This window comes from Mus caroli, unplaced genomic scaffold, assembly GCF_978045245.1.
Source record: "Mus caroli unplaced genomic scaffold, Mus_caroli_1 scaffold_9, whole genome shotgun sequence".
NCBI classification, from domain to species: Eukaryota; Metazoa; Chordata; class Mammalia; order Rodentia; family Muridae; genus Mus; species Mus caroli.
Genome location: NW_028227264.1, coordinates 117,251,375 through 117,389,711, shown reverse-complemented (window position 1 = coordinate 117,389,711; position 138,337 = coordinate 117,251,375). Strand labels below are relative to the sequence as shown.

Below are 138,337 nucleotides of genomic sequence, written 5' to 3'. Positions count from 1 at the left end.
CAGGTGTGGGCGAGGAACTTTAAGGGCTGGGGTTTCCGTAGTCCTGCTTTATCACAGGGTGACCGAACAGAGAACTTTTCAGCCACATACAAAGCCATTCTTTGAATTCATAAGGAACATCATGAGGCAGACATCCAGTGCTTGAACTTAGTACTCCTCTCAGGGATGGCAAGCCTGAGACTCATCACCAGTAGTGCGATGGGGCTCTGGAATGCTGTGGCCCCAGCAGCTCCGGTCCTGGAGCTTTGCAAATGAGCGAGGGACTGGAGAAAGGCCAGACACATACAGTAAAGCCAGAGCCAGGTGGGAGCTTTCTAAACCTGTGCAACCCAGAACCTGCGTGTTTATTACATATGGGACAAGAAGAGGGGACTCTCTAGGTGAGCGGTCTCAGGCCGTAAACATCCAGGAAAAGCTTTGCGTTCCCTTGAGCCCGGGTCACGTGGGAAAGGGCCTGGATCTGAGCCTTAGAGGCCTTAGTTTGCCATGCCCAAGTCAACCGCAGAATTCACTCTGGACCTTTCTCATGGTTCACACGCTCACAGTTCATACTCTCCCGGTTTCACACTCTCAGGGTTCACACTCTCAGGGCTTCCTCTGCTTCCCACACTGAGCCTGGCCAAGGCCTCCTCCTCCTCCCCTGCCACTGGCCTTTGTGGCTCTGGAGAAGCCCTACAAGGCCACCACCATGAGGTTCTCCAATGTCATTACATCCTTCATCCCCACCCAACACTGACCCCCCCTGCTGGAAATGTACACAGCCTTCTGGGTGGAAATGTACACAGCCTTCTGGGTGGAAATGTACACAGCCTCTGGGTTTCCAAACCTTTTCTATAGCAATTTTCCTACCCAAGAAGTTGGTGAATCAAACCAAGTCACAATCCCTAGTTCACATTTTACAAAAGTTTTTTTTTTTGGGGGGGGGGGAGAAGAGGAGGGGGGAAGGGAAAGAGGGTGCCAGTGCTTTCTTTACCATTAAGCTATATCCTTAGTCCCTCCATTTTGTGTGTTTTGAAACAGAATCTAGCCAAGATCCCCGGGCTAGCCACATTAGAGTCCTTCTCCAGTTTCCTGAGTTGTTGAGATTCCAGACACACACCACATCTGACACAGAGTAGCCTTTTTATAAGTATACAAAAGGTTAGAAGTGGAAACACTGGTCCTCCTCACACACTTCAGGAGGACTGGCCCACCCACGTGGAGCGACAGCCGAGTTTGGAGCCCAAGATGTGTGGATTCAGGAGCCTCTTAATTGGCTCAGCCTGGCCTTATTTGCTCCATTTAAATTGGGTCTTTACATTAGGGGATTTGAATTCATTCCCAGGTTTCTTTTCTTAGCTACCTTGGAGTTTAATGAAAGAACACAGAGTCAAGAGAACAAAAGAAGACTGGGTCACTACATATAGCTCATTCATCCAGAGGCTACTGTAAGCTCCCTGTGTCCAAACCAAGCAACCTTGATCTTCCCCCAGACCCACTCCCCCACGTGGTGTTACCCCATACTCACAGGAAGCATTGTGGAGTCATGATTGACACTGCTTTCTCTTGCCTTTCTAATCGGAAAGGAAATTTGGCCAACTCTTCGAAACATCCAGAACCCACCTGGAAAACATGGAATAAGAGCCTAGTGAGAAGGCTGGAGAGATGGCTCAATGGTTAAGAGCCCTGGCTAATCTTCCAGAGGACCAGGGTTCAATGCCCAGCACACTCAATGACCATTCACAACTGCCTGTAACTCCAGCTCCAAGGGTTCTGACCTTCACACAGACACGTAGAGGCAAAACACCAATGTATAGAAACTAAAAAGTCAAAGAAGAGCCTAATGCTATTTAAGCATACAATAAGCAGAACTATATGTTCATATTAATTTTAAAACACAATTTTCTTTTTTAAAAATTTTTTATTTTTATTTTAATTTTATATAAGCACACTGTAGCTGTGACACCAGAAGAAGGCATCAGATCCCATTACAAATATATCTGGTCATGAGCCACCATGTGGTTGCTGGGAATTGAACTCAGGACCTCTGGAAGAGCAGTCGGTGCTCTGAACCACTGAGCCATCTCTCCAGCCCGAGATTTTTTTAAAAAAATATTTATTTATTTATGTATTATATGTAAATGCACTGTTGCTGTTTTTCAGATACACCAGAAGAGGGCATCATTTCCCATTACAGATGGTTGTGAGCCACCATGTGGTTGCTGGGATTTGAACTCAGGACCTACAGAAGAGCAGTTGGTGCTCTTAACCACTGAACCATCTCTCCAGTGCTGCCCTCCCACCCTCTCCCAGAGATCATTTTTACCTGAAAGAACAACTGTAAACTCCAGGCAAGGCTGCAGAACAAAAGACATGCTTTTGAGAATTATCATCTCATGCTGTTTGGAAGTGGTGACAGCCTTTAGTCCCAGCACTGGGGAGGCAGAGGCAGGTGAATCTCTGAGTTCAAGCACAGCCTGGTCCCGACAGCCAGGGCTTTACAGAGAAACCCTGTCACAAAACAAAAACAAATATGTATCATTTTAGAGACGTTAAGGAAAGGGTCTAGCATAACTAGCCTGGTTTTGCTCTCTAGGGATGGATAATTCTGCTCTTGGGTAAAGTGAGAAACTAAAGGCAGCCTAGAGGAAAACGGTTTGCACTCTGTGTTCCAAGCTAGGATCTGGGAGGAGGAATGGGTCCATAGAGAGTGTGTTAGAGAAATGTCTTTGCGAAGCTGTGTGGTTTTTGTTAGCCGAGCAGTGCGGTGATGGACCATGAGCCAAACAGTCGTGTCAGGACGGTACTGGATCTATTCAGCAAAGCAAGTCACACTACTAGAAGCCCTCATTGTTGGTCACCAGATATGGTGACACACATGTTACTCCTGGCATTCAGGTGACAGAGGCAGGTAGATCTCTGTGAGCCTGAGGCTAGCCTGCTCTACATGGGGAACTCCAAGGCAGACAAAGTTTTGTAAGTAAGACTCTGTCTCAAAATACAAAATAACGCCCCACCCCCACCCCCACCCCAAGAAACTGTTGGTCTTTTATAGAGAGTCCTTGCTCACTCAAACAGCTTTCAGCATAAGAATATTCTAAATTAATTGGCAAGCGCTGCCACCATGGGTGTCCCTAATTACACATACCTTGTCATATTTACGAGTGTGATGAACTTTTAGCCCATGTCACATACACTGATAGCCATCTCCATAGTGACATATATTTAGATCACATTACAGTCACAACTCATAGTTTGTTTTTTTTAATGCTCTTAAAAAATCGACTAAAACAAAAATAAAATAAAATAAAATAAAACAGTCAACGCAAGCTTTCCCTTCCTAAAGCCTCTGCTGCGCCCGCAGTTTAGACTGAACTCACTCCATACCAGCCAAGTCCTGGTGCCCGCAGTTTAGACAGGCTTTTTGTCTTCTGACTGAGCTCACTCCATACCAGCCAAGTCCTGGTCCCAGTGAACCAATGTTCTGTCTAAGCAGTAGATGCTGGAGAAGACAAGCTCTCTTTTCATAGACTAGCAAACTACATTCCTTTCAGCCTTAGGACTGATGGAGGAAATTATTCACGTTAGGAAAGAAGTAAGGCTTTCAAAACAGCACACAGAACTTTACTGAACCTTTAATAAAACCATAGGACTAAAAATTACATTCTTTTTAAAAATTAGGACAAATTTTTATATATATTTATCTTATGTGTGTGTACGTGTATGTGCGCATATGTAGATATGTGTGTATGTATATGTCTATATACATATATCTTGTGTGTGTATGTGTGCATATGTATATATGTGTGTGTGTATATGTCTGTGTGCATTTCTCTATGTATATGTGTATGTATGTGTGTGCATGTATGTATATGTCTGTATGCGTTTGTGTGTATGTATGCATGTGTGTATATATGTATATGTCTGTATGTGTTTGTGTGTATGTGTGTGTGTATGTCTGTATGTATGTGTATGTCTATATGTGTTCCTGTGTGTGTATATGTGTGTATGTGTTTGTGTGTATGTGCATGCTCAAAGCAATCATGTGGCAGTCAGAGGAAAACTTGCAAGTGTTAGGCCCCCCTTCGACCATCCAAGCTCTGGGGGTCAAACTTGGGTTGTCAGGTTTGGCAACAAGTACCTTAACTTACTAAGCCATTGTGCTGGCCCTGAATGAGGACAGATTTAAACAAAAAGATTAACTAGGCAAAATAAATGATAACTGGAATAGTCAGATGTCCGGGCACCCTATTTAAGAAGTTGAAGCAAGAGAAGGGACTCCAAATGTGCCTTTTGGTGCCTCTCTCTGGCTCATAGCAACCCTTTGTCACATATTTATTCATTGATAGGGTCTCACTGTAGACCCTCTTACAGAGAGCAGGCTAGCTTTGAACCTTCAGCAGTTAAGAATCGTAAGTAGTGATTTAAATGAGAAACCTCATTCCTCATAGGCTCATGTCCCCAATGGGTGGTGCTCTTTGGGAAGGGTTTAGGAGGTACGGCCTTGCTGGGGGAAGTCCATCTCTGCGGAGGGATGGCCTTTGAGGGCTTGTAGCCCCACCCTACTCTCTCTTGGCTCTCTCTGCTTCCTGTGTGCTATTGAGATATGATTCCTTCTGCTTCTTACTCCTGTCGCCACGTCTTCCCAACCAGTGTGGACAGCCAGACCTCTGGAAATGTTAAGCTAAAATATAATATTTTAAATTGCCTTTGGTCATGTTATTTTATCACAGAAAAAAAAAAACAAAAAAACAAAGTAGTAATTAATACACTGATCCTCCTGCCTCTGCCTCCCAAGTGTTGGGATTACTGGCTTGTGTCACCATATCAGCTCATATTTATGCATCTCTGATTTTTGTTTTCAGTACAAGGGTTGAAGCTAGGGCCTCACAAGCGAGAGCTATGCTCTCTCCCATTGGGCTGTGTTTCCAACTCCATATTTTTTGTTGTTGTTGTTATTGTTGTTGTTCTTGTTTTTTGTTTTTTGAGACAGGGTTTCTCTGTATAGCCCTGGCTGTCCTGGAACTCACTTTGTAGACCAGGCTGGCCTCAAGCTCAGAAATCTGCCTGTCTCTGCCTTCCAAGTGCTGGGATTAAAGGCATGTGCCACCACGCCCGGCTCCAACCCCATATTATTAACCCCACTGATTCAATCATTCATTCATTCATTCATTTGACTTTTCTATAATGTTTTATAAGAAGCTTCATCAATTCTTCCTTCCAGGCCTCTCTCTCTCTCAAGCCAGGCTCACACCACAGATCTTGGTGGCAGTCCAAAGACTTCGAGTCACACCTGTAGTGAATCCCAAAGCCCCTTGAAGCCATGACATCATCCAGCCCAACATCTGTATGCTGACAGATCAACTGTGCTAATCAGTCAGCATGCTGGGACATCTTCACCAATAAGTACTGTAAAAGAGCAGAAAGTCTTTTAAATAAATGTTAGAGATGAGCCGGGCGTGGTGGCGCACGCCCTGTCTCGAAAAACCAAACCAAAAAAAAAAAAAAAGTTAGAGATGGATATTTAAGGGAGGAGGGGCTGGAGAGATGGCTCAGCGGTTAAGAGCACTGACTGCTCTTCCAGAGGTCCTGAGTTCAATTCCCAGCAACCACATGGTACCTCACTACCATCAGTAGTGGGATCCGATGCTGTCTTCTGGTGTGCCTGAGCAATGGTGTACCCACATACATGAGATAAATGGATAAATAAGTAGGGGCTGGGATGCAGCCCTGGTGGTAAATGCCTGCCTACTGTGCACGAAGCCCTGGGCTCATTCCCTCGCTACACATAAAGTCTGTGGTGGTAGCACATTCCTGAAATCTCAGCACCAGAGAGCTCACCATTGTCCTCAGCTACACAGCAAGCTTGAGGCTAGTCTGGGCACTGTAGGAGCCTTGTCTGACTGAAAAGTTATAAAAATAACTTTTCAATTAAATAAAAATGCAGGAAAAAAAGTCAAGATTCTTCACTTAAAAAAAAAAAAAACCAACTACCAATGAAGATGGATAAACTGCTCAGTGACTAGAAACATCTCTCCTCTTGTATAAGGGCCCAAGTCAGGCGGCTCCAAGGGATTCCACACCTCTGCTTTAGCAAGCACTCGTTTGGTCTTTTATTCACTAGTCTGCAATGACTTATTGATTGTGTCAAGCACTCATTAAAATGCTAGAATTACATGAACGAACTAATGAAGTTGACTCGTCGAGAGTTTCTCAACTAATATGTGTTCAATCCATGGTCCTTTTTCTTATTTCCTTCTTATAGCACTGGGATCAAGCCCAGGGGCTTGCCCATGCTAGTCAGGTGCTAAGCTACAGTCCCAACCCTGCAAGGCTCTCAGGAGGGTTTCTGTGAGTTTGAGGCCTGCCTGGTCAGTATACTAGGGCTACATAGTGAGACCCTATAGCAAAAAAAGGGGGGATGTTAAAGGGTAAACAACAAAACAAAAAGCAAGTCCTGCATGCAGCACGCTGTACCACACCCAGAAAAGTGGAAGGGGTGCTCTTGGTTTACTGACCAGAACAAAGCCACACACTAAACGGCCACATGATGACACACATGAGAGATGCCACTGACTGTACCATATGCTGTGACTCTGACTCACCAAAGGAACATGACTCATAATGTCTCCATCCAAGTGTTCATCAGCCAGGCTGCTCTCTCCCCTCTCCTCCCCTCCCCTCCCCTCCCCTCCCCTCCCCTCCCCTCCCCTCCCCTCCCCTCCCCTCTCCCCTCCCCTCCCCTCCCCTCCCCTCTCCCCTCCCCTCCCCTCCCCTCCCCTCTCCCCTCCCCTCTCCTCCCCTCCCCTCTCCCCTCCCCTCCCCTCCCCTCCCCTCCCCTCCCCTCCCCTCCCCTCTCCCCTCCCCTCCCCTCCTCTCCGCCACAACTGCCTGGTTCAGTCTGGTCTCTCTTTTTTTTTTAAGATTTATTTATTATTATTATATCTAAGTACACTGTAGCTGTCTTCAGATGCACCAGGAAAGGGCATCAGATCTCATTACGTACGGATGGTTGTGAGCCACCATGTGGTTGCTGGGATTTGAAGTCAGAACCTTCGGAAGAGCAGTCAGTGCTCTTAACCACTGAGCCATCTCTCCAGCCCCAAGTCTGGTCTCTTAAGAATCCAGTTTTGTTTTGTTTTTAAGATTTATTTACTTATTTTATGTATGCAAATACACCATCATTCTTTTCAGACACACCAGAAGAGGGCATCAGATCCCATTATAGATGGTTGTGAGCCACCATGTGGTTGCTGGGATTTGAACTCAGGACCTCTGGAAGAGCAGTTGGTGGTCTTAACTGCTGAGCCATCTCTCCAGCCCCCAAGAACCCAGTTTCTTTTCTTCAAATGCCTCATTGCAGCTAGTGATTGGATAGCAATAGAGAGTCAGTTTCTCCCTTCCAACCCTTCAAGTTTAAAAGATCGTATGTACGTATGTTGATCAGGCTATCGTCCCCCCATAATACAAGCAGTATATTTGACCATGGCCAAATAAATTCCTTTTCTTTTTTTTTTTTTAAGATTTATTTATTTATTATATGTAAGTACACTGTAGCTGTCTTCAGACACTCCAGGAGAGGGCGCCAGATCTCGTTACGGATGGTTGTGAGCCACCATGTGGTTGCTGGGATTTGAACTCTGGACCTTCGGAAGAACAGTCGGGTGCTCTTACCCACTGAGCCATCTCACCAGCCCCGAGGGGTGTACTTATTACATGACAGGCCACATAGGTTGTATGTAGTCATAACCAGACAAGTGACTACCGTAATGTTTACAGAATAAAGCTCTAGTTCAGACTCTCTTAACTTTATTTTCAACTATGAAAACCAAACTATGATGAAAACCAAAGGTGACTTTTAAAGCCGACTGCCATTTAATAATATTCATGTCTTTATGCGATGCGTTAGGGTTTAAGCCTTTAAGTAGCATAGATCTGACCAGACACGTTTAAGAAATGTCAATAGAGCCTGGTGATGGTGCTCACCACCTTTGACAGAGGCAGGCAGATCTCTGAGTTCGAGGCCAGCCTGGTCTATAGAGTTTCCAGGATGTCCAGGGATACAAAGGAGAAATCCTGTCTCAGAAAACAAAAAAGAAAAAAGTGAGGGAGACGATGACTATGTAGCTATTCAGGCGTTATTTATTTTTAATCACATGGACTTAACTTTTGAAATCACATAAGGTCCCCAGGCTTGGGAACAAGCCCCCTAGTCAGGCTTTGCTGGGTTTTAGGTGGACTCATAACTTTCTAAATCTAAACCTACTAACAAAGAAACTACAAACTTCCTCTCACAAAGTCATTTTACAACCAAAGTCTCTCTCTCTCTCTTCCCCCTTCCTCCCTCTCCCCTCTCCCCTTTTGAGACAGTTCTCATTGTGTGACCCAGGCTTTGAACTCCCAGGTTCAAGCAATACTCCTGAGTAGCTAGGAAGACAGGTGTGCACTGCCACGCCAGCTTTCTATTTGAGTACTGGTTTGTTTGTTTGTTTGTTTGTTTGTTTGTTTGTTTTAAAGATTTGTTTGTTATGTATACATCGTTCTGCCTGCATGTATGCCTGCAGGCCAGAAGAGGGCGTCAGATCTCATTACAGATGGTTGTGAGCCACCATGTGGTTGCTGGGAATTGAACTCAGGACCCCTAGAAGAGCAGTCAGTGGTCTTAACCACTGAGCCATCTCTCCAGCCTTTTTTTTTTTTTTTTTTGTAAAGATTAAATCTAATCAAGTTTACTCAAGTGAAGTAAAAGAAAGGAAACAGGTAAAACAGGTGAATGAAGGGGGCTCCCAGAGGCAAAGCAACATCTAAGAACTTCATCCAAGTGTCCCTGGGACTGTTAAGGTCAGAGCCTTGGCTGAGAAGCCCTAGGAAGCTAGAGTCAGCGGTACATCCTCAGTGGGTCGATTAAAGAGACACGTAGCTTTGAAAACCAGAAAAGGGATGTGGGGTGCAGTGGGGGGAGGGGGGCGGGGACTTTATTCAATGTGGCTGCAATAGAAAGAGGAGCAAATGAGAGGAGCTCAGTGACTGTCTAAGTTCATCTCTGAGGTCCTGCCATGAAGCTCAGGTTTAAATAGAGGGCTAAGGGTATGCATGGACCGCTGAGCAGTCCTTGTCATTGGGATGGAGAGCTGCCCGTCACCCACCCATTACTGTGTCCCCGTCACACCTATGACAAAATGGTGAGAACATGTCAGAATGGTGACATCTCTTTCCTGGAGACAGGCTCCCCCTCCAACTGCATGAGGATTCAGCATGAGACTTTTGGGGAAATTCCAGTTTTCAATTGCTGCTAGCCTAAGGGAGGGACACCAGAGTGTCTGGATTGTAGTCATACCCACCATGACACACACACACACACACACACCAATAAACAACATTTGGAGGGAACCAGAATGAAACCCAGACAGCAAAAGTATTGGCCACAGCCTGGCCAGTTGCCCAGTTAGCTGGTTCCAGAGTCTCTGCAACCTGGCCAGTCGCCCAGTTAGCTGGTTCCAGAGTCCCTGAGACTGGCAAGGGAAACGCCGTGACAGGCATCACAGCATTCTCTTCTGGTTTGGTCCATGAGGCCCCAGGCAGGTGCCCAGAGTAAAACCATGAACTCGCACAGATTTGGCTTAACTGTATTTGACACTGCTCTGTAGCTTAGTAAATTCTCTTAAACAGGAGAGGACTGAGAGAAAGAAACACATGACATGTGTAACCAGGAACGCTGCTCACAGGGAGTTAAACTCACTCTCAGATTTATCTGCGAGGTTGGCGAGGCTCTGCTGGTTTTAATCATCACAGAGAGCAGTTAGAAATCCAGGGAGGAGACTGGACGCCGGCTTAGAAAGGAAGAAAGAACATTTAGATCTGGGTGACATAGCAGGTTGCAACAGGTGAATTACCCCTTTCGGAGAGAAAACAATTCTATGTGGCTTTCTCGCCTCAGCCTGTAATTGTAACTGCTTTCATTCCCTCCTCTGGCAATAATGGAAGCGGCAGTTGCTAAGTATTTGAAGGAAACATGGGACAGAACAGCTATATAGGCAAGGGAACAGGCTTGAGCAGAGCCAGGTGCAAGAGCCTCACTCTCTAACTAACCCTTGCTTCAGATATTAAAAGTATCTATACTAAAAGTGTCTGTGTGCCACTATGCCCAGCTCCAGCCTGGAATTCTTTTCTGTGGTAAACCCACAAATCAGAGTTTTGTCTGAGTGGAGGTCCGGAGAGAAAAAAAGGAACTCTTCACATTCCTGGGAGGTGCGGGGGAAGAACAGACTGTGCCTGCGTCCATCTAGGCTGACAGGGTGACTCAGCAAGTCCAGGCAGTGACCTCTGCCTCCCCAAGGGACTAACACCCTCAGGAGGAAACATGTACAAACATGTCCAAGCAGGGCTCTCTAGGGTAAAAAACAGAAGTTCTGTTATGGTCAGTGAATAGGCTGGCATGGCTGGTCTGTTGTTGTACAGCCTAATTACAGTTACGGTGCTCCATGTTAAAAGAATACACATTAAAAGAATGAGACAGGAGGGTCTCTGAAGGGCTGAAGAGACTGCTCAGTGGTTAGGAGCACTGACTGCTCTTCCAGAGGTCCTGAGTTCAATTCCCAGCAACCACATGGTGGCTCATAATCTATAAGGGGATCGGATGCCCTCTCTGGCGTGTCTGATGAGAGCAACAGTGTGCTCATGTACATAAAATAAATAAATACATCTTCTTTCTTTCTTTTTTTTTTTTAAGGAGGTCTTCTGAGGAGGCTCCTCTGATCTTTCCCCCAGCTTTTCATGGCTCTCTCTCTCTCTCTCTGTCTCCCCCCCCCACTTCCTCTCTTTTTCATGTTTAGATCTCCAAAATACTGTATTGCTTCTGTCTAATGTGTTCCCTTCCTTCTGCTAGAGACTCAGTCGTGACCTTGAGTCCTTCTGGTAAACCTCGTTGAGAAGAAAGATGTGCCACATGCCAGCTTCCAGGCCAGCGAACTGCTGGCTTTATACCCCTTGATATTTAACACCATCAAATCCAACTTGGCACAAATTGAGTTTATTAAGTTTACTTATAGAACTTGGGTGAGGGATTACTTATAGGAGAATGAGTGCCCCTCCCTTCTAAAAAAAAAAAAAAACCACAGCATCCTTACTGTACAGCCCTTGTGGGTGGTGCCATCCCTGGGCTGGTTGGTGTTTTGGGTTCTATAAGAAAGCAGCCTGATCAAGCCATGGGGAGCAAGCCAGTAAGCAGCACCCCTCCATGACCTCTGCATCAGCTCCTGCCTCCAGGGTCCTGCCCTGCTTGAGCTCCTGACTTCTAATGATGAACTCTGGCAGTGTAAGCCAAGTAAACCCTTTTCTCCCCAACTTGCTTTATGGTCATGGTGTTTCATCACGGCAATAGAATCCTTAACTAAAGACATATACTGTATATTCTAGCCTCTCCCTAAATCATGTGCTGCTGAGGAGAGAGAAAGAAGGGGTAATGGCTAGATCTTAAGATCCTCCCATCCTCTACTAAGGAGTACATATAGGTCTGCTGGCATCATTATAGACCTTGCGACTTCTGTATTGTTCTGTTCAATTAGTTGCCATGGCCACCAGGCGACAGCAACCTATTCCAAGATGGTGATTGGGTGAACATGTCATTCATGGAGAAGAAAATGCCACAAGAAAACACTCTGCCTCCCGAGTGGCTTAGACTACAAGTGGATACAGCCAAGATCAGAAGAAAAAAATCATGATTTTCACTGGCTAACCGCCTTCTTTTCCAGGGCCTACTTGACCTTGGGGAAACTCCAGCAGCTTTTCCGCCATCAGGAAGGAGGATGCTGCCCACACTCATCAGGCTTCGGCTGCTTTCCCTTGAGATGTGATTTATCTTAGATTTATGGGGCATTCCAGAGATTATAGACATTGTTTCTTCAGAGATGCCTTCTGTCCTTCCTGTTCCTCCCTGTGGAGGGTTGAGTGAGAATGGCCCCATAGGCTCATCTGTTGGAGTGCTTGGTCTCCAGTTACAGCAGTGGGGCTCAACCTTCCTAATGCTTTAATACAGTTCCTCACATGGTGACCCCCAACCATACAATTATTTTTGCTGCTACTTTATTTACTTATTTGATTTATTTATTTATTTTATGTACATGAGTCCACTGTCGCTGTCTTCAGACACACCAGAAGAGGGCATCAGATCCCATGACAGAATGGTTGTGAGCCACCATGTGGTTGCTGGGAACTGAACTCAGGGCCTTTGGAGAGCAGTCAGTGCTCCTAACCACCGAGCCAAGCCGAGCCCTCTCTCCTGCCCTTTGCTACTACTTTGTAACTAGAATTTTGCTACTGTTGTTAGCGTCCAAGAATTACCGAAGGAAGACCTCAGACTCAAATAGTATGCAAAGGCAAAGAGCATTTATTCTGCAGAAATTACCCAGCCTGCAGGGGTCAACCATGCATCAAAAAGGCGACCCCAGACAAAGGCACACAGGCTTTTTAAAATAGGGAACTAGCTGGGCAGTGGTGGCATATGCCTTTAATCCCAGCAGTTGGGAGGCAGAGGCAGGTGAATTTCTGAGTTTGAGGACAGCCTGGTCTACAAAGTGAGTTCCAGGACAGCTAGGGCTATACAGAGAAACCCTGTCTCAAAAAACAAAAACAAAAAAATAATAATATGGGAATTTTAGCAAAGGTTAGGTAATCAAAAACTTGGTGAGTGCCAGGAAGTCACATGGGTCGGTTTCTGATTGGCTGCTATGTTAGTTTCACTATATTTGGTGGGGCCTCGAGGAAATTCCAGGACCTGACTCAGCTCTGGCCTTATCCTCACTTTGTCAGAGCCACCAATGATTGACAGCCTGCTGTCAGTGGTTCCCTCTGAGAAGCCCTATCTTTCGTCCCTGGGAAACGGAGACTTTTTTTTTTTAATTAATCTTTTTATTCATTTACATTTTAAATGATATCCCCCTTCCCAGTTACCCCTCCACAATCCCTCAATCCTATCCCCCTTCTTCCTCCTCTCCTTTGCCTCTATGGGGGTGCTCCGCCACCCACATACCCACTCCTGCCTCACGTGGCTCTAGCATCCCCCTATGCCGGGGCATCAAGCCTCCCTCCCCTCCCACTGATGTCAGATAAGTGAGTTCCATCCTCTGCTTTTTATGTATCTAGAGTTCTGGCTCCTTCCTGTGTACTCTTTGGCTGGTGGTTTAGTCTCTGGGAGTTCTGAGTGGTCCAGTTAGTTATGGGTTGCAATCTCCTTCAGCTCCTTCAGTCCTTCCCCTAGCTCTTCCACTGGGGTCTCCAGGCTCAGTCCGATGGTTGGCTATGAGTATCTGCATCTGTATTGGTCAAGTGCTGGTAGAACCTCTCAGAGAACAGCCATGCCAGACTCCTGTCAGCAAGCACTTCTTGGCATTGGCAATAGTGGTCAGGGAGACTTTTTTATTTTTAAGGTTTTCCTCATTATGACATGTAAATATCTCTGTTTTCTGATGGTCTTAGGCAACCCCTGTGAAAGGGTCATTTGACCCCAAAGGGTCAACCCACAGGTTGAGATAAGAATGTAAGCTCTCAGCTACTACTGCAGTGCATGCCTGCTTGCCTTTTGCCCTGTCCCCCCATCCCCCCATCCTGCTCATGCCCCCATCCCACGAAACTGCACACAAGTCCCAGTCAAATGCTCTCTTCCTTGGTTGCCTTGGTCATGGCATCTCTCCTCAGCCATAGAAAGGTAACTAAGACATGGCTTTAAGAGTTTCTATAGCCGGGCGTGGTGGCGCACGCCTTTAATCCCAGCACTCGGGAGGCAGAGGCAGGCGGATTTCTGAGTTCGAGGCCAGCCTGGTCTACAAAGTGAGTGCCAGGACAGCCAGAGCTATACAGAGAAACCCTGTCTCGAAAAACCAAAAAAAAAAAAAAAAAAAAAAAAAGAGTTTCTATGGTAACGATATCAGATGAGTTCGTATTGTTCGAGGGAGAATCTCAGGCCAAGAACTGGGCCTCGGGGCCCTAGGTGTGGTTCAGCATTAACACACACACACACACACACACACACATTGTAAAGACACTCAAGTGTTTTCATCTCTCAGCAGGGATGTGGCATTAAGAACAACATTATTTGCCAGGAGTGGTGGCACTCAGAGGCAAGCATCCCAGGCTAGAGAGATGGCTCAGTGGTTAAGAGCACTGGCTGCTCTTCCAGAGGTTCAGAGTTCAATTCCCAGCAACCACATGGTGACTCACAACCATCTGTAATGGGATCCGATGCCCTCTTCTGGTGTGTCTGAAGACAGCTACAGTGTACTCATATAAAGAAAATAAATCTTTAAAAAAAAAAAAGCATTACAAAATGTAAGACTCAAAGGGCTCAGCAATTGAACTGATCTAATATCCTGAACTAGGGGGTGCTGGGGAGTTGGGTTGGGGCTTCTAGAAGCAGGTGGCTGATAGGTGTGGGTGAGGGGACAATTAAAAGGTTGTCTTGCAAAGACTCTGGAATGTTAGCATTGCCCTCAAAAGAGCGGTGATGGCCTATGGCAGTCTCAGTCTGAGCAAGGATCTTCAGCCTCCAGAGCTGTGAAATGGCCTCATGTAGACTGTCTCAGGCAGACACGAGCCAGCAAATGCTGCCACTGCCTGCTGTCTGCCGCATAGTAGTGTAGATATTAGTACATATATTACAAGGGGGATGATATTCAGGGTGACACCTGTGTCTGCCCTCCCTCTAAGACGCCATCTCCAAATATGACATGAAGTCTGTTTTGGGGAGGCATCCTTTGGTGTACCTTTGTATACACGGTAAACTTCCAGTACTAAATCTTTGAGAGACGGAAGATTGAAACTGGGAACTTACAGGGTAAACAAGCACACTAGTTGTAACCATAGGTGTTACCAGCAAGCCTTGGGGAGGATGGAATCCCCCATCCCCACCCCAGTGTTTTGTTTTGAAGTGTAATTTTGATATATAGTCCAGGCTGGTCTGTGTTTTACTTAGCCTTGGTCTCTTTGTCTCATCTCAGTCTCTCATTGCGCTGACGTTGCAGGCATGTGACATCACACCCAGTTTTTGGTTTTCACTCATCCAGTGTTAAGTACAGAATCCGACAATCAGAAATCTAGCTGTATTTGGTTTGATAAAGGCATGATTTAAAAGCCACACGGAAGCTGGGTGGTGGCGGCGCACACCTTTGATCCCAGCACTTGGGAGGCAGAGGCAGGCAGATTTCTGTGTTCGATCAGCCTGGAAAAAAAAAAAAAGCCACACAGAGTCCCTGAGGTTAATAATGTAATAATGCTGGGGAGTTATTTTGATCAGGATCTCGTTATCTTGGCTGGCCTTAAACTCACTGTAGCTAAGGATGACTTTGAATTTTTTTTTTTTTTTTTTTTTCGAGACAGGGTTTCTCTGTATAGCCCTGGATGTCCTGGAACTCACTCTGTAGACCAGGCTGGCCTCGAACTCAGAAATCTGCCTGTCTCTGTCTCCCGAGTGCTGGGATTAAAGGCTTGCGACACCATGCCCTGGCCCGACTTTGAACTTCTGACCCTCCTGTCTTCACCTCCAAAGTGCTGGGATTCACACAGGTGCTGGGGAGGGAACCCAGGGCTTTAAGCATGCTAAGAGAGCTACCAATTGGGCTACTTCATCTCCCAAGGCTTGGGTTCTGTGAGACGGTTTCTGTGTGCAGCCCTGGCTGATCTGCAGCTCACTGTGTGGACTCGTGGACACACTATCTTGAACTCACCTGTCTCTTCGTCTCTACTGCTGGGGTCAAAGGTCTATGCCACCATGCCTGGCTGAAGGTTATTAAATTTAAAATGAATATTCACTCCACTCCTAAGGGGAGAAAAGTTTCTGAAAAGTCCTTAATCACGAACTGTTGGGGAAATGGAGGCTGTCAGTAAGAAGTGGCAAGCCCCAAAGAACGAAATTACCTTTCTTTTCTCCTTTAGGTAGGTTATCAATGTTACTCAAATTAGCTTTAAATTGCTCAACTCAAGCTATCCTTCTGCCTCAGCTTCCTGATTGATTATCTTTGACTGTGCAAATGTGCCACCACCCCTGGTTTTAAGTCCTTTAAGATCTGGGGCTTTTGCTTTGGGGGCCGAGGACTGAACAATGCAGGGCCTCCTCAGTAAGTGCCACACACCCTCCGTTCTTAGATGTACCTTAAAAGGTGGACCCAGACGGCTGTTGCTCTGTACCTGGGATTACACGCACACCATTATATCTGGCCTTATCAATGCTTTTCTTTGACCTGCGTCCACACTGCCTAAAGCAGCGTCCAGGCCCAACTCCTATACCTTAGAATGCTATCTTGAGCCCTCAGGATGACTACCAATTAGAAAGTTTGTAAACACTGGAGTGTATGTGTTGAAAAGGCCAGGCTGCTTTCATGACAAGCTTCAAACTGGCAGTTAAGGGGACTAGGCCTAAATCTCTGTTTCCAAGAACTGGGCAATTCCGGGCAAGTCCGGGCCTCAGAAGCTGCCCCGCCCGAGGCAAGGACAATGGGTCAGCAACAGTTTCCAGACGTTCTCAGCCAAAAGTTTCCAGCCCTCTCACCCCGGGAATGGAATGTCCCTAGTGATGGACCCAATAGATTAACATAGAGGTCACCTATCCCAGAATTCGCTAATATGCTTTATATCAGGCCTGCAAACTTACTTGGGTGTCAATCTTAGTAATGGAGAGAGGGGACACCAGAATGCTGGACTTCTGCAGATTAAAACATTCTTTGCATTTACATTCTATGAGCCCGAGGTGTCATGGACCCTTAACAGTCTTTGAATTTTTTTTTAAATTTTAATTATGTGTATGTCTGTGCACACGGGTGCGGTTGCTCAGGGAGACCAGAAGAGTGTGTTGAGTACCCTGGAATGACAGAATTTGTGTGGCGTGGGTGACTGAAAACCTGAAAAGTAGCTGTATGCGCTCTTGACCATGCTGCCATTTTCATTTTTTATTTATTATTATTTGTTTATTCACTTTGCACCCCGCTCTTCGTCCCCTTCTGGGACACCCCCTCCCACAACCCTTCCCCCCCTTCCTCCCCCCCACTCCGCCCTCTCTCACCTTGCCTATTTTTAAAGTCTAAAAATCACTCATTTGTATACAACTTCAGCTGCTGGCGGGATGGGTTTAAAAATACTACCCAGCTGTTAGTCTTGCTTTCCTTTTGGTAGCAGCAGCAGTCGGATAGGAACTTGCCTAGCGACCATTGCAGTTTCGAGCGGTAAACACAACCGCGCGGCGCGGGACCGCGACCCCTCCCCACCTCCTGCGCGCTCGGGCACCGCGCGGCCGCTAAGCCCCGCCCCCCGCCTCCTATTGGTCCAGGAGGCGGTGTCGGGCGTGCGCGCGGGCGCCCCGATGCCCGGATGGCCCGTGGCTTCCGGCGTTCTCCCCGTGGGCGGTAGGGGGCGCTCGTCACAGAACTCTGCTTTGTTAACGGGGCCTCCCGGGCCAGCGTAGCCTAGGAGCGGCCGGTGAGGAGCCGCCGCCGTCTCGTCGCTCGAGCTCTGGAGCGACCATGGTCACTCAGGCTCCGGCCGCGGGGCCTCCGCGCTCCCCGTGAAGGGTCGGAAGATGCGCGGGAAGTAGCAGGTACCCGCTCCGTGGGCGGCGGAGAGTCCCGATCATTCCCTCATTCCCGCGCCCTCCGGGGCCTACTCGCAGCTCGGGCCGGCTCGCGGGGTCGCGGGGCACGAGGCTGGGCGACCGTTTGCCCGCGCTGGACCCTGATGTCATTCTGCGGCCCGGGGTGTGCGTGTGGCTGGGAATTGGGGGTGGGGGTGGGGGAGAGACGGCGCAGTTAGCACGGCGCATGCGCGGGAGGGGACGGAGGGAGGGGAGGAGGGAAGAGCCGGGGTCTCCCGGCAGGCCCCGCGCGCGGGGGGCGGCTCCGGGGTCGCGCTGGGCTCCTTGCTGGGGTCCAGGAGGTGACAGGTGCCTGGTCCCGGGCTCGCCGGGATGCGGCTTCCGGGACGGGTGGGACTGGGCTGGGCCGAGTTGACTCAGCTCTTCCTGTGGGGCTGGTCAAGTTGGGACACGTCCGGCGTCGGCTGTCGGAGGAGCTAAGTCCTGACATGTCTCCAGCTGGGGTTATTTAAACGCTGCCCCGTTTCCGCAGCCGTCTGCTGGGCGAGCGGGAGACGGACCGGATACCCCCGGGGGACCCTCTCGGATCACCGCGCTTCTCCTGCTGGCCTTCAGGTAAGGGACAGCTCGCCGACGTCGTTTTTGCATTTGAGAGCTATTGCCGAAAGACGTTTTCTGTCTCCTTCGTAAATGCATGTATTTATTTGTCCCATTTCGTAGTTGTTTTACAATTTCAAGTTTTTATCGTGTGTGTTGTTGTTTTTTTTCTACTTGTAGGCCAATGTGCAATACCAACATGTCTGTGTCTACCGAGGGTGCTGCAAGCACCTCACAGATTCCAGCTTCGGAACAAGAGACTCTGGTTGGTATTTCTGCCTCGAGTGTGTAAATATAGCTTGCTTTACCAGGTAATCGAGGAAGCAAAATTGAAACCTGGATTATCGCACAGTCGTCTTAAGTATTTACCTACAAACTCTTGACTTTCTCGGTTGTAATTGCATTAGAGTGGTCACTGCGACCTGTATTTCCACAGCCCTTCCCCTGACGCAGGCTTTAAAAGTGCAGTGTGTGGGTGCTGCTGGTTGTGACATGATGTTCTACCACTGTTCTAAACGGTAAACCGAAAGTCATAGAAACATCCGTGCTTTTTGTGAGGATTTTAGTTATGAGAGGAATGCATAAAATATATAAAGTTCCAGTCTTTGCTCTGTATCTCTTTAAGTTTTCTACTTTATATTAGCATATAAAGGTGTTCTACAGCTTGTCAGAAAGTTACAAAATTACTTTTAATAGCTGCATAGGCTTTGATAATGTGATTGAACCTCAGCCTTTGGAGTGTGTGTGTATGCAAGTACTGTACCGCTGAGCTGAGCGACAGTCTCCGTCTCAGGACTCCTGGTGGATGTAAAAGTTGCCCATGTGTTTGAGTAAAATAAGGGTGTGACTGTACTGTGAGGAAGATAGGGAACTAGAATCCTAAGTCCTGATAACCACATTTGATTGCAAACTGCTAACTCTGCTCAGCAGAGGTTATCGCCGTCTTCGATCCTGCCAGCCTTTGTTTTCCCTTTCTGATGTAATTTCATACATATTTGTGGAGAATACATGTATGCAAGTTAAGTCAGTTCTTACGGTTACTGCTCCGTGGAGTAAAATCTATTGTACTATTGTTTCAGTGGGCATGTCCCAGATCTCCAGTTAAACAGCCTGTTTGTTCTGGGTTTGCCAATGTCTGTCTCTCTTTACTGTCCCTCTTCCTTTCCTCCCCCATTTTTTTTTTTTTGCATATTTTTAGTAGCTTGCATAATTCTCTTTCAAGTATAGTTAACCTAAGAAATTTTTTTTACAAGGACTATAATCTGATGTCTGCCCCATTGAAGATATCAAATTTGTTTTTTTTTTTTGATAATTTTTGAATTTTCTTGTAATGCTTTGGAAGAATTCTTCCATTTCAAGATTATGACCATATTTAAAGTATTTTCATATAGCATTTTAAAAACCTTTTCCGGTAGATCTTTATTCAGAACTCTCTTTGTTAAGTGTGAGATTACAAACAGTGTTGTGTTTTTATAGTAGTTTTTAAAATCAACTCTTTATCTTGTAAGCTTTGATAAGAAACTGGCTTTCCATTGTAGAGTTTTGATTTGAGTTAATATGTAAAAATGTAGAACTTCTTGCTTTGACAGTACGTATGTTAAAATTGATACACTAAGGAAAAGGCTAGCATGACTTCTATATGAGTTACATAAGAAAATTAAGAATTAATAAGTCTTTTTCAGCTGGGCGTGGTGGCACATGCATTTAATCCTAGCACTTGGGAGGCAGAGGCAGGCGGATCTCTGAGTTTGAGGCCAGCCTGGTCTATAGAGTGAGTTCCAGGACAGCCAAGGCTACACAGAGAAACCCTGTCTAGAAAAAACAAAGAAACAAAAAGTCTTTTTCAAATCTTGTAAGAGTGAATTACTTAATCTGAAAATAAGGTCTTAATACCCTTTTTTGGTTTCCATTTCTTTTTTTAAAAAACTGATTTCTATAGGTTGGAGAGATGCCTCAGAGGTTAAGAGCACTGTCTGCTCTTCCAGAGGTCCTGAGTTCAATTCCCAGCAACCACATGGTGGCTCACAACCATCTGATGCCCTCCCTCTTCTGGTGTGCAGGTGTACACGCAGACAGAGCACTCATATACAGAATACATAAATAACAGAGTCTTTAAAACTTTTTTCTTTATTTTTGAAATTATATCATTTCTCCTTTCCTTTTCTTCCTCCAAAGCCTCCAGTATACCCCTTCTCTCTTTCATGACTTTCTTCATTAATTGTTACATGCCTAATACATGCTACATTCCCAGATACAGCCTGCTCAGTCTGAATAATGCCATTTGTATGTATGTTTTCAGGGCTGACCTTTTGGTATTGGATAACCAGTTTGTGTGCTCTTCCAGAATAAATAACTGAAAAGTACATTTTAAAATTGTGCTAAAAGTAGTCTTTAAAAAAAGAAAAAGAAAAGAGTGGTGCTGGAGAGAGGGCTCAGCAGTTAAATACAGTTGCTGTTGTTACAGAGGACCCAGATTTGATCCCCAGAATGGATAATGTGGCTCAGCCCTCTTGTAACTCTAGTTGAAGAGGATCTGATGGCCTCTTTTGGCCTCCAAGGGCACTGTTTGCACACGGTGCACTTAAATACATCAGGTGAAATACCAGTATACATAAAATAATAATAAAAGTCTTCAAATTACCAAAAAAATCCACAGAAGTGGTTGTCTGTGTGGTGGAGTCAAACTAAAACAGCTGAGTTTGCAGATACAGAGAGCATAGTCATGTTACATGCCTTCCTCCCCAGTTTCTAGACACTCTCTCAGCTTAGTCATAAGCTCAGTGTACTTACTGTCCTTGACGCACTTAATGGTATTTTAAAAATAAACTAAATGCCTTTAAAGGTAGTGGTTAGTCCTATTTGTCCTCAGTACTCTGCCATGAGGCTATATTCTAGCCATGTAGACAGAGAGGCCTGGCACAGTGAGATCTGCAGCCATTGCAACAATAGAGCCATACAAAATAACTGTCCTGACAGAGACAGCCTGCCAAGCAGCCAGGAGGGAGCACGACTGCTCCTCAGAGGACCTGGCTTCCACTCTCAGTACTCACATGGTGACTCCTAGCCATCTGGAACTCCAATTCCAGGGGTCCAGCACTGTTGTGGCCTCCCTGGGGACCAGGGACACAAGTGGTGCATAGAAGTACATGCAGGCAAAACATGCATATGCGTAGAACAGACAGAAAGCCAGCAGGCTGTCCATGCTGGGCATCCACTAGCTATAGAACACGAGTCAACAGGAGCATTGATCATCAAAGCTGACATGCAGGAGTGTCTTTAGATATCTGTGGCCGATGGTAATATACTTCGATTTCAGACTGAGGTGGCTAGAGCAAGCTCAGGGACACTTTATCATGGTGTTCCTTGGTATCGGCTATCAGGCTGCCAGGCTGGGCTCACTAGCCGATTTGTGGGTGACAGCTTGCTAGGTAGGTGACAGTTGTTCAGTTTTTATCTTTTTAAGGATTCATTTCTTATTTTATATATAGGAATGTTTTGCCTGCATGTGTATATGTGTACCATGTGGGTGTCTGGTGCCTATAGAAACCAGAAGAGGGTGTCAGATCCCTTGGAACCAGAGTTACTGGTGGTTTTGATCTATCATATGGGTTCTGAGAACTAAATTCAGGGTCTCTATAAGAGCAACAAGTGGTCTTAACTTCTAAGCCTCAGTGCCATCAACTATTATCTCACTACTGGGAAAGCTGGATTAGAATCAAATTGTAGCTGGCTACTTGTTTTTTATAAATAAAGCTTATTGTTATATATTTACTCTTATAGTTTATGTAGTACTTTGCTTTTCACTTTCTGGCTCTTCTGATATTACTGGCATGCTCTTTAAAGATCATTTGTCATGAGTGTGTGTGTGTGTGTGTGTGTGTGTGTGTGTGTGTGTGTGTGTGTGAGAGAGAGAGAGAGAGAGGGAGAGAGAATATCTAGCCTTTGCGTGTATTTTAAGTGATAAATAAATGATGCATAAACCACATACAAAGAAAACAATGAGTTGTAGCTGTGGGCTGTCATTGTACTCTTTGAATTGTTCATTACCTTGTGACTTTGGTTTCTTCTCTAGCAGTCAGGAATGGGTATATGATAGATTGGTGATAGGTTTTGTCCTAAGATATATTCTATTCTCCTACATTCTATAAGCTCCCTTTCAGTAGACTGATGGATTTGTACAGTATAGTAAGCAGACTGAGTCTCAGCTAGGTTGTGTGGTTGGTGGCAAGCAGATGATGGAGCTGGAGGAAGGAGTCAGTGCTCACTCACACACTCCCCTGTGTGTGTGTGTGTGTGCATGTGTGCGCGCGTGTGTGTGTAGCTCCTGCCTGCAGAGGCTACAGTGGATGTTGGGTCACCTAGGATGTTGGTAGCTGCCTTTTGGTGGCCCTAGGAATCTAGACTTGGGTCCCCTGCAAAGCAGCAAGTGCTTTTAATCTCTCAGCCATCTCTCTAGCCTCTTGATATCGTTTTGATCAGAACAAATTGAATTTGATTATTTGACATGACACCAGGATTTGATGACTTCATGATAATTTCATAGTAGCTTTTCCCAAAGCATTTTCTGTCCTCACTCTTAGTGGTGTGCACTTGTACTTAGTGTGAAACCCGACTTTCTGAAGTGCAGCTTGGTAACAAATTGTTATAAGCATGGTGTTTGCTGCCTGTATTGGGCTTCTTTCTGGCCATACATAAAGGGCTTGAGCTGTAGAGTATGTTCATGGTGTAACATCAGCTCTTTTTCTTTTCTTTTACAGGTTAGACCAAAACCATTGCTTTTGAAGTTGTTAAAGTCCGTTGGAGCACAAAACGATACTTACACTATGAAAGAGGTGAGCAGAACTGAGGGAGGGAGAGCCGATGGCTTAATGGTTACATAGAGGCATCTCTGGTGGTTTTATCACGTTTGAGTGAGATTGGTCATTCAGATTTTATAATAAGCAAGAACATTAAATTTTGTGATCATTTGAACTATAATTTGAAGCTAAAAATTCTAATTTATATGAATTCCTCCCTTCCTTTCTTTGAGACAAAGTCTTTTTTTTTTTTAAAGATTTATTTATTTATTATATGTGAGTACACTGTAGCTGTCTTCAGACACTCCAGAAGAGGGCATCAAATTTCATTACTGATGGTTGTGAGCCACCATGTAGTTGCTGGGATTTGAAATCAAGACCTTCAGAAGAGCAATCGGTGCTCTTAACCACTAGCCATCTCACCAGCCCCTGAGACAAAGTTTTACTGTATAGCCCTGGCTGTCCTGGAACTCACTATGTAGACCAGGCTGGCCTCAGACTCAGAGAGATCCACCTGTCTCTGCCTCCTGAGTACTGGAATTAAAGGCATGTGCCACCACGCCAAGCTCGCTCGCTCATGCTCGCTCGCCCGCCCGCCCTCCCTCCCCCCCCCCCCCTCTCTCTTTCTTTCTTTCTTTTTTTCCCAAGACAGGGTTTCTCTGTGTAGCCTTGGCTGCCCTGGAACTCACTCTGCAGACCACACTGACCTTGAACTCAGAAATCTGCCTGCCTCTACCTCCCAAGTGCTGAGATTGAAGGCGTACACGACCATTGCCCAGCAGATTCCCTCAATTTTATCCAAGGACTTCTTGGGCATCCCTGGGTCCCAGGTTAGAACTTGTACAACTGCTGGGCAGTGGTGGCGTACACCTTTAATCCCAGCACTCGGGAGGCAGAGGCAGGCAGATTTCTGAGTTCAAGGCCAGCCTGGTCTACAGAGTGAGTTCCAGGACAGCCAGGGCTACACAGAGAAACCCTGTCTCCAAAAAGAAAAAAGAAAAAAAAAAGAAAAGAAAGAAAGAAAAAGAAGAAAGAACTTATACAACTGTTGGAATGCTCAGGTGGCTGATTCATAGACACAATGTTGTATTCTTTGCCTTAACATTTATTAGTAAAGTGTTGTTTTCAGCTAGAGGTTGGACAGTTGTAGACAGAATTTTTGCGTGGCTGAGATATAAGTGTTTATCTCTCACTTAGGTTAAGGCTTGTTTACTTAAAACACTCAAGTTCTTGTGGCAGGTTAGGGGCTTCTTCTCAGCTACACTTTTGGAAACTTCTCAAAGGACACTTTGTAGAGGGAACCCAGGTGTCCTTCCTGTCCCACTGACTGTCAACAGTTTGTGATCCATAGACATGTAAAAATTTCCTTTAAGATTGATTGGCTCCTGCTTAGCTAGTTAAAGTCTCCTTAGTGTTCAATGATGTTTTTAAGGTTATTAACTTTGGATTGACCTTTATAAAGGTTAGACAGATGTTAAACAAGTGTGGATTTAGTAGTAGATAGATATGAGAAAATCGATGAAGGCCATCAAAAAGATTTAGTGCTTATGCTAAGCTGTATGCAGTAGGTCAGCAGTCTTCCTTTGCTCTCTGCGGGGTGTTGGCTTCAGGACACTGCCTGCCAAGTCTCTTACTTAAACCATGCAACTGTCTCTATATGGACATCACCTCTTAGACTTTAAGTTATCCTTAGAGTATCCGTAATACACAATGTGTGTAGTTGTTATACTGTATTCTTTAAGGAATAGTGACAAGGAAAAACATTTCTACATTTAGGATGGATGCCAGGAATATTATTAGACCCACAGTCAAATGGATCTGTGGCGGTGGGACTTACAGATTGTTTATAGTGTCTGATACCAGTTTTCAGTTACAAGATCTTTATTCTGGGACACTTGAGAATGTAGTGAGCTAGTGTGGTAGACAGTACGCTGGGATAGGTGTCATGTCCTGGGTTAGTTTCTCATCTCTGTTTGTTTTTATTTTTCCCCCTGTGGTGCTGGGTGTCAGATCAAGGGAGCACATTTTACCTACTGAACGACACTCGACCTTGTTTTCATACAGGAATAACAGTTTCCCCGGGGTGTCAGGATGGTGAGACTGTACTGACAAACCTGCACTGTGCACTGTAAAATGCTGTCTAGAGTTACATTGTTGATGGGCTCGTTTTGGAATAACAAAGTATGTTGCTTAAGCTGCCGTAATGGAGCACATGGAATGTAATAACTTAGTAGTGATGGTTCAGGCCCTGGACTGTTTGGTGAAGTCTACATTAATAACTGAGAATATTCCATTGGGAGATGTTACTGATGATGTCCTATCTTCCTCTGTGATGACCTCAGAGCTGTTGAAGTATACGTTTGTGACATGTCACTATTGTAATTTATTGCTGTATTTTACCTTATTCGTTTTTTTATTCAATTTTTTAAAAAAATTTATTTATTATATGTAAGTACACTGTAGCTGTCTTCAGACACTCCAGAAGAGGGCGCCAGATCTCATTGCAGATGGTTGTGAGCCACCATGTGGTTGCTGGGATTTGAACTCATGACCTTCAGAAGGCTCTTAACCGCTGAGCCATCTCTCCAGTTTCCCCCCTCCCTTTTTTTTAACCTCTTTTTTTCTTTCCTAGTATCATATGTTAGTATCTAGGTTTCTGGGAAAATTTAAAATTTATAAGAAAACCAGAAAATACATTTAAGTAATGTGGAGAAACAGTTACTTCTGTTGTCATCAGCGTGGAAGTATTTAAAAGACGCTTCTACAATACAAATGTTTGCTCTTGTACATGATTGTGGGTGTGGCTGTTAGTGTAATCTTGTTCAGTTAAGTGTGGTATTGCTAAATGTATATGAAACTGCTATGTGATTTCCTTAGTGTTTAGAAACCATATTTGTGTTTCAGATTATATTTTATATTGGCCAGTATATTATGACTAAGAGGTTATATGACGAGAAGCAGCAGCACATTGTGTATTGTTCAAATGATCTCCTAGGAGATGTGTTTGGAGTCCCAAGTTTCTCTGTGAAGGAGCACAGGTAAGCCTTGAGCATGGTGGGTTATAAGAACAATAGTGTGCATGGGGCCGGAGAGATGTTCAGTGGTTAAGTGGACCCAGGTTCAATTCCCAGCCCCCTCCATGGCAGCTCACAACTGTTGGTACTGCCAGTTCTATAGGATCTGGTGCTTTCACACAGACATACATGCAGGTAAACATAAAAACATCTTTAAAAAAAGCACCAGCTGGGCAGTCACTGTGTCTCACCTCTGTCAGAGAGGAACTGTGACCATGGATACAAAATGCTAAAATTGGGTGTCATTTTTTGAGGCCCTACTGCGATTAACAGTAGTCATAGCATATTGTGTGGGAACCTGAACTCTGGAATCTTATTTTTGATTGTGTGTGTGTATGTGCATATGCCACTGTGAGTGTGTGGCAGTCAGGAGTCAGCCTGTCCTTCCACCATGTGGGTACTGGGGATTGAATTCAGGTTACCAGGCTTGACCTTTTGAGACAGGTCGTGTCCTTAGTCTGTGGGTGTGTGAATGGATCTGACATCTCTCAGCTGTAGGCTCTCTACTCACATGTTTTTTTTGTTTTTTTTTTTTTTCTTACAAGGAAAATATATGCAATGATCTACAGAAATTTAGTGGCTGTAAGTCAGCAAGGTAAGGTAATTTTGAATATTATAAACATAGCATAACTTAATAACAGTTCTTTTTCATGTAAGATCTTACGTATCCTAGTTTAACCTTAAACTCAATATGTAGCTAAGGACCCTTGAGCTTTAAAAAAAAAACAACCCACAAACCTTTGAGTAGCTTTTTGTGTATGTATCTGTGTGTCTGTGTAGGGTGGGATAGATACATGGTGTAGACATGGAAGTCAAAAAAACAGCTTGGCGGAATTGGTCTACCTTTTACGTGGGTTCTGGTATCCAGCTCATATCTGTAGGCTGCGTGGCAGGTACTTTGACCTCCTGAAACATCTTGCCAGTCCCCTAATCATGTTTTAAAGACTTGGATGTTGTATTAGTCAGGGTTTCTATTCCTGCACAAACATCATGACCAAGAAGCAAATTGGGAAGGAAAGGGTTTATTTAGGTTACACTTCCACATTGCTGTTCATCACCAAAGGATGCAGGACTGGAACTCAAGCAGGTCAGAAAGCAGGAGCTGATGCAGAGGCCATGGAGGGATGTTCTTTACTGGCTTGCTTCCCCTGGCTTACTCAGCCTGCTCTCTTAATAGAACCAAGACTACCAGCCCAGAGATGGCACCACCCACAAGGGGCCTTTCCCCCTTGATCACTAATTGAGAAAATGCCTTACAGTTGGATCTCATGGAGGCATTTCCTCAACTGAAGCTCCTTTCTCTGTGATAACTCCAGCTGTGTCAAGTTGACACACAAAACCAGCCAGTACAGATGTATACTTCATGTTTTAAAGACTTGGATGTATACTTCCTGGCAGTTCTGCTTTAACCCTTAGCACTGTAAATTAAAAAGGCAAAATATCACAGGCACATTGTTACTGTGTGCTGCTTTCATTTGTGTTTGCTTCTGGCTCTGTTTATTATTTTTAATTAACTTTCATTGCCTACCGATTTTTTTTTTTTTTTAGAAATTATTTTTGGGTGTATTAGTGTTTTGCCTGCATGTGTGTCTGTGTACCATCTGTGTGCAGTGCCTTTGGAGGACAGAAGACCCCATCAGGTCTCCTAGAACTTGTTACAGACAGTTAATGACTGCTGTGTGGGCTGGGAATTGAAGCCAGAACTTCTGGTAGAGTAGCCAGGGCTCTTAACCATGAAGCTGTGTTCCCAGCCTCTACTTTTTTGTTGTTTTGAGACTGGATCCCCGTAAATTATCCAGGCTCATTTGGAACCCAGGCTTCTTGCTCCCCTTTCAAGTAGCAGACGTTTGTTCATTTATTCAGTACTGCTGAAAGTTGAACTTAGGCTCACACCCTTGCGTTTAGAAAGTACTGTACTAGTTAGCTGCCCCAGCCAGGCTTCAACTCATCTCGTTCTGTCTTAAAGAATTAAAGTGACTTCTTTCATTTCATTTTATTTGTATGGGTGTTTTTTTCTGTCCTGCTGTATGCACGTATGCATGTGCACATGTATGTGCACCGTGTGTGCAGTGCCCAGCAAGGTCAGAGGAGGAGCATTGAATCTCCCAGGACTGGAGTTCGACTCTCGTGAGTGAGTGGCCACCTCTGGAAGACCTTCAAGTGCTCTTAAGCACCAGAGTCATCTCTCCAGCCCCTCTTTGGAAAAAATAATTTAATTATACTGCCTGGTGTGGTTACACAGACGTTTAATCTTAGCAGATGGGCAGCTGGACTTGTCCAGCCAAGTTTACATAAAGAGACCCTGTCTCAAAAAGGCAAAAAGCAAGTTTTAATTATGTGTGCATCCCTTTATGTGAATATGTGCACATGAGTGCATCTGTTCTTAGAGGCCAGGAGTGTCAGCTTCCCTAGAGCTGGAGTTAGGGAGTTTTGAGCTGTGTTATCTAGGAACTAAGAGCAATCCAGCCCCATGATTCTCCTTGAAAGTAAAAGAAAGTACATTTATTTGTGTTTGAGCATCCTTATGCCATGATGTGCATTGGGAAGTCAAATTGAATGTCCTGTCAATCTCAGTCACAACCCTGGGTTATCAGGGTTCCTTCTGAAGAACAGAGAATGTTAAAAGCGGCTTAGTAGAAGCATGATCAAACCTCAGAATGCGTTGAGATGTTTCAGGAAGTAATATAATTACCTAGATAGGACCTTGAAAGAGTGGGGTTTCATCTCTTCTCTTTTCTTGCCCCCCTTTGTATTCTTGCTCTTGTTTCTTGAGTGGACACTTAGCATTTTTAGGTAAGCATCATTTTAGCTCTCCTTGGCAGTTCTTTTCTTTTCTTTTTTTTTTTTTTTTTAAAGATTTATTTATTTATTACATGTAAGTACACTGTAGCTGTCTTCAGACACTCCAGAAGAGGGCGCCAGATCTCGTTACGGATGGTTGTGAGCCACCATGTGGTTGCTGGGATTTGAACTCTGGACCTTTGGAAGAGCAGTCGGGTGCTCTTACCCACTGAGCCATCTCACCAGCCCCCGGCAGTTCTTTTCTAGTGACTTGAGCACAGGTCCTTGTGTGTGGTTCACAAGCACTCTGATGTCGAGCTACTTACTGAGAGAATTGGTTATTTTTGGGATGCAACCTTTTTGAGAACCTAGTAAAGGTACTTGATTTCATTCTATAAGTGTGTACATGTGGATAGTGTTTTTATTATTTACTACTATTATTATTATTATTATGGTTTTTCGAGACAGGGTTTCTCTGTATAGCCCTGGCTGTCCTGTAATTCACTGTTTAGACCAGGCTGGCCTTGAACTCAGAAATCTGCCTGCCTCTGCCTCCCAAGTGCTGGGATTAAAGGCGTGCGCCACCACCAGCTATTTTTTTTTTTTTTTTTAAAGAAAGAGTTTCTCTTTTTAGAGACAGGCTCTCACTATTAGCTATGGTTGGGCTAGAACTCACTATGTAGATCAGGCAGACCTTTAACTCCCAGAGATCTATCCACCTGCCTCTGCCTTCTAGACTTACATACCGCCATATCTGCTATTAGTTGTATTTGAACACCAGTAGCTGTGGGCTCTGAAATCCCGTACCTTACCGTTACCCTTGAACATAACTACTGTGTTCAGAAGCTTGCTTGGTTTCTAGACTGAATCAACCATTCTCTTGCGATCCCATATTCAGAAGTCACTGTGTTGTGTGTACAGTGTGTTGTAAAAGGCACCAGGATCCTCTCTAAACAAAGAACAAAGTAATTAGTTTGGTAACTGAGACCTGTGGTTTTCAGCTTCTGCCTCATGATGCTGAGATTACTGGGACCTGCTAAGGCTCTTTATGTCATAATATACAATTATGGTATCTGATAGTATTTTAAATTTTCTCTAGTAGTCATTCACTTAATGAATTTTGACAGATTACTGACATTTTCTCTTGATGTTGTGTTTCAGTTTAGTTAAAAGTAATTTTGAAAATCCTAGGTGAGCCTTGTCAGCCTTGTCACCCCCGTGACTTTATTGCATTTGTTTTATAACTGTACACATACCAGATAGCACAGCTTATCTATGGATGCCTTTTAAAGTTTATATTCTGCCATAGTACAAGACAGTTCAGTGCCGTGACTCACTGTCTGAGGTGCTCTGCCGGTGCTCAGCCATGGTGTCATGGTTGATGGATGTGCTTTAGGGCGGTAGTCTAGGGTATGGATTGTGACTTTTGAGTAATTTTGCCCATTCCAATTCTGGAACTTGGATGTTTTGAGAGCTTGGTCTGTGAAACTTAAGTACAAACTACACCTGTCTATCTACATAACTCTTTTAAATTCATTATTTTTTCCAAGCTAAATCGTTCACCTCCCCACAGTCCTCTCTTGGTGAGTGGTACCGCACATTCTTCATCTAGTTAGACTCTTGGGATCACTTCCTTTCCCTTATAGACATCTGGCCTTAACCAGTTTTTATGTCTTAATTTTCTCAAGTTGATTGTCTTAGTTAGGGTTTGCATTGCTGTGAAGAGACACCATGACCAAGGCAGCTCCTGTTATTAAGGAAAACATTTAATTGGGGCTGACTTAATACTTCAGAGGGTCAGTCCATTATTCTCATGCAGGAAGCATGGCAGCATGCAGGCAGACATGGTGCTGGAGGATCTACACCCTGATCCAAAGGTGGAAGGCAAGCAAGAGGCAGGTTTCTTCCACACTGGGCGGAGCCTGAGCAAGGGAGCCTTAGAGCCCATGCCCACAGAGACACACCTCTTCCAACCAGGTCACACCTCCTCTAGCCAGGCCACACCCTGGGCCAAGCATATTCAAACCACCACTTAAATACTTAATTACTGTGTGTGTGTGTGTGTGTGTATGTGTGTGTGTGTGTGTGGTGCATGTGTGTATGTGTATGTGCGCCACCACCACCTGGAGGTTTGTTGCTTCTTATTTAGGAGTTTTATGATTGCTCTCTGGGGAGAATAGTTCTGTGAGCTAGGAAATTAGCTTTATTTCTTGAACTAAAACCCTTTTAATAGTGAGAGGTTGCCTGCCGGGCATGGTGGCACACGCCTTTAATCCCAGCACTCGGGAGGCAGAGGCAGGCGGATTTCTGAGTTCGAGGCCAGCCTGGTCTACAAAATGAGTTCCAGGACAGCCAGGACTATACAGAGAAACCCTGTCTCGAAAAACCAAAAAAAAAAAAAATAGTGAGAGGTTGCAAGATGGCCTCAGGCAAGATTATAGACCTGCTTGAATAACTGTTGAGAAGAATCACTTTGTATGTGACTCGGCTGAACACGCATGGCTCTGTGCACAGTGACCCTGCACTTTACTGTTTGAGTACAGATGAGTTTATTATATGTTGGTGTCAGTCACAGGAACTGTTTGCATGTGCATGATTTCTCACATACTCCTCCTTCCGTCTGCAGTGTCCTATGCTAGCTTCAGCGTAGGCGATGACAGAATCTGTCCTGATAGCTCTTCAGAGCCCCCTTCCCCCATGTCTTCTAAACATTTTTGTTTCCCCTGCTAGTATATCTTAAAATTTGCTTCATAATTCCTGTTGAATTTATATCTCCAGCATGCAAATGACTCTCGATACAAATGGTTAATAGTTGTTGAAAGGTTAGATTTTGTATAGGGCATGTGTTAGACTGGTATATGTTGAATTCTTGCTTTCTTTGTTTTGATCCATTTTTTACTTTCTCTTACAATCTTCAGACTCTGGCACATCACTGAGAGAGAGCAGATGTCAGCCTGAAGGTGGGAGTGACCTGAAGGTAATACTTGCATAAAGTTCTTACTCTAACACACTTTTCTCTTTAAAATATCCTGTCTGTGCGTGTTGTCTGTAAGTGTGGGTGTGTGTATGTCCTCCAGCCAAAAGAAAGAGGTGACGCTCACCTGGAGCTGAGTTACAGGTGGTTGTGAGCTGCCCCAGACATGAGTGATGGAAACCAGACTCACCCCAGCAAGAACAGCACATGGTCTTCTTCTCTGAGCCACCGCTCTAGCTTCATGACACGTAGTTCTTGAAAATTGGGTGGGTTACATAAAGCAGGATGTGGAACAGCCAATGTTTAATGTTTACTTTGCAATATTTTACTTTCTTTTATGTACTTAGGACCCTGTGCAAGCGCCACCAGAAGAGAAACCTTCATCTTCTGATTTAGTTTCTAGACCGTCTACCTCATCTAGAAGGAGATCCATTAGTGAGACAGGTACATAGGGACATTATGTGACATACTAAACAGTTGCTTGGTGTTTCCATTTTGGGTCAAATGACCCTTTTACGGAGGTCTGAGACCTAAGACCACTGAAAACCATATAGTTGCATTATGATTCATCACATTAGCAAAGCTGTGGTTATGAAGTAGCAATGAAAATAGTTTTATGGTTGGGGTCAGCACTATGAGGAACTGTATTAAAGAGTCACAGTGCTGGGCGGTGGTGGCTCACGTCTTTAATTCCAGCACTTGGGAGGCAGAGGCAGGTGGATTTCTGAGTTTGAGGCCAGCGTGGTCTACAAAGTGAGTTCCAGGAAAGCCAGGGCTACACAGAGAAACCCTGTTTCGAAAAACCAAAAAAAAAAAAAAAAAAAAAAAAAAAAATCACAGTGTTAGGAAGGTTAAGAGCTGCTGCCCTGGACTTCTAATAAAAGGAGATGAAGTTGTTCTTTGTTTTGGGACAGGGCTTCTATATAGATCAGGTTTACCTTTGCATAGTCTTATTCTTTTTTTTTTTTTTAACTATTTATTTAATGTATGAGTGCTCTGCTGCTCTTAACCTTACTGAGCCATTTCACCAGCCCAGTCTTATTCTTAAAGCTTACTGTTGATGGAAAATCGTATACTGTTGAATCAGTAAAAGCACTAGGAGGATTAAATGACTAACTTGTGGAGGTAACATCTACAAAGAAGGTTGCAAGCTTAGAAGTAGAGCTTATGTGTAGCTGAACCAATGAAACACTGCTGACTTTTGAAACGTTAATGGTTCGCTACTGTGTTTAATATAATTGAAATTAAATTTTATTGCAAATAGGTGCTGAAGATATTTCAGTCTCAAATCAGTCACAGTACAGGGAGTTTTAACTCCCCATTTCCTTTAATCTATAGAAGAGAACACAGGTGAGCTACCTGGTGAACGGCACCGGAAGCGCCGCAGGTCCCTGTCCTTTGATCCGAGCCTGGGTCTATGTGAGCTGAGGGAGATATGCTGTGATGGTGGCGGTGGCAGCAGCAGTAGCAGCAGCAGCAGCAGCAGCAGCGAGTCCACAGAGACGCCCTCGCATCAGGTAGTGCTTGGGTTTAAGAAATTATCTTACTTTTTAATATGGAAGTGTCTTGCCTGCCAGAGTGTACACCACATGCATGCAATGCTGTTGGAGTCCACAAGAGGGTGTGGAGTCCCCTGGAACTGGGGTTAGGGATGGTTGAAGCCACTGTGTGGGTGCCAGGAAAGTGGATTGACTACCACATCTCTGCCCTATATTTAATGCTGCAGATTAAATCCAGGACTCTGCGCTGGGCAAATGTTCTACCAGTTAATGATATCCCCAACACCCAACAGTCAGTGAGTCAACCTCTCTGCTATAGCCTATCTAATTCTTAGAATCTGTGACCTGCTATCAAAACAGAATGTTTCTTTTTTCTGTAATTGTATATATATATATATATATGCTCTTCTAAAAATCTTCCATATTAAAAATTTGTTCCTTTTTAAACTTAAGTGAAAATGCTTTTAATACAAATGTTTTTTGCTTTGTTTTAACTTACTTATGAGAACATTAGTCTCAGTAGTTTTACCCTTTATTTACAGGGAACACTATGCCTGATAGTGTTTCAAATAATTTGTTAAAGGATCCTACAACTAATTATTACATTTAATAAGACAGACAACTTGAGAGCTCAGTGGTTAAGAGCCCTGACTGGTCTTCCAGAGGTCCTGAGTTCAACTCCCAGCAACCACATGGTGGCTCACAACCATCTATAATGGCATCTGATGCCCTCTTCTGGTGTGTCTGAAGACAGCTACAGTGTACTTAGATATAATAATAAATAAATCTTAAAAAAAAAAAGACTGCTTTTATATGTCAAGGTGACTGTATTTTCTGGAAGAGAAATGAGGTGTCTGAGGTTAAGCAGCATCTTGGTAGCAAATTGAGAATGCCTGTGTCCTGAATTCTAGAGTAATGTGTTTTTCTCAGTTGTAAGTTCGTTCATTTGTGGATGAACTTAGTGTATGATTTGAAGTTGAATCTCTTGTTTGCATTTTTGTGAGACAGGGTCTCTATTTAGTCCTGACTCTTGGCTGTCTTGGAACTCACTGTGTAGACCAGGCTGGTTTTGAACCCACAGAGATCTTCCAGTCTCTGCCTCCTGAATGAATGCTAGGATTAAAGACATACACCACATGCCTGGCCTGAAGTTGAATTTTTTAATCTCAGCACTCAGGAAGCAGGGACAGCAGAGCTCTCTGAGGTAATAGCCAATATGGTGTACATACGAAGTTCCAGGCCAACCAAGGCTGCATCGGAAAACCCAGATGCCAGCTTTGTATTTGTGTGTCGTAACTAGCATTCCGTCACACTAACCTGTGAGTCAGGGAGGCCTTCGCCTTCCTGTATTTAATAGGATAAATTCACAGTGGTGCTTCAGCTAATAGTGGGTGTGCATGTAATCACACAGGTGGGAAAGGTCATTGTGGAAGATCTTTTTATGGTATTGTGGGAACCTTAGCCAAAGAAAGATGAGTGGGACTTGGAAACTCAGATTATCTTATTGAGAAAAAGTTAGTGTGTGGATTGATTTAGGAAACAAGATCTGGCAGGAGCATGGGTATTGAATAGGGTGAGGATGTGTTTAGCTGGACATTTGAAAATGTTAATGCAGTCATTCTGGGTGTAACCTCGGGGCTAAGGGGCTCTGACTTATCCTTCATGAAGTAGGACTTTGAGTAAGGTAATAACGTTGAACCCAGTCTCTGTGGTCTGGGGCTGAGAAGGAAATAGTGGCTCAGGATGAACACACACGGAGCTCTAAATGAGGCCCAGAGGCAATGTATTTACATTCGCTGCATTCTTCCTCCATAGGATCTTGACGATGGCGTAAGTGAGCATTCTGGTGATTGCCTGGATCAGGATTCAGTTTCTGATCAGTTTAGTGTGGAATTTGAAGTTGAGTCTCTCGACTCGGAAGATTACAGCCTGAGTGACGAAGGGCACGAGCTCTCAGATGAGGATGACGAGGTGGGTTTCCGTGTTTATTAGCTTTTTAATAAGATGAAGAGGTGATCTATTCAGATTCTCTGGAAATTCTTGCTGTTTGATTTGTTAGAGATAAAATATTGCTTTGTGGATTTGAGGTGAACTTTTATAGTTTTTTTTTTTTGCTTGATTTATTTATTTAGATTTATTTGTTATGTATACCACATTCTGCCTGCATGTATTTCTGCAGGCCAGAAGAGGGCACCAGATAAGGTTATTAGCCACCATGTGGGAATTGAACTCAGGACCTTTGGAAGAGCAGTCAGTGCTCTTAACCTCTGAGCCATCTCTCCAGCCCTTTGCTTGATTTATTATAGTCTCACATTACTAAATAAAAAACTTAGGAGAGTTTGAACAATGTTTTTAAACTTTTTTTGAGTTGATGGGGTGTTTTTGTTTTGCTTGTTTTTTGCTTTTTGAGACTTGGTTTCTCTGTATAGCCCTAGCTGTCCTGGAACTTGCTTTGTAGACCAGGCTGGCCTCAGATCTGCCTGCCTCTGCTTCCCAAGTCCTGGAATTAAAGGTGTGCACTACCACTGCTCTGCTAATGATGAACATTCTCATAATGGCTCGACCACAAAATTCTCCATTTGGTCCTCCCATTTATGTATGTATGTGTGTGTGTGTTTATTTGTTTTTGAGACAGAGTATCACCATGTATCCCTGGCTGACCCTGAACTGGCTATCTAGACCAGCCTGGCCTTCAACTCATGGGAATCCTCTTGCCTCTGCCTCCTGATTGCTGGGATGAAAGGTGTGAGCCACACTCCTGCCCCTCCCTTTTTAGTACTGATTTGTTTTTCACAAATGTAAAGCATGCGACGAACAGCGTCCAGTAGAAACGAGTATCTCTTTCTTGGGAGTAACTCTACATTTCTAGTTGTTTTCTGTCTAATAACTCTAAATTTATAAAATGTCTTCTTGAGTGTTTTGTTTGGTTTTAAGTATCTAACCACTCTTGCCATGGCGAGAAAAGGTTTTACTATCCTGCGTTTCCTGCTTGCCTTGAACTGCAGTTAACTTTCTTTCAGAACTCTTTGTCCACAGTTAATGGCTCAAGCTGTTTGTTTTAAGACTTACTAAGAATTCTGGCTTCTTGGTTGAAGGGTTGAATTGATGCTAATGAATTTGTCTTACTAGGTCTATCGGGTCACAGTCTATCAGACAGGAGAGAGCGATACAGACTCTTTTGAGGGAGATCCTGAGATTTCCTTAGCTGTAAGTATACAGATTCTTCAGAGAAGTAAAACACAATGTTGAGATCAGAATTCGGAATATAGGTAGTTGTGAGCCACCACGTGTGTGCTCAGAACTTGAGCCAGCTCTAGCCTATCACTATTTCATATGTGTCACCTTGTGTGTGTGTGTGTGTGTATATGTAGGGGAAAGTACCTAGAGTCTACTCTATTAGCTAATTTCTGGTATACAGTGTTAGATATGTTCCTCATGTTCTTTGCCTATTTATGTAAAATATGAAATGCTGAAAATTAAGCTGCATGGTATACTTTTACCTCAGCCACATTGAAGTTCTCAGCCTCGCTATGAACATTGACTGAAGAGTCACTGTCTTTTCTATTGAAGGACTATTGGAAATGTACCTCATGCAGTGAAATGAATCCTCCCCTTCCATCACACTGCAAAAGGTGCTGGACCCTTCGTGAGAACTGGCTTCCAGAAGATAAGGGGAAAGAGAAAGTGGAAATCTCTGAAAAAGCCAAACTGGAAAACTCAGCTCAGGCAGAAGAAGGCTTGGATGTGCCTGATGGCAAAAAGCTGACAGAGAATGATGCTAAGGAGCCATGTGCTGAGGAGGACAGCGAGGAGAAGGCCGAACAGACGCCCCTGTCCCAGGAGAGTGACGACTATTCCCAACCGTCGACTTCCAGCAGCATTGTTTATAGCAGCCAAGAAAGCGTGAAAGAGTTGAGGGAGGAAACGCAGGACAAAGAGGAGAGTGTGGAATCTAGCTTCTCCCTGAATGCCGTCGAACCATGTGTGATCTGCCAGGGGCGGCCTAAAAATGGCTGCATTGTCCACGGCAAGACTGGACACCTCATGTCGTGTTTCACGTGTGCAAAGAAGCTAAAAAAAAGAAACAAGCCCTGCCCAGTGTGCAGACAGCCAATCCAAATGATTGTGCTAACTTACTTCAACTAGCTAACAAAAATAGAATTTTATATTTCTAACTATATAACCCCCAAATTAGACAACATGGGTATTATTTTTATACATTAAAGCCAGAAAACTGTCTTAGTCCACATAAAATTCACTTATAATTTATCCTGGAGAATAAATATGGTGAATTTTTTCTTCCTTTTAGGGAAATTTCACTTGATTATTTTATATTTGTGTTTTAAGTAATTTGCATTGGCTGTTTATATTTTCCTTATATTTTAAATAATCTCCACTTGGGAGGACTTTGGAAGTGTATGTGAGAAGTCCTTTCCGTCTCCTGCGGATGATGGTGGGCCTTCCTCATCAGGGGCTACATAAGTACTTGATGTCTGGGGTTTCTTGTTGTTGTTGTTGTTGTTAATAATAAGAACATTTAATTTATTTAGTGTCTTTCATGTAAAGAGTTAAAGACTATGTGAAGGATTGTATATTTAAGTTATTGAAGTTCTGAAACTCTATAGCAATCTAAAATGTGTGAGTTGTGGGCTGCAGAGAAGACTCAGCCAGTAAAGGCACCTGCTGTGTACACCCACTGACACACATTTGATCCTTGGAACCCCTAGAAAGAGGGAGCCAGTTCCACAGAGCTGTTCCCTGATCTCCAAATGGTGTGCACGCACGCACGAGCGCACCACACACACACACACAGTTTTAAAGGCATGAATTGCATCTGGTGATATGTAAGTGAAAACACACACCTTATTTTCTAGCATTTTCAGCTTTTTGTCATAGGGATGTGGCACAAGTGTTGCAGTTTGTCCCAGGTTGAAGAGCCTGAGGCCGATAGAAGCGCCTTTTTGCCTCAGCTCCGTGGTTCCTGGTGGTTGCCTGTGTTTCAGGCCTGTACTCAGGCTAGGTTTAGAAAGCAGCCCATTCAGAAAGACTGAGTCAGAACATGGATAAAGTGAGCTCATTCTAAGATGACTCCTCCATCTATGTAGATTCATCTCCTGAGTCATACAGGCATCTTCCCTTTGATTGAAGGGTCACGTCTAAGTATAGAAACAAACCTGTAAGCTAGAGGGAACAAAGGATAGTTTGTATTAATGTTGCGTTAAAGCATCAGAGACAAGAACACTCCTCCCACATGACAGCGTTTAAATAGGAGGCAGTGCGGCAGCCTGGGCAGCTTCAGTCCCGATTTACAATATAGTACCTTGTGTATTATTAGTTCTTAAATGTTTATTTAGGAATGGCATTGATGTTATTTATTTGCAAATAAATGGTTTATTGAAGAATTGTGAAAAGAGATTTGTCTTATACATTTTTCTGTCAGTGATTTTTCTTTTAAGATTTGTTCATTATATGTAAGTACACTGTAGCTGTCTTCAGACACACCAGAAGAGGGGCGTCAGATCTCATTATGGATGGTTGTGAGCCACCATGTGGTTGCTGGGCGTTGAACTCAGGACCTTTGGAAGAGCAGTCAGTGCTCTTAACCGCTGAGCCATCTCACCAGCCCCCATCAGTGATCTTTTTATAATTCATTTTTATTTTATGTTCATTGGTGTTATGGCTATATGTCTGTGAGGGTGACAGAAACCCTGGAACTGGAGTTACAGACAGGTGTGAGCTGCCCTGTGGGTGCTGGGAAATTGATCCATTGCTCTCCACCTTTTTAAAATTTGTGTGTATGAATAATTTGTCCACATGTATATGTATTGTGTGCATACACTGCCTGGAAATACATGCATGCAGTGCCTGAAGAGGCCGGAAGACGGCATCAGTTCCTTAGGACCCAAGTTCCATGCTAGGAGCCTAACCCTGTCCTCTGTAAGAGCAGATGCTGCTCTTGACCACACAGCTGTCTACATGCCGCCCTTCTTTTTTTTTTTTTTAAGATTTATGTATTTTATGTATATGAGTATACTGTAGCTGTACAGATGGTTGTGAGCCTTCATATGGTTGTTGGGAATTGAATTTTAGGACCTCTGCTGGCTGCTTGCTCCGGCCCAAAGATTTATTTATTATAAGTACACTGTAGCTGTCTTACAAGAGGGCATCAAGTCTCATTACAGGTGGTTGTGAGCCACCATGTAGTTGTTGGGATTTGAACTTAGAATTTCTGGGAGAGCAAGCCAGTGTTCTTAACCACTCAGCTATCTCTCCAGCCCCTAATAGCTACAAATTTAAATACTTAAGTCTAGGCAATTCTGCCTAGGGATTTTCCAATATACTATATTGCAATGGATTTTCTTTTGAGACGGAGAAATGTTTGCGATTTAATTTAAAGTTAAGATACTTGTGTGGAGGAGATGGCTCAGTGCTTGTCTTGTGTCCTGATTCCATCCCCAGAAACTGGATATGGTGGCACTCATTTGTAACCACAGCATGAGAGATGACAGGCAGACCCACAGGCGAATCATCTGGAAGCTTGTTGGTCAGCAGGCTTGCAGTATGCATCATGACAGAAACAAGAGGCTACCACAAGGTGGAAGGCAGGAGACTGTTAGGTTTTGTGTGTTGCTAAATACTGGCCCTGGTTGCCCCCAGGGGCTGGGAAATTCTCACTTAAACCCAGATGATGCTCTGTAATCTTGGCCCCCAAGTTATCCCTGATTGGCGAATAAAGATGCCTGCAGCCTGTAGCTGGGTGGAAGAGAGACAGGTGGGGTTTGGGGGTCTGAGGCAGGAAGAAGAAAGAGGTGGAGAGAGGAGAGTGTAGGTGAGTCTGGAAGAAGTCAGTGCTCTTAATCCCTGAGCCATCTTTCTAGCCCCATATAGCAGTCTTTTCTAGTTTGTAGATTTTTGTTATGTTTGCAAACAAAACAGTAATGGAAAGAGACAACATTCACTATATGAATATTCTTTATTGATAATCAGATAACGTAAATAAAATAAGCCCAGAGGTAGTCATGGTCCCTCCCAAGCAAATGTTATAATCTTAGATAATCTGAGAATTTATCTATTTTTCTGTGTAGCCCTGGCTGTCTTGGAACTCACTGTATAGACCAGGCAAGCTGGATTTGAACTCAAGAGTCCCCTCTGCCTCTGCCTCTGGAGTACTGGGATTAAAGGCATGGTCCAGCATTGCCACTACGCAATCTGAGCATCTTTAATAGCTTTTGCTCCTGTGCTTTTAATGACAGGAATCACTTAGAAGCTTGTTAAACAAAAACCAGCATGAAGTCTCTCGCACAGAACTGTGGGTTGGCTTGTGAGCTTAAAGTATGATTAAACAGCCTGTGAGACACAGTACAGCATCTTATTAGTGATGCAAGTCTAGAACAAACTCAGTGTAGAATCTGTTGTAGGCACCAAGAACCCGATGCTCTTCACCTAATCCAGCCTCTTTCTCTCTATCTTCATCATCCCGTACCTGAGGTCACCAGGAAGGCAGAATGGAGCTCACAAACCTCCACTAGATGCCCCCTCATAGAATGAGAGCAAAACTCCTGTTGCAGTAGGAAAATAAGTGTGCTATACGGCTTTGTACATCTTTCCTAGAAACAGATACGTCTCAACCCAACTCATACATTGGAAAGCAGATCTGATGTTAATACCATTTTAGTACAGGCAGAGTCTGAGAAAACCAGGATTGTTTTTGCTTGTTTGATACAGGGTTTTTCTGCGTAGCCCTGGCGGTCCTGGAACTCTGTAGAAAAGACTGGCCTTGAACTCAGAGAGATCCACCTGCCTCTGCTGCCTGGGTGCTGGGATTTTACCATCTCAATTCAAAAATGGGCACGCATGTAAACTAGGCACTTTGTGAAAGTTTCCTTGAAAAGGACGTGGTTTTTGGTAACCAGCATTTATTTCCGTTTTCAGGTCACCTTTAGTAAGGTATATTGCTTTCAAAACAGTTACAGACCCAAGTGTTCCTTCCTTCTGCTTTCTCTACCTGGTAGAGGGCAACAGAATAATTTCCAGGTTAAGTTTTGTCTTGGGGGTAGTTAATGGAGATTAGACCCAAGCCTTTGCATATGCTAAGTACACTGTCACTGAGCTACACCCCCTCACCCTGTTTTAGTGATTTTTACACTGGGTTTTGATATATATTTCTGATTTAAGTAATGTTACCTGAATATGGACACAGCGGACCAGGTCTGTAACAGCTACTCCAGCGTCTATGGCAGGCAGATCCAAAGCCAGTTTGGTTTACTATGAGTTCCAAGTCCAGGCTACACAGCTTAGTGAGATGCTGTGTCTGAACAAAAAGTAACAAAATAAAGACGTAGCTGTGGCTCAGTGGCCGTGTGCAAAGCCCTGGGACAGTCTCTGGTGAGATACGGGCACTTGCAAGTTGTTTCAGTACCAAGGCTCCAGTTAGGCCCATGAGCAGCTCATTTCCTTTCACGGAATCTTAGGAAAGGGTCAGTCAGTCAGAACTCAGGACACCCAGCTGATGGCGACCCAAGCTTGCTCTTACATGTCTTACTGGGTTTGCTTTTCTAAGATGGCTAGTCCAGGCTAGCCTTGAACTGCGTCGATCTTGCCTCAGCCTCCCAAGAGCTGGGATAATAGTTCACCACCACACCTGGCTTCGTCATATATATGTGTATATATATATATATATATATATATATATACACACATATATATATATATATATATATACACTTCAAATGTAATATACCCAGATCCCTTTCTGAACTATTAATACGTGCTTTCCGGGATATAAGTTAATGCTTATTTAAATAAAATGATCAACATACTCATGCTATTTCCAAATTTAGAAGCGGTTAAAAAGCTATGCAGACTACTGATATTAAAATATAGATTAGGTTTGGCACCAAGAAAGGGCACCAGGGTGCCCACGTATCTCTTTAGAGTCTCAAGCCTTCATCGCCTGTCAAACCCCGCATGTTCTTACTTCCTGTGGAGAATGCATGTCACTTAGAAACCTGCACCTTGGAGTTACTGTTGATTTTCCTATTTGATATTTATCCTTTTTTTTCCTTTTAATTTATTTACTTTTGAGACAGGGTCTGTCTGTGTGAACTAAGACATCCACCCACCTCTGCCTTCTGAGTGTTGGGATTAAAGGTGTGCACCACCACGCCCAGTTTTCTCTTCTTCTAATGTTAGAATAAAGTTACTTTCACAGGAAACACTTTACTTTGAACTGTAAGAATTTGTTTTCTGGTCTAGAAGGCAGATGCTGGCTAACAGCAAATGCCTTTCCCTCAAGCCTCACAGCTCACCCATTTGCATTTATCTTTGGATTTTGTTCTTTGATGCACACGTGAAAAGTGTGTGTGTGTGTGTGTACTAGTAAGCTGAATGTTGCCAAATATAAAACGTGTATTTTCACAAAATTGCTCAAATCCTTAGCGTTCTGGAAAGGTCTGTAGCAGTTGCTTAGACACTTCCCTATCCATTTATTTCCTGTTTTTTTTTTTTTTTTTTTTGCTAGACTCTGAGAAATTATTTCTCAAGTAGATCCTGGTCTTAAAGAGCTCCTGGCGTGCTAGACAAGGCCAGCACGGAGCAGTTCCATACCACGATGCTGTCCAAGGAGCTTCTTTGAAGGATCGGCCTTGAACCCGCCGCCTGGAACTCCATGGGCTTCCTTCCCCGTTGAAGATGATGCTTGAAATTCTTCCTTTTAAAAATTTATTTATTTTGTGTGCATAACTACACGGTTGCTGTCTTTAGACACACCAGAAGGCAGCCTCGGATCCCATGACAGATGGCTGTGAGCCACCATGTGGTGGCTGGGAATTGACCTCAGGACCTCTGGAAGAGCAGTCAGTGCTCTTAACCCCCCATGGAATGGAGTTTTACTGAGCAGGAAACAAGACGTGACACAATCAGAATGCCATCCAGACCTGGGATCGAGAGCACTTACTGTGTAGTGTTTAGGGAGCAGGAAAGCTTTGGGCAGCCCAACTCCCCAGGTTCTGTGTGGAAGACGTAAACACCCATGAGCTGGGTCAGCGGCGAGGTGGGCTAACTGGCCTGGAGAGGCTGTCAGGGATCAATACAGCAGCTTCCGGTGACTGGAATATGGGAATCGAACAGCCTTGCATGGCGTCTCAACAGTCAACCGGATGAACCGAAGTTCATAGGCATCGTAGTCAGGTGGGTGTGTCTGGTGAGCTGCTGGAGTTGCATCTGAGGCTCAGGCAAGAGACTGGGTTACACAGGAGGGGTCATCTTCGTAGGACTATGGCATCAGGTGCAGGGGGGCAAGGACAAAGGCACGGGAGACAGAGGCCACTGCATCTGTAGCCACATCAGACATGTTTGTCCATTTTCTCTCATTTGGCCTTAGACCATTGGCAAGAGTAAATGCTTTTAGTCCCGTTATCTAGAAATTTCTTCCTTTGGGGAGAACCACTTATAGACAATATCAGCTCTCTACAAATAACACGAAAGGTCGTAACACAGCAAGTGACTAGAAAGTGTCCATCCTTGCGGCTCTGATCCACGTGACTCTCCGTAGATTCTTACAAGTGTTTGGGACTCACTCCTTCAGGGTGGCGTTTGCGTGGGCAGCATGAGTTAAGCAGTGACCTCCATTTTATCCAGACTGAGGATCCATTTGGTTGTTACAGGTCGCTCTAGGCCAGGTTTGGAAACATCCGGTTTTCTTCTTAAGGAAAACAGTGAGTCTGTCCGATCGCAGTCCCACAGGAGGGAGGGTTGCCATAACCTGCAGTAACCAATCCCTGATTCCCGGGAGTCGAGTTTCACATCTTGCTTTATTTCAAAAATACGTACAAAAGAGTCATGAAAAACACGCACAGACTGGGCTTTGTGGCAGCCGAGTGGCTTGGCATGAATTTGTACAGCGGAATCATCGGGCACGAAGGATTGGATACGGAGATGGAATCCGGCTGCCATCGCAGCGGGAGGTGAAAATCCTTTTTAAGAGCACTGAAGGGCTGGGATTTCCCTGGAATAGTAAGCTTCGTGAGGTAGGAGTCATGTCCAGGGACTGTAACCTGAGAAGGAACAAGAAACAATTACTTGAGTGATTTCAGATGGGTGTGAGGTCACAGATCTCCACCTCTTTGAGCGGTGCCTGCGCTTGAAAGCAGTCCACGCCTCCGGGGCTAGCGCCCGGAAAGTTGCCAGTGTCTCCTGATGTAGGCCTTTGGTGCAAATGCTAAGAATCCAAGAATTACAAAATGAAGTAAGAACAGAGAGGGGTTCAGCATCTAGTGAAGGAAAAGACTAAATGGAGGAAGCCATTTCAGTGTGCCGGGGTAAAGGTGCTTTCCTTTGGACCAAGCCTAGAGTATCCTTATTGGATATCAAGATTGTGAGTAGATTCTTTCTTCAACTTACTCCTATTCTCCTTGCCTAAGGTGGTATAACTCTACTTCACTCCCCACCCCTCCTTTTTAAAAAGAAAGAAACAAAACAAAACAAAACCCAAAACCTTGCACGGGAGCGGTTTTTTGCCTGCACGTGTCTACCACTTGCATGCAGTGCTTACAGAGGCCAGAAGAGGGCAGCGGATTTCCTAGAACTGGAGTCGCGGATGGTCGGTTGTGGGCCGCTCCGTGGATTCCAGAACTTCAACCCAGACCTTCGGAGCCCCTCTACCACTTTCTTTTAAAACTTTTAATTGTGCCAGGCGGTGGTGGTGCACGCCTTTAAGCCCAGCACTTGGGAGGCAGAGACAGGCAGATTTCTGAGTTCGAGGCCAGCCTGGCCTACAAAGTGAGTTCCCGGACAGCCAGGACTATACAGAGAAACCCTGTCCTCAAACAAACAAACAAACCCCCCCAAAACCAAAACAAAACAACTTTCAATTGTTTTAAAAACTAGTTTTGTTCTTGTGAATCTTCAGGTAGGTTGCGATTGCTTTGTGTTTTGAGGCCCTCGCTGGCCTTGGAGTCGCTACGTAGACCAGGTTGACCTCAAACTCACTGGGTCCACCTGCCTCTGGGCAGTGCTGGCATTCAGGGCTTCCTTTTGAGCGCTTTATATATTCTAGAAACCCATCTCTTAATGGAGAAGTCATTTGCAGATCTTTTTTCCCAGTTCTGAAGATATAGGGACAATCTGCTCTTAGCTCCTTCGCCATGCTTTCTGGTTCGTTTTTCTTTGTCTATCTTAATTTTTGTGCCTTTGGGGCTCTATCTAAAAAAAAAAAAAAAAAAAAAATCCATTGCTTTGATAAATGCCTTGAAGTGTGTCCCTTGTTTTCAAGCACACACACACACACACACACACACACACACACACACACACACACTTATGCCTAGGAGAAGCTGAACCATCTGCATCTGCGGCTGTGGCCGGGAGGACTGAATGGTAGGTCGGGAGCCACCTGGTAGCTCTGTTCCTGGAGCTGGGGGACCCAGCTGGCACCACCTGTCCAAGCTCCTGATTGACAGGTGGGACTGAGGAGCTGTCTTGCTACAGTGCCAGTGCTGTGGTTGGCAGGGACTCCTCTAGATCCCGTGGGGGCAGACTGAGACAGCAGCGGGGCTTGTGGCATGCCACATGGTAGCATGGGGGCAGGGATGTCTTCTCTTCAGTGACATGTACTCTGGACCAAGACTTCAACCAGAGTCCAAGTTGGCTAACAGCTCCTATGCCAAGATGGTGTTTGGCAGTGGCTATGGAAGGGCAAGGAAAATGACAAAGAAAAACCACTTTCAGAAGAGCTCTCTAGATTGGGTTTAAAGCTTGGGATTCCTCATTCATGGTCCCCTGCCACACTAGTGCTTGCTGGCATCTCCCCATTGTCCTCAGTTCGCAGGCAGGCCTGGGTGCCAGGGCTGAAGCTGCCGGGTGCTTCTCTCTTTCCTCTGGGGTCATTTCCAGTCACACCTTTGTGCGTCTTCCTAGTTCCCCGTCATTTGCTCCTACCATGTGGTGTCTGCTTAGCTGCCCTGACTTCTCTGGCAGGGCTCCATGTGGGGCACTTTGGCTTACGCTGGCTTCCTCCTGGGCTGATTGATTAGTTTACCCGTGTGCATGTGCGTTAGAATAGCCGTCTTGAGCTGGGGATGGTTCACTGGGTGAAAGCGCTTGCCCAGCAAGCCCAGTGTGATTCGGTCTCTGGAATGTATGCTGGAAGGAGCAAACTGCCCCAAAGCTGCTTACCGACTTCTGCAAATGTGCTATAGCCCACAGATGCATACATAATTGAAAAAAACATGGTAGGTACTTGGTTTGGAAAACATATGGCTTTCCTCCCAGAGACAGGGTTTCTCTGTGTAGCCCTGGCTGTCCTGGAACTCACTCTGTAGACCAGGCTGGCCTTGAACTCAGATCTGCCTGCCTCCACCTCCCAAGTGCTGGGGTCAAAGGCATATGCCACTGAGATGCCAAAGCTTTGAAATTCAGCCTCCATTTTAGAGAACCTGACCTAAGTTTGAACTCAGGTAGACTAGCAGGCTGGTATCTAGCATTAGTTTCCAAGTTGCCCCCAACAGAACCTGAACCTAGCTCCAGTCTCTAGGCCAATCCCCAACAAGAGCAGAGTTTCCAGGTTACACCCTCAACAGGACGAATGTCTCTAGGTTATTCCCCCAACAAAACTGCACCCCCAGGTTACAAGCTTACCCCCTGCCTAATGACCACCAATGCAGAGGGGAGCAGAAGTTAAGTCTATGATAGACTCCCAGCACCAGCCAATCATGTTAAAGGCCACAGGAGCTTTCCAATGAGATGCTTGCACACGCATTCCCTGCTTGCTGCTTACTATAAAGCCTTGACTCATAGACATTCAGGGCTTCCCTACCACCAAAACCGTCCTGCCCTGCGTAATGGTGGTGCGTTGGGGGGTGGCGGGGAAGGTTGCTCGGATAGAATAAAGACCCTGCTGTGAGTTGCATCAGATTGGCTCCTGTGTGTGTTTTGGGGAATCACTAACATTTCCCTGGCGCACCACCACCACTGCGAGGCTATCTGTGATTCCCCGTCATTGGTTTGTTTCTACTCCTCTCCTATTGCAGGCCTGATGTTAACCTTGCCCTCCGCCTTGCTGTCCCCACGGTTAGATTTCCCACTTAGCGCTGGCCACCCCAGGTGGCCACTGTGCATTTTATAAAACACCGGGCTTTGCCCACTTACATTGATCACGTAGGACCCGGGCAGCAGGAGCAGATAGTACTCTCCAAGCTTGTTGGTTCTAAACGGGCAGATGTGCTTTCTGTCCTGGACTTCCACAATCACATTCGGTAATGGAGCCCCACTCTGATCGAACACTTGACCCTTTACCCCTGCAAGGCAAAAAGAAAATGAAATAGACATGCCATATTTCCAGTCAGCGAGACAGTTCTGGAAGTCCGAGGACCTAGGTTCGATCCTTAGAGCCCACAGTGGAAGGAGAGAAGAGACTCCCTAAAAGGCTGTCTGTCCCCTGACCTCCTCATGTGTCCTGGCACAATAATAATACAATTTACAAGATTTACAAGTAAATAACACGTTTTACGGCACATGAAAGACATTTCCTTTATGGATTTAAGAAACACACCCCTAGTATTATCTGTCTTAACAGTGCTCACGAAAGGAGGGTCATTTTGATGCCTGTAGATCACAGTTGAGCTACAAGCCTGATTTATAGCCAAAATTGCTGGCTATAGGGTATTCAGTGTATGTTTTATCAAAACGGAAGCTCAGAAATGACTAATCCATTCCTGTTACTTCCAGGTTGTTTATTTGATCATTAAACGGCACTGAACACATGATGATGGTGGATTCCTTAGAAACCTGAACAAAAATGATTAACTTACAAGACAGTTGTCAATATATAAGGGTTTCAAAGGTTTGTCTTCACACTAGACAAGCTAAGTGGGAAGCAAAACTGTAACAGTGTTCCATGGCTTATGATTAGCAAAGGCAGCCACTAGGTGGCACTAAGTGGTAGAGTTACTGTTTAGCATTAAGCATTAAGTCCTCAAGACTGCAAAACAAAATAAATGATTGCAAATGTGAATTTGCTTTGGGTGATTAAAATAACTTTCTTCTCTTCCTCCTCCTCCACAGAGCCCAAGTTTAGACTGAATTCTTCTGTGAGTCCCAGTAGCCCCTCCGGAGTCATAGAGCAGGCTGGCGTGCAGCAGGGCAGATCTTTTACTCCAACTTCCGATCACACTGAAGTCTAACACTTTTGTGAGCTTTCAAAACAGGACACCAGCCTAAGAGCTTGACGCCTACACCGGCTTCTGTCCTCCAGGCAAAGAAAGGCCCGTGTGCTACATCAGAGGTTTCTCTTTCCCACAGAGGGCAGGTCTGAGCCTTTCAGATGAGTCACCATCTCAGACACACAAACTTTCTAGCACTTGGTGAACTCTTTCATTGAATGAACAGCGTGGCAGAGACCAGGGAGTGTCTATATAGGAGCATTTGCCCTCATCACCTACAGACAGTTCTCTCTGACATCATCACCTATAGACAGTTCTTTCTGACATCATCACCTATAACAGTTCTCTCTGACAGCGGGCAGGGCACTAATGTGGAGCGAGACTTTCTAGTAAGTAGCAACAACCACATCGGTATTTTGAAATAGTTTCGTTTCTTTTTTTTTTTTTTTAAGTCAGAAAAAAAAATTCCTGTCTTAAACCACAAGGGGGCAGGATTGACGTGCTAATAAACCTACTGTTATCTGAGTTTTCAGCAGATAACAGGGACAGGCAGGTGGAAAAATATTCTTGATATGGCCTAATTAAATGGACTCGTAAATTCAATATACCATCGCCAACAATGCTTATGCTATTATTTATTACTTATTATTTATCGGGCTGCACAGCTTCTGCACACTAATACCGAATTAAACATGGCATGCGAAGCTGGCCCTCATTCAGCGCTCTGTGGATCATCCCATCATCCCGATGGCTAGATTAAAAGGCGACAGAGAGGGCAGCGAGGGGCAGAACATATTCATGTCTTGTCACACCTCCTTGATGATAGTGACTAAAGGATCAGTATCGGGAGAGCCTTGATGGAAAGGTTCAGTTATTCCAGGACTCACAGGAAAAGGCCAGCGGAAACTGAAATGTCAGAATAACAGCCAAGGACTTAGCACGGTGATTACGTAAGGTGGAGGGAGCCAATGATATGTTTGTAATGTTATAAAGGTGCCAGCAGCACTAGGTTTTATTTTCAAATTTTTACATTTGCTTATTTACATATTTGTTGTCTTGGGGAGGCCCCCGTGCTCTATGGCATAAGAGTTTGGAGGTCAGAGGACAGTAGTCAGGTCTCTCCTTCCACCCTGTGGGCTCCCAGGATGAACGGAGGGCACCAGGCTTGGTGCAGGCGCATTTACCTGCAGAGCCACGCAGGGGGCTATAACTAGCCTTCTGTTTGGAGATGTTGCAAGAGTACATCCGGTTTTCCTGATCTTTTTGCCAGATTTGCATATCATTCCATATGTAAAATTGGGGGAACTCTGGGCTTTTACGCCCTCAAAGCTAGTGAATCATCCTCTCTTACAAACAGCTAAGCCTAGCATCTCTCACACACTGTAGATAACACATTGAGAATTCAAACCCTTAGTCCTGGCATAGAAAACGAGGTCCAGCCCCAAGCCCCCGGAGGAGGTTTTGTATATGCTCGACGCAAAGGTTCTACCCACGCTGTGAGTGTTAACAAGAAGATGTAGGACACAAACCTAGGTGCACCTGTTTTATATATTCGATCAAAGAGGCTTTGTTATCATTCCAAAAGAGCGGCAGCTTCTCCTCGCGAGGATATTTACAGCACGACAGCTCCAGGGTAATTTCAAAGCACTGGGCCCAGATGTAGTTGTAGTCTTGCATTCCCCCTGCAAAGCAAGCACATCTCATTTTTGTTAAGGACCAGTGGTGGAGGGGAGCCAAGTATCACGTGCCCGGGAGACGTGCGAATGAGCCGGTTGGGAGAAAGAGGCATTGGCTGTGAATTAACACATCCGTCACGTTGGGCTTCACAACTCATCACGTGACCAGACAGACACGGTGTCCCACGAGGTAGCTGGGGTGCAGCTGACTGAAACTCAGTTATGCACCAAAATTAAGTGAGAGATGGGAAAAGATTCCTCCCTCCCTTGAAATCCTACATTTCAAGAGCATTTTTCCCCTCTTAAATTGCATTCTAACTAGAAAGGAGGAGGGGCGTGGTTAGAGGGTAGAGGTCACATTTTATGTGGGTACAGGCTATTTTTAAGAAGAGGTTCAGAGGAGGACTGGACACGGTGTAAATGGGGCACTCATGTTCTCAAAGACATTTTAAGTTAAAAATATTGCAAAAAGGAAAATTTAGTTTATTGACTCTACTGCAAAAAGGTAGTGGGATAAACAGGCTGGGAAAGACAGCAGAATATAATTGGTTTTTAAAGTACTTCTGTAGGGCTGGAAAGACGGATACTGGTACTTTCCCAGAAAACTTGAGTTCAGTGCCCAGTACCTGCATCAGGTGGCTCAAAATCACCTATAGCTCCAGGCCAAGGGATTTGACCCCCTTCTTCTGGTCTTCTGCACACATGTGGCATAGACTCATGCAAACATACACGCATACACAAAAAACAAAACGAAAAAAGCAGATCTTTAAAAATATTTCTGTAAACTGTAACATTAATTAACTAAAGTCAGGGACACTGGGTTTAGAGAAATAATAATGTTTATATTACTGAGTTTTCAGGGTTTTTTTTTTTTTTTTTTTTTTAGATTCTTTCCTAAGATCTTTATGCCATCCCATGGAATCTGAACAGTCCTTTAGGGCAGCAGGTCCAGGGACTCTTGCCCATGGGTGGCAGAGAGCGGCGTGCAGCCTTGTGGCTTTGGCCTTCTTCATAACAAGATGTCTCTGAGGCTCAGAGAAAAGATGCTACTGACTCTAGGAAGGCTCAGACACAGGTGCGTGTGGCTTCCAGCTGTCACTGCTCTTGTGTGCTTTATAATTCTTTGACATTAGGAGACCCTAAATTCAAATAGTTACTGCGTATTTTACAAGGCATGACATTTCTTATGTGACCAATCTCTGGATTTATGTGTCTTAAATTTTCATGTCTGAAAATTGTGTACTTAACAGAGAGGATTTTATTTCCTGGTGGTATGTTATATTTTATAGGAATGACAGCTTAGATTTGATGAAATGCAGTCCCCCCTCCTCCTCTTCTCTTTCTGTACTACAGACTGAGCTCTAGTCAGAATCTCATTATACCAGTTCAGTGGTCCACCACCAAGCCACACCATCAGCCCTATAGTAACTTTGAAGGAAGTAGATTACACGCAGTATCTGATCTGGTTTGAATGTGAAATGTCCTTCCACAGGATCATGTGTCTGGGCACTCAGTCCTCAGCTGCTCCTGGCAGAGGCAGGGCCACAGGGATAGGGCTAGCAGGTGCATCTGTCCCTGGTCTCCCAGTGGCCTCTGTTTCCCCTGCTTCTACCAATCATGCAAGTGTAGGGTAAATGATGCTCTGTCAGGCACTTTGTCCCAGCAATCATACCAGTAACCAGTACAGTACCCACCCCAGAGAACACATGTGTTCCAACAGGCACTGGAGAAGTTTAAGTTAAACAAAATGCTCAAGGGGTAGAGAGATGGCTCAGGGCGTCAGAGCACTGTCTGCAGTTACAGAGGACCCAGGTTTGGTTCCTAGCACCCACAGCTCACAACACACTGTAACTCCAGCTCCAGAGGTGCTGACTCCCTCTTCTGGCTGCTGTGGCACATGTGGTTTGCAGACATACACGAAGGCAAAAATATTCATATATATAAAATGAAAAAAATAAATAAAAATCCACAAAGGAAATGTCAAAATGTTAAGCAATCTTTATAGACCTAGATTCTTGTGACAAAGTTTTTTTTTTTTTCTTTTTTTTCTGGACTAGAGAGAGAGAGAGAGTTCAGCAGTTAAGAGCACTGACTGCTCTTGCAGAGGTCATGAGTTCAATTCCCAGCAACCACATAGTGGCTCACAACCATCTGTAATGAGATCTGATGCCCTCTTCTGGTGTGTCTGAAGACAGCTATAGGGTACTCACATGTTAAATAAATCTTCCTTCCTTCCTTTCTGTCTGTCTGTCTGTCTCTCTCTTTCTCTTTCTCTCTTCCTTTTTGTGTTGCCCTGGCTGTCCTGAAACTCACTCTGCAGACCAGACTGGCCTCGAACTCATAAATCTGCCTGCCTCTGCCTCCCGAGTGCTGGGATTAAAGGTGTGTGCCATCACTGCCTGGCATAAATAAATCTTTTTTTAAAAAAAGATTTATTTATTATTATACATAAGTACACCGTAGCTGACTTCAGATGCACCAGAAGAGGGCATCAGATCTCATTACGGATGGTTGTGAGCCACCCTGTGGTTGCTGGGATTTTAACTCAATACCTTCAGAAGAGCAGTCAGTGCTCTTACCCACTGAGCCATCTTGCCAGCCCATAAATATTTTTAAAAAGATTTTTTCTTTTCTTTCTTTTAACCCTATGGATTTGAATTTCTCTCTGAATACATTTTTGTACACGTGCACATGCACACTTGCAAATAACTTGTAGCAACTTTGGGAATTTCCACACATCTGGATTTCTGTCTTGGCAATTTACGGATGACCATGAAGGACAGTTGTGCCAGGGAACAGAAGGCCCTTTGTAGCGATGAAGATGGAGGAGCAGGACTCTGCTAGAGACCTGAGGTGAGCAGGAACGAATTTGGAAGGGCAGAAGGAATTTTCTGGTGCCTCTGCGTCTAGCTGGGCTCCCTGCCTGAACACCATCAATTGTGGTCTATGCTTATTTACCTCATCTGCAAAATTGGCAGTGGGCCACCCAGACACAAAAGTACCAGTTTGTGCTAGATCACTAGACAGCCCATGCACCCAAAGTGACAGCTGGGGAAGGCGCCTGTGGAGTGGCCTGTGTGCAGAGATGCAGGCTGCAGCTTGCTGTCAGCGGGCCAGGCCGACTCGTCTGGGAGGGAAGGCTGCGCGCCTCTAGCACAAGGTCATACCTCTTGCCCTTTCTCCCCAAGTCCCTCCTCAGGATTGTTAGTTTCCAGACACGTCCTGGTTCCTATATACCCCTGGGCTTCTGTTGACATTACTCGTTCCATTAAGAGGGAGCTAAGCCTTATGGTGCAGATCTGTCTGTAATCCCAGCTACTCCGGAGGCTATGGCTGGAGATTTGAAGGTTCAAAGTCAACCTGGGCAATTTAGTAAGCCCCTGTTTCAAAGTAAAAGGAAAAAGAGGGCTGGGGGTAACCCAATGATAGAGCTCTTGCCTAGAATGTGCAAAGCCCTAGATTCAATCCCCAGTATGGCCACCAAGAGGAAATGATGGTATATATAGTTCCATGCTCTACCACTGAATAGCCTTCCTTCCGAGTGAGTTTGCTCCCTACACCATCAACCCTCCTCTGCCTGGCCATCTTATTCAAGGGTGGGAAACCAGAACCCCGTCCCTTGGTTGCCTGAAGAACATTTCTTCACGATATCCAACTTCTCTTATAATCTGGAAGAAGACTGGCCACACCGTCTCCACCACTGCCTGGTCATAAATGGTGGGAGCTTTGTGGCAGCTGTCCTTGTAGGAGGGACTAAGTAGCACCTTCCTCTAAGATCTACACTGCTTGCTCCCTGCTGCTGTGGGCTGCAGACTCCTTCGCACACCTGTGGCTTTTCTAAATCTCTCTTCCTACTCTAAGGGCACTGTAACCCAGTTCCTTATATACATCCCACCTGAGGGCGAGGTCTGTGTCTTCCTTCTTTCTTGGCTTGGTTCCTGGATGCAGTACGCATATAGAATAAATGAATAAATAGGGAGAGAAGGAGGCCACGGACAGTGAGGAACATGCCTCTGCATCTTCCAAACCATCCGTCACCTCCACTGCTCCTGTGCTATTACGGGATGGAGACCTGACTGAGGAATACGGCCTTTTTGATACTCTCTGGGGCTTCCAGTGTAGGAACTGGAGAGCAGAATGAGGAAGAGGCACTCACCTTGCAGTGGGTACCAGGAGTAGCCGTTGATAATCCCGTTGGGGAAGTTCCTCTTGTTTTTACACTGATCTCCCTTTGTCATGTTGGGATTCCGGGAGGCGTAGGTGTAGGCCAGGTGTTGGAAAACGTCGTCATCCGGGGTTAAGCTTCGAGACAACAGTGTCCCCGTAGCTGTGTTAGAAAGACCAAGGGATGCGTACAACACACAGACACAATCTCGGCACACACAGACAGCACACAGTCAGGGCACACACAGATATTACTGGTTCCCACCTCCAGGAACACCTCCTCTATCTTCTTCCTACTTTTTAATGAACAAGTATTATTATTATTATTATTAGTTCTCACAAACTAATCAGTCTAGAAATGAAGGGAACTTTTCACCACGCTTGCCAGTTTCTGGAATTCGGCCATTTTCCTTAGGTGTTGGCAGGGGTTAACAGGTACCGCGGCCACATTTTCAGTTGTTGTTTGTTTGTGGTTTTTGTTTTGTTTGTTTTTGTTTTCTTGAGACACAGCCTCTCTATGTAGTCCCTGCTGTCCCGGAACTCACTATGTACACAGGCTGGTCTCCACCTCCTAAGTGCTGGCTCTTACACATAAACACACCTCATCCTACAGAGTCTAAAGCCGCAGTTCTCAACCTTCCTGAAGCTGAGACCCTTTAACGCAGTTCCTCATGTGGGTGGCGACCCCACAACCATACAATTATTTTCATTGCTACTTCATAACTGTAATTTTGCTACTGTTATGAATTATAAGGTAAATATCTGATATGCAGATGGTCTTAGGGGACCCCTGTGAAAGGGTCATTTCCCACCCTGCAAAGGGGTGGTGAGTGACTCACAGATTGAGAAGAGCTAGAAACAGTCAACAATGTTCACATGATTACAAAAAAAAATTGTAAAAAGATAAACCATTCGGGTTTTATTTTCTTCTAGCCACATAACCTAAGTTTGTGATATAATCTACACCTGGCTGTAGGATTTCACCAATGGTGGCCAACCACATTTCCCATCCACTGGTTAAGAATTCCAGGAAGAGCTGGCCATATAGCTTAGGTTGCACAGGGCCTGCCTAGGATGCAAAAGCCCTGGGTTTGATTCTCAGTATTTCATAAGCTGCCCGATGGTGCGTGCCTGTGAGGACCAGACGTTCAGAAGTTCGAGAGCACTCTCAGCTACACTGTCTGTTTCAGGGCCCCCTGGCATGCACGAGATTCATTATTATCCTTTTTCTCGCCCCCCCCCCAAAAAAAAAAACCCCAATCACAGGAAAGATTGTGCATGGTTGGGGAAATTAGGCTTTTTCTAGTCCAGTGAGAGAAGTTAAGAGTGTGGACCACAAAGTTCATTGGTGCAGTGCTTATAGCTCAGGCCTGGGGGAGGGGGGATGGCTGGGGGGGGGGTGGACATCACTTACCTTGTACGCCATTATCGAAGGGGTAACTGGCCACCAGGGCACCCCCATGGAGATTCGCAGAGAGGACAAATGTTTCCGTTTTCAGCCACTCCATGATTGCCAGAGTCTCAGGTTGCTTTGTTACATTGTTATTCTCAAAGGCATCAGGAAAGTTTCTGTTCAGGTCATAATTATTGTAGTTTTCCCTTTAAAAGAAAAGGATTTTGCAGAGTTTATTGTGTGGGTGTTTGGGTGTGTGGGGGCTTGGTTTTGCTGAGCACAGTAGGTGTTTATTGGTGTGTGTGTGTGTGTATATATATGTTTGGGGGGGGGGCGCGTTTAGTCTTGCTGGGCACAGACCGAAGGCTTAGGTCCCAGGTGTTTCCCAGATGTGACTTCAAGTTCAGTGGATAATTGCTTTGGAGGCCTCTCAGGAATCATAGCTAAAGTTCCGTCCCCTACTGTGTGACTTGCTTTGCTGAGACATTAGCTACTGTGACACATGCAAAGGCTGGGCAGTTGTTTGCGTTCTGGGGACTTTGTGTTCTTGGAACAGCGCCTTTTAGACTCAGAGGCACCGCTGGTAGCCACGTGTGGGCTCCATAAAACAATCAGAACCCAGGTGACAGGCCCCCTGAGAGCCCAGACACACATCCCCAGGCTGACTGTCTCAGACACCCACCCTGCTTTGCCCTTCTCAAACTTGCGATTTCAGAACCAACAGTTAATGAAAAGGCTCTGGTCACCATGCCTAGCAATGTTCCTTATACAGCAGCCAAGGTCAGAAACAGGCTACCTTACACAGAACGCTGGCGTGACCTCACCTAACCATGCTAGAAAAGTTAAAGAGGAAAGAAATCCAGTGGTGAGAGTTTACTTATTTTTGGCAAACGCCACAACTTTATAAACTGTGCAAATATGTGTGTATATTAATCACTGGAGAAACTCTAAACTCCCTGAGGCAGTTTGAAACAAAACGCACCATTGGACCACACTGTAACAGCCTTAGGCTCTTGGATTAATCAACCGATTTTGGAGGGTCTGTATATTATGCTAGGCTGGCGGTGGTTCTCAACCTATGCGTTGAAACCGCTTTTGTGGGGGAAGGGGAAGTTGAACCACCCTCTTACAAGGGTCACATACCAGCTAGCCTGCATATCAGAGATTTACATTACAATTCATAGCAGTAGCAAAATCACAGTTATGAAGTAGCAATGAAAATAATTTATGGCTGGGCATCAGCACACGTGAAGAACTGTGTTAAAGGGTCGCCGCATCAGCAAGGTTGAGAATCACTCTGCAGGGCAATGGGGAACTAACAGAGATTTAAAAACAAACAAACAAAAACCAAAAAACCCTGAAATGATAAAGTACTCTAAGTAGCTTGCAGTTGGGTGGAGAGAAAGACATTAAGTAAGAAATTAGACATTAGGGGCCCGTGAGATGGCTTAGTAGGTAAAGGTACCTGATGCCAAGGCTGGTGAACAAAATTTGACTCCCAAGACCCACCCCCATGGGGGAAAGGAAAGAATCAACGTTACCTCGAAGTTATTCTCTGAGTGCTACATCCCCACTGTGGCATGTCCTATACCATGTCCCACAAATAAATAAGTAAACATATATATTAAAAATTGTGTCTTGAAGGTAAAGTCGCAGAAGATCAGAAAGCAAGCACACCGGGGACTAAATATAGGATATGTGGTCAGGGAAGGAGTTTTCATAAGAATGCTCTTCCGGGGCTGGGGAGGTGGCTCAGTGGTTAAGAGCACTGACTGCTCTTCCAGAGGTCCTGAGTTCAATTCCCAGCAACCACATGGTGGCTCACAACCATCTATAATGGGATCTGATGTGTCTAAAGACAGTGACAGTGTATCCATATATATATAATAAATAAGTTAATAAATTAAAAAAAGTCCCCCACCCTCCAAAAAAAAGAGAATGCTCTTCCAGCAATATATGTGGGTGGAAACCGTACCTGAGCTGAGAAAGCACCCCTGGGGGTTCCAGGAGGAATATCAGAGAGCCGGAGCAGGGAGAGGGAAGAATGGTCAGCAGAGGCAGAGGGACTAGGCAGAGGTGCCATGTTTTATCCTACAGCAATGGCAGCCTGGGTGGCCCTGTGCTAGGCACAGGCTCTGGGGTGAGGCTTCTCTGTGAGGTGAGTCCTCTTGCTAGGCGAAATGGGTGCCTGCTGGGAGACCAGCCCATCTTTACCTGCCATTGCTGTAGTAACAGTCGGGTTTCTGGACAGCTTCGAATCCATCGGGGTTCATGGAAGGCATGATGTGGATCCGGGTGCTGTCAATCAGATGCGTGATTTCCGGGTCTTTCCTGTAACTGCTCACCAGATAGTCGATCAGGTGGAGCAGCAGTTCTCGCCCCACAGTCTGCGCGCAAAACAGGAACAGGGCGGTTATTATTATTAAGTCAGGAATAAGAAAACGACTCCGCGAAGCACAGATCCTCCTGTAGGGGTCTCGACATTTCATATCTTAGATCAAAGTGTGTTCGGGAGACAACTGGTTTTCAAGCATACCTCAGGGGCAAGGGCCAGCTCACTGCCCGCCGCTGGGGGTTCTTTCCTGAACGTTCAGGCACTTGTTTGTAAATCATCTATCTGCTCTTGGGGTGTGTGTGTGTGTGTGTGTGTGTGTGTGTGTGTAGAACAATGTAGACATAAAAGAATTAGAAGTTCCTGTCATGGTGGTTTTCATTTCCTTGCCTTCCAAAAGACAAGAACATGGCGCACGGGAAACCAAGCACCAGGTTGTTTTTTTTTTTTTTTTTTGGTTTTTCTAGACAGGGTTTCTCTGTGTAGCCCTGGCTGTCCTGGAACTCACTCTGTAGACCAGGCTGGCCTCGAACTCAGAAATCCACCTGCCTCTGCCTCCCAAGTGCTGGGATTAAGGGCATGTGCCACCACCGCCCGGCTGATTTCCACATTCTTATGATCACGGATAGTAATCATTTGGATATCATCCACATATAATCCAGTTTCTGCCATACGGATGCATTATACACACACAGTGTTATTTACATTTTCTTTAAGCATGTTCATTTTTTTTGTTTACTTTAAAAGTAGAACTTTGGGATGGAGAGATGGCTCAGTGGTTACAAGCATTGGCTGCTCTTCCAGAGGACCCAGGTTTGATTCCCAGCATCCACATGGCAGCTCACAACCATCTGTAACTCCTGTTTCAGGGAACTCAGTGTTCTCTTCTGACCTCTGCAGATACCATGCACTAATGTGGGACACAGACAGACATGCAGGTAAAAGACCCACACATAAATTAAAACTAATAATTAAAAAAAATGAAAGCAAAACCAAGTGATCCCAGTAGGTTGTCTTCTAACCTCTACATGTGAGCCCTCTGGCTCGTGTGCCCAAACACACACACACACACACACACACACACACATACACACACACACTCATGCACACAATCACACAATGTACACACCCTTTCTCAAGTACACAATAAATAATAATACATAATAAAGAAACTTAAAATATCAAATTCTCCGTCTTGTTTTACTCTCTGGCTGATACATTAAATTCGACTAAATTAAATGGATTTTATATGCTGGAATGCCACATATTTTATTCTAGATCCTTAAACTCTTTTTGTTTAATTTTAAATTGTTATTTTATATGTATGGCTGATTTTCTTACATGTATGTCTGAGCACTGTGCGCATGTCTGGTGAAGCCAGAGGAGGGCATTGGATCCCCTGGAACAGGGCTCCAGACAGTTGTGGGCTGCTGACCTTGGGGCTGGGATTTGAACTCAGGACCTCTGGAAGAGCAGCCAGTTCTCTGCACTGCTAAGCCATCCCCCCAGCCTCCCCTACCTCACCAGGTTATTTTAATTCCTCTTATTCTCTTTCCACAGGAATATATGAGTGCTTAGAGGGATTTCCAAAAATATTAATGACAGCCATTTTTGGTGATAGTCGCTGGATGTCATCCCTCTGATTATTTTTTTAGTATTATTATTTTTTTTAAACTGAAGAGAATCCATGTTGTCTTCATGGACTAAGGAAATAACATTTTTTTCAGAGGAAGTAAATGTGTAACCCAAGAAGTATCTGTCTTAATATTTCAAAACAATTTCCCAAGGCTTAACTACAGATGGTTTAAAAAAAAAATCTCATGAATATAGAGAAACAACCATGCATCATTTAGCTTTAAAAGGCCGAGGCAAACACACACATGTCTCAGAGGGAGTTAACCAAAATCCTCTTGTTGTTTTCTTTATTGGGCTATATTTGCTGTCCGTGTAATTTATGACAAATATTATTCAAATGTATTCTCTGCAGCCTGAGCGTAAACAACTCAGCTACTCAGTCATGTTTTATGTATAAACCTCCCTCCCTCCTTTTTCCCTTAAATTTAAGGCTTGGAGCGTGAAACCTCAGATACTCAAACTTTAAGCATTTAGTGAAAAGGCTCCTTTCAGTGTAACCACACTGACTTCCTCGCCAGCTCAGACCTCTCATCAGGATCCCCAGGAACGATGGCGGGCCCAACACTCCCCAACCCTGATTCAACTCAGAAGGCAGAAGACAAATTTCTTATCAGCTTAGTTCAACTCAGACAAGTGGAACTGGCCAGATCAGTACAAATGGGCCTGAGCCTCAGTCTACAAAGACTCTCCATTACAGGTACCGGTGACAGAACACACACACACACACACACACACACACCACACACACACACACACACCACACACACACATACCACACACACACACCACACACACACCACACACACCACACACACACACACACACACACCACACACACCACACACACACACACACACCACACACATACACACACACACACACACCACACACACACACATACCACACAGAGAGAGAGAAGCTGAACCCCTGGGAGCTGTTTTTAAATTGATCACTGGGTGTGGCAGTGCACACCTTTAACCCCTGCTGCTCCTTGAGGCAGAAGCAGGCAGTTCTCTGTGAGTTCAAGGCCAACCTGATCTACATAGTCAGTTCTAGACCAGACAGGGCAACATAGTGAGACAAGGTCTCCAGAAAAGAAAAAAATAGAAACCAACCCAAAACAATGCTATGCAGCAAGGCAGCTGGGTGGCAATGAGTCTTGTCAATTTGGGTTGTTACAGGCTTAATTCATTTGTCCATTGTCTAGTCCTTCCTGTTCAATGTTGGCCCAAATATCTTACATGCTTCCTCTGGCCTCCACATCTGAGTTCTGTGTGGCCCTATCACACTTGACATCCTTGTTGCTAACATGGGCTATAGTCCCCGGACTAACCACCCTTCCCATTCATCCAGAGAAGGGAACCTGTTTGCCTCTTGACCCACAGACCCTCCTCTGGTCTATCTTGTCTAGCTTCTGGCACATCAGACATCCAGTAAACAATTGTTAAGACATCACTGTTGATAAACCCATTACAAGATCAAAATTATTCTTTTGTTGTTGTTTGCTTGTTTGTTTTTTCGAGACAGTGTATCTCTGTGTAGCCTTGACTGTCCTGGAACTCACTCCGTAGGCCAGGCTGGCCTCGAACTTGCAGAGATGGACTTCTTCTGCCTCCTCATGGGCTGTTATTGTTCTGCTTGATCAAGACTACTCTAAAAAACAACAGGGCCTGAGGCGCTGAGGGAAACCTACAAGTGATAAATTTAGTCAAAAGACTTTCAGTGTTGAACAGGTTTTACAGAGTGAGAGTGGATTGTCCTGCCTATGGCACGAACTCCGGGATAGCTGGAGAGGCGGAGAAAAGGCTGACCAGGTGAGCAGTCTAACTGACACGTACTTAAAGTCAGATACTAGCCGGGCATGGTGGCGCACGCCTTTAATCCCAGCACTTGGGAGGCAGAGGCAGGCGGATTTCTGAGTTCGAGGCCAGCCTGGTCTACAAAGTGAGTGCCAGGACAGCCAGGGCTACACAGAGAAACCCTGTCTCGAAAAACAAACAAAAAAAAAAGTCAGATACTCCACCTGGAAGAATCATTACTTCTGTCTAAATCCCCAAAGAATCTACTCTCCAAAACCACATTGCCTACATGGGAATGCAGGACAGTAAGAGAGAGAGAGAGAGAGAGAGAGAGAGAGAGAGAGAGAGATCTGTGAAGCCCACATTTGAAAGGACAAATTTTACTTTTTGGTTTTGTTTTAATAAACGTGAAACCCTGAACATTGATCTACACACATTCCAGGCTGTCTTAGTTTATTTTCTATCGCTTGTGATAAACTTCATCACCAAAGACAATTTGGGGAAGAAAGGTTTTAACTTGTCTTTATTAGGCCCTCAGAGCCCACAACCGGAGGTGAGACATAGGTTTTGACGGTGTGTCAGATCCCCACTCTAGAACACAGGAGGGCTTTCTCGGTCATTCCTCCACCCTCGAGCAGTTCTCAGCATTCCTTAAAGACTCCCGATGAACCAGAGAGACTGGGTTTGATAGGACACAGTGACTCCGCAGAGACAAATGCCAAACGTTTGTCAGGGTTCACGGAAAGGGGCTAGCAGAGCTGAGCAGGTAGGGCAGAGACCCCTGCTCCTCTCTGGAAGTTTTGGATCTGACGATTCCTGAGCAGCAGCGACCTCTGAATGAATCCTCCAGGAAGTCAGTAAGTAACTCCCTGTCTGTTAGCATTCTAAGCTCCGCCCCACAGTTACCTGGCAACCGCCAGATAGGCCTGACCCACTATTAAAGGGGCTGCTTGCCCCCCTCCTCGCTCATTCTCTTGCTCTTGCTTTCACCGCCCCCCCCTCCACATGCTCATGGCCGGTCTCTCTCTCTCTCTCTCTCTCTCTCTCTTTCCCTCCCTCTCTCTCTTTCTCTCTTTCCCTCCCTCTCTTCCTCCCTCCCTCCCTCCCTGCTCTCCTCTCTCCCTCTCTCTGCCTCCACTATCCTCTTAACTCCCCTCCCCATGCCTTTAATAAACTATTCTATACTATACCGTTGTGTGGCTGGTCCCTCAGGGGGAAGGGATGCCTCGGCATGGGCTCGCTGCGGCACCCCCTTCGCCCATACCTCACCACACTCCCATTGAACATATTCTACTTCTTTTTATAAACACATCACTGTCTCTTATTAAAATTGGATTCCAGGGGCCCTTGATCCATAGACTAGATACCAAAAGGAAAAGGAAGTCTGGGCTGCTGTGTGTGACACAACTGTTCATTAAAAGCAGTTTGGAAAAGACTCCCAGCAACAAAGTCTATTAAAGAAACAGTCCACGATGATTAAAGACGAAACAAAACAAAATACTTGTATTCTTTACGCACCCCACATCAGGCTCCTTTCTTACCAGCACATATTTGCATTTTTAACTGGGGCTGCAAGAAGCATTTTTTCAGCAGGACGGGTTGGGCGACATACTTGGCAAGGGCTGGCTGTGTGTGTCACAAAGGGTGGAGCTAGGTCCTATGGAACCAGAGCTCGAGGAGGTTAAATCAGGTCAAGTGTTGACTAGCGCATCGCATCGCACCTCAGCCATGGCAAAGTGCGAATCATTTGGCAACCCGCAGGTTCTTCGGCCTGCCATATGTACTGACTGAAATTCCTAAAAGCTAAAAGCACCTTAGATAGGGTGCTTTCTACATGCCCTGTCAATTTCCTTCACTCCGGTACTGGGAGCTACCAACCCTTCCTCAGTCGTGTGGCACCCTGGGACGTAGAAAACTCTGAACGCATCCAGCAGAAGCAAAGAGAGGAAGGCAGCCTCTGCAGCCCTGCTGGGCTTGCTGGTTGGTTCTGTCAACTTGACACAAGCTAAGGTCACCTGGGAAGAGGGAACCAGAGAGGAGTTAGGTGCCTCCATTAGGCTGGCCTGTAGGCAAGGCTGTAGGGCATTTTCTTGATTAATGATTGGCGTGGGAGGGCCCAGCCTACTATGGGCGGAGCTAACCCCTAGAAAGGTGGTACTGGGAAGACTGGGAGCTGTGAGCTTCAGTTCCTGCCCTGACTTTCTTAAATGACCTGAAATAAACCTCTTTCCCCAACTAGTTGCTTTTGGTCATGGTCATTATCATTACGAGAGAAAGCAAACTGGGACACCAGCTGGTTTTTTTTGTAAGATTGGTTTTTAAAAAGGTATTTTGCATAACAAAATAAAAACAGGGTTCATCTCCTCTAATTTGGAAAAGGCCCATACTAAGGAGTCTAAGTGTCACGAACCCATGATGGGTTGGAAAGAACACTGTGTGCATCCACACTTGAATCCTGAAAGCACTGTTCTGACAGACAGACAGCCACATCACGGGCTGGAGGAACAGCCCAGATATGAAATACTTCCCTAGAAAGCATGGGCTTCCGTCCCCAGCAACACAAACGTGTAAAGTTTAAATTAAGATTTAAATTGAAAATTAAAAACTAAAAAAGCCAGATGCTGGGAGTCTGGACAGCTATTTGATGTCTTCTCGTTGTTTTGAGTTCAAGTACAACAGAGCCCCCCCCTCGCCCCCCCCCCGATTTCCTAAATGGCGACAGGAGACAGGAAACCAACCCAGAAAGTAGCAGAGGCAGCTCAGAGAGCCCCAACACCAAAGCAGCTCAGTTACTCTCTCAGAGGACCCAACATGTAGTCACGTGATCGATCGGACGCTGTTGGAGCTGGCTCCCCCAATTTCCTCTCCAGCCCTTGTTGCTTGACTACAAAGCATGATACTCATCCAGGCTTTCTCGCCTGGTGTTGACTCAGACCTGACGGCAAGTTTCTCTCAGACATTCAGGCAGGGTACTTACCTCATCTCCGTGCATATTCGCCACGTATTTGAATTCTGGAATCCCGACTCTGTGTTCCTTTGGGGTCTGCCCCACAACGAGAACCCACAGGTTTCTACCTTCACAGGGAAGAAGGAAAGAAAAAATAAATTATCTCATAAAATGGCAAATGAACTCTGGGAGAATAGGAAGAGAGGGCGGGGCCCTTCTCCCTCCTGGCGACTTTACAATTTCACTGCCTGTGACTAACGTTTTCACGTTTCAAATGCTCGTTATTCAGAGTGAAAAGAAACTCAACCTAATAGAAACATTTCTTATTCTAGAATATAATTGAAAGGATCAGCGGACTAGGTTACACTGATCTTATTTTCAAAGCGTTTATATACACTGTTCTGGGATCGGAGCATGGGGACAGTCTTGCTAAAACATACAATTATATATCGAAATCACAATTGATGGTTGCCTGGAAGGGTGTCATGTAAGTTAAAAAAAAAAACCTAAGTAAAACCAGAAAGAACAACAAAACTTGTAATTCAGGAGGGAGATTATGTTTTAAGTAACAAATCGTAGGTCTTGTATTCAAGCGCTGATGTGACAGACCCTGGCTGTACCTTCTGTGTTCTGTTTTTCCAGTGGTGGGGAATTCAGCCCAAGGCTCTGCACCCCAGCCATGCATGTGCTGTTTCGTGTGGTCCATTGAGGCCTGTCTCCTCTTACTCTTTTTGTGGCAATTTCTTAAAGTTTTGTTAATTTTATGTGTATGAGTGTTTGTTTGCATGTATGTATGTATGTATGTATGTATGTATGTATGTATGTATGTATATATGTATACCTCTTGTCTGTCTGGTGCCGGAGGAAGTCAGAGGAAGGTTTTGGACTCCTGGAACAGGAGTTAGAGATGATTGTGAACTGCCATGTGCATGCTGGGAATTGAACCCCAGTCCTCTGGAAGAACAATGAGTGTTCTTAACTACTGAGCCATCTCTCCAGCCCCTCTCTTTGGTGTTTTGAGCCTAGCCTGGCCTCCAACTAACAAGCCTTCTTTCTACCTAGGCCTCCAAAGTACCGGGGTGACAGGTAGACCTGCCATGCCTGGCACTGGTTGTGCCTTTGATACTGTTGAGTTCTGTGCCCAACCTAACAGTGCCAAGGAAAGCCTGCAAGTCCCTTTCAGCCACAGACTGCTGCAAGTCAGGCAAGCAGGGGTAGAAACAAGGTCACTGAGACCGTGCTTGGGGCACATTACAGTGGGTGCTCAGCTTTACAGAATCTTAAATGTTTTCTTGTCATGAGCCACTGAGATGGACTGCCAACCAAACTTTACAACAGAGATAATAGTATGCAGTCTTCTATGATCACACAGCCAAATAAGAGGCTGTGATCTGATTCCCAGAGTGAAGAGTTGAATCCTGTGGCCTGGTTGACTCCAATTCTAGTATTCCTCCTACCAACAAAAGACTTGTCTTGGGGGCTGGAGAAGATGGCTCAGCGGTTAAGAGCACTGACTGCTCTTCCAAAGGTCCTGAGTTCAAATCTCAGCAACCACATGGTGGCTCACAACCATCTGTAATAGAATCTGATGCCCTCTTCTGGTGTGTCTGAAGACAGCTACAATGTATTCATATAAATAAAATAAATAAATCTTAAAAAAATGTAAATGTAAATGAAATAAATACCTTTTTAAAAAAAAAAAAGACTTGTCTTTCAAGAGGCTTAATTTCCAAGCTGGTGACAAAGTTAAGAAGTCAAGCCAGGCACAGTGGTGCATGGTTGAAATCTTAGCACTCAGGAGATCGAGGCAGGAGAATTGCCATGAGTTCAAGGACAGTCTGAGCTACATAAGCAAGTACCAGACAAGCCAAGTTCATATAGCCAAACACTGCCTTAATACTCTTAAGCCCAAATTAAGAAATTACTTTTGATTTTAAAATCATCTAGCTCTTTTAATGCAGTCTCAGAGACTGATACACACACACACACACACACACACACACACACACTTCACATATGTGTGATAACTGTGCTATGTGTAGAGTTTCAGAGCCTAGGAAAGGAGTTTAATAGCAACAAATGGGCTAATGGGTGTCTGCATATTTCCAGCTCTGTCTTCAGTCAGGGACAGGTAGGGGCTGAGGGACGGGACACTCAAGGTCCTGAGGGGCCGAGGGGGAGGAAACACACACTGGACTCATCGTTTTCAGCATTTATTCATAATTAATTGGAATAACACTTTGGGAGCTCTGTCTCGACAGGGCAATGCTTTCAACTCAGCAAAACTGCAAGGATCCTTAGACAACACCTAGTAGCTAATTAATAGTTCCCACCCTATGTACAGTTCTCTCAATCTCGTGGGTTTTTTTTTTTGAGTCTGCCCGTCTCTGCCTCCCAGGTGCTGGGATTAAAGGCGTGCACCACCATGCCCAGCTATTTTCCTCTTGTTTTCAGAATTCTTCTCCTTTCATTTGCTCATTCACATTCATTCATCCATCCATTCACTCAATCAAGTTGTTGAAGGCCACTCTATCCAGTCACCTAACCTAACTCAGAGTATACAAGTAAGTCATGATCTACGTCATGGGCGGGGGGGTACTAGGAATTAAGTCCAACATGCTAAGCCTGTGTTCTCCTATTGACTTATGCCTGCAGCCCCTACATTTTTGATCTAGTGAAGAGAGTAATATGTAAATACAATCCCACCTACGTGGCCTATATAACAATAGAGAGGTGTGTAGGGTCCTGTTGTTTGTGGGGAATCAAAGAAGAAAGGGTTAACTTCTCCCTGCAGGAAACTGTAACACTCTACAGAGGTGGGGCTCCACATAGGTGACTTCCAAACAGGCTTCTATAGGAACAGGATTCTATAGGATGGCTGAGTTTGCTGTGTGGAGACGGACATTCTCCATTCTGGGCCAGAAATCAGTTAACCAAAATCCTCCCCCTGCCCCCCACTGTACCAACCCTGGTCACATGGAACTTCAGTCCTACAAAGTTAAAACATTGTTATGGGAAACAAAGTTTTTTTTAATGGGCTGCTAATCATGATTCTTTGAGTTTGTTCTGGGAAATGCTTTTTCGTAATTATTCATGTTTTCCAAGCCAGATAATTACAGATTTGTATTGCGCATATATAGCCTTGTTCCTTTCTGTCAAAGAGAGAAGAATCAACATCCTCTCAACAACATATTTGTCGGCTGCTGTTCATGATTTCAAGTCTACAGCTGCCGGCGGGTCACATGCAGGATGGCAGATGACAACAGACTTCTATTGAAATGGAACCCCAATATTACTTAGTTTGGGGGTGGGGGGGAAGACAAGCCAGTCAAGCATAAAAGCAATAAAATACCGTGGGAAACTCAATCCCCCCTTAGCATGGGTGACCTCAGAGTGAACTGTAAGATAAGAAGCTGACCTTGAGTGACTTCAGTGGCACCAATGGAGACCAAAACCAAGCAGTCTCCTGAAGAATGCACAACACTGTTGGAAGCGAGGGCCCTCTTGAAGGGCTTCAGCCACCCTCTCCACCATCACCCGCCCTCTAGCTTGGACTCAAGTAAGCAAGCAGAAGACAAAACATTCGCTTTTAACCGTATCGTTGCCAAGGTAAGAACTCATTTAAGCAAGATCGTTATTTTCCCTGTAAAACTGGAACTGCTTTTATCCCCCCAAAGTTCTAGCTAATAATAACCGGTGTGCTCAAGAGATCTGAAGCTAGGCAGGCAAGAGAGTAAAAGTGATTGCTCTGTGAGTCTGACCTGATCAATCTTGGCGCGCAAGGTGGGAAGGAACAACCAAATCTTTCTCTTTACCACCAAGCAAATGAAACCTGGATTCAAGGGATTTCTTGGTTTCTATTCTCTATTTTTCCCAGGCTCTGTGGTATTTGCTTTGGTGTCCCCAGCCCCCTCTCACTTTGGGCCTGCAGGCAACCTTCCTGACTTCCACCCGGAAGTGCTCTGGTGCTGTGGAACCAGGGATGGCTCTGCTTGCAGGGCCTGGATGACCCTAGTTCCATGTGTGCTGTTCTTGGCATAGTAGGGCAACCACTAGATTGCCTCTTTTCCAACACTGATAACTCCACAAAAAGGAATTCTATGAAATTTCTTCCAAAAAATTACTTCACAGATATTGCACCTCAGAGTTTACACACATGTGCACGAACACAGTCACACACACACACACACACACACACACACACACACACACACACACACGAACTGGACAGCAAAGACGCTAGCTAACCTACAGATATGAGACCAAGTTGCAAGCAGCTGTCTTGACAAAGTCAGTGAAGCTGCTGGCTGGGTGGAACCAACTCGCTTGTGAATCCTGATATGAACTTCGAAATAAAATCAGACACAATGTTCATGGTGCAAACAATCACCCTGCACACAGCTTCACTTTCACCTTTGCTCCCTCACAAGTGTTTGTAGCTGTCTCTCGCGAGCCTGGCATCAGGTCAGCTGAGACAGATGCGAGCCGCTAACTGACCCCAGTGTTCGGAAACACACTCAAGTCTGTTTCACACACCGCTCCCATCATTGAATAAAACGATGTCACTGTGACTTGGGGGAGTAGTCACAGAGACTGGATTATAAAAGCCACTTGCTTTATCTACCATGGATCCTATAGCGTTAGGAGAGGGCCCCATCCTTCAACAGCATACTGGGCTACCAAGGTTCTGCTCCTTCCTGCCTTGAGTATCCCACTCGGTGCCACAAACCACAGTCTTTGTTACGTGTTGCTCTCTGAATGTTGCTCTGTTGCATTCTGTATAGCCAGAATGCATGGATAGCATGACCATTGTGGCCAGCTTCCACTCAAGGCTCAAGAAAAACTCCCTTTCCACTTAACCTCCTCGTCTTTCCTGCTGTCTCCGCTCCTTTCTTTCCCATCTCCTCCCTTCCCACCATTTTAAGTTTTGAAACAGGCTTTCTCTGTGTAGCCCTGGCTGGCCTAGAACTTGCTCTGTATTGATTGAATTTGGGGCAACCATTCTTCCTTAGTACAGTCCTGGCACATACACTGTAATAGAGGATCAATAAATACTTGCTGAATACAGACAAGCGACTCAATTAACAAACAAATCAGGGGAGGTCCGCTAGAGCTGAGGTCACACCCTGCTCAGAAATTAGGTGGTGGATTTTCTCTTTTTGGGTTTTTTTCCCCCCCATTATGATGGAAACCCCTGTGACCTGCCAACAACGTGCCCACTGGGATGGGCTCTGGAAGGAAGTCAATTTCCTAGATCAGTTCCAGAGTAGATGAACCTTCTTGGAGTACTTCTATAAAAGAAAGTGCCAAAGTCCAAAGCACACATCTGGTTTCAGGTTAGACTCTGCCAGCTGAAGGATGGGGTTTCATCTGCTCCCACTATCTGTCCCCATGGGTGGAATGTTTTTGTATCAGACCAGAGGAACATCAAAGCTGGGCTCCATTTTATTTCTTGCTGAACAGGTGATAAGGTGGTTTGGAGAATTTTCATTCCTAAATGATAGGCCTTTCCTTTTTTTTTTTTTTTTGTTTTTTCGAGACAGGGTTTCTCTGTATAGCCCGTGGCTGTCCTGGAACTCACTTTGTAGACCAGGCTGGCCTCGAACTCAGAAATCCACCTGCCCCTGCCTCCTGAGTGCTGGGATTAAAGGCACACGCCACCACACCCGGCAGCCTTTCCATTTTTATTTATGTTTTTTTTAAAAAAAAACAAAACTAGATGTCAAATCCAGGGCTTTGTGAGTGCTCTACCGACAAGTGGTTAGTTAGTAGCAAGAATCCTACCTCTGAGCTACTCCTCCATCCTGACTGGACATTTCTAATTGAAGAAGGCAAAGAGAGGGGATGAATTGGCTTGGGGTGCATCTCCTTTTCCTGATTTCAATGTGGTTAAGACCCCTAGCACACAGGAGAGCGTATCAGTGAGAGGCAACCCAAACAAGATCCCGTCTTCTTCACCTTGTGATCTTCTCCCCCCATCCGCTTTGCTCTCCTCCTACACACAGCAAACAGAAAAGTATACACGTAAAACAAGATTTTAGGGGTTGGAGAGATGGCTCAGCAGTTAAGAGCACTGACTGCTCTTCTGGAGATCCTGAGTTCAAATCCCAGCAACCACATGGTGACTCACAACCACCTGTAATTAGGTCTGATGTCCTCTTCTGGTGTGTCTGAAGTCAGCTACATGTGTACTTACATGTAATAAGTAACTAAATCTTTAAAACAACAACAAAGTTTTCAAAAACTAGACACAAAATCGTCACATCAACCATCATAATTTCTCTTTTATTTTTTCCTAGCCTTTTTTTTCCCTTCACATAGAGACAGGAAACTTGTTTTTAAATCCCCAAAGCTTAAAAAAAAATCTCTAGAGGTCTCATACTATAAAAAGCCCAATTTCCCTTATTGGTCCCTTGGGTGAGAGATAACATAATCTGCCTGTCTTTTTTTTTTTTTTTTTTTTTTGGTTTTTCGAGACAGGGTTTCCTGGAACTCACTCTGTAGACCAGGCTGGCCTCGAACTCAGAAATCCGCCTGCCTCTGCCTCCCGAGTGCTGGGATTAAAGGCATGCGCCACCACGCCCGGCTCCTGCCTGTCTTTTTTAAAGGACAGGTCAGTAATAATAATGAGAAGTTGGAACAACTTCTTGAAGTGCAAACAAGTATGTAAAGAGATTTCTTAATTGTCCCTTTGAATTTTTTTGGTGCTGGGGTTGAATCCAGGACCTCACATATGCTAAGCACACGCTGGACCACACATGCCTGACACCGCCAGCCTCTTGGATTTGAAAAGATCCATGGGGAACGCTACAATGTATCGTCCTTTGGGAGTTCTCTTTTATACAGCAGAAGCATTCTGTTTCAGTGATGTCAGGCAGGTCGGATCCAGGATGTACTAACCAACCTGCCTCCAAAGATACAACATAAAGGACAATGGGCGGCCGAGAAACAGCTTTAAGATAATGGTAGTGATTGACTGGTGGTCAAGATATTAAGCTAGTTAACAGTGGTCACTATGCAGCTCAGGGCTCCAAAGGACCAGGTCCTGTCCTGACCCACAGGACTAGGGTCGTTACTGTCTGATCAGACCTCTTATTTTTTAAAAGAGTATATGCTTAAAAATAAACCAACAAACTTCTTTTTATTTTTTATTTATTTATTTTTTTGAGACAGGGTTTCTCTGTATAGCCCTGGCTGTCCTGGAACTCACTGTGTAGACCAGGCTGGCCTCGAACTCAGAAATTCACCTGCCTCTGCCTCCCGAGTGCTGGGATTAAAGGCGTGCGCCACCACACCCGGCCAAACTTCTTTTTAAATTAAAGCAATTACATCATTTTTCTTCTTCTGCTTCTTCAGAACGTCTAAGCCCTCCTCACCGTATTTTATCTCAAATCCATGGCCTCTTTTTCTTTGATATTATAATCCTACCATGCTTATATGTATATCGTTTCACTTGATATGTATACCACATCACTTGGTATTAGATAACCGACAGGGGCTCCTCCCTAGGAAGACTATTTTTCTCATTCTCAGCCTTCTTAGGTTGCCTGTAGTTCCTTGTCCATCAGTGCTGTTCAGTGAGGTTCCTCCCTCCCAAGTTCGCCTGTCTATTGGTGTCATCCTTGTCTAGGTCTTATCTAGGCAACCATATTGCCGAGATTTCATGGGTACTGTTTCCCATCTCACAGCAGGTTTCTCATTCCTCCAGCTCTTACAATCTTTCTGTCCCCCTCTTCTTCAATGATTCCCAAACCTTGCATGCAGGAGTTGCCATAGAGATGTACTGGGGCTGGGCACCACAGGCTCCCGTGTTCTCTGCACTCTGATTGGTTGTGGTTTTCTGTAACGGTCTCCGTCTGTTGCAAAGTGGAGTGTGTTTGATGATGCATGGCTTCCTTGCCAGTTCTGACTACAATCTCAACTGTTTGGTTTGACGACTGCTTGTGTTCTGTTCTGTTGAATTCTTCTCTTGGGGGGATCGCAAGAACTGAGAGACTACCGTGGAAGCTGAGATCAGAAGGAACTGGGGAATCTCCCCCCACCCCCATGGCAGTGATGTCGTGGTCCTTCTAGTTTGGCTGGTGTTCCTCTCTTCTCTCTCTCTCCCTCCCCCATCTCTCTCATTACTATAGTGAGGGACAGAGACTTGCACGCCACAGTGCGTGAACATGCAGAGGTTATGGGCAACCGTGTGGGGGTGGTCTCCCTTCACCTTTCATGGGACCCAGAGGTGGAGCTCTGGTTTCTAGGCTCACAGGGCAAGTCCCTTTACCTGCTGAGCCATCTCACCAGCTGCCCACTGGCGTTCTTATTTCAGACCGGTGTCTATAGGTGCAAACTGTTCTAATTTATGATTAGGTTCATTTCGAGCCACTTAATCCTCCCCTGAAAAAGTGTGTATTCGGGGTCTGCCTATCCTTGTTGATATTTTTATTAGAAGAACTTTAACTTGCAAGTTTCCGTGGAAGCTGCTCTGGAGAGGAACCTGACTATTCTTGGGTTCCTCCTTCCTGAGTTTGGGCCATAAAGTCTTTCACTCTAAGGTCAGGCAAGCCAGAGTCTTGAATGAAGGCTGGTGAACTTCCAGAACAAGCAGGGAGTCTAAAGTTGCCAAGATGAGGCTCCTTTAAGGACCAACCTAGGACATTCGATGGATTAAGAAAGATGGACCTTTTTTTGTTTGTTTTTCTGGATTGTGTTTGCAGTGCTGAGGAAGGAACCTCATGTGCATTTGAGGTAAGCACCCCATCACTGAGCCACACCCCATCACTGAGCCACGCCCTATCACTGAGCCACATCCCATCACTAAGCCACGCCCCATCACGGAGCCACACCCATCACTGAGCCACACCCCATCACTGAGCCACGCCCCATCACTGAGCCACATCCCATCACTAGGCCACGCCCCATCACGGAGCCACACCCCATCACTGAGCCACACCCCATCATTGAGCCACACCCCACCACTGAGCCACGCCCCATCACAGAGCCACACCCCACCACTGAGCCACACCCCATCACTGAGCCACACCCCATCACTGAGCCACACCCCATCACTGAGCCACATCTCCATCACTGAGCCACATCTCCATCCTTGTTTGTTTTCGAGACAACAAACTGTCATTGTGCAGCTCAGATTGGCCTGGTCCCCGGAACCCTCGTGCCTCTCCCCACAGTGCTGAGGTTATAGGCATCCACCATCGTGTCTTGTGCCCTTCTTACATCTTGATCTCTAAGCAGATCACTTGTTTGGTAAGTACGTGCAACCTGTATCAGGGTGGCACGCCATCTGCCTCCAAACAGCTTCTTTGATCCCTTAGATCCTGCGCAGTTAGTTAGGCACGGCATGTTCCTGAATGAGGTGCACTGGATCTAAACCTGCACTGCCAGCCTCGAGAACCTGCTGTCACTTGTGAGCCATGTGACGTGCGGCAAGACACTTCGTCTCCTTGATCACTTTCCTTATCTATGTTGGGGGATGAAGAGAATTGGTACTTCACGGAGTTGTGCTACTTCACCTCATCCTCCTGAGCCTGGAAACATTGCGAGTGAGCTGTCCTTAGCGTGCTTGAGGCTGTGAGTTTGAGTCCCAGCATCACACAACCCAGCAACTATAACAAATGCAGCAAAACCACAGTAAGCATGAGCTTGTTAAAAGACAAACCTCAGGGCTGGAGAGATGGCTCAGCGGTTAAGAGCACTGACTGCTCTTCCAGGGGTCCTGAGTTCAAATCCCAGCAACCACATGGTAGCTTGAAATCATCGGTGATTCAATGCCCTCTTCTGGTACATCTGAAGACAGTGTACTCATATGCATAAAACAAATAAATAGGCTCTCCTGTATAGTGCCTCAGAGCAATTAATGCAAGGTATCCAGTATAAACAGCGCCTGAATCATGTGATGGAGACCTTGGCCAGCAGTCAGTGGAGCCACGCATGCCAAAGGAAATCTGCCCTTCAGCTTGAATAGACCAACACTCACGGAAGTCCACAAGAAGGAAAATAGAGGGGGCTGTTCTTTAAGAAAAGTGTTCTTCCAAAGGCCTAACAAAACAAATATTGCAAGATATTTCACACCCCTTGGTCAACTGAGTTTACACTTTAAACTCATTTCCATAATTTCCAGGGCGTGATGCCCAGCCTAGAAGAGGTGAGCACACATCACCAGGAGGGCGGGGCCAGAAGATAAGTCTGTGTTGGGCCACTAACCACAAACGTCTTACAACACTTTCTCACCTGGCCTGCTTCTGAAGCGATTGAGGTGACCTTGCAGATTTAGTGATCTCAGTGCTAATGAGGCGGGAAGCTGAAGCCGAGAGCTTGTAGATAGGAGGTGGCTCATTAGGAACTATTAGGAAAGTTGGGTCAATATGAACTGGTCAACGAGGACACAGAGCAAAGGGATTGTCCCAGATTATGAGGCTGGAGAGATGGCTCATGGGGTAAGAACACTGCCTGCTTTTCCAGAGGACATCTATTCCCAAGACCCACATGGCTACTCAAGACTGTCTGAACTCCGATTCCAGGGCATCCAACACCCTCTTCTGGCCTCCACAGGGCACACACATAGGAGTACACGGACATACATATAGGCAAATACCCATAAAATTAAAAAAAATAATCCTGACAGAAAGTTTCAAAAGCACGGTTAGAACCACACAAAACCTTAATAATGCAGGATGCTGTTTGTTATTATTGAACTGTTATATTTTGTTTCTTACTTTAAAGATGATACATTGTGACTAGGTAGAAGCTACGTTTAGAAGGAGACATGTGCTAAAGTATTTAAGGGGATGCACACACTATTTACTGCTTCTAATAAATAATTCAGCAAAATCAATAAAGCTCAGCCAAGCAGTGGTGGCTCCCACCTTTAATCTCAGCATGGCAGAGGCAGAGAAGCAGAGAGGCAGAGAGAGGCAGAGAGGCAGAGAGAGAGGAAGAGAGGCAGAGAGGCAGAGAGAGAGGAAGAGAGGCAGAGAGGCAGAGAGAGAGGAAGAGAGGCAGAGAGAGAGGAAGAGAGGCAGAGAGGCAGAGAGAGAGGAAGAGAGGCAGAGAGGCAGAGAGAGAGGAAGAGAGGCAGAGAGGCAGAGAGACAGAGAGGCAGAGAGAGAGACAGAGAGGCAGAGAGGCAGAGAGGCAGAGGCAGATCTCTGAGTTTGAGGCCTCCTGCTTTACCGAGTGAGTTTCTAGACAACCAAGGCTACACAGAGAAAACCTGTCTCAAAAAAAACAAAAAAACAAAAAAACAAAAAAACCCAAAAACAAAAACAAAAAAACAAAAAACAAAAAAACAAAAAAAAATCAATAGAACTCATAAGAGACAAATAGATTTGACAAAAAAATATTAGCATGGGGTGGGTCTGTGTGACATTCGGTATTTTTGCCTTTTTTCCTATAGGGCTGAAACATAAACAAAAGGTTTGAGGAATCATGACAGAGAAAAGATGGGAGAATATACATGCCTAGGCCACGTCTGATAATCCAGGACACAGAAAGAACTCTGGAGACTTGACATGAAGAAATCCAATCACTCGGCAGGTGTGGTGGCACATTCCTATGAATCCCAGACCTTGGGGTCAGAGACAAGAAGATCAGGAGCTTGAGACAGCTCCTCAGCACACAGGAAACTTGAAATCCTGGACTGCATGAGACCATGTTCGATGCTTTGAATATGTTTGAATATGCTTGGCCCAGGGAGTGGCCCTGTTGAAGTAGGTGTTGAAGTAGGTGTGTCACTGTGGGTGTGGGCTTTAGGACCCTAGTCCTAGCTGCCTGGAAGCCAGTCTTCTCCTAGCAGCCTTCAGGTGAAGATGTAGAACTCAGATCCTCCTGCACCATGCTTGCCTGGATGCTGCCATGCTTCCCACCTTGATGATAATGGACTGAACCTCTGAACCTATAAGCCAGCCCCAGTTAAGTGCTGTCCTTATAAGAGTTGCCTTGGTCACAGTGTCTGTTTACATCAGTAAAACTCTAACTAAGACACTATGTCTCAAAATAAAGCACATGGCTAGCAAGTGGGTCAAAGACATTGTAGATACCTCACCAAGGAAATTACACAAAGGCCAGGTGATTAATATAAGAATTAAGAGAACCCTGTGCCACTAGTGGGGCAATCCCAGCCTCTTGGAGACTAAAGTGGGAGGATCCGTTGATCCCAGGAGCTTGAGACTGGTCTGGGCCACATAGCATGATCCCTATTTCAAAAACCAAGGCACAACAAAATACAAATAATAACAACAAGAACAGTAAAAAGGAGTTGGCTAAGTCTAGGTGCTGGCCAGCTCTGTCATGACCTCCCACATCTCCCTCCAAATGTGGCTTCTGACGAGGGGAAAATGTAAGTGCTGTCTACTCTGTGGTTGATACTTTCACTCTCGTGTGTGACAGGGCTTCGCGTTACCACCCGCCACAGTCACCTTTCTCAGGACAAAGAGCTCGAGGCTTTGGAAACAAAGTATGAACGTCATCAATGACTTCCCCATCCCACAGAAGCACCAGGCTCAACACAAAGCCACTGCTTTCTGGAGAGTCTGAGTTTAGTTTCCTTTGTGTTCGTAAGAGCTTGGATACTTGCCTCCATCTGTAATGAACTTCCCTAAACATCCTGGACAAAACTCAAACTGACTTTGGTAGTGACCGATCAGACGGAAACTTCAGTGACACCGGCATCAACCTGCAATTGCGGCTTTTGCTCTGTACGTTTAACGGAGCAATGCTGCATGCCAAGGCCAAGTTGAACCATCGGCAGGAAGACCCAAGGTGGCATGAGCCACCCCCACAGAGGATTTAAGGGCAGAAAATCTGCCAGGCCCAACTCGGTAGCTTCATCGTGTGATGAGTTGTATCCTCAGATCGGCTTCTGCCTTACAATGTGTCGAGAAACGCCATCTCAGGAGGGAGATGCAGGCGGGCGGTTGCTGTCAGCCAGCTGAGCGCTCCCGCCCACTCAAGCATATCTTATCTCCATCTGAGCTTGTACTCGTTTAATTAACAACTCACACCCGTCAATTTCACAAAGGACAGGAGGCGGCTTGGTCATGCGGCACCCTGCTCACTGGCAGGCTATGCTCAAGAAAGAGTGGGCCCCGAGCCAGATCTATGGCCTACTATTGACTAAGTCAATGGTCTAAGTCAGGCCTCTGGGATGATAAAGAAACTGTGGTAGTAAGTCCCCCAAATCATAAGGAGCCATTTCAGACACACTCTTCACTTGATTGTAGCCAAAAGGCCGAGAAGCGATTCCAGACACACTCTTAAACCATGCTAGATTCTTTAATCACAGGCTAAGGGAGTCCTGGTTTATGTCAAACTCACTGGCATAATCAAGACTTTTATTATTGTGGTACAAAGTCTCACTATGCAGCCTAGACAGGCCAGACTCATGGTGTAGACCAGGCTGGTCTTGAACTCATGATTTCTCTGACTCTTCCTCCTGCAATCACAGGTGTGTGCCACCATGCCTGGTTCAGTCACAACTTTGTACTGTCCCTTGCAGTCCTTGGTGGCCAGCCTTTATCCCCTCACAGTGACTCTTGGCCTCAGTGAAGTAGAAGAGATCTGTGGGCCTGGGTCACAATCAGGCTGTCTTCGTCGCCTTACCGAACCACTCAACCAAATGGTGGCCTGCAAGGATGGGGCAGATTCTTGGGCAGGGGCAGGCAGGAGGATCTGTTGGGGTTTTCTCGTGGCTCTCCAAGTTAGCAGTGGTCCCCAACTGCATTCCTAATAGAGCAATGCCTGTTGTGATGGTTTGTATATGCTCGGCTCAGGGAATAGCACTATTAGGAGGTGTGGCCTTGTTGGAGTAGGTGTGTCACTGTGGGTGTGGGCTTTAAGACCCTCATCCTAGCTGCCTAGAAGTCAGTATTCTGCTAGCAGCCTTCAGGTGAAGATGTAGAACTCTCAGCTCCTCTTGCACCATGCCTGCCTGGATGCTGCCATGTTCTTGCCTTGATGATACTGGACTGAACCTCTGAACCTGTAAGCCAGCCCCAAGTAAATGTTGTCCTTATAAGATTTGCCTTGGTCATGGTGTCTGTACACAGTAGTCAAACCCTAACTGAGATACATGGAGACACACCCAAGCATCATGCAGAAAGAGACCAGCTCTAAAAAAAAAAAAACAGAGATAAGGTATTATTCAAGCCACCATCCATCCAACATGCATCTAAGTGGGCATGAAGAGTCATGAAGAGGCCCGGAGGGAAGACTGAGAAGCAGTCCCACCACAGCTTTTGCATTTACGTGTAATGTGAGGGAGGCAAGTGGATGAAGGCCAATGTGATAGCCGTACACGCTTGATTCTCTCTAACACAATCCGATAGAATTGTCAGACCTGGCTTGTGTTTGAAAGATGGGGAGGTCTTAAAACATCTCTCATGGGTTGGCATGAAGAGGAGTCCAAGAAATCCGCTTGCAGGCATTTTTATGTAGGGCTTCTGCACTGTGATGCAATTACCTTTCAAAGCATGAGTGAAATGATACTTGAACAGATATTCTGTAATGTGGGCTCAGTCTTTCTCAGAGGGTTCTCTGCTTACCCGGCCCTGTGTCTAGTCAGGGGCAAGCAGCTGGGTGGTAGTTTCAGTCAGCAGCAGCTGCGTGGGTTAATTGATTTTATTAAGTTGGTTGTGGAGGAGGGATATGTTGGAGGTACTCGAGGCGAATGGGAATGATCGTATTTCATGTTTGAAATTCTCTAGGAATAAATTTTAAAAACTGATAATTCAAAATATATCCCGGAGAAACGAAATTTCTAATCTGCCTTTGAGAGGGATTTTTTTTTTGGGGGGGGGGTGTTTCGAGACAGGGTTTCTCTGTATAGCCCTGGGGCTGTCCTGGAACTCACTTTGTAGACCAGGCTGACCTCGAACTCAGAAATCCGCCTGCCTCTGCCTCCCAAGTGCTGGGATTAAAGGCATGCACCACCATGCCCGACTTGAGAGGCAGAATTAGTGTAATACGCCAAGACCCGAAAATTTACACTTTGCCTATTTAATGTATACAAGTGTCCATTTTAAGAAAATAAATTTAACTTGCGTGTTAAGAAAAAGAGGTTGACGGAGCTAACGTTCCAAGGGCCTGGCACACGCAGCGCTGAGCAAATTTGTTGGTTGTATAGATTGACCAGGGCCTCCAAACTCAGTGTCACAGACACTGAGGGTCACAGCGTCCAATGTCAGAGGAAGAAAGGAAGGGTGGTTGGGCAAATGAGAGTCGGACTCAACCACCTTTAGAGCATCACCCATCCAGCTCCTGTCCGCTTGTTATTCATGCTTCTGCTACAGGACACTATCTTTCTAGAATCTAAAGAAAATATCAGCTAACATGTTTAAAGACTCTCACAGGTCTTGCTTTTTCCAGGCAGAATGAATGGAAGCAGACAGAGTTAACCAGGGCTGGGATATTTTTTCGAATAGGGTATTATCTCAAGTTCACCTTTGTCCAGGTGATGGACTGAAAGCCTGGAGCCATTACAACCTCAATCTACTGCTTAGACCACAGCCTCATACCCCATCCTTTCCCCTCTTCTCCCCCCAGACAGCATGCCTTATCCTTTCTCTCTCCTAGACACCGTTTCTTGCATTTCTTTTCAAACTCCTGATGGTTCTTTCTGTGTATGAAAGTCACAGATACTTGAGAATGTGAACATTCATATAAGTATATGCTATGGGATGTGAAATCTGCTGACACACCACGCTAAGAGATTCCAGATGGACTTAGGCAGTAAAACGAAGCTATAAAAACACCGGACTATGTTTATGACCTTGGGGTGAAGGTGACTTCTTAAAACGATACACGGAAGGTAATAGCTTACAGAAAAAGCCTGCTGAACGGGACCTTCTGCAAGTCAGAAAGCCTACACAGGGCAAAAAATATTACAAAACAAAATCCAGTAGACAAGCCACAGAATAGATGAAAATATCTGCTGCATTTGTTACAGAGGGCGGAAGAAAGCCTACAGGTTAGTACACAAATGAGGGAAATCACAAGAAAATGGACACAGGCAACAGACTGAAGGCTAGGTCCTCAAGGGTAGTAACTGCGCATGTCCTGTTGCTGGATAATGAGAAAACTCACCCACTCTCAATTTCAGTCATAAAAACGGCATTTTAAAGTGGAGGGATTTTTATTCCTAAAATGGGGAAAGGTTCAAGTGTTAGTTAGGATGTGGGACAAATGTACATGCTCACATTGTGCTCAGAGCACAAGCGCATGTCCTTACATCAAGGATCTACCAAGTGAGTGTACAATGCATGCACAGGGTTTCTAATTTAGAGATGCCCACCCTGTGACATTAAGGAGCACCCATGCTTGTTCAAAGGTCCCCATCACAGCATCCATCTGAAATATCTAAGAGCTGTAAACAATCTGAATGCTCAGCACTGTGGGATAGTTAAATAGCTCATGATAGAAATCACAGAGCAGAGTAATTACAGAGCAGTTTAGAATAATGAGATTGGTTATCTGCTGACCAAGACCAGGGGAAGGGGCAGGCTTCACAGTGGTTATTGTTAGGAGCCCCACAAGAACACCAAGCTACACAACCATAACACGTACACAGAGGACCAAGGTCAGACACATGCAGGATACCTGATCTCTGTGAGCAGTTGTTCGTTAGTTGATTCTGTGGGCCATGTCCTTGACCCCTCTAAGCCTCAGTGTTTGGTCAGCAAGAGGTTATCTTACATTTTTCTCTTAACTTGCTCTTGTCCCCACCTTCAGTACACAGGGCAAAGCTTTCTCCCTCCAGCTAACGCCACCCCCACAGTGATGAGAACGTTGCTACTTGTGTGAACGGAAACCCCCTTTCCAGGATGCAGAGGGGCTCCTACACGCCAGCACTGCACTAGTATCGTCTCCCAAATTGGGAAGGTATTGTAGCCTTTGTCCTGTCTATCAGATTGCTTTTGACTTGAGCGCTGGCCTTGCCCCAGGGACCAGAATTCATAGTATCTGGATGCCACTGGTTCCTGGTGGCTCTCACTCCCTTCCCTATTCCACCTTGTCCCTCCCCATGACTTGTCTACACCAGAAGCTCAGTTGAGAGAAGAGGCCCCTGAGTGCAGGCAGCTAGAGAGAGGGGGTCAAGTGGGTGAGCACAGGATCTTTGGCCTAACGATCCCAGGTGATCTCTCAAGTAACGTTATTTGGCTAGGTATAAGGCTACATTCAGTGTTTTCAACCCTCTTGTCTTGACCAAGTCCGGGGGCTCCGGACCTTGTTAAGTGTCACAGGTACGCCAGGTGTGGTGGCGAACGCCTTTAATCCCAGCACTCGGGAGGCAGAGGCAGACAGATTTCTGAGTTCTAGGCCAGCCTGGTCTACAAAGTGAGTTCCAGGACAGCCAAGGGCTATACAGAGAAACCCTGTCTCAAAAAACCAAAAAAAAAAAAAAAAAAAAAGTGTCACAGGTACTTGTCTCATTTAGAATGCTAAGTCTCAAAGCACAGGGACTCATATCACTTGGGCACCCTCCAGAGTGTTCCCACTCAGTAACTTGTTGATAGGATAGTACATGACCAGTTTGCTCCTGATAGCAAAGATGCCAAGTCAATGCAGTATTTTTTCAAGATACTCAGCGCAGGAGTGGAGCCAATATCTCAGTAAGGTCTCAGATGGAAACCCAAGGTAGACAGATAAGCTGAGCTAATCTGGCTTTGGGAGAGGGTCCCTACAGGCTCCTGTCTCCTCATCTAGGAAGGAGTCCAGCTCACCTCTATGGAAGCCTCCAGGTCCTAAAGACCTATTTGAAAACTGGGTTTGGGGCTCTAAATCCTGACATGACTCCTATCTGTACCCTAAGTCACTTTCCCTTAGCCTCAGTTTCTCGTCTGGAAAAATGGGCATGGCAGTATCTCATTCGCAAGAGTGAGGATTTAAGCTCTCGCACACACTCAGCATTTAGCAAAGCAGGCCAGTCTCGTTGCTAACCATCACATATCCATTTTATTCCTACGGACGTCATTTCCCAAGGGCAAAGAATGGAATGTCCGATGGAAGCAGTTCCTTGGGGACCACGAATATCTCCAATTTTAGCGAGAAGTTACAGGAGTCAAAAGTCTTTTCCGTACATAACCGCCGTTCTTTGGACATTTTGTTTTCAAAAATAAAGGGCACAATGACAAAAACATCCCTAACTGTATTTTCCAGTCAGAGCGGATTAAGATTCTGTGGACGCTAAGATGCCCTGGGATAAATCCTCCTCCTGGACAGTTCACAGAAGGGCAGCCTCGTCTCTGGCACTCAAGGTGGGAACTGCCTCTTGTATTGCTGGTCAGACCTCAGTCTCGGCACTAGCATGGACCAGCTATGTAAGCAAGCGACGTTTCCAGCCTCTGTCACGTGGGATTCCTCCTGCGTCACGTGGGATTCCTCTTCCCCCTGCAGGTCTGCCCAGGGGCTGGGGTTCTGGGAATCCGTTTGCCTGAGAAGCTTTTCTGACCTTTACCAAGCACCCAAAGGAAGCTCGGGTTTTGTTCTTTATATCCGCCTGGAAAGGTTCTGCGAGATAGCGGCGGCGGGGGGGGGGGGGGGGGAATGAACAAATATGGATTAAACGGATTCATATGTGAATTGCCAAAATGCAGATTTTGGCTAATGAACCAAACCTGTTGTTAACTAAGATCTAATCTGGTAGAAAATGAATACACACACACACACACACACACACACACATTCTTTCTTTCTTTTTTGGCGGGGAGGGGTTGAGACAGGGTTTCTCTGTGTAGCCCTGGCTGTCCTGGAACTCATTCTGTGGACCAGGCTGGCCTCAAACTCAGAAATCTGCTTGCCTCTGCCCCTGAAGTGCTGGGATTAAAGGCATGTGCCACCACTGCCCGGCATATATATTATTCTTATAAAGAAAGGGTCAACAAACAAATTGAGTTTGATCTACACGGTGGAAAGAAGCAATCCTGAAAAGCTGACCCCTGACCTCTACACTAAGACTAGCACACAAAGAGTGGGGAGATAAAATTAACTCTAAAAAAATAACCGTTTTTAAAAAATTAATTTATTTATTATATGTAAGTACACTGTAGCTGTCTTCAGACACTCCAGAAGAGGGAGTCAGATCTCGTTATGGATGGTTGTGAGCCACCATGTGGTTGCTGGGATTTGAATTCCGGACCTTCAGAAGAGAAGTCGGGTGCTCTTACCCACTGAGCCATCTCACCAGCCCAGAAAATAACCTTTTAAATTATAAAATTGCTAGAAAAATTTTTTTCCGATCTAAGAAATGCACTGGTCACCTTCCCCTCAGGCATAAAGCCCAGATGGTCGAGTCTCCTTTGGATGAATCAAGGATGGCTGAGACAACACGGTTAAGACCCTCAGTCCACATGCCTTCTGGTCTCCCCTTGGCCACAGCCAGCTTCTTTTGTTCCTCCAGGTTGATGGCTCCTTCAGCCCCACACCCACGGTCTGCCCTGCCTTTCCTGTTGCTCCTGGCTGACTATCCTTTTCTTTCCCGTTACCCTCTGTTGCCCCCACAGAACTATTCATATCTGTTTACTAGCTGTCTTGCTTTTCTCCTGTTCTTCCAATCCTTTCAGGGCAGGGGTTGTATCTAACGTCTTTACCTCCATATTTCTAGGCTCTGAATTTTAGGTACTGAACTGCTAAAAGCAACCCAGTCTGTAAACAGAAAAATGGAATTTTAGTAACTACAGTTCGGGTTATATGACTTAAGTTTATGGCTCTCAGTTTTGACTCCCAGCAACATTTAATATTAACCATGACCTTGAGAGGAAATGGTTGTCACAGTCACGCCTGCCTTTCTTGGTTCTCGCTTGTCTTTGGGAACACCTGCAGTCTTGTCAATGACCCTGAACCAAAACACTGCAGTCCTGAACTGTTTGCTAGTTTTGTTCTTTCTGTGTCCTGAACCCACCCCAAGGCAGTGGGGTCAGGATAAGAGCGTTGTTTACAATGATGGAGTGCATAGCTGGTACTCAGAGGTCTATACTCCTGCCGACAGTCAAACTGAACTGTGAACTCCGAGGTGTCTTTGTTGGGCTTCCCTGGATGGAGGGATTGTTCGGGTGTCTCTGTGGTTTACAGCTGGTTGGGAACAAGTCCCTGAGGGGGGCAGAACCTGTGCTCTCTCTCTCTCTTGCCACCATAGCCTCTGCCTGCTGCTTCTGCGCCGGGCCCTTGCTGCACGTTCAGCCTTGGGGAGGAGCTTATTTTGACTTATAGACTCCTTCCAGAAAATTCCCGGTGGAAGTCCTGTGACCCTGGGTACCTCCTGCGTTCTGTTTAAAAATCCCTGGTGGTGGAAGTCATGTGACCTTGGGTGCCTCCACCGTCCTGTGGCTCAACTTTTAGTGTCCGTGCCCCCCCCCCCCACCCCTTCCCCGTCTCCATCCTGATTCCATTCCCCCTCCTTTGCTGGCTCCTGGCTCTACCAGACTATAAGCGTTGGGCTAGCCTTCAGCTCTGTTCTAGCTTTTTCTTGGTCCTCAGTCTCTTGTAGGGTAGTTTCGCTCTTCTCAGGGCTGCTGATATCATCGATAGTAGATGATCTCCGAGTTCATTTTCACGGCCAAACTTCTCCTGAGTGCCATTTACATAAACACCCTCCGAAGCCCAGCTGAAGATCTACTGAGGACTTGAAGATTAAGAAAGCTGTTTAAATCAGAGACTTGTTTTGTTTGGGTTTGAGGTAGGGACTCACCGTGTAGCCCAGGTTGGCCTGGAACTCACTATGTGGATGGAGCCTGCTTTGAATTCACAGAGATGCTCCTGGCTCTGCCTTCCAAGTGCTGCTGGGAGTAAAGGCATGTGTCACCACGCCTGGCCTTTGTGTCTGAGCTCTTGATATCACCCCAGAACTGGCCTCTACTAGTTTTCTCTGTCTTAATAGTTAACATGAATGCTCTGAGCTGCCAAAGCCTGTAGCCTCAGGGTTAAAGCATGCGCTCCAGGGTCATCTTTCATTTTTCTCTCTTCCTCACATTACCAGTCCTTCTGGTAGCATATGCCACTGGTTCTGTTTCAAGAACAAATCTCCAACTCCGGGCGTGGTGGCGCACACCTTTAATCCCAGCACTCGGGAGGCAGAGGCAGGTGAATTTCTGAGTTCAAGGCCAGCCTGGTCTACAGAGTGAGTTCCAGGACAGCCAGGGCGACACAGAGAAACCCTGTCTCAGAAAAAAAAAAAAAAAAAAAACTCCAATGCTTCTGCTTCCTTCATTTTCTCATTTTGTATGTATATGTATGTATATGTGTGTGCATGTATGTGTGCATGTGTGTATGTCTGTATATGTGTATATATGTGTGTATACATGTGTGTATGTGTGTATATGTGTATATATGCGTGTGTGCATGTGCATGCATGTGTATGTGTGTTTTGACATGTATGCACTACAGAGGACACCCTTCAATGATGGTCCTTGCCTTTCACCTTGTTTGAGAGATGTCTCTTGTTTCCTATCGCATATGCCAAGCTAACTGACCCATAAACCTCCAGGGATTTTGCACTGTCCACTGCCCCCTCACTATGGATGTGCTGAGATCACAGGAGCACTCCTGGCTTTGGTGGGTTCTACGAAGTCCTCCGACTTTTACAGCAATCACTTTACAAACAGAGAGCTCCCCAGCCCTGACTTTAAATCAAGAGCAATCCTTATGTTCCCTTTTGTTGGCTTCGCCCTGTTAGCAAGTGTGAGATAGCCAGGCAGACTCTATCCAACCATTCTTAATTTATTATGGGCCTGCACAGAGAGGACTGGCCCTTGCTTTCCATCAAGAATCAATTGGCCAGGAGTTGGAGGGATGGCTCAGCAATTAAGAGCACCAACTGCTCTTCCAGAGGTTCTGAGTTCAATTCCCAGCAACCACATGGTGGCTCACAACCATCTGTAATGGGGTCAGGTGTCCTCTTCTGGTGTGTGTCTGAAGAGGGCATTGGTGCTGTACTCATATGCATAAAATAAATAAATTTAAAAAAAAGAATCAATTGGTCAAGGGGCTTTCTGCATAAGAGACCTGGAAGTCTCTGCAAAAGCTGTGTTGTGCTAGGACATATTACCACTGCCTAAAAACCTTTACAAGTAAGATTTGCTATGCGGTAGGAGTGAGACATTTCCTAATTTCCTTTCTGTTTCTCACAAGTTGGAGGCAACTATGCAGACCTGTAAATTATCATTATTACACTTGACTCCAAAGGAGCGAGAGGAAAATGAAAGGAATTGACCTCAACTGAACAAGCCCTTTGTGAAATCTGACTCTGCCTTTGGTGTTATCAGCAAGGTGGAAATGAATCTTCCTTTGGAATACAAGAAAGCTCTGCGACACAGCCACACGCGCTGCACATGAATCTGTGCATCCCACGCGACAATTCCTACATTCTCACAAAAGTCAGTGTCTCCCACCGAAAAGGACTTTTAAAATAGTTATCCTCTCCTAACGCCCTTCTGGTCAGTGTGTGTGGGAGAATTAAGGACAAAAGAGGGAAGAGAACCAGTCTAGTATTGTTCTGAATACCAACTGGTGAATAATTCAATTACATTGTTTACAGTCCAAAAGGCGCTAAGAGTCCTTTGGCTTCCTCCAGGGCCTTCTGAGCTAAGGATGTGGCTATGGTACTCAGTTCCCCACAAATTATATTACTGTAACTGTCCTGCAGGAGCAATGATGTTCTAAGACACCTGGCCCCCTCCCTTTGGCTATCAGACTGTTGAAACAAAGAACCCCAAGGAATTGGAATTTCTGTAAAGAACCTCATGACGGTAAAGGGGGTTGGGGGGGGGGGAGGTAAGGCTGACGCTGGTGCCAGCCAGAGGAAATGAAGCTTATCTCCAGGAAAGAGAGTTCATAGCCCTCTGTGTCCCAGAGTTCTTATCTTGGTTCTGGTTCTCCCCCACTTTGCTGAGTTCTGTAATTTGAACGTCCTCTTTTCTATGCTGGTGTATAACACATATGTTTTCATAACACATTTCTGTGCATAGTTTCAAGAGAACCAATCTAACATTCAAACTGCACTAAAAGGAGAAATAAAAACTATTGTATATAAAATATGATGCCAAATTATAAAAAGCTCTTGAGATGACTCTGCCAAAGGCAAAGAGAAAGTCAGTCACGGACTGGCAGGATGTGAAAATGTCTCTCGATTAAGCCAAGAGCAAAAAACAATGTAAGTTGCTGTCAATTTATCTACAGCCGAGTTCCTGAAAAGTTCAGTGTAAGTTAAAACTGTGAGGGAAGGTTTTGTACATCAACCTTGTTTTGGATTTAGACACTTGATAGGACTCTCATCTATGGAAGTAGTTAACAACTGAATGGGTCAATCTTTCCCCATGTGTGACTGTTCCATGCTTCACCCACCTCCCACAGTCTTGAGCTGAGATCCAAACTTCCCTTCATTTTCCCCAAACAACCTCCAGGGGGTGGTGCTGTCCTCAGTGAGAATCCTCTTTAGCTCAAGGTCTCACGCTCAAGATGGCTGTCCCCAGACTGTGTGCTGATCACAGTCACCTGGTCTACAGAGTGAGTTCCAGGACAGCCAGGGCTACACAGAGAAACCCTGTCTTGGAAAACCAAAAAGATCCTGGCTATAAATGAAGCAAGGTAAGACGCTACTTTACTCTTTGGATAGCCTCTGTCTCAATTCCCACTTAAAATATTATACTAAAAAGCCAAAGGATGTATAACACATTTTCTTACATTTGAAAAATGCTTATTTTCAAGATCCACAAATAGTTTCAGAACAAGGTTTTGTTAGATTTCTTAAAGGGAAATGCCTACTAAGTTTAGCTGATTTTAAATCACACACGTGGACAGTGAAAGTCCAAATTCCAAGGTTTCAGGGTTTGTTCTGAGATTCGGTCCTGGATCTGTCAATATTTCCATCACTTTATACAGGAGCTCAAGCAAATTGGTTTTTGGGAGCATGTTTGGAAAATGAGCAGAATGTGAAGAAAAACATCAGTTGAGCCCAAATCTTACATACATGGCTCACACACCCCTCCCAACACTCCAGGAGAAACCACTATCTTAAGCCTATACAGTCAAGGGCAGGAGAGTGTGAGAGAATGTAAGCTCACTCTCTGCCCTGTGGGAGCAAGAATCTAAGCCAATTCTGGGGAGATTTCTGGACACCTGAGAAGGCGCACAGGCTCCAGCCGACCTGTGGAAGTAAGTTCCTGGAGAAACAAACAAGAGAAATAAATTCTTCCTTATGCTTCAACCACAACGAAAAGCCACTGCGATGATATCATAAGCAGTATTTTAGAGTTTCTCCCCTTAATATACATTTTTTTGAGAAATTATGAGCTAATAATAGATCAAATTTTTTTATTACTTTTAAAACTTGTGTACAATCCACGCATGCCACAGTACATAAGTGGAAATCAAGAGACAACTTACAGAGGTGGTTTCTTTCCTTCCAGCACATGAGTCCCAGGAATCAAACTGTCAGGTCAGGCTTGGCAGTAAGCACAGTTACTAACCGGTCAAACCATCTCACGGGCCCAATTTTAAATCATCTTTAAAAGGCTGTGTGCGGTGCCTTGCAAATGTAACCCCATCTGTGTAGGCAGAGACAAGAGGATCCCCAGGCTCATTGCCAGCTAGTCTTGCCAAATAATGGCGAGCTCCAACTTCAGTGAAAGACTCTGTCTCAAACATAAGGTGGAAAGCAATAGAGGGAGACACTCAGTGTTGCCCTCTGGCCTCTGTATGCACTCACACATGCACGTGCGTACACATGATTCAAACTCAAGTTTGCTACTCTTCCCAACACATCCCTCCCGTCTCTTTAGAGAAGCATTTTGCCACAGCTGGCAATGGTCAGAGGGTATTGAGTTTATCTGTAAATCTTTCCTGTTATGTGCAGTGCTGTGGTGAACATCCTCACAGCTAAGACAGCAATGTCTGAGCACAGGCTTCGGAACCACGGTGCCCACCCAAGTTTGACTTCTAGATCCTCAACTTTGTAACTACTCTCACAACTCCATCACTGTGATAGCTGAGGTAGGACCACTTAGGCAAGCCTGTATACTCACTCTATAGTAAGTTCAAGGCCAACCTGAGCTAGTTCAAGGCCAACCTGAGCTACATTTAAAACCCTGTTTTACTGGGTGGTAGTGGTGGTACACATCTTTAATCCTAGCACACAAGAGGCAGAGGCAGGCAGATCGCTGTGAGTTTAAAGTCAGCCTGGTCTACAGAGTGAGTTCTAGCCTACCCAAGGCTATAGAGAAACACTGTCTCAAAACAAAACAAACAATCAAAAACCCTGTTTTAAGATGGGTGTGGTGGTGGTGGCACATGCTTTTAATTCCAGAACTTGGGAGGCAGAGGCAGGAGAATCTCTGTGAGTTCAAGGCCAGCCTGACACAGTGAGCTCTGTTCCAGAACAGCAAGGGCTACCCAGGACAGACAGACAGTGAGACCCTGTCTCAAAATAACAAACAAAACAAGCAAGGGGCTGTAAAGATGGCTCAGCGGTTAAGAGTGCCGACTGCTCTTCCGAAGGGCGAAGGATGTGAATTCAAATCCCAGCAACCACATGATGGCTCACAACCACCTGTAATGAGATCTGATGCCCTCTTCTGGGGTGTCTGAAGACAGCTACAGTGAGCAAGCAGGGCCAGAGCAAGAAAAACTGAAGACAGTTACAGTATACTTATGTATAATAAAGAAATAAATCTTTTAAAAAAAAAAAAAGAAAGGAAAATAAACAAAACAAAACAAAACAACAAACTCCAGAGCCAAAACCCTATTTCAGGAAACCAAAAACAAAACACACCCTCCTACAAAAAGAAAAAAAAAAAGAAAACCCACCAATCAATTGTCCTAAACTGGTTTAGTGAGATGCAGATGGCCAAGCCTGAGAAATTAACTATAAATACATTTGTATCTGAAGGAGGATTCCTGATAACAAGGGACAGATGAGGCATGTCTGTGTGCTCAACAAATTATGCAATTCATGAACACACACACATACACACACACATATCCACACACACACATACACACACATACACACACACATACACACACACATATCCACACACACATACACACACACATATCCACACACACATACACACACACACACACACACACGCACACACACACACCACCGACAGTGAATATTGTGCCCTGGTCCACTTGGTACTGCTTTTCGTTTTTCACCTAAGATTTTTCTACACCATGTCAACAAGTTTTAAGGATGCCTTCAAAACCTAGAGTCAAATATGGCTCATCTACTATGTCTAAATCTAGGTTAAAAAGTAAATTTGTGCTCAAATGTGTAGGTTTCAATTTTTTTTTTTAAGTAAAAGTTCAGGGCTGGAAAGATAGCTCACTGGTTAAGAGCACTGGCTGCTTCTCTAGAGGACCCACATCAAGTTCCCAGCACCCACGTGGAAGCTGCTATTGTTGGAACCCCAGTTCCAGGGAGATATGATGCCCTCTTTGGATTCTGTAGACAAAGCATGCATGTATACTAAGGCATGTATGTAAGATATGTATCGATGGATTTATATCATCATTTATAACAGTATCAGAAAGTATTCCAACGTCCCAACATGGAGAATGACTAACAAAACACACATAATCAGAGTATAAAATCAAGATTCATCAGCTGTCCGAAATCATATTTCCTAAAAATAAATAATAAAGTAGTGTGCAGTGGGGAAGGAAGTAAAATTCATAACTGCAATAATGGAAACATGACGGAGACTCACAAAACCCAAGGTGCACTGGTGCGCTTGCCCAATTAGCCATTATTTCCTCATCTGGGTGAGGCTGCCCATATTAATAGCGGTAAAAAGTAAATAAAGACAACCAGGGTAAACCCCATGTGCTAAGTACACATACCTCACACCGGAGGGCAAATGTCCGGGGAGAGAGCGCCATGAAGAATCACTACACCTCAGTTATCACTCTAAAATTCAGGGATACCTTGGCAACCAGGTGCCAATCATAGGTGTACAGTTTGACCTACCCTGGAACCTAACGGTAGATTTGGGATTTTTTTTTTCCCCTAATCCAAGTAATTACTTAGAGATGCATTCACAGTATAAGTATCTGGCTGCTGGTGCCAGCTTTATTTCTTACACCACAGTCCCTTCATCCTTTAACCACTGACGCGCATACAAGGTTAAAGACAAAGATCAAGTACGTCTACTGGCTTTCATTCACTCTTCCTGAGATTTGAGTTCAGGTGAGCAGGCGGCTCGCAGGCGGACAGTCTCATACATCTGTCCTAAGAACCTTGTGTTTGAAAACACAAAAGCACACAAGTCCTGTGGTACTTGGACTAACAGCATCCCATCACCTTGGTAGTTACAAAATGATTGAACAATAACAGCAAGTTAGTTGCGATGTACATTTCTTTTATATTAATTAGTATTCTTAGACCTTCTTTTTCTGTTTGTTTTTTTTCCGAGACAAGGTTTCTCTGTGTAGCCCTGGCTGTCCTGGAACTCACTCTGTAGACCAGGCTGGCCTCGAACTCAGAAATCCCAAGTGCTGGAATTAAAGGCAGGCACCACCACTGCCTGGCTTCTTAGATCCTTTAAATTTGCTCTACTCTAGCCCTTGGAGAAATTATTTTAAGAGATTCAATCTGTATGCTAATTCAAGATATAATTTTCCGCATAACTAACCTCCATAGTTGAGGTTTGTGGAGATCAGAGGATTTCAGATTATTTCCTTTTTTAAAAAAAAAAAGATTTATTCATTTAATGAATGAGTACACTATTGCTCTCTTCAGACACACCAGAAGAGGGCATCAGATCCCATTACAGATGGCTATGAGCCACCATGTGGTTGCTAGGATTTGAACTCAGGACCTTCAGAAGAGCAATCAGTGCTCTTAACCGCTGAGCCATCTCTCCAGCCCTTAGATGATTTCTGACACCAACTCTGGCAATGCTGCTTCAAAATTAAGCGTCTATTACACAGTCAAAGCCGTTTTTATTGCATTTTTAATATTTCTCTGTAATACAAGAACTGAACCATGACATTAACAGTTATGAGAAGTGACTGGTTGCTTAGTAATGTGGTTACAAGACTTCCAGTCGAGTCAAGAGATCAGTGCTAAACTGCAGGTCAGAACTTTTGAACACAACTTCCACAGCTGAGCCAAACTGCATGGAATTTAGGGCTCTTTCATGCCAGGTATTAAGTTTTCTGGTAACCACTTTTGTGAGAATCAGCGTAGTAACAAAAGATTAGGAAATGATGCTAGCTGCTAAATTTATTTGCCCCACCCAAAATGATCAGGTGCGGGTCCTGGCTAAAACTTCACCCTCTGTGGCTAGCAGGTTAGGTTAACGATACAATGCGGAACACAAATGAGGTCCTGAGTTTTATCTCCAGGAGCTAGCTAGCTAGCTAGTTAGATGGATGGATAGAATCGCCATCTAGGTAACTCGACCAAAATCCTTAACTTCTTGGATCCCCATCTACTCTCTCCACTAAGAATATATAGTTTCAAAATTAAAGCAGACTAAGTGATACATTTGCAAATGCTAAGGAGATCATTCATTGCGACTTACTACCAAGCAGGTGTATCCTTCAAAAACAGCCTTTAAATATAGACCTACATTTTCTCATAACTTTAAGCTATCAGGTTAATCACACATGTGTAGAACTCCACAAAAGTATGGCACTGTCTAGTTTTAAAATGACCTGAGGAATCCGTAGTTAACAGTCACAATCAGTATGCAAGGAAACCAACAAAAAGGGAAACTGAGGAAGATGTTTACCCTGAAAAGGAACGAAGATACACCTCTCAGATAATTACTTCCCGATCCCCAATGGCAATAAAACAGAGGACTAAGCGACAATGACTCTCTGTAGAGAAACGACAATATATATATATATACAGTTCCTCTTACCGCTCTCCAGATGTAACAAAATTGAAAAAACAAAACAAAAACAAAAAATCAACCAACAAACAAAAGCAGGAAACCACTGACTGGGCAAGGTGTGCTTTACCTGCGTGGAGCGCGTTTGGAGAGCCTCACCAACAGGGGACCAGGCGCTGTCGTTCAACTTACTTTTGAACGCGGGTTGAGGGTTAGGGACGTGCGCAGGAGGCCACCTACCTCTCACAGATTTCCCGATGCTGTGCAAGTGCGTGATCGAACTGTAGTTCTGAGCCACGCTCTTTAGGAACGCCTCCATCCCTTCCTGGTGGTGATATCGGAAATCCAGGGCGGCCACCACGGGCAGCAGAAGCCCCAGCCACAGGCGCGCGCGGTCCATGTCCTAGAGATGGAGGAGAAGTGAGCAGCTGGGTCCGCCCCGGAGAAGCGCAGGCATCGCCAGCCCGGAGTCCTCTCCGCCCTCGGGGGCACCTGAGCTCCACGTTCCCTCCTCGGAGGAGCCAGGTGAAGGTGTTCCCACCGGAGCCCCGCAGCCCGCCCGAGTCCCCGCAACAGCACCCTTCCGCAAATCTCACCAGTACCAGGCGCGCGTCTCCGCCCGCCGGCGAGCGCCGGGCGCTCCGGGGAGTTATAACCCGGACAGAGGGGCGGGCCCCGGACGACACGCCCACTGACACGCCCGCTTCGCGCCGCTCCCGCCCCGTGGGGCGGGATCTCCGCCCTAGCTCCCAGGACAACGTGCGCTGCAGGGTATTGAGGACAGTGAGCGAGCCTGGTGGGCGGTGGGGCGTGACCTGTTGGAGCCCATGTTGGACGTGGGGCCTGCCCTCCGCCACCGCGGTCCCGGGAACGCTGCGCAGACGGTGCCCATGGTGGGTGGTGGGCGGGCCACCTGGAGTCCAAGCTGGGCCAGGCTTTCAGCCCTGTGCTGCAACTGGGGAAGCCAGGGAGCTTTCAAGAGAGAACGTGTGTGTGAACCTTACGTGTGCCGAGTGTGCGGTACAGGAACATGTCCAACAAAAGTGTTTAGTACACAGCATTTGACTGAATCAGAGTTAAGTTTGTGACCAACTCGCAGGACAAAAGCAGAGCTGCTGTCGTGGCTGCTCCGTGGTCCTCAGGCCAGTTCCGGTGCTTCTGCCTAAAATTCTGCTTTCTGGGTGGAGGGGGTGGCCTGTGTTTGCATTAAAGAGAACACAGATCGTGACTGGTGAGAAGTGGGTTCGTGACAAGGGGCCATCATGTTCTAAAGGGCACCACACGCACAGTCTCTGTCCCATGGATTTACATACACTGTTAAAGAAACACCGGCTCCTGCAAGGGTCTGGGGCAAACACACTCTCGGAAAACTACCGATTTGTTATAACACATCTTGAACAGACTCTTTTTAAATAGTGACAGCAGGGACCATCCCAAATTGAGGGGATGGAATTTTCTTCCCTGTGTACAGAAGGACAGGGTTTTTCTTAAAAGGTTCCTTGAGGGTAAGAGAGATCACTGGAAGGGTTAAGATTCTTGGGCTGCGAATCTGGCTACCGGAATTGCAGTCTCAGAAGCCATCTAAAGGTAGAAGGAGAGACGGGACTCGGGACTCCGCTGAGCTGTTCTCTGACCTCAACAGGCACAACGTGATTCTTGCTGCACCGCCCCCCCCCCACCGAATACATACATACGACTAATAAAAGAATTAATGTTTTAAAGCAGAGGTTCTCAGCCTGTGGGTGGAGACCCCCTGAGGACTTACGGACTTTCACAGGGGTATCCTGAATAACAGATATTTACTTTGCGTTTCATAAGAGTAACAAAATTACAATGAAGTCACAACGGAATGGTTTTATGGTGGGGGGGGGGGTCAGCACAACATAAGGAAATGTATTAAAGGGTTGCAGCATTAGGAAGGTTGAGAACCACTGTTTTAGAGGTTTAAGGGGGGAGGGACACAGTGGAGAACCTGGGGTGAAGGACTGCCTGCCCTCTCTTACAAATACAGATGGTGTAAAGTTATGAGGTCTGAGGGATCTTCAAGGTCTCCTGTGATTTCAGGCAGTAAGTCCTTCCTCTGATCCCAGGGCTATGTGAATTCACTGTGCTAGGTGTACTAAGAATTCTGTAAAATGGCAGTCAATCTAACGCCTCGAATAAGGTTGGTAGGCACATTGTTAGAGCCATGACGGGTTTATTAAATAAACCTAGCTTAATGAATACATCTTTAAGGAGAATTTTCTGACAATCGGGAAACCTTAACACAGCGCTTAAATTTTCAGACATAGCTGTTGCTGTGCTAAATGTACTTCCACCACGGGCTTGGGAGAGCTTCTCCTTCCCCCGATCATGGGTTGAAAGAGCTGAAAGGAAAGGAGAGGGGTGTGGCTTGGGGGCAGCCACCGAGTTTATGCAGTTATTATGTGGGACAGGAAGGAGATGAGCGAGATGAAGAATTGTCTCACTAGAGATCACGGACTGCTGCAGAAGTAAACGGAAGGGGTGTCACTTCCTGGAGCACAGCAGCACTTCTTAACCTGTTGGCCATGAACAATCCTTTCACAGGGGTCTCCTATCAGATTACGTTTCACAATGGTAGCAAAATTACAGTTAGGAGGTAGCAACGAAATAGTTTTATGGGTGGGAGTCACCACAATGTGAGGAACTGTATCAAAGGGTCACAGCATTGAGAAGGTTGAGGGCCACTGCTGTAGTGAGTGGCTCTGTGGCTGGAGACTGGGAGATGGTGGCTTTGTCAGTGCTGAGATGGATTGCCCACCGTATTCCGAGAAAACGAAGGGGTGAGAAGAAGTTGCACTTGCTGCCCTGGAGGTTGACATGTGGCAAGAAGGACTGAGTAGGGAATCAGAGGGCTGGGGTCCTGAAGGTTTAGCACTAGTGACCTTAAGTGTGATCTAAGGACAGTGATGTCACCTGGAGCATGCAAAAATTCTGGTTCTCTCATCCCATTGCAAGCCTTAATAGAGTTCCAGAGATCCGTCCTACATTCGGGTGTGAGATGCACTGCTGGAGAGGAAGAGAGGAGGAGAGGAGGAGAGGAGGAGAGGAGGAGAGGAAGAGAGGAAGAGAGGAAGAGAGAGGGAGAGAGGAAGAGAGAAGAGAGAGGAAGAGAGAAGAAGAGAGGAAGAGAGAGAAGGTTGCAGAAGAATAAACATAAGCTGGATAGAGGGGAAAAACTCAGATTTATGGTTTCAGAGGCAACTTTTCTCCCCCCCCCATTTATTTATTTATCTATCTATCTATCCATCCATCTATCTATCTATCTATCTATCTATCTATCTATCTATCTATCTATCTATCTATTCACTTTACATCCCAATTGTAGCCCCCTCCCTCCTCTCTTCACAGTCCCATCCTTACAAATCCCTTAACCTATTCTCTCCCCTCCCCTCCCCTCCCCTCCCCTCCCCTCCCCTCCCCTCCCCTCCCCTCCCCTCCCCTCCCCTCCTCTTCTCTTCTCTTCTCTTCTCTTCTCTTCTGAGGAGGGGAAGCCCCCCCTCCTCCCACACCCCACCTTCAGTATCACCCATCTCTGTGGCATCCAGTAGTAGCAGGACTAAGCACAACCTCTCCCACTGAGGCCCAACCAGGTAGTCCAGTTAGGGGAAGGGGATCCAGTAGCAGGCAACAGAGCGATAGACAGCTCCCCCACCCCTGCTCCAATTGTTAGGGGACCCACATGAAGACCAATCGAGGCAACCTTTCTTATGATGAAACGAATAAAGTACCGGAAGTCTAATGGTTGACAACTTGGCAATACAATAGCATATGGATTCTGTATGAGTAGATCTGGTATAAAGTTTACAAGAAAAAAAAAAGACAAGTAAGGCGATATGGTTTGCTTATGAATGTCCGCAGAGACTCCTGTGTTGAAGGCTGCTGTGTGTAGCAGTATTTAGAGATGCGGTTTTGGAAAGCTGCTGGGATCTTGACGGCTGACCTCAGTAATGGACTGACCCATTGTTTGTGAATAATTTGTGGCACTATTTGGAAATGATGATAACCTGGTAGAGGAGGAGGAAGTAGTCACTGGGCAAATGACTTTCGAGGATGTATCTTGTTTCTAGCCTTTCTGCTCACTCTCCACCTCCTGCCTCTAAAGAGGTGAGTGGCTTTGTGCTGTTTTGTTCCCATGGTGATCGGCCTCACCACAGAGTCTATGAACTGAAACCTTTGAACCTTTGAACCCAAATAAATCTTTCTACCTATAAGTTGTTTTTCTCAGATGTTTTCTCATAGCAACAAAGGCTCGTTGACATACCAGAAGACAGAACTAACAGCTCTTACAAAATCAAGAGTGGGCAACTGGACTTTAATAGGCAAGTCTTAAAGCAGCAATGTAAACAGCCAATAAACAGAGTGAATGTTACCAACGAGGCTAGCAAAGAGTTACATATTTAAAGGGAAAGGTAATGCTTTGTTCTGCCAATCAGTGGGCAGGATTTTAAAAAGATTGGCAATTGCCAGCAAATGGATAGGACCTGGAGACAGGGTGTGTATGTTCTTTCAGTAAACAGTTATACTTGTGTGTGTGTGTGTGTGTGTGTGTGTTTGTGTGTGTGTGTGTGTGTGTGTGTGTGTGTGTAGGATTTGGGGGGGAGTGGGAGGGGGTGGGTAGGTGTGGGGGAGGGGGGCTGCCAGAGAAAAGACAACAAAGTCTCCAGTGAGCCACTTCTACTCTAAAGGGAATTTTAAAATGTGTTGAATTTACTGTGAGCCTTAGTTTCCAAATCAGTGTTGTTTTCGAGTCAGGAAACAGTGAATAAGAGCAGCATCAGCGACTCTCTGGGCCATTATTCCCTTCACAATACCTGGAGCCATTTTTGATGCTTATGATTTGGGGTAAGTGTTCCTGGCATCTAACCCTGAGGCCGTGGGCATGGAGGGGCTGCTGCTAAAGCCTCTCTAGCAGTGGTTCTCAACCTTCCTCATGTTCTGACCCTTTATGCAGTTCCTCGTGTTGGGGTGACCCCCAGCCATAACATTATTTTGTTGCTACTTCATAACTGTCATTTTGTTGCTGTTATTAATTGCAATGGAAATATCTGTGTTTCCCAACGGTCTTAGATGAGCCCTGTGTAAGGGTTGTTCGACACCCCCAAAGGGGTTGTGGCCCAAAGGTTGAGAAGAGCTGCTCTATGGTAAACAGCATTGCCAGCCTCAGCAAAGAACCAGCCAGCTGGAAATGCCAACCATACTAGGGTTGAAGCATCCTAAGTCAGGTGAAGAATATTATCACCACTCTGCAAGTTATTTTTCGGGCATCATAATGAGGATATAGTTTTGACTTTGGGAAGGCAGAGCATTCAGTGGGAAAAGGCAAATGATAAAAGTAGAACAAGGTAGGAACTTAGGAGGTACAACAGATAATAAACCAGTCCTAGCAAAATGCTGAGTGGTTTTCAAGCAAGCTGAATTGTAGTCCTTGGGTTGCTGTGTCTGTCCTTGTTGTGCTTAGCTGCAAGCCCCTCTATCTACTGAGCCACCTCATTGGCCATTTAAAAAAAAAAAGATATATTTTCTGAACAACTATTTTTCTCAACAAAATGTTACTTTTTTTAAATGAAAAGAAGGGATTTTTTTTTTCTCCATAGAATCAAAGCTGAGCAGAAAGCACAGAAGCTCTGGAGATGAACAGATCTGAATGAAGATGACATCTAAATGTCACTGGCGTGAGTCACAGGACTGGAGAGGAAGTAAAAGGTCACTGGAAAAGTGGGATAGTAAGGAACTGAAAAACTAAGGTGTTGGAGAGTTCATGTTGAGGACATTGAGGCCCCGGAAACAGCAGCAGGAATTGGAGCAGAGAGAAAAGCCACAGCCAGGGGTTAAACAGCCCAGCAGATGCTGACAAGAATGAAAAGAACAATGTGGGTAGACTTTGTGACCTCCCTCCCTCTCTCTCTCCCTCCCTTTCTTCCTTCACTTTATATTTAATTATTTTGTGTTGTGTGTATGTATAGTGTGTGTATGTGTGTAGGTGTGTATGTAAGTGTATGTGTGTGTGGTGTATGTGTAGGTGTGTGTAGGGGTAGATGTGTGTATAGGTATGTAGGTGTGTATATGTGTGTGTGTATGTGTGTGTGTGTATAGATTTACATATGCAGCCAGGCAGTGGTGGCACACGCCTTTAATCCCAGCACTTGGGAGGCAGAGGCAGCAGGATTTCTGAGTTTGAGGTCTGTCTGATCTACAGAGTGAGTTCCAGGTTTACACATGCAGAGTTCAGAGGACAATTGCAGGAGTCAGTTTCAGTTCTTTCCTTTAATCAAGTAGTTTCTGGGGACTGAACTCAGGTCAATGGGTTTGGTGACAAGCTCCTTTGCCTGCTGGGCCATCTCACTGGTGATCTTCAGAGGTTTCTTAAGCTGTGGGGTGCTTCCGAAGTGTTCCCTTGCTCTGAGCCAACCCTTGTGAATATATGTAGATAGAAGTCAGGGATCAAGGAGGACGCTTCAGCTAGAATTTCATTACCACACACAGAATAGCACTTGGTGTTCTTAGAGCACATCATTATTTCCTTAATATGGAACTTTTAGATAAAGGAGTACATACATTTTAAAGATGTAAAATATTTGAGACAAATTTTATTCCTTTAAAATAGCAACTCATTTTCAAACTGTGAAAGTCCAAGGCTGGAGAGAGAGGGCTCACTACTCTATCAGAGCCTGGGTCCCAGCACCCACACTGGGTGGCTTACAAATGCCTGTGTCTCCAGCTCTGCTATATCCACTCCAGTAGTGACCAACCTGACAGGCCGAAAAGCCTGGGCGCTGTCCCAAGGCAAAAAGTTCACGATTCCTGGAACCGTGGCATCCTGTATAAGGAATGCTCCAATGTCCTTGCTTTAGTTGGTACACAGATCTGTGTGTTTTCCCTTAATATTGCTTTATTACAAGTGCTCCTGAGGATTAATTTTTTTGACATATAGCTAAGTTAGATTCTAGGCAGTCCTTGATCCGACCCTGGGCATGGATACATAAGTCACTGCCCTACACAGAAATTTACCATTATCTAGAAAGAAGGAAGTTTGTGACCTAAGGGGGAATCAGAGTAGATACTTAGAACTATAGATAGCTGAGTTACACCCTACACAAGTATTTACAATGGCCTAGGGGGAAGGTGGACTATACAATAGACTAGAGTAGGAACTATGGCAAGGGCTTCATGCCCTTGCCCCTGGCTTCTAAGATTAGGTGGACCTGAGGTGGAGCTGTTTTCATTCTAGTTGTTAACATTGAATTTTATCCCAGTTGGTTCCTGCAAGTCCTTCCATGTTTGCATTCCTCTGTTTTGTGTAAGAATTCAGTAACCTCTTTGTACCTTGCCAGTGTGTCACCCAACTTCCCTATTTTCTTCTGTATAAAAAGTTTGACAAATTACATTCAGATCCACACTCCCTTGTATTAAGTCTGTCTGTCAATTCCCACCGACTCCTTGTCCACCTGCAAACAGAGACCCGTTCCACGCAGATAGGAGACCCAAAAAGGGGATAGTTTGCGACACAGCTCCAAGGGATTTGATGCCCACTTCTGGCCTCTGTATACACCTGCACAGACAGAGACACAAAACAAACACATGACTAAAAGAAAGCTTTAAAAATAGAACTGTTAATACTTCTCATACAAGCACAGAGGAAGCACAGGGCTAAACTTTTATTTTGATTAGTTACCGAAGACACTTCCAAGATAGCAAGGCATAGATATAATGTGTGAGGATATAAGAGAGTGTGGGATAGCAAGGCGTGGATAAAAGATATAAGGATATGACAGGGTGTGGATATAAGGCGTAAGGATATGAGGGCATAACGGACCAGGGAAATGGCTCACCAGGTAAAAGCACTCATTGCATAAGCCTGATGACCCATGTTGGATCTCTGGAACTCAAGTCAAAAGCCAGATGCAGAATGGACATCTGTAAGCTCTGCTCCTCCAGACAGACTACTCAAATAGAACTCCTGGGAAACCTGTGTGGCCAGCCTGGCCTGGAGTACACAAGCAGCAGCAGAAACAAAAGAAAGCTCACCTCAAACAAGATGGCAGAGGAGAAATGACACCTGAAAAGGGGTCTGTCTCGGACCTCCTCATGTGCACCATGATATTTGTGTGCTCCCACTGAGCGCGCACGTGTGCGCGCACGCGCACACACAAACACACACACACAAACACACAGCATTATTTCTAATATAAAAGGGAATTATAATAAAAAGATGATATTAAAACCATTCTTAACAATTGATAAACAATTTAATTTAATTAGTTGATAAACAGAAACCATCTTCATTGATGGGGTGCAGCTTAGTTATATCTCTACTGGACAAATAAATTAACATTTTTACACTTATAAAATGTACAAATCAGCCAGGCAGTGGTGGCGTGCGCCTTTAATCCCAGCACTCAGGAGGCAGAGGCAGGTGGATTTCTGAGTTCCAGGCCAGCCTGGTCTACAGAGTGAGTTCCAGGACAGCCAGGGCTACACAGAGAAACCCTGTCTCAAAAAACAAAACAAAACAATGTACAAATCAGCATTGACTAATGTAGTTGTTTGGGCTTTCATTTTGGCCCACAAGGGGCAACCTTATTAGGAGGTGTGTCCCTGTTGAAATAGGTGTGGCCTTGTTGGGGGAAGTATGCCACTGTGGGGGTGGGCTTTGAGCCCCTCCTCCTAACTGCCTGGAAGACAGTCTCTCCTGGTTGTCTTCTGATCCAGACACAGAACTCTCAGCTCCTTCTCCAGCACTGTGTCTGCCTGCAGGCTGCCATGCTTTCTACTATGATGTTGATAGCCTGACCCTCTGAAAGTATAAGCCAGCCCCAATTAAAAGCTTGCCTTTATATGAGTTGTCTTGGTCATGGTGTCTCTTCACCGCAATGGAAACCCTAACGAGACAACTAACAAATCAAAGTTGAGTTTTCTTGGCTCAGCTGCTCCCAGGTGAGTTTCTTAGGCTATGCCTTAGCAGGAAAGTACAAGGTAAGCCATCACATCAATTATTAACCAGAAAGGTGCCCTACAAACTTTCTTAGAGGCCGATCCTATGAAAATACTTTCTCAAATAAGAGTTCCCTTCCCCAAATGACCCTGGTTTATGTCAAGTTGACATAAAACTAGCTAACATGTCCCATATTTAACAAGATGGTAGCAAAACTCAGGTCTGTTTCCCATTTGCTGATCTGGGTAGCAGAGGTGGGAATTCTATGTGACCATTACTCACCTATGTCAGGGACACACTGGCCTAGACTATAGGAGGAGGCAAGGTTTACCTAGGCTGTCCCGTGGCCAAACTAGATCTTCAGGGACACACTGAAGAAAAAAGCACCCTACACACACACACACACACACACACACACACACACACACACACGTAACCTTTTTGCTAAAGACCTATCTTTTACATTCAAATACTTACATCAAACACTTAAAGTGTAAACTCTTTGTAGAGATAAACTTTAAATCATGATTTCTTTTTTCTTTTTTCCTTTTTTGGTTTTTCGAGACAGGGTTTCTCTGTATAGCCATGGCTGTCCTGGAACTCATTTTGTAGATCAGGCTGGCCTCGAACTCAGAAATCTGCCTGCCTCTGCCTCCCAAGTGCTGGGATTAAAGGCATGTGCCACCACTGCCTGGCTAAATCCTGATTTAAGTATTGTTTAACTTTGGGGACTATAATCTCCTTTGAATGTCTTGGTTTTTAAATCTGTGACATAGGGAAAACTGCTGTTTTGGTTTGGGTTTTTTTTTTTTTTTTTTTTTCAGGATTGAACCCAGGACACTCACTGAGCTGCATGGCCAACTCTGCACAGGGCTACTAAATGAAAGAGCACACACAAGGGTATTTGAGCAGTGACTTACAGAGTAAAATCTCGGTAATTATCCCCTTCTCGGAGTGTGCTAATATCTCTCCCCTACAGCAATTCACCAACGTTAAAAAGTGCCTGATCTGTTGCAGCTCTGGCTAGCAGCAACACAAGGCCTGCCTCTTCTTATTCACGTTCATGCCTGGTACTGCTAGCTTGTTTGAAGTGTTCTCCTTTGCAGGATTTTAGTCTGTGCTTCTCCAGTTAATCCTCACAGCTATATGAGTCATGTGAGCTTATTCTCCCTGCTTCATGGATGAAAAATGTTACTACAGGCAGTCCCCCATAAGCCTTTAGTGCGCTTGCACGTCCTGGCTGAGCGTGCCAAGAATTTAACCCTGAAAGCCGTTCCTTGCTGTCTTTGTCACCTGCGGCTTTGATACGAGGTTAACGACTTCTTCTAAGACACGGAAGTATTAGTCTCTGCTTCTTAAGAAGCAGAGAAAACTAACGTGGGGGCTGGCTCGACGGCGCCGCAGGTAAAGGTGCTTGCCTCCCAAGCCTGACGACTTAAGTTCGATCCCTAGAACCCGTGTGATGGAAAGAGATGCTTCACTCCACTGGTTGTCCTTCCGCAGGTGTTCCGCGGTGTCTTCAAGGCTAACAAGCAAACACTGAGTTGCCAAGGCCAGTCCGGTAGCACCGGCCTGGGTCCTCCCCCTGCAGGACTCCATAGGCAAAGCAAACCGCTCAGATGCCTGCAGGAAAAGAGTAACAGCATTCTCTGTCCCTCGCCCCTTCTGTTACTCCGGTGAAGAGTAAGGAGCTGACTAACTTAGTAACTTCCAACAAAGAGTCACACCCAGACGAGGAAGTGGCCTGGTCACAGCCCAGTGTTTCCTGGAGATTCAAGCCCTCTCCTATGGTCATTGTTACCTGTAGAGAACCCAGCCGAGTGTGGTTGTGGATGAGTGACTCACATGATTGATGATATAATTTACCGAACTCAGAGAGATCCATCTGCTCTGCCTCTGCCTACCCAGTGCTGGGATTAAAGGTGTGCACCACCACTGCCAGGCTATGATTTACACGTGCAAATATGTAAATTAAATACGTATGTATAATAGGTATAATACATATGTATATACACATGTGTGTAATATAATAATATGTATAATACACGTTTCACAAGACCCTTTTAAAGAGCTCAGAAGGTGGAGGGCATTATGTCCGTTTTTCAAATGAGAACGTGAAGCTCTAAGCACTTAAATAACGCACCTGTGGTCACTTGGCCAGCAAATGGTATAGTCAGTCAAAATGAATCTCCCATTAACAAAAATCCAAAATCTGTTGTTCATGAATCAGTCACTCAGTACGACAAGAAAAATTTAATTTATGTATATTTAATATATAGTTAAAATTATATATAACTTAAATTTATAAAATATCTGTTTTATATATAATACAATATGACACACACTATATATATGTATATATATAAATATATAAAATTATTTATATAATTTTACATATATATATATATATATATATATAATTTTACAGAGCCTTGGAATACTATTGCTCCATGTCCTTTTTAAAAATCTAACATTTTTATTTATGTATACATGTATGTCTTAGTCAGAGTTTCTATTCCTGCACAAAATCATGACCAAAAGCAAGTTGGGGAGGGAAGGGTTTATTCAGCTTACACTTCCACATTGCTTTTCATCACCAAAGGAAGTCAGGACTGGAACTCAAGCAGGTCAGGAACCAGGAGTTGATGCAGAGGCCATGGAGGGATGTTACTTACTGGCTTGCTCAGCTGGCTTTCTTATAGAACTCAGGATTACCAGCCTGGGGATGGCACCACTCACAATGGGTCCTCCTCCCTTGAACACTAGTTGAGAAAATGCCCCACAGTTGGATTTCATGGAGGCATTTCCCCAACTGAAGCTCCTTTCTCTGTGATAACTCCAGCCTGTGTCAAGTTGACACACAAAACCAGCCAGTACAGTGTACATGTCTGTGTGGGTAGGTATCACACGGTGTTGGTATTAGATCCCTCTAGAGCTGGAGCAGGTTGCAAGTTGCATAGTGTGGGTGCTGGGAATTGAACCCTGATCCTCTAGAAGAGCAGGCCTTGATCTCTGAGCCCCCCCACTCATCTCTGGCTCCTTCATAATCTAGTGCTTGCTACGTCCTAGGTCTTTTGGGGGCTCTGGGCATTTCTCTTCAGCCCACGTCTCTGGGTCTCATCCTCATTATTGTCTATTTTTCCCAAATGAAGACCCTGAATCAGATCTTCACTTCCATCAGAACCAGATCTGTTAATTCTCAACAGGGAGGAAAGAGGAATGTATCTTTATGATGTCACGGAATGGAAATCTGGCTATTGGTAGTCAGAGAGATGAAAGTTATTAATGAAAACTAGCCAGTTTTCATCAGGACTGAGGGGCTGTTTTTGCCCTGGGACTTCCAGAGCATTGTCTCTGAACACTGTGAAGCAGACATTTGAAGAACACAATTTAATTCAAGCCTTCTCTATTTAAAACAAGGACCCTACAGTTAACTGTGCTAGATGAGTAAAACCAAACCAAACCAAACCAAGTCGTTCCTTTCATTTTTTTATGGTCGATTTTTATTGTTGTGTGTCTTTCTGAAGGATTTCTGCAGGAAGTATGACTATGTCTTCTGTTTGCTGTGCAACTTGTCTGTCAAAGTCTAGAGTAGTTCTTCCATTTTGGATGAGCAACTGTCAGTATTGTAGTATTCCCCCTGGGGCATTCGGATAGGGCATTGTGTTCTGATGAGCTTCCAAATCCTGGAATTATATATATATATATATATATATATATATATATATATATATATATATATAGTACATGGGAAGAAGTAAATAGATTAAAAATACTAAGTAATTTTTTAAATTACACTTAATTGTGAAGGAAGACAGTAATAATAGTAGTGATGGTGATGATGATGATGATGATGGCTTTAGTTGGGGTTTCCATTGCTGTTTAGAGACAGCATGGGCAAGGCATGTTATAAAGGACAACATTTAATTGGGGCTGGCTTTCAGGTTCAGAGGTTCAGTCCATTACCATCAAGGCAGGAGCCTGGCAGGCATGGTGCTGGAGGAGCTGAGAGTTCTTCATCTTGTTCCAAAGTCAAACAGGAGAAGACTGTCTTGCAAGGAACTAGGAGGGTGACAGACTTCCTCCAACTAGGCCACACCTCCCAACAGTGCCACTCCCTAGGGGGGGCAAGTAAATTCAAACCACCACAATGATGTTGGCTGGCAGTGATTGTGAAAGCATCCATTGCTATCATTCTGTCTGTCATTTTCCTGCAGCACTACATCAGTAGTATACTGTAGGAGTATACTTCTTTCTGCTCGACCCAGTTCTCTTATGCCCATGCTCTTTCTTGGGTGAGTGTTGACCTAACATTACTTTGTGCCTCTATGTGTATCTTGGCTGCATTGAACTGCATTTGATGGAGCACAGCGTTACCTAGATGCAGCATTTCATTTACTGGTAATGGAGCAACATTCAAATCTAATCACTGTTTGGCCTGCCCATTGCTGAAAAATCTCTCATTTAATTCTGGAGGGTGTGAGTAAAGAAAGCATGGGAAACTGAGCTGCCTTCTTCCATAGCTTCTCTGTCAGAGGTCCGAGTGTGCCTGCCAGCCTGTGATTGCTGGAGAAAGGGTACAGAGTTATACATTCTAACTGGGTGGCTCATTGTTAAAACCTTTGCTTCTCCAGACAGAGGAATAGATTATACATAGTAACCAAAACAGATCATTGTTAAAAGCAAAGCCCATGGAAACACATGGCCACAGGTTAAACCCCAGTTCTGTCTCTGACTGCCTGATTTGAGTAAATCATTTAATTTCTGTGTTCTTTCATGTATTTATCTATAGGATGGAGTGAATCGTAATATTGATTTTACAGGACTTAGAAATCATATAGGATTGCAGATATTAAATGATTTCGTGTGTGCAAAGAGTTTAGGAGGCATGGTCTGACATACTATAAACTGTTTCACAGATCCCAAACTGTCACTAGATTGCCACATAGTGAAAATGAAGTATTGGTAAGAGGGAACCTCAGCTCGAATTTTCTTGTCTCCTATTGATTGATTAACTGATCCATTCAAGCTGTTAATAATTATTTATCGAACAGCAGATACTGTGCTGTCTTAGTTATTGGTCTACGAAGGCAATCAAGGCAAGTCTTATGAAAGAAAGCTTCTAATTGGGGGCTTGCCTACCATTTCATAAGGTTAGACTATTATCATCCTGGTGGAGCATGGCAGCACACAGGCAGGCATGGTGCTGGAGAGGTAGCTAAGAAGGTTTACATGCTGATCTGTAGGGGGGGGGAGAGAGAGGGAGAGAGAGAGAGAGAGAGGAAGAAGAAGAAGAGGAGGAGGAAGAGGAGGAGGAAGAGGAGGAGGAAGAGGGAAGGAGGAGGAGGAGGAGGAGGAGGAGGAGGAGAATAGAGACTGGGAGAGGAAGGGGAAAGAGAGGAAGCAAGAGAGCAAGAGAGAGAGGAGGGGGCAAGCAGCCCCTTTTATAGTGGGTCCCTACCTGGCTGTTGCCAGGTAACTAAGTGTGGGGAAGAGCATACCTGGCTGTTGCCAGGTAACTGTGGAGTGGCCTTTAGACAGAATGTTAACATATGTGACCATTGTGAATTTAACCCATGCCTAACATTTCCTGTCCTCTAGTGACTCTCAGGTCCCAAAGCAACTTAGAGGGCCCCAAGGAGATTCTAACAGACAAGCAGAGCCCCTAGATGCTGAGGTTCCCAAGGCAGGCAAGCCTTTATCAGCAGCTCCTGGGTTTGATCTTCAGACTCAGCCACTGGATTCCAGCGTTGACATCCTAGCATCAGAAGAACATTTGAAACTTGTATGAGTGAGCCATTGATCTGTGCTCCCATTGATCTGTGCTCCCACGTCTGTGGGCTTGCTTGCTTATCTGTCTATGCTAGCTGGAATATGAGAGTCAGGTAAGTACTGCCAATAACTCACTTTCTAGAGTTTGCATTCAAAGTGGAAATATTTTCATGTGGCCTGAATCAATCCTTCATTTGGGCAGATGAACAAGAGAAGAGGTGGGGCGTCGGGAGTCAGGAGATCAAAATTGAGTGACTGACGATGTAGCAGGCCTCTGGGAGAGGAGGATTTTTGTAGTGAAAGGCGGAGTTGAAGATGCTGAGGGGTGAAGAGCGCTTGCTGCCCTGCCTGAAGAGCCAACTCAGGTTCTCAGCATCCATGTCAGGTGGCTCACAAAAGCTCCAGGCTGGGGGCACTCACATTCAACACACACACACACACACACACACACACACACACACACACACACACACACACAAGTGTGTGTGTGTATAAGTAATAAAAAAAGTAAATAAATCTTTAAAATATATATTTTTTGTTTTGTTTTTTGTTTTTTGAGACAAGGTTTCTCTGTAGCCCTGGGTGTCCTGGAACTCACTGTAGACCAGGCCGGCCTCGAACTCAAAAATCCAACTAGCTCTGCCTCCCAAATACTAGGATTAAAGGCGTGCACCACCACTGCCCAGCTAAAATATAATTTTAAAAAGGAACTGAAACATAGTCACGACATAATGCTGGGGACATAGCTCAGTGGCAGAGTCTTGCTAAGCACACACAGGATCTGGGCTCAATTCACAAAATACTTCACTAAACAGAGAGTAAATATTCTTTAAAGACCTCAATATATACTTTCACCCTATATCTTCTAAAAGTATTCATGATATACAACTTGTAGGTCGCCGATCAAGCTACTGGCTTATTTAGAACTGGAAAAGCTTCTAGTTTTGTAGAGAGGGGGCCAGAGTGGTCCCTCTCCCTCGTTCACTCTTTGTCTGGAGCTCCAGACTCGAGTTTTGAAAATATGAACGAGTGTCATTTGTGCTGGTGAGTTATCAACTTGATCAGTGTTACAGGATATTTGGCTATTGTACATAGAAAACCTAACTTTTAGCCAAATATCAAGGCTTAAATGGAAGTTACATTGATCAGAGGCGATTAGGTGTGTCTGAAGAGATGCAATTTGGGTGTGCCTCCAAAAGCCTCCAGAGATAAGAGTGCGAAAGAATGACAAGTTCCTGCCTATTTTAAGGCAGGTTGCTTGGGAGAAGTCCTGTGTTCTTTACTCTATGACCCAAGGCATAGTAAGCTCGGTGGTCTCGAACTACCTCACCATAAAGGTGAAAAGGCTCAGCCCATACTGACTTGGCTTGGAGCCCCAACCACGACTGGTTCAGCCTGCCCAGGGTGTAGGGGAGGAGATAAAAGCTTCCTTAATAAGCAATTGGACCTTTGATAGCGTTCTCTCTTTCTCTCTCTTTTGGCTTAGGAGAGCTTTGACAGAAAAAGCTTCAGTTAGAGATAGGGCTTTCTCTTTGTTCTCTTTGCAGGAACAACAAAGGGAAGCGGCTGGGAGAGGGAAGGTAGGGAAGTATTCTAGGAAGGAGAGATAAGGAGCCCCCCCTTGGATTTGGAGGAGCTCAAGAGAAAGGTAGATTAGCTTGGGAGAAAGATACAGATTGAAAGAGATTTCTAAAGAGCTAGTTGTAGAATCTGGCTTGGAAATAGATGTACTGTATATAGTTGAGAAAATAAAGTTACCTCCCTGTTCTAGCAGGTTTTTAACCTCAGTTTATGCCTCCCATGTTTTTATCGGTATAAATACTCGATAATTGAAATGGATACACATCAGGGGAAAGAGAACCTCACCTGAGAAGATGCCTTCACCAGCTTGGCCTGTAAGGATATATTTAATGATGGATACAGGAGGGCCCAGTCCCCATGAGCAGTACCACCCTTGGGCCAGTGGTACTGGGTTGAATAGGAAAGCAAGCTGAGCAAGCTGTTGGGAACAAGCCAGTGGGCAGAGTTCCTGCATGGCCTCTGCTTCAGTTCCTGCCTTTAGGTTCCCTCTCTGTTTGAGTTCCTGCCTGGGCTTCACTCAGTGCTGGACTGTGATTGAGATATGTAAGCCACACTAAGTCCTTTCCTCCTCAGGTTGCTTTTGGCCCTGGTGTTTCTGGCAGCAACAGAATGCAAACTAGGTCACATCCCCAATCTGAATAAAGCTATTGTAAGTTGGCTCTTCACAAGGACGGGAAGCCTCATGTCGCTGCAGAAGTACGATGACCTTTGTCAGTTGGCTTGGGGGCCACTTACAACTGAATGTGTGTGATACTTTTACCTTAGAGCCACTGCTTTGCAGCAGAGGCAGATGAGAGGTGGGGGTGAAAGACCTCTTACCTGGTGCTCCACGGGTGTTATAATTTGAATAGAAAATGCCCCCTGGAAACTCATGTACTGGGGAGGCTTTATTGCCAGTTGGTGTGCTGTTTGGAACTAACTAGGTTGGTTGTGTGTGTGTGTGTGTGTGTGTGGCAGGGGTCTGACTTAATCTAGTCATAGGTAGGACTTACTATATTGTCTTAGTGGCTTTTTTTTCCCCCTGTTGCTGTGATAAAACACCAGACAAAGTTACAGGACAAAATGTTTATTTTGGCCCACAGTTTCAGGTTACAGTCTATCACGGGCAAGGAAGATACAGAACAAGAGCTACATTGTATCCACAGTTAAGGGAGAACTGGACTGGAGAGATGGCTCAGAGGTTAAGAGCACTGACTGCTCTTCCAGAGGTCCTGAGTTCAATTCCCAGCAGCCACATGGTGGCTCACAACCATCTGTAATGGATATCTGATGCCATCTCCTGCTATGTATGTCTGAAGACAGTGACAGTGTACCCACATATATGAAATAAAATATGGCCAGAGAGAGGGTGGGGCCAGAAAAAAATAAAAAGAGTAGGGGGGAAAAAGTGGAGAACCCTGAATGCTTGCTATTGCTTAGCTCACTTTCTCTCTTTTATTCAGTCCAGGATCCCACAAGCAAGAAACAGTCTCGTTCACAAATAAGATGGAGTCTTCCCACAGCAATTAACATTGTGACAGGGCAAGATCGTGCAGAGGTTCTTCCATTTGTACTCTTGCTGAGGCCATTAGGCCTAACTACAATTTGATCTCTTAGATTGTAAGCCCCATGAAAAAATTACCCAACTCTATTCTAGAAACCAGAGGTCAAAGTGTCCCAGGTAATTTAAGATAACACAGGTTAAGGTGTCTGCTTATGTAGCACTCCCTCCAGCTAACTGCTTATCTTAGCTTCTGTGAAACTGCTTGTTTATATAAGGTCTCCCCTTGCAGCTGCCAAGAGAGCTAACAGGATGAGGCTTTTGCCTTTTAAAAACTTCTTACTCTAAATGCTCAATTGCTACACTTGGGTCCCAAATACCTAAGTAGAGTCCCAGCCAGCTGGAATAAAGACTCAATTGACTACAAACTGTGTCTGAGTGGTCATCTCTGGTGAGTTCCCCCTAAAACATAGAAATAATTCCCCATAGACACACCCAGAAGCCCATCTCTCAGGTGACTCTCGATCCTGTCAAGTTGACCACACTTAACCATCACAAATAAGATGGTTTGGTTGAGTGATGATGAAAACTGGGTGGGGCTGAGTTGGAGGATGTAGGTCCTTAAGGAACTCACAGAGGCTTAGCCCTTTCTTGTATTGTTTAACTCTGTCTCATGTCCACCATGATGTGGGCTGTTCCACAATCCACTCCCAACCATAGTAGGGTGAAATTGTGAGCAGAAGAAATTCTTTCTCCTTTAAGTTGTCTCGGCCCAGTATTGGTCTCAGTGATGACAAAACAGACTAAGGTGTGGGCACACACATCCCTCTAGCAACTGGTAAACCACTGAAGGCAGGCGACAGACTATTAATCACCTTATCCTTCATCATCGGGTCAACACATTCTTTTGTACATAATGGAAGGCACTCCGGTTGTGAGGTCAGGCCGTAGAGTTAAAGAGATAAGAATTCTAAACACAGGAGCTGGACATGACCATGAGTGTGCAGAGCTGTAATTATATATTCACCATTTGGCACATATCCAAACTTCTGAACTTGTAATGTCTCACTTTTAGTCCAGTGTCAGCTTGTCCTTTCAAAGGGGCATGGGGGGCTCTGATTGGCAACATCGAAATCATATGGATGCCGTGGGGCTAAGTGCATTTGTCAAGCAAAGCACTCAACAATACATTCAGCCATTAGGAGGTGTTATCACTGGGCTGTGTGCAGCCCGTGCTTGGAGAAGAGCATTCAATTGTTGAATGTTGAATTTTTCACATGCATTGGTTGCTCAGGTAAGACGACACGGGTGTGAGTTCTAAGGGGAAGCTGGCTTCAGGAGCAGGCCTCTTGTGGGTGGGGAGACTCAGCTCAGCTCATGTCAGCTCCATTCACAGACAGGCTGACCTTCCTAGGCTCAAGCCCCAGAAGCAGCACACTTTCAAAGTTCCAGAATGATCGATCCTCACTGGCTCAGATAGGGACCTCGAATCTGTGCTCACCCTATTGCTGTGGCCGTTGGTGACGTGGATGAAGCCAAGGCCCTGTCCCCAATGTCCACCTGATGCTGCCAAAGGTGCAGTGGACTCATTGGCTCTGGACTTGCTAAGTTCTGGAACAGAAAGAGATAGCAACTTTCAAACCAAATGGACCAAAATTGGAGCTGGTGCCTCAGAAAGAGCTCTGAGGCATGCGTTCCAGAAGGTGACTGCCGTGTTGTCAATATTCTAGATCCCCAGTTCAGTGCTATTTGATGAAATCCTAGTTGTGGGGGATGCTGGGGACTTCTTTGGTTTAAGCTGAGCAATTATAATTTCCTAGGGGTGGGGGTGAGGGACCCAGAAAACCAAACATAAGGAAGTCTGACCTAGGTCCAAACCTGTTCCATTTAGAATTGTGGAAAGCAGCTGGCCATGGGCTTAGTCATTGAGATTAATGTATCACATACCATTCTATCAATGGTATAAACATGTGTGTCAGGGAGAAGAAATCTTGGTTTTTGTTTGTTTGTTTTGTTCTGAGACAGGTTTTCTCTGTGTATCCCTGGCTCTTCTGGAAGTTTCTCTGTAGACTGGTCTTGAACTCACAGACATCTACCTCTCTCTGCCTCCTGAGTGCTGGGATTAATGGTGTGCACCACCACCATCAGGCAGAAATTTTGTCTTAGCTTGTAATTTTAAGGAAACTAGGAAAGGGAGGCTGGGCATGGGGCACACGCCTTAAATCCCAGCACTTAGGAGGCGGAGGCAGGTAGTTAGCTGGTTCCTGACTATCTAGGGCCACATAGTGAAGCCATGTCTCAACAACAACAACAATAACACACACACACACACACACACACACACACACACACACACACCACAAAACAGCCTAGAAAAGTAAGGGGATGAGGAGGGTTACTTTTTATTTAGCTAACAGGAACTAGGGCTTGCAGACTTCTCTGCAGAGTCGTGTGTTGCTTGCTTCACGAGAGACACTGTGCTCTTGGTTTGAGAGATAAGAGTGCAGTGTCAGGGGAGGGCATTGGGGCTGTGGCAGCTGAACCACTGACATGTCTTGTGTGGCCTGTGGGGGATGGGGTGGCAGTCCCTGCAGACCCTCCCAGACCTCCTTTCAGCAGCTAGGACACTGGGCCAAGGTGTGTTTGCTCCTGACGATGTGGTCTGTAGCTCTTGGAAGCTACATCAGATGGAGGTTGGAGAGGAGGAGATGCCAACCTGGTCTCCAGCCCGCTGTGGAGAGCTCCGGCTCATCCCTGTGGCCCTGGTTCTTTTTTGGAGTTCACTTAACACCCGGCTTTTCCTTGCCAAGTACCTGCCAGGCTCACTGTAGCAGACAGAGAAGCAACAGATGTGCGTAGAACGTCAGAGGAGTTCCTACTACATCACAACAGACATGCGTAGAACGTCGGAGGAGTTCCTACTACAGCACAACAGACATGCGTAGAACGTCGAAAGAATTCCTACTACAGCACAACAGACATGCGTAGAACGTCGGAGGAGTTCTTGTCGAGGAGTTCTTACTACCGCACAAGATCCAGTCCTTAAAACAAAAGACTTTGACTCCTCCCTGGTGGTTTTGCCTCTCGGGTTAAAGTCCTGATGGAGTTAAACATACAGAATTTAAAGCCGACAATAACCTGGATGTATCTTTCCCACTATGTGACCTGAGGCAAAGTATCTGCCCACTAGAATGAGCCTCTTCTAGGAATATTGCAATACGACAAAGGTAAAATCACGGAACAAGGGCCAGTCTCCAAGCGTAGAATGGCTTCTCTTTCTTGGCTGCCAGGTTTGGGGAATTCAGTGGAGAACACGGCAAGATAATTCCCTTTCTGATCCTACACAGGCTTTAGTCGGGGATAAAAGCAAGTTAACGGGAGTGTCCTCAACCACCTCTGGCCTTACTAAGGTAGGAGTGGCTTTATCTTGGTGCTGTGTGGGGCCAGGGTAACATTCGGAAGTGGGATTTTCTTAGTTTAAATCTGAAATGTTTTTTTTTTTAAGATTTATTTATTTATTTATTTATTTATTTATTTATTATATGTAAGTACATCGTAGCTGTCTTTGTCTTCAGACGCACCAGAAGAGGGCATCAGATCTCATTACGGGTGGTTGTGAGCCACCATGTGGTTGCTGGGATTTGAACTTCGGACCTTTGGAAGAGCAGTCGGGTGCTCTTACCCACTGAGCCATCTCACCAGCCCCCTAAATCTGAAATGTTTTATCTCCCATGTTTTAAGCATCTGCACCCCAGGTGTTGGGTGCAATTTCAAAAACCCAAGGATCCTTTAAGGAGCGGGAAGCTAGGAGAACGTGATACCTTGATTCCAACTTCTGCCTCTATCTGCTTCCTGGTCCTTGTACGACCCCTTCCTGCTCCTGCTGCCACAGATTGAGCCATTCTGCCGAGACTTTCTGCTATGACCGGTGCATACCCTCTGCAACAGCGCGGAAAGATAATAAACCTTCCCCAAACTGGGTTATTTGGTTGGACATTTTTGGTCACAGTGGCCCAACAGTAACTACTACTAATACAGAGTCCCAGAAGCAATGACAGCCACACTGAGACAAGGGACCAGGCAGGGTGCTTGCGGATCTCTACAAGAAAGGACCTCGTGCGTGCAAACCCAGGGGCTCAGAACCTGATGGTTCTCCTCCTTGTTCTAGGTCACATCACAAAGGCCAAGCGCTGACCACGTTCCTGACATTGGTGGATCTTGTGTCTAAAGTGGCAAGTCCGAAGGAAGACTGCAGAAGGCCAGAGTCCAGACAAGGAGGCCAGCCGGGCAAAGAGGCTGAATCAGAAGCCAACGAGACTCCCAAGACTTCCAGGCTGGAGCGGAAAGGAAGTGTTTTGCTGCTAGAGGCAAGGCAGGAAACAGAACAGACCTGTGTTAGGTGTGAGCCAGTGGAGGCCCTGGAGGAGCCGGGGAGGCGAGAGTAGGCTGCAGGCCTATGGTGGGCCTCTGTGGAACCCGTGCTTCCTCTCTGCCCTACAGAGCATGTGTGTCTCCCAGGACTGCGGTGCTGGAGGGCATGGGGAGGGCCAGAAGGTCCTTTATCCCGGTAACAACCAGACTTTGGTCTTCAGTGTTCCTTGGAAGCTGCTTGGAGGGTGGGTATCTTGTTTTGAAAGTGTGCCTGACAGATTGGGAAACAGCACTCACGTGCGTTTTGTTTGGTTTGGTTTGAGACAATGCTTCACTACGAGGTTCTAAACAGCTTGAGAACGATTCAGTGGCCTACTCTGGCCTCAAACGCAGGTTTTGCCTGCTTCTGCCTGAGGCGTGCTGGGATTATAGGTATAAAAGACACCACATCTTGCCTTGGAGCCTATTGTTTCTGTTAAAGTTCTTGTTTGTTTGTTTGAGCCTAGGGCCTTAGGAATGCTAGGTTAGCATTCTATCCTTGAGTCAAACCCCTGGCCTTGTGATGTTTTTCTAAAGGATAAAAATCTGTTTTCAAAGCTTCCTGCTCCTCCCTCCGAACCAAGTTCAGACTGTGACTGTGTTGCATCCCTTTGTCCTAACATTGGGCATACTTGGGAGGATAAGATGGACCAGGTCCTAGGTGAGACCTGTGATTCCTTTGCCCTGCAGGCCTGTTCTTTTTTTTTTTTTTTTTTTTCCTTTTTTGGTATTTCCAGACAAGGTTTCTCTGTGTAGCCCTGGCTGTCCTGGAACTCACTCTGTAGATCAGGCTGGCCTCGAACTCAGAAATCCTGCTGCCTCTGCCTCCTGAGTGCTGGGATTAAAGGTGTGCACCACCACACCTGGCTTGCAGGCCTACTCTTGCCCCCTTATTTTTTCAGAGTGTGGGAGGCAAAATGAGATTATTAAGGATTTTGAGATGACTTTTGTGGAGGACTGAACCATGATGCAGGAGATCCTCTGGGGTCTAGCTCCCTGAGTACCATGTGACCAGGGTGGCCTATCCTTCCCTGGTCTTTCCACACAGATGGTGGGGACATTTCTGAGGCAGAGTACCAGCTGAAGGCTTCCTCCAGATCCGGCTCTTTTCCTGCCTCCCTCCAGTCTTTGCCTTGTCTGTATCTCACAGGAAAAGATTCCAAGGAACAGCCATCCAGTCAGTTAGCATTCAGGCTCCCTTGATGCCCGCCTAGGGTTTCCCATGAAAGCACACAGGGGGTCCAGGGGTGTAGCTTGGTGGTAGCACGTTAGCCCACCATGCAAATAAACATAAATTTTAATTTTTAAAAAAAAATTTGGGGGGGGGTGTATTTGGGTTGTATGGAGGTCAGAGGTTTCAGCCCTCACCTGCCACATGGTTTGAGACAGGGTCTTATCTCTGCTGCATCCTCCAGGCTGGCTGGCCTACAAGAGTCCAGAATTTCTTCTGTCTCTGCCTCTCAACTCACTATAGGAGTGGGGGGATTACAGATGTTTGTACCATCGAGAGTCTGTGTTGGATCCCTAGCAAGGCAAAACTAACCGGCCAACAGGCCAAAGAAGGAAGGGAGGGAAGCCATCTGTGGTACGCCATGAACGCTTCCTGTATTCACAGCAGGGTCAGAAGAACGTGGAGCCTGTTAGTGCCCGTGCCAGAGCCTGGTCTACAGCAGGAGTCTTGCTGAGACTGCCTGGCAGTCTCCTTTGGTGTGTTCGTGTACAAAATTTCCAGGTGACCCAGCTCAAAGTGTTCTTTCTTGAGAAGACAATACAGTCAGAGGAAGAAGGAAACGGAGCGGCACCCCTTCCCATTATTCACCCCCCTCTGTCTCCCCTCTACTTCCCCACTCTCCTCCACTTCCCCAACCCCACTATCCCCCCATCCCCCCTGCTATCCCCCACCCCCACTCCTGCTATCCCCCACCCCCACTCCTGCTATCCCCCACCCCCACTCTCTTTTTCCCCTGCAAGCTAAACTAGGCATACATACATACACACTGTTCCTGTACAATACTTGGCTCTGAGGTGGGGAATGAGCTGGAGACGGGACTGACTCACGGGTATAAAGGATGCCCTTGTGCAGAGAGGTTTGTGTCAAGAGCCCAAGGACCCTTCTGTTGGGTAAACACCTTACGGAGCTACTTCCCTCTTGGCTCCGAGCCCAATGTGTTTTTCCATCTCTTTCTACTTATCGAAAGTCTATCCACGGGGCTGGAGAGATGGCTCAGCGGGTAAGAGCACTGACTGCTCTCCTTTAGGTCCTGAGTTCAAATTTCAGCAACCACATGGTGGCTCACAAACATCTGTAATGAGATCTGATGCCCTCTTCTGGGGTGTCTGAAGACAGCTACAGTGTATTCACAGATAATAAATAAGTAAATCTTAAAAAAGAAAGAAAGAAAAAGTTTGCCCAGCTGTCAAGACCACACTTTTTCAATAATCTTTATTTACATTTTTGACAGTATTCTTTCTTGACCCCTTGATTCTCTTTTCCTATTTATTCCAACACATTCTAACATGTCTTTTTATTAACTCATCATCTATTTAGCTGTGTGCCCAATACACACATTACCTTCACTTTGAATCTGATCACATGTTCTCTAACACCGACTGCCTCTACCTCCATGTGTTGATTACAGACAGATGGAGTCTCTGTCCTTATTATGGTGGCATCCAGCCTGGTGGCAGAGAGACTTCTCTTTTGCTAGCTTCTGAAGACACGGAGTGCTTGTGACTCATCTCTGTCTCCTGCAGCAGCAAGTACAGCCTCCTCCTGTCTTCTCGGTAAAAATATCTCTGCGATGAAATGGAACACAACGCAAGTTCAGTAGCAGCCTGCGGACAAGTGACATAAAACTGGGATATGATGCTGGACAAGCGTTTGGCAAGTTGTGGGGGTTTGTTATAGTAGGGGTTTGGTAACCACAGACGTCATTGCCTTGTGTTTATGGTTGTCTCCTTAGCATTACAACATAGATATTCACCAGGGGTGAGCTATTCCCAGCCAGTTTTTCTATTTCTGTTCAGCTTTTTACAATTGCTTTTTATTAGTTATTCTTTCAGGATGTCTTGGAGAGCAGCCCCATAAAAATTATTAGTGCCAGCCATTCGGGAGCTCTTCACAGTTTATGAGATGTGTGGGTGGCAATGAAGTTTTTTTTACAGCATCTTTCTGTTGTCTTATGTCTGTTCTAGGTGCCATTCTGGTTTGAAGAGAGAGAGAGGGAAAAAATAAAAAGACAAATTTCTAAGAACATCACACACTCCAGGTCTGGCACAGTGCCGAGGGCATCGTCGCACCTGGAGGAGAATAATCCCCTCCATTGCCTTCAAACTGCTCCAGTGAGGGTGACATCTGTCCGCCTCTGGCGTAGCTTTCATTTGTACTGGGCTTGGTTTCTCCTCTCCCATCTTTACGCAGCCCCTTTCTTGTCTTCTGTGTCACACACACAGTCTGGATGTCCACCCTGTTCAGTAGTACCGTCACCCCGGGCTCCCTTCTTGACTTCTTGGCTGGGAAATAGTGTCTTTAATCTCCTTTTCCTCTGTCTCTGTAGATGATGGCTGGATACCAGCAGATGCATACATATTCGGTTTCTGACTTCTCTGTACCCCAGACTCACATACTCGGATGTGCCCAGTACAGTTTGACCTGGATATCTCCTGGGCACCTCAGACTTTTTTCAAAAAAAAAAAAAATCTTAATTCTTAAGTTTTTCCTCTCAAAAACTGTTCTACTCAGTTTTGCCAACCCTGTCATGAGAAGTGATGCTGTCTTGTGTTCAGTTGCTCAACTCCAAACCCTAGTTGTGGTCTAAGACCCCCTTCCTATGAGGCCTGGGTTAATCCAAGGCTTTCTCTGAGGCCCTGAATGTATGGAGAAGGGATATAGCTCTTTCTCCAAACCAGGAGAGCCAGGGATGAGCCAGGGATGGCCTGGGCCTCGGGGAAGCTATGGCTTCTGATAACTCAACTCTTCTCACTACAAGGGCCTACAGTTATCATTCCCAAGGCCACTGTGTGCTTGGTCCATAAAGTCCTTGGGATGTCCCGTGTCCCCCTTGTGTAACATTGTTTGGTTGGCTTCCCATTGACTTCATCCCATGACAGTTTTTTTCTGACCTTGTCCCATTTCTCCCTCAAAATAGAATATAAGACATCATACTTCTTAATAAACTTGCTTGGCATTAGACATAGGTCGGACAAGACTTCTGGAGCCCATGTGCTCTATCTTCTCTCTCTCTGCCCTCTTGAACCTTCCTCCTCAGGACCCTGTTACCGGTCTGGGTCAAACTGGCACCTGCATACAGAAGAAAGAGTCAGTTTGGCTGTAAATAGACAAGCCAGGAGGACCACCTGAAGGAAGAGGCAGAACATGGGACAGCTGGATTCTAAAGAGTACTTTTATCTCCTTAGACACGACACCAGCTTCTAAATTCTAGTTCTTGCAGTGTTTTGCTAAAGTGCATGTAAAAAAAATTGTTTACCTTCATTAAGAAAATCTTCCCTAAAATCTGGCTCTGAAAGAGGCTCCGTAGATTTAAAAACATGGAAAAATGTTGGTAAACATTTCACAACAGAATTATCACCTCCAAGGGCCAAGTGGTTTCCTGTTGTTGCTGGGTTTCACTGTGAGGTTGGCTTAGAGGTTGTTTAAATCCACAGCAGAGCGTTCATTCACTTGTGACTAAACAGCCCTGAAAACATGGTCAGTTCACTCCAAAACAGATGCAGGGATCAAAGACAAAAATAAAAAGCCAAAGGTCGAGATAGAGGCTCAGAGGACCAGAAATGGCTCAGGTCTTACATTACTTTCAATTCTTTTTTTTTTTTTTTTTTATTCATTGATTATATGTAAGTACACTGTAGCTGTCCTCAGACATTCCAGAAGAGGGCGCCAGATCTCATTACGGACGGTTGTGAGCTACCATGTGGTTGCTGGGATTTGAACTCAGGACCTTCAGAAGAGCAATCAGTGCTCTTAACCGCTGATCCATCTCCCTAGCTCCCACTTTCAATTCTTGAGGCCTCAGCGGATGAGAGAAAAGTTCTCTCTCTTATAAAAATTAATAAAAATAGCTTCTACCCATTTAGCTGACTGTGTGTGTGTGTGTGTGTGTGTGTGTGTGTGTGCATACAACAGGGAGTGTGACAGGAGAAGCCCCAGGTCCAGAAAACCTCTTGATGACTCCGCCTAGTTTTGTGTGTCAATTTGACACAAGCTAGAGTCACCAGAGACAAAGGAGCCTCAGTTGAGGAAATGCCTCCAGGAGATCCAGCTAGCTGTAAGGCATTTTTTCAATTAGTGATCAACAGGGGAGGGCACAATCCATTGTAGGTGATACCTTCCCAGGGCTGGTTGTCCTGGGTTCTCTAAGAAAGCAGGCTGAGCAAGCCAGGGGAAGCAAGCCAGTAAGTAACACCTTTGCATGGCCTCTGCATCAGCTCCTGCCTCCAGGTTCCTTCCACTTTGAGTTTCTCTCCTGACTTCTTCCAGTGATGGACTGTGATCTGGAAGTGTAAGATGAATGGGCACTTTCCTCCCGACTTGCCTTTTGGTCTCAGCTTTTCCATTTCCATTTCCTTGAAGCAATTAACCCCAGACTGAGACAGTGACCAGGCATCTGAAGTGTTTCCCACCTTCAGGTCCCTTTTCTCTTTTCCCTCCTGTCCTTCTTGTCTACACATCAGATTTTACAAGCTCAAACTTCCAAACCTGATTCCTAAATTATCTCTTGTATATTGACAGGGCAGTGAGCCCCATCTGAGTTAAGACAGAGCAGCTGTTATTGACAAATTGTCTTACGATGTTTTATCCCAAACGGCCAACCCTGGACTATGGGATCTGGCCCTCCCATAGGAGACCCAGTATGTCCTTAACCCCTGTCCTGGGTCAAAAGGACCCTCTCTGTGTGACAAGAAGGAGGACAACACAGCCTGAGATATAAATACAAAAGGTAAAAACTAAAATCAAGCTGCTGGCATTCCTTAGTGAGACTTAAAGCGCTCCTCTAGTTTATCTCTTCTCCCAACTTCCTGGAGCTACAATGATGTCTATGTTATGATTTTAATGGTTTGTTTTGTCTTAATTTTAATAAAGTTTGTATGATATACAACACCAGCATACTAACAGAAAAGGCTAACATTTTAAGGTTAACAGATTTCAACAATAACAACATCCAAAACTAAAGGGCAATTACAGCTGCTGCCACAATTCTGTTGAGTTTTACTGCCTAAAGGCAGGCTTTCCCCTTTAGATAAAAATTACTTATGTATATGCCTTTCTACACACACACACACACACACACACACACACACACACTTATGCACATGCATGTGCATGTGCACATACACACACACACACACACACGTATGCACATGCATGTGCACATACACACACACACACACACGTATGCATGTGCACATACACACACACACACACACACACGTATGCATGTGCGTGTGCACATACACACACACAAACTTAAAGGATTCTCAAGATATGTTTGACCTCTTTAAACACAAACAAATACTAAAATGGGTTTTTAAGGACCCAAATACAGGGCTTCTGCCCTATCTTCTAAAATAATTGCCATCCTCCTCTGTCCAGCTGTGCTGGCCTAAAGTCACAAAATAATGGTTAAATATTAATATATATATTTTTACAATTAAAAAGCTATGCAGGCCATCCCAATTAATCTTATTTTTTAAAACAGTGGAAGATCTATCTACATGATTATTATGTCTCATAATATTAAAACATGAAAAATGATAAAAATTTTAATAAATAAGGATTTGTATATAAAGATTAAGACAAAAATATGTTTACACAGTGTGATGGTTTCTATATGCTTGGCCCAGGGAGTGGCACTATTAGGAGGTGTGGTGTTGTTGGAGTAGGTGTGTCACTGTGGGTGTGGTCTTTAAGACCCTTCTCCTAGCTGCCTGGAAGCCAGTATTCTGCTAGCAGCCTTCAGATGAAGATGTAGAACTCTCAGCTCCTCCTGCACCATGCCTGCTTGGATGCTGCCGTGTTCCCGCCTGGATGATAATGGATGGAACCTCAGAACCTGTAAGCCAGCCCCAATTAAATGCTGTCCTTATAAGGGTTGCCTTGGGCTGGGCGTGGTGGCACACGCTTTTAATCCCAGCACTTGGGAGGCAGAGGCAGGCGGATTTCTAAATTCGAGGCCAGTCTGGTCTACAAAGTGAGTTCCAGGACAGGCAGGGCTATACAGAGAAACCCTGTTTCGAAAAACAAACAAACCAAACAAACAAACAAACAAAAAAAACAAAACAAAAAAAAGAGTTGCCTTGGTTGGTCATGGTGTCTGTTCACAGCAGTAAAACCTTAAGTAAGACAGATTAAGACAAATACATGTTTACACAGTAAAAAAAAAAAAAAAAAAAAACAAAAAAAAAACAAACCAAAAAAACAAAAACAAAAAAAACCCTAAAGGCTTTTTTTAAGTGATAAAGAGCCGATTAAGTTATTTAAGATATATAGAAGATGATATACGGTAATATGGTGAATAAGAATTGAAGATAATGTGTATGATATTTGTTTCTAAGGTCTAAGATTAGCAATTACAAAGTGACTAGGTAACTGTATGTCAAATCAAGGTTGGATGCTTCTCAGGTGGTGGCTTGCACGACTCTCTTTAACTCTACCGGGCTATCACCCACCATTCCTGTCTGTGTGTCATTGGCGGCTGTCTCAGTTAGAATTTCTATGGCTACGATGAGACACCATGACCAAAAGCAAGTGGAGGAGAGTTGCTTCCACGTCATAGTTCATTACTGAAGGTAGTCAGAAAAGGAACTCTCTCAGGGCAGGAACCTGGGTGTGGCAGCTGAAGCCACCAATCCAGGAATGGCCCCACCCACAATGGGCGGGGCTCTTCTCCATCAATCACTAATTAAACAAATGCCCTACAGCCTTGCCTACAGTCAGCTCTTAAATGGAGGCATTTTCTCAATTGCTTTAGCTTGTGTCAAGTTGACTTTAAACTATCCAGCACTGTGGGTCGGTATGGATGCATTGTCATCTGAATGATCCATAAAGCTTTTGAGGTCTAGCAGGGATTTAATGTAAAGCTTTTCAAACATTCCTTACTTAAGTCTTCCAGTTTCTAATCACCCACAGGTTACCCCATTGGGCCGCCATTTCCTGGGATACAGTAGAACCTGGTGCCCTGGTTCTGGAATGAACTGAAGTCCCCATTGGGTGGGGGTGCTCCTTGGTTCTGAAGAACTCTGTGCCCCTGCGTGGATGACCTGAGGCCCTGGTCTCTGTAGAACAGGCTTGCTCTTGGTTTAAATGTTCCCAGGAGTAAGGGTTTTCTTCTATGTTGTACTGCCTCAGGTTACTCCCTTTCATATTGCCAGGGAAGGGCCCTCAAGAATATTCCCACTTTCTTCTCCCAGATGTATGGCCTTTTGTTTGCTTCCTGGGGCCCCTGAGCTGTTCCTTCCACACCGAGGGGGAGTAGGGAACTGCCATGCAATGCTTAGGATAGTGCTTGCCACACATGCACGGAGACCTCAGTTTGGTTCCCTGGCATGCACATAAATAAGCCAGGTCGGGTAGCACACATCTATAAACCCGGTGCGGATGGGCCAGAGATGGGAGGACCCTGGAACTTCTTGGCCAGCCACTGAAACTCCTCAGTGAGTCCCAGGTTCAGTAAGGGACCTTGTCTGAAATGAAACAATATAATAGAGTACTTGAGAGATGTCTGAGATAATAGATACCTAAAGACAGAAGAGCACTAGAGAGTGACACCCAACGTGTGCATCATATTCACCCACTGGCCGCTGTGTTGAAATATCACTATTGTGTGAGATACCTTGGGATGAAGAAAGAGTTGATGAGTCGTATCCTGTGCTAGTGTTTTCGCCAGTGCCTGGGTGGGGAAGTGAAGCTCAAACCTGGGCTCTGAGAACCCAAGAAGATGGACTCCAGTGTGGCTTCAGTGAGATCAACGATGGGTAATGGACGAGGCACCAACGTTTCAGCTCTGTTGTATCCTCGCTTTCCAGATATCAGGTTATTTCCCTACATGCAAAAAGTTGCTCAGCTCTGGGTTTATGAAATTCAGTAAAATATACAACTGTAAGAGCAAAGGTTACTCTGCTCATTTGGAATGGGTTCTGGCAAGCCATCTCAGATAAAGACACAAATGTGTTCTTTGTTCGTTTCCATGAACGGGCATTGTACTGCTCTGAGACCCAGTCTACATCAGCAAAAATAAGAATGCGTGTTTCTGATAGGTGTTGGCTTTGCAAAACTGGGTAAATAAGACCCACATTTCCTATAAGCATGAGCACACAAGCAACACATTCTTCGGCTCAGGATGGAGACATTTATTTTTGGCACTCTTGGTTCTCTCTGTATTAGCCTCACAGATTTCCCTCTGTCAGATGTCGATGTTGGATGGCCCTAAATAAAAAGGATCTAGAGAAAGGGAGGGACCGATGTTCAGCTATGAATCCCTGTAAATATTTATGAGATGATTATACCATCTTTGGAGATTTATTTTGGAAAGTGTGTGTGTGTGTGTGTGTGTGTGTTGCTCCTCTTTAAATGGTGGGTGAATGGTCCCTCTTTATCTATATGACTCCTCTCCTTGCAGAACAGAGAGCCTTACACTGTGAAACCAGTGACCCAGGCACCACACCAGACGGATGCTTTACAGGGCCAAGCAGGAAATGAAGACGGGAGACCCTGCAACACTGTGGTTATAATTTGTCTTCTAAACTCGTTGATAATTGCTCTCTATATTGAGATATTGGAAGAGATTGGTGCTCTGTAACCTTGGGTGGATCAATTTAGTCATGTGACTTTTTTTTCATAGCAGACTTAGCCTGGTCAGGGCTGGTACCACCTTGAGGTACCACACACACATAAGAAGGCCAATTGTGGTCCCCTCAACCTTCAATGTCTGAAACTGTGAGGTTAAATGAACATATTTTCTTCACGTTAGCTAGTCTGCATAATGGTGTTGTTATCAGTAGGGAGTGGCAAAAGGTGGGCTCCTTGTATAAAAATTAATCATTGCAGGGTGGCACCGGTGGAATATTGAACCAAGCATGGTAGTGTGTAAGCGTGGGACTCATTTGACTGTACTGGCTATAGGCCTGAAGCTGGCCTGTCCGGTCCTTATTTCAAAAATCTTAAAATATGGCTTCTTCAGGGGGATGAACCATTGTGAATCTGCCTGTTGCTGTGTGACGAGCAGGCAAAAAGAACCCACTTCTAGTTACTCAGGCTGATTGTCCGAACAATCGAAGGAGGAAACCAAGCTTTTCACAGAATTGAGAGAAGAGAGGATATGAAGACAGGGTTCAAGTGTAAGGAAACGTGAAGAAATTGTCTTAGCAGATAGACATGTAAAGACAGCGTCCTCATGTAAGGGTTTCCCCTGATGATGCTGTCTAACTTAAACTCAGAGTCTTTCAGGCAGGGACTTCAGAATCACTTCGAAGTATCAGCCCCAAATATTTATAGATCTGTACTAAGCCATACAAGCATTTCAGTGCTGCTCGTTCTGTCCATGCCTGGGGTCCCCACAGACACCTGGGGACCACATAACTGGCACAGTTCCAGGATCTGCTACAGACTCAGCTTCTTCACTCTCTAGTGGAAAAGTAGACTAATTAGTAACTAAACACTTTAAAATGTTTTCATTGTTTCAAATTAGCGAGTGTGTGAGACACTGGTAGGCTATTTTGAGGAAGTATGTTTTTGTGGCTCTCCCTCTTCCCTACCTACCCTACTCCCCACTGATCTACTCTTTGTAGCCTCCCTGCCAGACTCCTTTCCTCTTCCAAGTCCCGCTTGTGATTCTGCCCATCTCCTCCCGGCCCATTCTCCTCCCCTAAAGCTCTGCTTTCTCCATCTCTTTATTGGCAGATAAACAAGAAAAACGGAAGCACCAGGGCAGAACTAGAAGAAGAGGAAGTCAAGACTGAAAGGCAAGTCTATTTCAAGAGAGGCAAAGAAGCAGAAAGAATGTGACACAGCTGTCGGTCACCAGCCACCACCAAGCGCCGCACTGCAGGCCCCGAGCTGCATGCTCTCCAGAAATCTGCAGCTGGAGCACACTATGACTGCGTGATAATCTCTTATTCTGGGCAGTGCGGGACACAGCCCGGTTCTGATGAGCCAAATGGAGCAGAGCCTCCACCTCTTTCTCACAGGAAACAGGGACATATTGTTCATTGGTGACAGTTAGTGCCTCACTCCCTGGGCTTGCCCGACGAATCTCACACTCGCCCCCTTGTCCCTTGCGGGTCCCAGTAGCTAGCAGGTCTCGAACGGTCTCATTGTAGATCTCTACATAACTCGCCACAAAACTGTATGTCCAGCCCTGGGCACTCATCTTTTGGGCCACAGAGAACAGATGCCGCATGGCCCTAGGGATCAGCCCTTCCATTTGGGGGTCTCCCCTAGATTCACCTTCCATAGTGAAGGTCTTGCCAGTGCCTGTCTGTCCATAGGCAAACATGTATACAGGGTAGCCATCCAGTGCTGACTGGACAAGCATGGAGATCTTCTCAAACACTTCCACCTGCTTGCTTCCTGGCAGGAACACCCGATCAAAGAAGAAATCATGGCAGGTAGTGGGTGCCGGTGCCCCAGTCAGGGTGGAGCGCCGACCGTGAGAGGCTAAGGTGAGTCGGGGGATCAGAGAGTCCAGCAGGGCCAGGAGGAAACACGAGGAAGCCAGGAGATGGAGTGGATTCCCCTGCGAGGACAGGGCACACGTGGCAGAACACCCGGATATTGCCCTTCAATTCCTGCAGCTGGTTGTGGAGTCGCCGCCGCTCCATCTCTAACCCATAGAGCCGGTCTCTTTGCTCAGCCAGTAAGGTCACCTGGGCTTCAGTCTTCTGCCGAAGACACAACCTCTTCTTGGCTGCTTGACAGAGCTGCTTCTGCGGCCTGAAACCTCCTCTCCTGCTCCTCCAGTTGGATGCTCAGTGTGCTCCGCTCCTCCTGCAACTGCAGCCGCGCTCTCTGAAGCTCCTGAACCAACCTTTCCGTGGTACCCAGCTCCATTCCTCCAGCTCCAAGACACCGGCACTCAGCATCTCCAGCCTCTGCTGGTCCTGCTCAGCTCGGTTGCGTACACTGGCCAGCTCCCCTTCCAGGGTGTTCCCCGCTCTGCCCCAAGGGTCGTGGCCTGCTCCTGGACCTCTCTGAGTTGTTTCCGAAGCCCCCGGTTCTCCTGTTCCAGCGTTTGAGTCTTCTCCTGATAGCGTTTCAACTCTTCATTGAGGTCAAACAACTGGCCCTTCAGGTCCCAGGCAGGGCGTTTGCCGGGTCTCTTCCTTACCACCACAGGAGCAGTAGATGTGCCAGGCTTCTGGGCAGGAGCAGCGGGAGCTGTCTTCTGGTTCCTCAGCACTGTACCAACAGTAGAGCACCCACGAGGTCCTGTCTTTTTAGGGCCTTTCTGAGCTGCAGTGTGGCCCTCCGTCTGTGACACTGTGCTGAGGAGTGGTCCTCAGGGACGGGATGTGTCAACTACGGTCACTGCACCCATGCCTCATATCCGTTTCTTTGCGGGCTCCAAGACATCTTCCATCTGATCAGGACCTCTCTTGAGCCTGCTTGCTGACAGGGGCAGTTGGGAGGGGGACTTGACCAGGGTTGTCTTCAGCTCTATGTTCCTCTTCACTTCCAACAAAGGTGGCCTCTGCGCCTGCAGGTCCATGGTGGTCCGCACAGGACTGGATGCAAAGGCAGCAGGCAGGGTGCTGGTGTCCCGAGCCTTGCATCCTCTCAAGGGCTCTCACTGCAAAACACCGGAGCCAGGCCGTCCAGGAGCCAGGCTAATCTGCCACACCAATCTGCCATACTTGCCACTTTTGAATTTCTGTTCTTTGTTTTTGACACAAGATCTAACTATGTAGCCCCGCCTGGCTTTTTTAGCACAAAATAATTGTTAAGCCAAAGTGGCAAATTTTGGGTGTTACATTCTTTCTACCTTTACCAGATTTTGTTAATATACTTAACTACTGATGAACACTACAGTTCGCAGTCATCCTCTTCCTCCTCCTCCTCTTTGTAAATACTTCCAAAGTAGTCCATCAAGATGCCCTCCTGCCCTACGCCCCCAAGAAAAAGAACAATGGTGTCTCCAAAAGGAGTCCTTCTGGGTACAATTTGTCTGTTGTTCACAACACAATATTATTATGCCTTGAAAGCAAAATAAATCATCAACAGAAAAATGATAATTCAATGAGAAAGGTATCATGATACTTATGAGTTCTAGGGGCTCCACCTCTAAAGGCAGCTGAGCAGTGATCTTGATTAGTAGCTCAGTTTCAGCATGCTAGCGTGGAACCAGGAGCTTTGGCAAGCAGATATTTCCTGTCCCAATTAAGAAGAGAAGGCATGACTCATTTGCAGTAAAATGACAATGGAAGTGACCACTAGAGACTGAAGTGGAACACTTATAGATACAAAGTGAGTGAACAGACTTACCACGTATTGATGGTTTATTAGTGAGGACCTAGCAGAGAGAGGTATTCGGTTGAAAGGGAGTGGCAGGAGCTGGAAGCAGAGTTGAACGGAGTTAATTTGGATGTGAGTTTGTGCTCGTGATTGCAAAGCAATGCAGAAAGGCCCTTAACTGATATATGGGCTATTGGTGAGGAATGTCCGAGCTGGGCTGTTTTGCTGAGTGTGTTGGGAAAGGCACAGCGCGTTGGGACTCTCTGTATTGTCACTGTGATGGAAAACATGGCAACACTAAGATCTCTGGTGTCTTTTGGAGCAGTTCCAAAACACCTTGGATCTTTTTCCCTAGCAGAAACTACAAATTCTTTCAAGGCAAGTGTGCTTACCTGGGTGACATCCTGGACTTTAAGTAGGGGACACTCTGACTGAAAACCTAGTAGACTTTTAGATCAATATAAGAGAAGTGTTTGGACCTGTCTCCTTAGCACAGAAAACAGTCTTGTAAACGAGGTGTCTGTGGGGCTGGAAGATGGCTCAGCACTTAAGAGTGCTCATTCCAGAGGACCCAACTTCAATTCCCAGAACCTGAGTTACCTGTAACCCAGCTCCAAGGGGACTGGAAAGCTCTTGTCTCCTTGGGCACACTCACACATGTGCACCTACCCACACACAGACCCATAGACACACACACATACACACCCCAATAATAAAAAATCTTAAAAAACAAAACAAAACACAAAAGGAGACATTGAGACCAGGACTCAGAAAAGACTGAACCTGTACAGAGCCATCTCTTTGAAAGTTAAATAGATGGAAGTCCTTCGTGTTCCCAAGAGAACTGGGAACGTAAGTTGACGGTAGTGATAGCGTGCCCCACAGAAATTCACAAATATTTCCCTAAACCCAGATAATATAAAGTTTTCCAAGTGCCATCGGACATATAATTACTGCCATTATCAAAGGGCCGTGGAATGACTTGCAAATGTGAGTTGTCAGGCACTTAAGCAAATGTCCTCCTCCCCCTACTATGGAAACGGGCGCAGGCTTCTGTAGAGTGCTCAGCAGAACATTTACTGTCTCGCTGCAGGCTCCTTATTTGGCATGCCCTACAAACTACATCAAAAAGAAGACAAATATTTACGAAGGCATTCCTTAATGGATGGTAAAGCCATGCAATGGGCTTCCATGGTTTCATAGGCTGAGCTAATGTGGCAGGGTGTATATTAATAATTTAAGAAAGAAACACATGTGGAACTCATTTCCTGTTGGGTCAGATACATTAATGGGGTGGTGTGTGTGTGGGGGGGGGGAAGGTAGTTTTTTTTTTTTTTTCCTTCAGCCTTCTGGGGATTGGGGTGAGGTTTCTGAGTTCTTGAATTCTGAACTCTAACTTTTGCTCCACTCCTGGAGTGTCTGAGGCTACAGACCCCTGAAGACTAGATATTTCTTTGCTCATAATATAAAGCAGGGTCAAAGAGCTGGGCAGCTGGAGGGGTGGCATGTTGTCCCCAGGGGATGCAGCATCTCCAGTTCCCAGTCTGACCCCCACCCTCCAGGCAAAAGGTTAAAACACTCTTTCTTCCCTTTGATCAGCCGAAGGGGAAAGAGTCTAAGATACTAAGATGGAGTTGTAGACTGAGAGGGGGAGAGTCAGCAGAGCCCATTGTGCTCTGAGAGTGAAGATTAAAGTTTATGCGCCAGGTTGGACATGGTGGTACACCCCTTAAATTCTATAAAACCAGCAAGCAGATCTCTGAGTTTGAGGTCAGCCTGGTCTACAGAGTGAGTTCCAGGACAGCCAGGGCTATACAGAGAGCGAGATCTTGAACAAAAACAAACAAAACAAGAAGTTTCTATACCTGTGGTGGTTTGAATAAGGACGGCCCCCACGGGGCGGCGGGGGGGGGCACACTAGGGAGTGGAACTCCCAGATAGGAATAGAAGGATCGGGAGGCATGGCGTTGTTGGAGGACGTGTGGTGGACTCTAAGATCTCAAAGACCCATGCCAGGCACGGTCTTTCTGTCTGCCTGCAGGTCAGGATGTAGTCGTTACATTTCCAGCACCCCTCCTGCCATGCTTCCTGCCATGATAGTGAACTACGTCTCTAGAACCTCAAGCAAGCCCCTGGTTAAATGCTTCCGTTCATAAGAATTTCCTCACTCGTGGTGTTTCTTCACAGCAATAGGACAGTGACTAAGACTAGTGGGTCTCAACCTTCCCAAAGCTGTGATCCCTTAACACAGTTCCTCATGTTGTGGTGACCCCCAACCGTAAAATGATTTTTGTGGCTGGTTCATAACTGTAATGTTGCTACTGTTGTGAATCTTGATGTAAATGTCTGATATGCAGGATCTAATATGCGACCCCAGTGAAAGAGTCATTTGACCCCCCAAAGGGTCGAGACCCACAGGTTGAAGATCAATGAACTAGGACAAGGATGAACAGTGATGTAGACATGGAAGCCGGATAATCCCTTTCCTCCCTGAGTTGTCTTGGTCATGGTGTTTCATCACAGCAACAACAACCCTAACAACAGCAATGCCTATCTTTGACTTAGGGAGCACCCACAGGGAAAATAGAATTGTTTTCCTCTGTGAGCTTACAGTTCAACAGAGGTCACAACATAAAATACAAAATATACAGTGCGCTGAGGAATTACAAATGCTTTGGATAAAAACTGGGTGGTGGTTATGAAGTGCCATCTCGGGAGAGTATTGCATTGACGGATTAAGGTCAGATGGGGTGGATGATAACAAGCGCCACCTACCTCCACGCAACCTCTACACCCGGAAGCCTCTCATCGGAACTGCTCTCTCTCCCTGAGACTAACCTGCCAATTCTGTCCTCCTTTGCATATGCATCCCCTGACCTGTAACACTAGTCTGCCTTGCACCTGCCCAGACAGCTTCTGTAGAGACTCAACTCAGCCTTAGCCTCCCTTGTTGTTATTTACATACGCCGCCATGCAGGGAGGAGACTTCAGATACTTTCCTCACGTCAGAAAACCCAGTCCTTTGTACTGTTGGCCTCATAAATACAGCCTCAGAGGGCTCTCACTGGTTAATGATTGTAAGGTTGGCGAGCAAACTTTAAGCTTGCATGACAAATCCAGCTTGCAACTTCAAGGGAACAAACTTGATTCTCTACAATGTTTTACTGCACAGATGCCATCTTGCCACCCAGCTGTGCCAAGTCTTCAGGTTGCAGAGCCCTTCCAACCACAGAAACAGGCTCTTGATATTATAGAAGCAGCCCCACCCTTCTTGCTAAGCAGAGGGAAATCTAATTTCATGATGACAGGTATGATGTCAGAAGTAAGGTAGACTTAATGAAGGTGAATAAGTATTATCTAACTCCCTGTGTTTAGATCAGAGAATGACTAATGCAATAAGGTTAAAAGCACTTCTATCCTGACCTAAAGTTCCTTTTTGTTCAAAGTCACTGAAATTCCTTTGGTCTCAACTGCAGTTTAAAATCAGGATGTGAAAAAAACAAAAAAAATGAGACCGACATGGTAGTATATACCTTTAATCCCAGCACTGGAGATCGAGAAGCAAGTAGGTCTCTGTGAGTTTGAGGCAAGCCAGGGCTGATGCATACATAGTAAAACTTTGTCTTAAAAAGGGAAAGTGGCACCTTTAATCCCAGTAGCTGGCAGATTCTGAGTTCGAGACCAGCCTGGACTGCAGAGTGAGTTCCAGGACAGCCCGGGCTACACAGAGAATCGGAGGGAGTGGGTTTTCTCCTACAGGTAGGTTCTGGGAATGGAATTCAGGTCAACAGGCTTAGCTGCAGTCATCTATAACCACTGAGACATCTTTGTGGTTACAAATATTAGTTAAAGTCACAAATATTAGTTAAAGCTTTGTGACTATTCAGTTTTAAAGAACAAATGAGTTCTCCTTCCTCCTCCTCCTCTCCCTCCTCCTCCTCTCTCCTCCTCTCCTTCCTCCTCCCCCTTCCTTGCTTCTTCCTCCTCCTCCTCCTTCCTTCTACCTCCTTTAACTCCTCCCCTCCCCCTCCTCCTTTCTTCTTTCTCCTCCAATTCCCCCTCCTTTTTCCTCCTCCTCCTTTCTTCTTCCTCCTTCTTCTCCTCTTCCTTCCTTTCTTTCCCCCTCCTCCTGGAAAACATCAAATGGTGAAGACCAGTCCAGTGGGTCTTGGGGCCACATTTGTGGTAGGCTGTGGCAATGAAGCTATAACCAAAGACAAGGAGTGGATCCCTGGGCCACCTGGTCGAGGATGTGAGGGTCAAGCCCCTGGAGCAGGTTGACCTGTTCTCCCTGCCCATTAAGGAATCTGAAACAACTGACTTTCCCTGGCCGAATCTCTGAAAGATGTTGTAAAGATGGTGCCAGTGCAGAAGCAGACTCGAACCAGATGGTGGACCAGGTTCAAGGCTTTGTGGCTATTGGGGAGAGCAAAGGTCATGCTGCTCTTGGTGTTAAGTGCACCAGGGAGGTAGCCACTGCCATCTGAGGGGCAATTGTGTTCGCCAAACTTTCCATTCTCGATGTGCAGAAAAGCAACTAGGAGAACAAGATGGTCAAGCCCCAAGCTGTTCCATGCAAGGTGACTCTGCTGGTGTGTCTCTTCCCTGGTCTAGAAATGCTGACATTATCTCTGCTCCTGTGCCCAAGATGCTATTGCTGATAGCTGGTATTTGTGACCGAACCCAGGGGCTACACTGCCACCCTGGGCGGCTTTGCTGAGGCACTCTTTGATGCTACCTCCAAGACCTATAGCCATTTCACACACACACACACACACACACACACACACACACACACACACACACACCCGACCTCTGGAAAGAGACTGTGTTCACCAAGTCTCCTTATCAGGAGTTCACTGGCCATCTTGTGAAAACCCACACCAGGGTCTCTGTTCAGAGGACCCAGGCTCTGGGTATGGCAACCACATAAGGGTTTTTATGTAAAAAATAAAAAATGAATGAAGTCTGGGGAGTGAGGGATGAGGCAGGAGGGGGAGAGAGCGAGAGCTCAAATGAGTCCTAAAATGAATAAACTCAGAAGGAAGTAGGCATTTATATGTTGCTAGTAGAAGAAATGTACAACCCTTTAGAAAATAATTTTAAAAGGTTTATGAGTGTAATTTGACTCTGGAAGTTGTCTTAAGGTATCATCCGAAATGAGGAATTTTCTTTTTGGTTTTTTCAAGACAGGGCTTCTCTGTATAGCCTTGGCTGTCCTGGAACTCACTTTGTAGACCAGGCTGGCCTCGAACTCAGAAAACCGCCTGCCTCTGTCTCCCGAGTGCTGGGATTAATGGCATGCGCCACCATGCCCGGCTAGGAATTTTATTTTTTACATGTAGTGGTCATAATACTATTAAAAGTAGCAAAAACTTGGAAATAAAGTTTGTATAATAATTACATGAATCGCAGCATGGAGTAATATGCTGCCATTAAGATGAGGCTTAGCATGTCTAATGTTACCGTGGTAACTGAGGCAACACGGCACGGCACGCGCTGTCTGTAGAGAACTGCGTCGACTCATTATCCTCCCCACATGCCGAGCTGTGCTCCCAAATGCTTGGATTCCATTTGAAATAACCTCACTAGGTCTTTCAACTCATAGACGTGTAAAACTTGTTTCCAGTCGAATTCTGGGTATACTTAAATTATAACATTTCTTGCCATAAGAACAAGAGATACAATCCATGAAACTTATTCAAGAATCAGTTTTTCACCCTAATCCCTACGATGTTAAGTCCGACTCCCTGGCAGTGGCTGACAGGCTGGAACACATGCAGGTGAAATTCAGGGCAGCAACTAAAGGCGCTAGCTGAAGTCTGCAGGCTCGCCCCTCTCCCCAGCCTCCCCTCCCGGCAGGAACACAGCACTTTCAGCTGTTTGCTTGTGGCTTTTGCTCTTTGGGATCGCCTGGGTGTACTTGTCCTGTGTAAAAAAGTCGTCATGAGTAACTGCCTTATTCTGCTGCCACAGCATAAATAAAATCTTGAATTCTCCCAGCTGGGTCAGGGCCAGACCTAAGACTGGACCAGTCGGACCCAGGAGGTTGTACTACAAGAAGCACAGTGTTGTGTCCTAGCAACCGGAGCAACGGACTCCGGACTCTGACGACCGCACAAAGCATCAGTTTAAAGATGGCATTTCCCCCATTAAATAGCTAAACAGCTGTATTATTCTTAGAGAAGTTGTGAGGCAGGAATTGGAAAAAGCATTTCCAGTTTTATAGCAAAAAAAAAAAAAAAAAAAAAGATTATTTTGGTTTGTGGATTGTCTACTGTTGCAGACTTAATGTTAAACAGAATCGGGAATGTTTCATTTAATTACTCTTTGATGAATGCATATCTTTGATAGAGGACCATGATAAATATTAACTATGTATTAAAGGCCAGATCTGCACTTTTTCCCCCTGAAAATTAGGCTGAAAATAAGAATAAATGGAATCTACATGTTATGAACACTCTAAAATGTTTGAAATTTGTATTTTAATTACTAATACATATTCATTATAGATGAGTAAAGATGATTTCACTCACCCATAAACTCAGCACCTGCTGCTAAGTGGACTGTAGCTATTATTAATATATTGGCATGAAACTCTCCCTTTTTCCCCTGCATTTGTACACATATATGACATATATATCATATATTTATACCCTATAAAAATATTAGGGTTACTATCGTCAATACTCATTAGTGGTTTTATGATAAGAATGTTACAGATTTTTTTCTTAACCAAGCTAGCTCCCAAATAATTGAGACTGGACTATTAAATTTATTTACCAAGCTTTAACTGCACAACAACTCCTCTAGGCTAATCTGTCTACCTCCTGGTCAACATCCTCATGATACTTGCATTTTTAGTATTGATCTGCCTCTTTCTGCTTCAGGCGTTTTCTCATGGCATCTCCTGAACTCTCTCCCCTTGGCTGAATCCCTATGTCTGTCTCCTGTCCCCTCGCCTGGTTGGGAGGAAGTCCAGCCATATTCTCTCCCCCTGCTCAGTCATTGGCTGATAAGCTAGCTTTATTGACCATTTATCCAGGGATAAATGGAGAGCAATGTTTACACAAAATTGAGACATGAGATTCTCAGAATAGTGATTGTAACCACAAATAGGGGGCACATTTAAATAATACAAGGATAAGCTTAACATATGGCACAATAACATTATGCCTATAAATACGTTTTTTATTGCTGTGATAAGATACCAAGGCCAAGACAACTGTAGTGGTTTGCATATGCTTGGCCCAGGGAGTGGCACTATTAGGAGGTATAGCCTTGATGGAGGAAGTGTGTCACTATAGGGGTGGCCTTTGAGACTCTCCCCCTACGTGCCTGGAACACAATCTGCTCCTGGCTTCCTTTGGATGAAGATGCAGAACTCTCAGCTCCTCCAATCCCATGTCTATCTGGATGCTGCCATGCTCTCACCTTGATAACTGACTGAACCTTAGAACTTGTAAGCCACAGGCTGGAGAGATGGCTCAGCGGTTAAGAGCACCGACTGCTTTTCCAGAGGTCCTGAGTTCAAATCCCAGCAACCACATGGTGGCTCACAACCATCTGTAATGAGATCTGATGCCCTCTTCTGGGGTGTCTGAAGACAGCTACAGTGTACTTACATATAATAAATAAATATTTAAAAAAAAAACTTGTAAACCAGCCTTAATTAAATGCTGTCTTTTATAAGAGTTGTTTTGGTCATGGTGTCTGTTCACAGCGGTAAAACCCTAAGACAGCAACTTATAGAAAAAGAGTTTATTTGAGGCTTACAGTTTCAGAGGGTTAGAGTCCATGACCATTATCATGATGGGGAGGAAGACAACAGGCTGGCAGGTATAGCCCTGAGCAGAGTTCAGAGTTACATTTTGGTACACGAGCTAAATGGGAATGGGATATGAGTTGTTGAAACCTCAAAGGACATCTAGTGACACACCTCCTTCCCCAGGGCCACATCTCATCCTTCCCAAACATTTCCACTAACTGTGGACCAAGTATTCAAATATATGAGCTTTGAGGATCACTGACATCTAAACCACCACACTACCATATTGTTAACATCATCCCATGGCAATAACTATGTAGTTCTACAACATTGTGTTAATAATAGCTGCACTTTCTAGAATATCTAGAGTTCACCTTTGCTTGTTAGGATTAATCTGGATTTTCATTAAAAAAAAACGTATTTATATTCTTAATTCTTATAAAGTACTTGGAGTTAAGGAGGCTTTTCAACTGGAGAATTCTGAAGACTGAAGGGTAGTTTAAATACAGGGGAATATTTCTTTGATATTCACTCAGCTTGACGTCAGATTTCATAAGACCCTTGGAAGTCAGTTTGAAAATTTCAGTCTTAATATAAGATTGTGTGTGTGTGTGTGTGTGTGTGTGCATGTGTTATCCTGTGAAAGCCAAAGAAAAGCTGAAACCCAGAGGTAAAGAAAACCACCCAGGGCCCCTTGCCCTCTGCCTCCCCGGTCTCGATTCGTTCAGGGGGGCGTGATAAGCACGCTCACTGTGGAAAACTTACACACTTCTTCACTTTTCTCTTGTTTGCTACATCCCATCATGTCCTTGTGAACATAGGGACTTGCTATTTGCTGACAAAGGGGACAGTGATCCAGGACAGCTCTCTTGTTCTTTTCATTCATAAGAAAGGGAATCTGCTCCGTGTTTGGATGCAGAACAGCCAGAGGGGAAACTGTGTATTGTATATCATGGATCCTTTGTTTTATTTACTTTCTGTGAAACTGGAAATTATTTATATAAACCCATGTGTATTTTCTGCAAGTGACCCCAAAAACCCAAACTGTTCAAGCAATAGGAAGCATTGCTCCTTTCCCAAATTAAACAAGACAGTAACTTGCCTGTCCTTGGGAATGTGAGCAGGGGGTGGATAGGAAAATGGGTAAAGGGTTTTTTCTTTCTGTCATATGTTATATATTCATCCTGCAGCCTTCCGTGTGCTGGGCTGAGCTCTGAGTTGAAAATATCAATAAAGCAGCACTCCTGCCCGGGCACAGCTCATTTTGCAAATGAGCAAGTCAGGCAAACAAATCATTTTAAGCCTGGGAGACTTAGGCTGTAATGAGAAGCACCTGGTGGGGCCTGCGACCCCCTCACCCTAAGACCGCTAGGCAGTCCAGCAGGAACAGATACAAATCATAACTGAAAGGCCCAGGTTTTCAGCCTTATTGATTCCAAATGATGCTGCACAGATAGCCAGCATCATTTTTTGCCTGTAGACATGGGTGGCCAAGGGCCATAAGTTGGGTAACTTCAGGAGGGTCTCAGACACAGGCAGCTTCTATGTAGAGGCCTTTCTAGGAAAATGCTCCGTTTCTGTCCTTGACAAGTCGGTCTGAGTCTCAGGATGGAGCCAGCAGTCTCTGCCTTCAAAGACTGCAGTGGATTTACAAGTCTCCCACTAACAGTAACTCACTGCATGTCACCTAGGTG

The 138,337-nt window shown here is 45.3% G+C and overlaps 2 protein-coding genes, 1 long non-coding RNA gene and 1 pseudogene across 5 annotated transcripts; 2 read left to right on the top strand and 2 right to left on the bottom strand.

Annotated features, from left to right (window-relative positions):
- Nucleotides 1-17,365: 17,365 nt before the first annotated feature.
- On the top strand, nt 17,366-37,456 carry Mdm2 (MDM2 proto-oncogene). 3 transcript variants are annotated; one of them, XM_085843190.1, is made up of 12 exons: nt 17,366-17,557; nt 18,084-18,166; nt 18,329-18,413; nt 22,906-22,980; nt 25,849-25,982; nt 26,564-26,613; nt 31,718-31,776; nt 32,121-32,217; nt 33,112-33,290; nt 35,088-35,243; nt 36,402-36,479; nt 36,843-37,456. In XM_085843190.1, the coding sequence occupies exons 3-12, from the start codon at nt 18,333-18,335 to the stop codon at nt 37,416-37,418; spliced, it is 1,485 nt and encodes a 494-aa protein (XP_085699316.1). In that variant the 5' UTR covers nt 17,366-17,557; nt 18,084-18,166; nt 18,329-18,332; the 3' UTR covers nt 37,419-37,456. The 3 variants fall into 3 exon arrangements, with proteins under 3 accessions (XP_085699316.1, XP_085699317.1, XP_085699318.1); XM_085843191.1 differs by lacking the exon at nt 18,329-18,413 and having other exon boundaries at nt 17,367-17,557; XM_085843192.1 differs by lacking the exons at nt 17,366-17,557; nt 18,329-18,413 and having other exon boundaries at nt 17,864-18,166.
- Nucleotides 37,457-42,322: 4,866 nt separating this feature from the next.
- On the bottom strand, nt 42,323-93,831 carry Cpm (carboxypeptidase M). The gene is made up of 9 exons (XM_021175295.3): nt 93,808-93,831; nt 93,452-93,614; nt 64,407-64,504; nt 57,878-58,050; nt 55,685-55,869; nt 54,263-54,433; nt 49,960-50,112; nt 47,418-47,566; nt 42,323-44,326 (listed from the first exon to the last, which is right to left on the bottom strand). Exons 2-9 carry the CDS (start codon nt 93,609-93,611, stop codon nt 44,084-44,086), a joined length of 1,332 nt encoding a protein of 443 aa, XP_021030954.1. The 5' UTR covers nt 93,612-93,614; nt 93,808-93,831; the 3' UTR covers nt 42,323-44,083.
- Nucleotides 93,832-114,029: 20,198 nt separating this feature from the next.
- On the top strand, nt 114,030-115,630 carry LOC110304036 (uncharacterized). Its single transcript, XR_002379000.1, has 3 exons — nt 114,030-114,227; nt 114,348-114,410; nt 115,169-115,630. It is a non-coding gene; the product is annotated as an uncharacterized LOC110304036 (long non-coding RNA).
- Nucleotides 115,631-126,398: 10,768 nt separating this feature from the next.
- Nucleotides 126,399-128,132, bottom strand: LOC110302758 (kinesin-like protein KIFC1 pseudogene; annotated as a pseudogene).
- Nucleotides 128,133-138,337: the final 10,205 nt, after the last annotated feature.

Excerpts from the sequence above, each read along its gene's own strand:
- Mdm2 (XM_085843190.1), top strand. The coding sequence starts at position 18,333 with ATGTGCAATACCAACATGTCTGTGTCTACCGAGGGTGCTGCAAGCACC. Across the intron at positions 18,414-22,905 it reads CTTCGGAACAAGAGACTCTG|GTTAGACCAAAACCATTGCT; the intron begins GTTGGTATTTCT and ends TTTCTTTTACAG. Across the intron at positions 36,480-36,842 it reads ATCCTGAGATTTCCTTAGCT|GACTATTGGAAATGTACCTC; the intron begins GTAAGTATACAG and ends TTTCTATTGAAG.
- Cpm (XM_021175295.3), bottom strand. The coding sequence starts at position 93,611 with ATGGACCGCGCGCGCCTGTGGCTGGGGCTTCTGCTGCCCGTGGTGGCC. Across the intron at positions 54,434-55,684 it reads CTTCGATAATGGCGTACAAG|CTACGGGGACACTGTTGTCT; the intron begins GTAAGTGATGTC and ends TTTCTAACACAG. Across the intron at positions 44,327-47,417 it reads CCGGGTCCTACGTGATCAAT|GTTACAGTCCCTGGACATGA; the intron begins GTAAGTGGGCAA and ends GTTCCTTCTCAG.